At 41.5% G+C, this 144,179-nt stretch overlaps 3 protein-coding genes across 5 annotated transcripts in view; 1 reads left to right on the top strand and 2 right to left on the bottom strand.

Annotated features, from left to right (window-relative positions):
- The first annotated feature begins 48,639 nt into the window (after window positions 1–48,639).
- siae (sialic acid acetylesterase) lies at window positions 48,640–100,609 on the top strand. The gene is made up of 10 exons (XM_034167982.1): window positions 48,640–48,858; window positions 49,010–49,171; window positions 60,850–61,004; window positions 68,897–69,035; window positions 70,176–70,344; window positions 74,541–74,626; window positions 79,407–79,540; window positions 99,112–99,266; window positions 99,865–100,051; window positions 100,300–100,609. The coding sequence occupies exons 1-10, from the start codon at window positions 48,780–48,782 to the stop codon at window positions 100,567–100,569; spliced, it is 1,536 nt and encodes a 511-aa protein (XP_034023873.1). The 5' UTR covers window positions 48,640–48,779; the 3' UTR covers window positions 100,570–100,609.
- A 2,683-nt stretch (window positions 100,610–103,292) lies between these two features.
- Window positions 103,293–125,471, bottom strand: tbrg1 (transforming growth factor beta regulator 1). 3 transcript variants are annotated; one of them, XM_034167980.1, is made up of 15 exons: window positions 125,278–125,471; window positions 125,059–125,194; window positions 120,779–120,836; window positions 120,586–120,668; window positions 118,818–118,854; window positions 118,443–118,505; window positions 116,566–116,802; window positions 115,293–115,363; window positions 112,154–112,395; window positions 111,862–111,998; window positions 111,306–111,452; window positions 109,901–109,998; window positions 109,048–109,158; window positions 104,060–104,205; window positions 103,293–103,466 (listed from the first exon to the last, which is right to left on the bottom strand). In XM_034167980.1, the coding sequence occupies exons 2-15, from the start codon at window positions 125,175–125,177 to the stop codon at window positions 103,378–103,380; spliced, it is 1,638 nt and encodes a 545-aa protein (XP_034023871.1). In that variant the 5' UTR covers window positions 125,178–125,194; window positions 125,278–125,471; the 3' UTR covers window positions 103,293–103,377. The 3 variants fall into 3 exon arrangements, with proteins under 3 accessions (XP_034023871.1, XP_034023872.1, XP_034023870.1); XM_034167981.1 differs by having other exon boundaries at window positions 125,301–125,471; XM_034167979.1 differs by lacking the exon at window positions 125,278–125,471 and having other exon boundaries at window positions 125,059–125,256.
- Window positions 125,472–141,394: 15,923 nt separating this feature from the next.
- The window catches only part of LOC117508934 (matrix metalloproteinase-20-like), a 10,518-nt gene continuing 7,733 nt past the window's right edge, over window positions 141,395–144,179 (bottom strand). The window contains exons 8-10 of the mRNA XM_034168771.1: window positions 144,114–144,179; window positions 141,760–141,863; window positions 141,395–141,605 (exon numbers count right to left, since the gene is read on the bottom strand). The exon at window positions 144,114–144,179 is cut by the window's right edge and continues 91 nt beyond it. Coding sequence (XP_034024662.1) covers window positions 141,505–141,605; window positions 141,760–141,863; window positions 144,114–144,179 — 271 coding nt within the window. The 3' untranslated portion in view covers window positions 141,395–141,504. The remainder of the gene's footprint in view (window positions 141,606–141,759; window positions 141,864–144,113) is intronic.

Below are 144,179 nucleotides of genomic sequence, written 5' to 3'. Positions count from 1 at the left end.
TAAAGGGACTGGATTAATTAACTGAATTAGTAATGTCCATGTTCTGGCCTTAATGTAATACTGTCCAATCATAGTGGCATGTGCCATTGCTCTTAAGCCAGACAAAGTTCTAGTATGTTGCTACATGTAATGTGAGTTTTATGACAAGGGAACTCTTTTACATTCACAAAGCAGGTATACATGCAGCAGGCAAAAGACCCACTAAATACTTGTAGAATCAGGACTGTTATAACTATTGGATGAACACCTGTTTTCTCCACTGCTCTGTGGGATGATTGTTGCTGGCTCTAGTGCATTTCTGGAATTAAAGGGGAAATTTGGTATTTTTCAACTTGTACTTGAAATGTGTGACTAGTGCTTCTGTTTTTGTGTCTGACCTAGGCTGTCACACATCTTAATGATGTGTTATCAGCAGTCTACATTTTCATTCTAAACATGTTTAAGGGCCCCTTCACACATAGTACAAATGTGGTCAAATTGCGCATGAATTGCACATGAAGCAGGAATCGTATGCAATACGTGTAAAATCGTACCTGCCTCCAACGCCTCATACACCTGTTGCTACAACTACAAGTACTTGCACACACCAGTGGCTGAAAGACAGAGTGTGCACTGTGAGAGCTCACTGAACCCTCTTGCGCTGGTGTGGGCCAAATTCCAGTTGACACGCACAAAAAGCTAACACAGAAAATGTATGGCCATTTGCGCTATTAGCATGACAACAGTCAGCAGATGCTCATTTTGCAGCTGGATGTGAAATTTGTCCCCACGACTGTGGCTTTGCAAACAGACACAGTGACACATTGGTGTGTGCGCTGAACTGACAGGGGGTGTGTCCGCCGACAGGAGTAGCTGTGGAGATCCCTGGTTCTGGACGTCCCAGCTGTAGAACACGTACAATGTTTGGATGGACATGAACTAACAACTGCCACTGTGATGTGTGTGTGTCTGCTTGCTGTCCTCACGTGGACATACATAAAACATATATTGCTGTTGCAATGGGCTGCAGCAAATGCATGCACGCCGCGCACATTGACAGGCTACCCCAGGTGAAATGGACCGTCAGATCATAACATGCAGCAGGTGATCTGAATGTCACGCCACCCACATAAGCTCTGTTCCACATGAAGGACTGTCTTACGGCGCATGGTCAACAAGACTCGCATGTTAGCCCGGACATGCGCGAGACCTGTTGGACATACCACAAGTAGATGTGGACATGATAAAAGCACCCTGCTTCTCATTCATGTCATTTCATGACTGTACATCTGTGACCATGGGTCATCTACAGAGGAACAGACAGATCATACTTGTATTGCCCGCTTGATAAGAGGGATTCAATAAAATGTCGTGTTTTTATATGGTGTGTGGTTGCATTTCTTTTTAAATATGTCCATATCCTTCTTGATATCAGGCATTTTCCTCCTGCACCTTTTACAGGACAGTGATGGTAGCTCAGTGGTAAAGTTTCTGACTGGCAATCAGCGCATTTGGAAATTGCAGGTTCGAATTCCGTGGGTGGCATGTATTTTTTTTTCACAGCAGCTGTGCAATGTGTAACCACATGCTGCAGCTGCTCGCACTGTGTATTCCCAAGTGCACAAAACCGTTGCAGCGGCATCATTCACGCCTGCCAGTCGACTCGATTTTTTTGTGGTTTGCTCATACGAGGTGTTCCGCCGTGATTCACCCTGATTTGTACTTATTCGTAATATGTGTGAAGGGGCCCCTAAAGTTCATCCCTCTGTGAAAACAAAATCAGGAGTCCAATGGGACTGTGGCACTGGAATGTATGACAGTAATGTATTTGCAAATAATAATTTATACTTTGGTGACTTCAATTGACAAATGACATCTTGTGTTATTTACTTCACAGAAAAACTCACACTCGCTGATGAACCAAATATTCCCATTTATCCATTTGTTATATTGACCAGGATTGCTCCTTGAGGCTGGTGTCAATGTGGGCTTTGATATATGATATAATGGCATGCCATTGAAAGAGAAAAGGACATTAATAATATCAGAACATTTGCATTTTGCTTTGCTGTCATATCTATCCTGTCCCTCTGGCTATTTTCTCTGCTTAATGAATTTGTAGACTACTTCTAAATATTTGTGTTCCAGCATACAGTAGAAGAAATGAAAAAAAACTGAAGAACATACAGAAACAAAATCACCATTAAAGATAGGGACAACACGTGTGTGTGTGTGTGTGTGTGTGTGTGTGTGTGTGTGTGTGTGTGTGTGTGTGTGTGTGTGTGTGTGTGTGTGTGTGTGTGTGTGTGTGTGTGTGTGTGTGTGTGTGTGTGTGTGTGCTACTAGCCTATAAAATTGTTCATGCACTAGCACCTCCCTACCTAGCTGATCTAATTAAACCCTACGTACCGGCCTGGGCTTTGCGTTTGCAGGATGCAGGGCTACTTTGTGTCCCTAGGGTGAATAAAAAGTCTGCGGGTTATAGAGCTTTCTCTGCTCCTGTTCTGCGGAATGATCTCCCTGTGTCAATAAAGCAGTCAGATTCTGTGGAGACTTTCAATTCCGCTGATGGTTTTTGAAGTTAGCTGAAAAGCTAATCCGCAAACCAAAAAGTTAGCTTCGCTAATTAGTGGTTAGCAGATTAGCTGAACTGTGCTCACCACTGAATGCAGCTTACTATACCTTAACTAAAGTGACATGAAATATACAATGACATGGCTAAAATTCTTCTCTATTACGTGTGCGTAAAATAGGTAACTAACTCAGTGAGTATTTATTATAAGTACAACAGGAAATGACATAATTACTGCAGTCTGTCTGTTAAAGACAGGGGCAAGGGGAGCTGATTTTTTAGGGGGGACTGTTCGGACGGCGACACCAGATCTGGATTCTGGATTGAGATTTCACTTTATATAGGCTTTGAAGGATTAGGTCAAAACTGCTTCACGGATTCTTACCAAATTTGCACCACAGATAGATATTCGAGCTGTCAGAAGTCTTTGATTGCTCTTATGGATTTCTGCATTTCAATCAAGAAAAAAGCCACCGTAAATAAATATAAACATTTATAAGAAACACAACAAGAGATAATGTAAGAATGACTGCAGTGTGTCTGTTAAAGATTATTGTATGTTTTCTGAAGTCACATTTCATTTACTCTTGATGGTTATTTGTCAGCACACGTAGTCATGTGACATAAGCCTCATGATGAAGTCATTTTTTTAATTGACTCATTTCAATATTTAATTATGTCCTCACTGACTATATGATTGCTTTTAATGTTGTAATCATAACAGAGTAATTACTAAAATATGAATTTGACTATTCTAGTGATTATGAATGCTTTGAAATTATGCACAATAGGGCGGGGCTTCTTCTGCCTGTACAAGTGTCTTATTGGCTGAACTTTGACTTCATGGACATGTTTTATGATTCATTAATCTCTATGGGTTCCGGGTGTGCTCAGTACGTTACGTGTTTACATCATATGCAGCTGAGAAACTGCAGGCTGTGTCCATCAATACTGTGTGAAAAACTCCTGAGAAGCTCGAACTCCGAGCTTAATAAGTAGATTGACCGACGAGACAGGCAGGTTTTTTTTACACTCTGCTGGATGTTTCTGCTGGTGAGTGCATTACCACCATGTAAACCATTTATTATGATCATTTATTTTATTTTATTATTTTACTAAGGCTGACAATATAACATGTTAATTTACATTAATTATTTACAACACCTATGACACGTGCCTTTTTTTAAATTGCAATTGATTGTACTTTGCTCCGTTTTGGTCTGTAGATAGTGTTTTTGAGAGCAGTTACTGGGTTCGATGTCTATGCCTTTGGACACTTTTTGCATGGTTTAAACAACAACACCAGAACAGAAGTATTGCATTTTTTTTAAATAGCGGCAAGAAAATCACGTGATCACCGCAGTCACAGCGCACGGTTTAGTTTATGTCATTTAAACAACAGCATTAATGTTTCCTGCTGCTTAGCAAGACACAGAGGTAAATTACACGTTAAATACTTTTCAGACCTAAGTTAACTTGCTTTAATAACTCACTGGTTTTTCTTAAATGTGGGAGTTTGCTCATTTGTGGTTGACTCTACCATTCATCGATTAACAGCTTCAGAGAGCTCTGACAAGCTTAAAACAGTGTTTGATTCATGATGCTTTTCAATCAGATTTTAATGTCCAATGGATAGACTTAAAAATGAAATGGTCTTGGAGCCAATAAGATAATTATTAAAAGAAAATTATTATTGAGCAAAAATCACCTTTTACATAACATCTCTGAAGTCCCCCAATTCTATGAGATGTTCTCCTGATTTAAGATTTATTCATGTCACGGCTTGTTTAACACCTCTGTAACATATGTAACAGAAATAACCCAGATTATCTCATTTTACCTGAGAACATTAGACACACTCACACACACACAAATCTAAATAGCACTTTTCAATCTGAAAATCACTAAGGGCCCTTGGGCAAGGTCCTTAATCCCCAGTTGCTCAGAGTGTGAAAAAGTGGGTTAATTTATTGTGGGGGCCACTTCATTTTGAATAATATCTTGCATGTGAATGTTCCTGGATGTAACTTTCTTCCATAGCTTTCCACCTGTAATTTATGTAGCAAGAATAGAAATCTTTCTGTTGTATGCTGCCATATAGTGGAGTTATTGTTGTGAAAGTGATGACACGGACCCACAACAGGGGGCGGTAATGAACGGACAATGGATAAGCCAAAAGTAACAATTTAATGTTGTGAATCGCACAACAACGTACAGACAATAACAATATGGTGGACTGTCAATCATACACCAGGTGACGTGTGGGCAGGCTCGACGATAGAAGACGCCTGGCGAGAGAAGAGCTGGATCCCCACACAGCTTCCACCACCAACGGAGCTGAAGAACATCGGAGCCGCCAAGCCCTGCGCCCCAGGTGGCCGCTGTCTTCAGCAGTCAGACCCGGTACTGCTGGCAGAGAACAGAGACAGTCCTGATGAGTGTGAGTTCGCACACTCAGTAATCCCACAGTCAGTGTTTAGTAAAGGAGGGAGAACCTCCACCTCCAATCACACACTCATGCAGCTCCTGTTTAACCACTTATCTTGGTTTGGGGTGTGAGGCGAAGCCGTCGCTGATCACACCAAACGCCAATCCCACAGATAAGGCAGAACACCACAGGATAACGGCTGCAAAAGAAGTTCAGGTTATCACTCAATGATTTGAGTCAGCAGAGAAAGTTACCTGAATGGTAGCTGATTTCTCGGCGGGGAGGTGGAGTTGCAGTCCGGCCTTTATGGTGGTGGTGATGAGTAGTGGATGAGTGACAGCTGGTACGGATGATGAGTGACAGCTGTCACTCCTGGTTGCTCCGACGCCCTCTCGTGCTTGAAGCCCGCACTTCAAGCAGGGCGCCATCTTGTGGTGGAGGGCCAGCAGTACCTCCTCTTCAGCGGCCCACACAACAGTTATTGCTGTATGAGTTAATCAGCTACCAGCAAATTGATACGATTGTCTTGCTTAATGTATTTACTGATTGAGTCGCTCTAATCATTATCAGAAAAACTGCCCCTCCCGAGAAATTTTTTCAGGAGCCGCCACTGAGTAATACATCAGGTTTTGCATTATCCATCTGACACCAACCCCCCAAAAGTCATGGTTAATCAGGGACAAACAGGTCAACGTATCTATTAAATAAAAGTACAATCTATTGCAGAGCTCTGTAATTTCAAGTTGTTTAAGAAAATAAATAAATAAATCCATGGCAGCTTGTTGCAGCTAGCTTAGCAAATCACTTTCCATGATGAAATGAATGAGATAATAAAAACTTCCTCTCAACAAGTTTAGCTTAGGTTCTGTACCAAAAGACAGTTGTTCAGTTTGAAAAGTAAAAAAAAAAAATAAAAAAAAGGGGGGGGGGCATTTCAACTCACCAAATCCTCCGTCAGCATGAAAAATAAAACCAAACTTCCTCCAAAATGATGTTCATCTAGAGCACCGTGCTCATGGAGCACAAACCTCCTCCAACAGGAATGCCCAATTCCACAAAATTTTACCTTGAAAAAAAGTTCAAGATCAAAGTGCTGTTAGAAGTCTTTTCCTAAACTAAATTAGATGCTATGAAATGTCAGTCCATGCACTTGAATTTAAGTTACTTTGTCAGTTTTCCTCTTTGTTTTTTTCTTTTCAAATAATTTTCATACAACATTGGTTATCTTTGCAATGTACACTTTGGCATTGCTTTTTGGCACTTTGTTTCTGACTGATAACTGGAAGATAAATGGGCATAAAATTGGGACCTCTATCCAGTTTTGGTGGTTTAGGTAAATCCATAACAGAAAAATGAAAGTGACTGAGGCACTTTTGATTGAGATATGTACACCAAATGGGCTTTTCAATACTAAATTCAAATGTCCACAGAATCCACAATCTGGATCAGACTTTTGTCAGGTGATTGTGAGTGTCAGTCTGCACCTTACTTACAAATATGAGAGTGACTGAGGCATGATTGTTTAAGATATAATGTAAAATATATGTTAGATGTTGTTTTCAATGTTAAATTAACTGTAATCTGGATCAGATCCAGTGTAACATGTTCAAACTTTTGATTTGTTTTTATGAATATTACCAAAGATTGCCTTGGTTGACATATAGACTGGGTTTTAAACTTCAGTCCGACCTGATTGTGATGGAGTTAGATACGTTATATTTATCTTTCCAAAAAAATGTTTTGCCAGATATGTTAGTTAGTGAGGGGGGAGAGTTGTAACATTGCATTTTTCACCTTTAACTCGCTGTGCAGCACGCAGTTTACATCGCAGACTCTTGCAACTTCACATATAACAGCCCTAGCAAGGCACGTTTCAGCACACAACAGGATCAAGCGCAAGGTCAAAAACTTTCTGCTTTTTTTTTGCCTCCAAATCTGGCATGAATATAGTATGTTCCCTTGTCCGTCACTTGCTCTTCATGGTGGTTGTTCCTCGTGGTAGTCTCTTTTGTTCACATTTTGGCAAGACACTGGTCACTGTCAGGGTGCCAGTTTTCATTTTTGTTGTGTTGATCTCTGCCTCACTGCTCTTCTCATCCCTCCACAGATGATTTTCCCATCAAGGAGGGTGATGTCCTCCAGTCCTTTTATATGGTGCAGAAGCTCATTGGTGAGGGTATTGAATTGAATTGAATTTATTAGGCACCAATACTTACAAAAAAAAAAAAAAAAAAAAAAACTCATGTACAGACCACAAGATCGATACAAAGAAAAAACAAAACAAAAAAAACAAACAAAAAAAGGTGTAGGCAGAAGCAACGCTTATCAATGCCTACACCCACTCATACACTCAAATCAACCCAAGCTAAGTGCCAGTTCATACACGATCATTTCCAACAAAGTCTGACCAGTAGTAGCTCATAACTGCAGCTGAGGGAAGTGAGTATTTCACAACCGCTCCTATTTCGTTCTAGTTATCCCGGTACATATTCAGTAGTAAGAATTCAAATGAAGCAAATTCATCATACAACACAAATCAACGTTTTCCATCAGATACATATCCGGCAAACACCATTTCTTGGTATAAATATTTAAAGTGGTTGATATTTAGACATTGTTTGAGTTTCTCAGGTAGCTTATTCCATTTTTTGGGCCACAAATAGAGACACAGAAGCATTTCCTGGTCGTCTGTGTACCAGCAATTTTAAAATGATAAAAACCCCTTAAATTATATATTCCTTCTCTTTGCATAAAATATCCTTGAATTCTAAATGGTGCTTTCTTATTTTTCAGTTTGTACATCAATTGAACAGTCTTAAACGAAATCATGTCATAGAGTTTTAAAATCTTTGATTTGATGAACAATGGATTGGTATGATCCCAATAGCCTGCATTATGAATTATTCTTAATGCTCTTTTTTGAAGGATGAATAATGGTTGCACTGTAGTTTTATAGTTATTGCCCCATACGTCAGCACAGTAAGTCAAATAAGGTGCAATCAATGTGCAATACAGAGTATGTAGTGATTTACCATCAAGGATATGTTTTGCCCCATTTAATATTGCAATACTTTTTGATACTTTCTTATGTTGAATATGAGCTTTCCAGTTGATTCTGTCATTGATGACCACACCTAACAACTTGTTCTCTTTGACAGGTTCTGTATTTACCCCCTGTATGTTTAACTGCATTTGTTCATCTTTTTTATGGTTTCCAAATAACATTATTTTAGTTTTAGACCAATTTAATGACAATTTGTTCATATCAAACCATCTCTTCAGCTTCATCATTTCAGATCCCAAATCAACTATAATACACTCAACAAAAATATAAACACAACACTTTTGGTTTTGCTCCCATTTTGTATGAGATGAACTCAAAGATCTAAAACTTTTTCCACATACACAATATCACCATTTCCATCAAATATTGTTCACAAACCAGTCTAAATCTGTGATAGTGAGCACTTCTCCTTTGCTGAGATAATCCATCCCACCTCACAGGTGTGCCATATCAAGATGCTGATTAGACACCATGATTAGTGCACAGGTGTGCCTTAGACTGCCCACAATAAAAGGCCACTCTGAAAGGTGCAGTTTTATCACACAACACAATGCCACAGATGTCGCAAGATTTGAGGGAGCGTGCAATTGGCATGCTGACAGCAGGAATGTCAACCAGAGCTGTTGCTCGTGTATTGAATGTTCATTTCTCTACCATAAGCCATCTCCAAAGGCGTTTCAGAGAATTTGGCAGTACATCCAACCAGCCTCACAACCGCAGACCATATGTAACCACACCAGCCCAGGACCTCCACATCCAGCATGTTCACCACTCGGACAGCTGCTGAAACAATCGGTTTTCATAACCAAAGAATTTCTGCACAAACTGTCAGAAACCGTCTCAGGGAAGCTCATCTGCATGCTCGTCGTCCTCATCTGGGTCGCGACCTGACTCCATTTCGTCGTCGTAACCGACTTGAGTGGGCAAATGCTCACATTCGCTGGCGTTTGGCACGTTGGAGAGGTGTTCTCTTCACGGATGAATCCCGGTTCACACTGTTCAGGGCAGATGGCAGACAGCGTGTGCGGCGTCGTGTGGGTGAGCGGTTTTCTGATGTCAATGTTGTGGATCGAGTGGCCCATGGTGGCGGTGGGGTTATGGTATGGGCAGGCGTCTGTTATGGACGAAGAACACAGGTGCATTTTATTGATGGCATTTTGAATGCACAGATACCGTGACGAGATCCTGAGGCCCATTGTTGTGCCATACATCCAAGAACATCACCTCATGTTGCAGCAGGATAATGCACGGCCCCATGTTGCAAGGATCTGTACACAATTCTTGGAAGCTGAAAATGTCCCAGTTCTTGCATGGCCGGCATACTCACCGGACATGTCACCAATTGAGCATGTTTGGGATGCTCTGGACCGGCGTATACGACAGCGTGTACCAGTTCCTGCCAATATCCAACAACTTCGCACAGCCATTGAAGAGGTGTGGACCAACATTCCACAGGCCACAATTGACAACCTGATCAACTCTATGCGAAGGAGATGTGTTGCACTGCATGAGGCAGATGGTGGTCACACCAGATACTGACTGGTATCCCCCCCAATAAAACAAAACTGCACCTTTCAGAGTGGCCTTTTATTGTGGACAGTCTAAGGCACACCTGTGCACTAATCATGGTGTCTAATCAGCATCTTGGTATGGCACACCTGTGAGGTGGGATGGATTATCTCATCAAAGGAGAAGTGCCCACTATCACAGATTTAGACTGGTTTGTGAACAATATTTGAGGGAAATTGTGATATTGTGTATGTGGAAAAAGTTTTAGATCTTTGAGTTCATCTCATACAAAATGGGAGCAAAACCAAAAGTGTTGCGTTTATATTTTTGTTGAGTGTAATTGTTGCAAATTATCTCCTGAACAAAAGTTTCTGTCATCTGCAAAGAGAACTGCTTTAAACACATCTGAGACTTTACATAAATCGTTGATATACAATATAATTTTGGTGCCAACACAGAACCCTGAGGAACCCCACAAATGATGTCCAGATACGAAGAACAGCAGTCCCCAAGTTTAAAAGCACTCTATCCCCAAAGCCACTCCATCTTTTGAAATAATATGTTGTGATTGTGTCAAAAGCCTTTTTTAAGTCAACAATCTTATCACTATTTTCCTTTGGTCCACGTATTTATTAATCTCTTCTATTGCATTGAGCAGAGCCGGTGCTGTGGACCTTTTTGCTCTGAACCTATATTTACTATCATTAAGCAAATTGTGTCGTTCAATAAATTTATCCAATCTGTTATTGTAAAGTTTTTCCAATAGCTTTGAAAATTGTGACAATAAAGACACAGGCCTATACTTAGTAAAAAGATGCTTGTCACCAGATTTGAATAAAAGGTATCACTTTTGCTACTTTCATATCATTTGGGACAATTCCAGTTTGAAATTATTTATTAAATATATATGTTAATGGTTTAGCAATTTTGTGTAATTATTTGCTTTACTAAGGACATATGTACATCATTATGATCAGTTGACTTTTTGCTTTTACATGTACTGACTACCTTAATAATTTCCCTCTCATCAACTGGGCCATGAAACATTGTATATGGATTTCTGTCAATTAATTTATGATTTTCCCACAACTCTATGAGTCAGGAACAATCAGGAGGGTAGCTTTGGAAAGGTGGCCAAGTGTCATCACAAAGTGACCTATGAAGATGTGGCCATCAAGTTCATCAAGGTCAAACTCCATATCAAGTGACAAAGAAAGAGGCAGAAATTGTAACTAATTACAGTTACAATCTTTGATTGCAAAAATTGTTTTTATTTGAACCACATATTGTAAACCTTTATAAATGATTAACACACATCTTCCACAGATTGCTATTCTTAAGCACCTGCATTCCCTGAATCCAGAGATGGCAAATATTGTGAGGTGGTACAGTGGCTTCATGCACGGAGACCTCCTGTGTCTCAAATTTGAACTCCTGCAACAAAGTCTTCTGGTCTATTCAGAGGAGATGGATTTCCAGCCTCTTCCAGTCAGTGAGCTTCGTGCCGTTGTGGAGCAAGCTAGTTGGATTTTGTTTTTTGGTTAAAAACCTACATTATATATGGAAATAAATTTAAGCAGATGGTTTATTGCCTCTCTCCTAACAACAATAAATATTTGTGTGACTGCAGAAGGCCAACTCGTTGCTCCACCTGGAGACCCTGGGTGTGATTCACTGTGACATTAAGCCCCAGAACATCATAGTGGTCGACCACAACCAGCAACCACTGAAAGTCAAATTGATCAACTTTGGTTTAGCTCAGCACATTTCTGAGCCTCCATCATTTGCAGGAACCTTATGGTACCAGTAAGTCCAAGTACTTGCAAAGAACATTTGACAGATCTCACTATTTGTATATCACCTGAAAACTGATGAAAAAAAAAAACGAAACCTTTGTCACATGATGTGTAACTTTGTTCTGTTCCTCTTTGCTCAGAGCTCCAGAGGTCCTCTTAGGTCTGGCCTACAGCGAGGAGGTCAATATGTGGTCTCTGGGTGTATCCATGGTCGAGCTGGCTCTGGGAGTCCCTCATATGGTCATATGGTCCCACTCTGACCAGAGTGGGACCATATGTACACTGGCAGTGTTAGTTTTGTTCCATCCATCCACTTTTTTCTGAGAGTTAACTCAAACACTGTCTTTTTGCAGACTCCTTTAGCCGTTCAAATGCAGACGGGGCACAAGTTCTGCGACACCAGAGTTGTGATTTTAAACTCTCTGGGGGACATCATGCAGGTAAGCGCTCACGTTTCGGTTCTTCTTTCAACCACATTCAACAAATTCAAGCCTCCAGTGTCTAATTCACTGACTGTATAACCACCAAGCCCCAGCCTCTGGTCTAGTAAAATGAAGCATAATCAAAAATGGTAAATTGTGCAATTCCTTGCATTGGTCACTTGAGGCTGGCTCCAATAGTGAGTCACTCTCCATTCACCTCCATGTTAAAATGTTCAAATTGGAAGCAAAAAGAAGCATGTTTTCAGCCTGGTCCAAAAAAAAAAAAAGTTTTGACCTCTATAGCTTGTTACTCTTTCATCAATTTATGATATTTTAAGCAATGAATCTGTGACTAATTAGCACAGTGGTCACTTTGACTGACAGCTGTGTGTTCTGCTGGGCCCGAGCGTTTTATTCCAAATATCTGAGATAATATGGATTGTTGTGTGGTGAACTGCACTAACAGACCATGAAAAAGTCTGTGTGTTAGCTTTTCCATCAAGTGAAATTTTCATGTTACTTAATTTGTACAATAGCACCATTACCACTGTTAGCAGGTATTGGTAGCTTGGTGACGTTAGCAACACTGATATTCCAGGGTTACTGAGACAATAAGGTTGTCATATGTTTTAATACCAAAGTCACCCATCATGAAAGCCACCACGCCGCCCACAAAAACATGCATTAATAAAAGACCTGAACCAAGGTTAGCCTGTTAGCTTGGTCTTGGTCTTGAACATGAAGATGGGGGGAAGGGGGGGTGTTTTCTTCAGATTTTATTCATGCCAGCCTGGTACTGCACAGTTTCACCTACACTCCACTTCTTCACCCATTTATGGACTTGTTAGGTGCAGTAAGTGCTACCAACATTGTGACATCAAGAACTCCGTTATTTCAGCTTCAAAATTGCTCTTCAGAAAACCTATTGGTGATGTCATAGAGGCTTTGTTTCTTTGTGGACTATGATTACCACCAGCCATTTGGGTCATGTGACATCATTTGTGGCTTTTTGCTTCATCAGATGATGGACGCAAACACATCCAAGATGGAGGGTCATTTGTTTGTGGACCTTCTAAATTGCATGATGTGTGTCAACAAAGACCAGCGCATCAGACCTGCTGGCGTTCTGAAACACCTGTTCCTGGAAGAGAACAATGTGGACAGTGTGGCAAATGAACCACTTGTGTTTGCAGAGGAACATTTTACTCTGACAGAGAACCACAACTCTATGAGGCAGGAGGAATCAAAACCAGCAGTAATCTAGCCGGGCGAGTCAGAAGTTCCACTGTGCTGACAGTCTTTAGTTCTTTAACGTTTGATTCAAACTAACAAAATACGAGGTCTGTTAGAAAAGTAGAGACCTCCAGGGACGATTTTATTGGGATTACACAGATTAAGGAGTGCTCCAGCCGGTTTAAAGACCGCCCACAGCTGCTGAGAGAGCGACGCGCTCCAAGCGCCAATCGACAGGCTGAAACCCCGCTGAAACAACCAGATAATTTCCAACGTGAAAGCTTTGTTGATCCGGGACGTCGTCTGACTTTCTCAAAAATGGCAGGAGACGTGGACATCAGTACTTTTTCGGCACATTCCACTGTTACAGGAGTTTTTTCATGGAAAGAAAAGCGGACGGATGCGCCACCGTGCCGTTCATGGCGCGGCACAAAACCACCTCCGTGTTGGTCTCACAGGACGGCTTTGAGATGGCTTTCAGACGGCTGTCGGTGGGTTTTACTCTGACAGAGAACCACAACTCTATGAGGCAGGAGGAATCAAAACCAGCAGTAATCTAGCCGGGCGAGTCAGAAGTTCCACTGTGCTGACAGTCTTTAGTTCTTTAACGTTTGATTCAAACTAACAAAATACGAGGTCTGTTAGAAAAGACGGCTGTCGGTGGGTTTTCAGTTGTGTGACTAACCGAGAAATTGTGGATGAGCTGGACATGCCAGAACATGTCCTGTGAGGCTTCATCACGGCGTTGCTTTGCGCCATACGGCACCGCCGTGACGCGCATAATTCCTCCGCTCCTCTTTCCATGACAAAAACTCCTGTAACAGTGGAATGTGCTGTTCATTTCCAAACTGGATTGTTGTGTGGGCCGCCAGAAGAGGAGGTACTGCTGGCCCACCACCAGAGGGCGCCCTGCCTGAAGTGCGGGCTTCAGGCACGAGAGGGCGCTGCCGCCACGGACACAGCCGGGAGTGACAGCTGTTACTCATTACTTCCTGACAGCTGTCACTCATTCTTCATCACCTCACTCCATAAAACCCAGACGTCATCGCCACCTCATCGCCGAGATATCGTACTTCATTGAAGGTAATATCCTCAGCCGTTTTGTGTTACAATATATCTGTATATTGTGAGTGTTTGCAGGAGTACCGGTTCCTCTATCTGTGGAAGCTGAGTGAGTGCAGGACGGCACTCTTTTCCCCTGAGGAATCACTGCGGTACTCATCACATATTGAGTGAGAGGTGGAGGTGGCATTCCCACCGTTGTTGTTACTGGGTGTACACACACCCACACTTGACTGTCTTTGTTCTCGCCAGCAGTACCAGATCCGACAGTCAGAGACGGTGATCACCTGGGAATTCGGGACTTGGCGGCTCCAGTATTCACCAGGTTCGGTGGTGGCAGAAATCGTGTGGTTCCGGCCCTTCTCAGGACAGACGTCTTCTATCCTCGAGCCTGCCCACACGTCACCTTTGTAATTTGACTGTAATCATATTCTGAGATTGTCTGTATATTCGTTGTGCACATTTCACAACATTAAATTGTTACTTTTTGGCTCATCTATTGACCGTTCATTTGCGCCCCCTGTTGTGGGTCCATGTCACTCCACTTTCACAACACTGGATGCTGTGTTTTATCCAGGACGTCCTCTGACTAGCACAGGAATTGCGGAAGACGTGGACATCAGCACTTTTTCGGCACATTGAGACAGACGTGCAGAGGAATTCCGCGCGTCGCAGTGGAGGCGCATGGCGCAAAGCAATGCCGTGATGAAGCCTCACAGGACATGTTCTGGCATGTCCAGCTCATCCACAATTTCTCGGTTAGTCACACGACTGAAAACCCACTGACAGCCGTCTGAAAGCCATCTCAAAGCCATCCTGTGAGACCACCACAGAGGTGGTTTTGTTCCGCGCCATGAGCGGCACGGTGGCGCATCCGTCCGCTTTTCTTTCCATGAAAAAAACTGCAGATAAAGTACTGATGTCCATGTCTCCTGCCATTTTTGTGTAAGTCAGATGACGTCCCGGATCAACAAAGCCTTCATGTTGGAAATGATCTGGTTGTTTCAGCCTGTCAATCGGCGCTTGGAGCGTGGCACGCTCTCAGCAGCTGTGGGCAGTCTTTAAACCGGCTGGAGCACTTCTTAATCTGTGTAATCCCCATAAAATTGTCCCTCAAAGCTATTTGAATTTTCCGAATGGTTACCACCTGGAGGTCTCTCACAGTTTCTGGAAAAAATTGATGCAGCAAAGCTCCAAATCGTTCAGACATTTATTCGCAATAAAAATCCGACGAGAGGGGTGGACCACTGCTCACCCAAAGCCTGCTCACAGGCGAATGACACAACCGACAGGCGTGAAAAAACTCACGCATGCGCACGAAGGTTCAAGCTTGGCTGATGCAATCACACGTGATTCAAATCCATATGGTTTTTGAAAAAAATTAAAAGGTTGGATACTTTTCTAACAGACCTCGTATTTCTGTGTGATTCTTAGAGTTGCCAACAGAGACCAGGAAAACCTGGAGGACATGTCTGACATGGGTTTTCAGGAGGATGTTCTGCCTCTGTTGACATGACAGTCTGGTGACTGCCAGTGCCTGTGTGTCCCGTGTTTTTTTTTTTTTGTTTGTTTTGTTTTGTTTTGTTCTTTGTGTAAATATGTACAGTGTATTAAGATTTGATATTCATCATTAATAAGTTTCTAATTCAAAATCTTTGATGTGTGAAGGATCTATGTCTGTAGATTTCATCCTCATTGACTTCATGTTGTCTCATATAAGAGCCAGAATCATTTCCCATTTTACCTTCGGCATGTTAAAATGATTTCTGGGGAGGTGGTGGTCTAGAAGTTAAACGTAGGGCTTCAGACCAGAGGATCCTCGGTTCAAACCCCAGCCTGACCAGAAAATCACTAAGGGCCCTTGGGCAAGTGTTGTGGTTAGAGGTCCGGATAGGACCGAACCAATACAGGCGATGGACTCAAATGCTGGGAGCAAAGAATAAACAAAAGGAGATTTATTTACAATAAATAAATAACTGAAAGTGCTGCACTGGGGATACCTGCAGAGCAGAGACAGGGCCCACTTGTGGCGGTGGAACTTAGGGAGCTGCATGTCACACTGAGTCAGGCTTGAGAGTTTGAGAATGAGCTGGAATCCTGGATGTGTGGAACTGGAACCGGAGCCAGGTGGAATGCACAGAGCCGAGGACGAGGAACATTCCAGGAGGATGAGGGGAACAGAAGGTGAGTGAATGCACTCGTAACACTGGAAGCCTTTAACAACAGACAGTTCACACTAGGCGTAAGGCAGGAATGTTCACGGTTCAGGAAATAAAGTTCACTGTTTAAGAAATAAGGTTCACTGTTCAGGAATTGTTCACAGTTCATGAATTGTCATATAATGTAGTTTCAATTAACAACATGTAATAAATGTGAAGGTGTAAAAGCTCTGTGAAGATACGTTTTGCTCTCTTCTCATGCACTTAATAGCTGCTAACTGACCAAAAGGCAGGCACTAAATCCAAGCCTTTATCACATGATGGATGGGACAGTGTTAAAAACCTATGGGCAGAGGGACGTGATAGGAGCACAGAGAGCAGCAATACATCATGTTTTACGCATGAAACTACAAACATTTGGTGATTGTTGCTTTCAGCACATGAAATTAGCGGAAAAACGTGATGTAACAGACCAGAGCCTGTTCCAAAAATAACTAGAAGTCACATTTCCAGCCCAGATTCTGCAATTTTACATGCTGTTTTGGAAGGGGAAATGTAATGTTGAACCATTAGCAGTGGATAAATATGTGATTGAAATCATCTGCACATACAAAAACATGATAAGTAAATTATACATCTGAAGATGAAAAAAATTATTGCACACTAGTGTGTTGCCTGTGGGGATCCACGGGCTCTAGGTTGGGTAGTGTTTATAAAATAGGTAGCTGACATTTTTCAAGGGTGGTAATAAATTAAGCAAAGCTTGTATAATGAATTGGAATGTTGTGTGAGTCCATAATGTTTTTAGAACCTTAGACCCCAACAATTTTTAGAAGAGGAACTCAACCCTTTTATTTCTTATTAATGATGTAATTTTTTATGTTAACTTACTGTCTTAATGTATTTATAAATCATTTAGGTTGTCGTTATCATATACACAGTGTTGTTATTATTATCAGTATTATTACTGTTATTATTATTATTATTATTATTTCTATTTTATCTGCAATCTGTCACAGGCAGGTGCTTCTAATTTCAGACATGAAGAAACTGTTGTGAAAGTGTAGTGACACGGACCCACAACAGGGGGCGTAAATGAACGGACAATAGAAGGAGTTAAATTTGAACACTTTACTGTTGTGAATACCACAACCACACACAGCAGATTATAGAATAAATACAAAGTCAATGGATAAAGGTGTCGTGTGGGCAGGCTCGACGATAGGAGACGTCAGTCTAGAGAAAAACCGGAACCACACGATTTCCTCCGCCACCGAACCCGAAGGATACTGGAGCCGCCAGGTCCCGAGTCCCCCAGGTGGCCACCGTCTCCGCGTGTTGGATCTGGTACTGCTGGCGAAGAGCAAAGACAGTCAAGTGTGGGTGTGTGTACACCCAGTAACAACAACGGTGGGAATTCCACCTCCACCTCTAACACACACTCGTGCAGCGTCTGTCTATTCACTTATCTGGCGGAAAGCAGAGCGAAGCAGTCGCGGCCCACGCCGGTCCTCCGGGGAGACAGCTGCAACAATGTATCCACTGGAATCAATATTGGAATATTCAGGCTGAGAGTATTACCTCCGTAGAAGAACGATATCTCAGCGACGTGGTGGAGGTGTCATTCTGCTTTTATCCGGGGTGAAGTGCAGATGATGGGTGACAGCTGTCATAGTTGATGAGTGACAGCTGTCACCTCGGCTGTTCCTGAAGCCCGCACTTCAGGCAGGGCGCCCTCTGGTGGTGGGCTAGCAGTACCTCCTCTTCTGGCAGCCCACACAACAGAAACAGAGATGTGGCGGAAGCCACCAAATGCAGTACACATTTCACTCATGATACCGGCAACATGGAAATTAACTCACTCATGGTAACAGCAACATGACACTTAACTACACTGAGTAAACTAATTGAACTACAAAAACACAATCAACTCAAATCAACTTTTTTCTTATATAGCGCCAAATCACAACAAACAGTTGCCCCAAGGCGCTCCACATTGTAAGGCAAGGCCATACAATAATTATGAAAAACCCCAACGGTCAAATCGACCCCCTATGAGCAAGCACTTGGCCACAGTGGGAAGGAAAAACTCCCTTTTAACAGGAAGAAACCTCCAGCAGAACCAGGCTCAGGGAGGGGCAGTCTTCTGCTGAGACTGGTTGGGGCTGAGGGAAAGAACCAGGAAAAAGACATGCCGAGAAGGGGGGCAGAGATCGATCACTAATGATTAAATGCAGAGTGATGCATACGGAGCAAAAAGAGAAAGAAACAGTGCATCATGGGAACCCCCCACAGTCTACATCTAAAGCAACATAACCAAGGGATGGTCCAGGGTCACCCGATCCAGCCCTAACTATAAGCCTTAGCGAAAAGGAAAGTTTTAAGCCTAATCTTAAAAGTAGAGAGGGTATCTGTCTCCCTGATCTGAATTGGGAGCTGGTTCCACAGGAGAGGAGCCTGAAAGCTGAAGGCTCTGCCTCCCATTCTACTCTTACAAACCCTAGGAACCACAAGTAAGCCCGCAGTCTGAGAGCGAAGCGCTCTAATGGGGTAATATGGTACTACGAGGTCCCTAAGATAAGATGGGACCTGATTATTCAAAACCTTATAAGTAAGAAGAAGAATTTTAAATTCTATTCTAGAATTAACAGGAAGCCAATGAAGAGAGGCCAATATGGGTGAGATATGCTCTCTCCTTCTAGTCCCCGTCAGTACTCTAGCTGCAGCATTCTGAACCAACTGAAGGCTTTAAAGGGAACTTTTAGGACAACCTGATAATAATGAATTACAATAGTCCAGCCTAGAGGAAATAAATGCATGAATTAGTTTTTCAGCATCACTCTGAGACAAGACCTTTCTGATTTTAGAGATATTGCGTAAATGCAAAAAGGCAGTCCTACATATTTGTTTAATATGCGCTTTGAATGACATATCCTGATCAAAAATGACTCCAAGATTTCTCACAGTATTACTAGAGATCAGGGAAATGCCATCCAGAGTAACGATCTGGTTAGACACCATGCTTCTAAGATTTGTGGGGCCAAGTACAATAACTTCAGTTTTATCTGAGTTTAAAAGCAGGAAATTAGAGGTCATCCATGTCTTTATGTCTGTAAGACAATCCTGCAGTTTAGCTAATTGGTGTGTATCCTCTGGCTTCATGGATAGATAAAGCTGGGTATCATCTGCGTAACAATGAAAATTTAAGCAATACCGTCTAATAATACTGCCTAAGGGAAGCATGTACAAAGTGAACAAAATTGGTCCTAGCACAGAACCTTGTGGAACTCCATAATTAACTTCAGTCTGTGAAGAAGATTCCCCATTTACATGAACAAACTGTAATCTATTAGACAAATATGATTCAAACCACCGCAGCGCAGTGCCCTTAATACCTATGACATGCTCTAATCTCTGTAATAAAATTTTATGGTCAACAGTATCAAAAGCAGCACTGAGGTCCAACAGAACAAGCACAGAGATAAGTCCACTGTCCGAAGCCATAAGAAGATCATTTGTAACCTTCACTAATGCTGTTTCTGTACTATGATGAATTCTAAAACCTGACTGAAACTCTTCAAATAGACCATTCCTCTGCAGGTGATCAGTTAGCTGTTTTACAACTACCCTCTCAAGAATCTTTGAGAGAAAAGGAAGGTTGGAGATTGGCCTATAATTAGCTAAGATAGCTGGGTCAAGTGATGGCTTTTTAAGTAATGGTTTAATTACTGCCACCTTAAAGGCCTGTGGTACATAACCAACTAACAAAGATAGATTGATCATATTTAAGATTGAAGCATTAAATAATGGTAGGACTTCCTTGAGCAGCCTGGCAGGAATGGGGTCTAATAAACATGTTGATGGTTTGGATGAAGTAACTAATGAAAATAACTCAGACAGAACAATCGGAGAGAAAGAGTCTAACCAAATACCGGCATCACTGAAAGCAGCCAAAGATAACGATATATCTTTGGGATGGTTATGAGTAATTTTTTCTCTAATAGTCAAAATTTTGTTAGCAAAGAAAGTCATGAAGTCATTACTAGTTAAAGTTAATGGAATACTCAGCTCAATAGAGCTCTGACTCTTTGTCAGCCTGGCTACAGTGCTGAAAAGAAACCTGGGGTTGTTCTTATTTTCTTCAATTAGTGATGAGTAGAAAGATGTCCTAGCTTTACGGAGGGCTTTTTTATAGAGCAACAAACTCTTTTTCCAGGCTAAGTGAAGATCTTCTAAATTAGTGAGATGCCATTTCCTCTCCAACTTACGGGTTATCTGCTTTAAGCTACGAGTTTGTGAGTTATACCACGGAGTCAGACACTTCTGATTTAAAGCTCTCTTTTTCAGAGGAGCTACAGCATCCAAAGTTGTCTTCAATGAGGATGTAAAACTATTGACGAGATACTCTAACTCCCTTACAGAGTTTAGGTAGCTACTCTGCTCTGTGTTGGTATATGACATTAGAGAACATAAAGAAGGAATCATATCCTTAAACCTAGTTACAGCGCTTTCTGAAAGACTTCTAGTGTAATGAAACTTATTCCCCACTGCAGGGTAGTCCAACAGGGTAAATGTAAATGTTATTAAAAAATGATCAGACAGAAGGGAGTTTTCAGGGAATACTGTTAAGTCTTCTATTTCCATACCATAAGTCAGAACAAGATCTAAAATATGATTAAAGTGGTGGGTGGACTCATTTACTTTTTGAGCAAAGCCGATAGAGTCTAATAATAGATTAAATGCAGTGTTGAGGCTGTCATTCTCAGCATCTGTGTGGATGTTAAAATCGCCCACTATAATTATCTTATCTGAGCTAAGCACTAAGTCAGACAAAAGGTCTGAAAATTCACAGAGAAACTCACAGTAACAACCAGGTGGACGATAGATAATAACAAATAAAACTGGTTTTTGGGACTTCCAATTTGGATGGACAAGACTAAGAGACAAGCTTTCAAATGAATTAAAGCTCTGTCTAGGTTTTTGATTAATTAATAGGCTGGAATGGAAGATTGCTGCTAATCCTCCGCCCCGGCCCGTGCTACGAGCATTCTGACAGTTAGTGTGACTCGGGGGTGTTGACTCATTTAAACTAACATATTCATCCTGCTGTAACCAGGTTTCTGTTAGGCAGAATAAATCAATACGTTGATCAATTATTATATCATTTACCAACATGGACTTAGAAGAGAGAGACCTAATGTTTAATAAACCACATTTAACTGTCTGTGGTGCAATTGAAGGTGCTATATTATTTTTTCTTTTTGAATTTTTATGCTTAAATAGATTTTTGCTGGTTATTGGTGGTCTGGGAGCAGGCACCGTCTCTACGGGGATGGGGTAATGAGGGGATGGCAGGGGGAGAAAAGCTGCAGAGAGGTGTATAAGACCACAGCTTTGCCTCCTGGTCCCAACGCTAGACAGTCACAGTTTGGAGGATCCAAAAAAATTGGCCAGATTTCTAGAAATGAGAGCTGCTCCCTCTAAAGTGGGATGGATGCCGTCTCTCCTAACAAGACCAGGTTTTCCCCAGAAGCTTTGCCAATTATCAATGAAGCCCACCTCATTTTTTGGACACCACTCAGACAGCCAGCAATTCAAGGAGAACATGCGGCTAAACATGTCACTCCCGGTCTGATTGGGGAGGGGCCCAGATAAAACAACAGAGTCCGACATTGTTTTTGCAAAGTTACACACCGATTCAATGTTAATTTTAGTGACCTCCGATTGGCGTAACCGAGTGTCATTACTGCCGACGTGAATTACAATCTTACCAAATTTACGCTTAGCCTTAGCCAGCAATTTCAAATGTCCTTCGATGTCGCCTGCTCTGGCCCCCGGAAGACAATTGACTAATGGTTGCTGGTGTCGCTAACTTCACATTTCTCAAAACAGAGTCGCCAATAACCAGAGTTTGATCCTCGGCGAGTGTATCGTCGAGTGGGGAAAAACGGTTAGAGATGTGAACGGGTTGACGGTGTACACGGGGCTTCTGTTTAGGGCTACGCTTCCTCCTCACAGTCACCCAGTCAGCCTGCTTTCCCGACTGCACGGGATCTGCCAGGGGGGAACTAACGGCGGCTAAGCTACCTTGGTCCGCACCGACTACAGGGGCCTGGCTAGCTGTAGAATTTTCCACGGTGCGGAGCCGAGCCTCCAATTCGCCCAGCCTGGCCTCCAAAGCTACGAATAAGCTGCACTTATTACAAGTACCGTTACTGCTAAAGGAGGCCGAGGAATAACTAAACATTTCACACCCAGAGCAAAAAAGTACGGGAGAGACAGGAGAAGCCGCCATGCTAAACCGGCTAAGAGCTAGTAGCTGCACTAAGCTAGCGGATTCCCAAAAACACACAAAGTGAATAATGTGTAAATAATCCAGAGGTGATTCAGCAGAAGGAGTGCCCCAATCAAGGCACCAAACAGGCCATGAAGCAGCACAGGGAACGCACAACAACGGTGCTAAAATAAAATAAAAAAAATAAAAAAATAAAAACGAAAGCGTTAGCAAGCTAGTTAGCTTGCCAACGCTAATGAAAGTTAGCTGATAAAAGTGCTCCGTCGCGATGTTTCGACCGTTAGAGGTCTTCCTTAGGCGTTGGAGCACAGTAAAAAAGTTAAAAAAATAAATAAATAAATAAAATAAAAAGGTAAAAAAGTAAAAAAGTCTTGAAAAAGACTGTTAGTTCAAGTCCAAAGCAGCAGGTAGCAGTCTCTGTGTAAACAGTCCCAACCAAAAAAAATTTGTCAAAGTTTTCGTCAGTGCTTCAGACAGAGAGAAAAACAGCAGGATCAGCTGGTCGGAATGAATCAATAACACAAACAACACTGTTAAGCTAACATGAACCACAATAGCAACATTTAAAATCCCAAAGCCCGAACTCCCATGATGCATTGCAGCACAACATCCATTGTTTACTGGTTTAGCTAAATTGTTAATTTCTCCAAAAATATTATTCCGATCAACTTTCCATTTTTGCAGCATTCATCTTTGACCCAAAATAAGTATACCAAATGGCAAATGCCAGCTGTCCCTGGTTTCAGTGTGATCGAAGCCATACACACGCACATACGCACGCACCCACTCATACAGAGGCCACTTGGCTATTTTAATATAGATAATAATCATTTTTAAACGTTCTTTTCAGTTTGCAAGAGAAATTCAGAGAGGCATGTATCTCTATTGATCTGTGTTGTGTGTGCGTGCACTTCATGTCCGAGAGTCTGTGCCAAATGTGGAGGCTGTTGGTGGGCAGCATTTAATTATCAATACGGTACATTGCTCTCTCCTGCTCAGTTAATAAAGGAAGCAGCCAAATGTGGCAGAAACACTGAAAATGGTCAATGCCATAATAACGTATGAGGCAATACTCAGAAAACAATCCCTATACCTTAGCATAGTCGCTGTTATTGTTATTATTCACTCATTTTCTATACCTGCTTACTCCAATTAAGGGTACGATTATTATAGGATATCTCAAAAATGTATTCACTTTCTATACCCACTTACTCAAATCAAGGGTGTGGAATACACCCTGCACAGGATTCCAGTATTCCAGGATTCCAGATTCCGTGTATACTGTACATATCAAATGCAGCACTAAGACCTAACAGCAACAGAACCGTAGTGGTGTCTGAATTCATTGCAAGCAGAAGAAAGGGTGGCAAAGAGGTGGCAAGATGGCGCCTGTGTGTTTGGCATGCCCTGTCTCTGCCGCTCGTCGAGTTTTTTGTTATTTGTTGCTGTGTTTTTGCTCTGTGTGTTCTGCCGGGACACCTCTGCCTTGCTTGTGTATAATCGGCAGTCTCTCTTGTACATTAATGCTCTTTATGAGCCGCTGCTGTCGTCTGGGTCCGGGCTGGGAGGGCCCCGCCCTGCTTTGCCACCTGTGCTCGTGGACGTCCCGCTCCACCTGCTCTGTTTTCCTTACGCTCCTCTCCGGAGGAGGCGCTTTAGAAGGCGCGGAAAGCGGAGCGGTGCATCAGTGAAATTTAAGTTTTACCTGGAAGCCTTCACTAGAGGGTCTGATCCTCGCCTCCTGTGGGATGGATGATATTTTTGGGCGTGGGTGCGCGTGCTGCGCACGAGAGGCTGCTGGATTCGTCCTGTTGTTCCTGGACTGTCCTCTCCAATGACCGGACCGGCTCCACTAAAGCTGTGCCCATTTGTGCCGCAGCTTCCTGCTGCTGCCTCTTGCCGGGCTGCGGAGTTTTTATGCCGGTACTGTCGTCTGCGGGCTCTCAGACGCGGCGTTTCACCTGAGCTCCTCCGGCTGCTGAAACATGCTGCGTCACTGGCTGCTGAGGAGCAGAACTTCCGCATGACTTCGTTAAAATCTGCTGATCCCACCGAGATCCTTAGTTTGGGTCTCATTAACATGAGATCATTGTCTCCGAAGTCATTTCTGGTGAATGACTTAATTGTGGATCATCGCCTGGATATGCTTGGATTATGTGAAACCTGGCTTAAATCCACAGCTGTCCTTCCTCTGAATGAGGCCTGCCCACCGGCGTACACTTTTAGTCATGTTTCACATGATGTGAGGAAAGGCGGGGGTGTTGCTTTTATTTATAAATCCAGGTTTACTTTATTAACTGTGGGGGGTCAGAAATATAATTCATTTGAGCATCTGATTCTCCGATATGCCCACGATGCTAAGTACTGTCAAGGTCATAAAATTGGAAATCAGTTATGTTATATTGTCACTGTCTATAGGCCTCCTGGCCTATATTCTGATTTTTTAGATGAATTTGGCACGTTCATCTCTAGTCTTTCAACTAGTGTAGACAACATTTTGATTATTGGTAACTTTAACATTCATATAAATAAGCCCTCTGATCCCCTCGGTAAATCATTTATGGAAATCATGGATGCACTAGGATTTTGGCAGTTCATTCATGGTTCAACGCATATCAGTGGTAATACTCTGGATTTGGTTCTTGCACGTGACCTTGCTGTCACAAATATCCACATCCTGCCTCTTGCATCAGCGGTCTCTGACCACTCGCTTATTAGGTTTATAATTACGCTGCCGTGTTTAGTGGAGCAACAACCTTGCCTATCATTGCGGCGACGAATTAAACCTTCAACTTTGAACTCGAAGCGAGACTACCTGAAATCCTAACTTCAAGCTTGATGAAATTTCAGTCGGTAGACAGTCTTGCAGATAGCCTGAATTTAGTGATAAAAACCACACTTGATAAGACTGCGCCTCCTCTTTAAAGCCACGCCTTCCCAAAGCACAGACACCTTGGTTCAACAGTTATTTGCGTGACCTTAGGCAGAAGGCTAGAGGGTTGGAACGGAAATTGCGTAGTTCCAAACTAGAGGTGTTTCACCTTGCGTGGCGTGAAGCTATTTTAGATTATAGGCATACTTTATTGGCTACGAAGCAGGTGTATTATTCTGAATTGATCAATCAATCAATCAATCAATCAATCAATCAATCAATCAATCAATTTTTTTATATAGCGCCAAATCACAACAAACAGTTGCCCCAAGGTGCTTTATATTGTAAGGCAAGGCCATACAATAATTATGTAAAACCCCAACGGTCAAAATGACCCCCTGTGAGCAAGCACTTGGCTACAGTGGGAAGGAAAAACTCCCTTTTAACAGGAAGAAACCTCCAGCAGAACCAGGCCCAGGGAGGGGCAGTCCTCTGCTGGGACTGGTTGGGGCTGAGGGAGAGAACCAGGAAAAAGACATGCTGTGGAGGGGAGCAGAGATCGATCACTAATGATTAAATGCAGAGTGGAGCATACAGAGCAAAAAGAGAAAGAAACAGTGCATCATGGGAACCCCCCAGCAGTCTACGTCTATAGCAGCATAACTAAGGGATGGTTCAGGGTCACCTGATCCAGCCCTAACTATAAGCTTTAGCAAAAAGGAAAGTTTTAAGCCTAATCTTAAAAGTAGAGAGGGTGTCTGTCTCCCTGATCTGAATTGGGAGCTGGTTCCACAGGAGAGGAGCCTGAAAGCTGAAGGCTCTGCCTCCCATTCTACTCTTACAAACCCTAGGAACTACAAGTAAGCCTGCAGTCTGAGAGCGAAGCGCTCTATTGGGGTGATATGGTACTACGAGGTCCCTAAGATAAGATGGGACCTGATTATTCAAAACCTTATAAGTAAGAAGAAGAATTTTAAATTCTATTCTAGAATTAACAGGAAGCCAATGAAGAGAGGCCAATATGGGTGAGATATGCTCTCTCCTTCTAGTCCCCGTCAGTACTCTAGCTGCAGCATTTTGAATTAACTGAAGGCTTTTTAGGGAACTTTTAGGACAACCTGATAATAATGAATTACAATAGTCCAGCCTAGAGGAAATAAATGCATGAATTAGTTTTTCAGCATCACTCTGAGACAAGACCTTTCTGATTTTAGAGATATTGCGGAAATGCAAAAAAGCAGTCCTACATATTTGTTTAATATGCGCTTTGAATGACATATCCTGATCAAAAATGACTCCAAGATTTCTCACAGTATTACTAGAGGTCAGGGTAATGCCATCCAGAGTAAGGATCTGGTTAGACACCATGTTTCTAAGATTTGTGGGGCCAAGTACAATAACTTCAGTTTTATCTGAGTTTAAAAGCAGGAAATTAGAGGTCATCCATGTCTTTATGTCTGTAAGACAATCCTGCAGTTTAGCTAATTGGTGTGTGTCCTCTGGCTTCATGGATAGATAAAGCTGGGTATCATCTGCGTAACAATGAAAATTTAAGCAATACCGTCTAATAATACTACCTAAGGGAAGCATGTATAAAGTGAATAAAATTGGTCCTAGCACAGAACCTTGTGGAACTCCATAATTAACTTTAGTCTGTGAAGAAGATTCCCCATTTACATGAACAAATTGTAATCTATTAGACAAATATGATTCAAACCACCACAGCGCAGTGCCTTTAATACCTATGGCATGCTCTAATCTCTGTAATAAAATTTTATGGTCAGCAGTATCAAAAGCAGCACTGAGGTCTAACAGAACAAGCACAGAGATGAGTCCACTGTCCGAGGCCATAAGAAGATCATTTGTAACCTTCACTAATGCTGTTTCTGTACTATGATGAATTCTAAAACCTGACTGAAACTCTTCAAATAGACCATTCCTCTGCAGATGATCAGTTAGCTGTATTACAACTACCCTTTCAAGAATTTTTGAGAGAAAAGGAAGGTTGGAGATTGGCCTATAATTAGCTAAGATAGCTGGGTCAAGTGATGGCTTTTTAAGTAATGGTTTAATTACTGCCACCTTAAAAGCCTGTGGTACATAGCCAACTAACAAAGATAGATTGATCATATTTAAGATCGAAGCATTAAATAATGGTAGGGCTTCCTTGAGCAGCCTGGTAGGAATGGGGTCTAATAAACATGTTGATGGTTTGGATGAAGTAACTAATGAAAATAACTCAGACAGAACAATCGGAGAGAAAGAGTCTAACCAAATACCGGCATCACTGAAAGCAGCCAAAGATAACGATACGTCTTTGGGATGGTTATGAGTAATTTTTTCTCTAATAGTTAAAATTTTGTTAGCAAAGAAAGTCATGAAGTCATTACTAGTTAAAGTTAAAGGAATACTCAGCTCAGTAGAGCTCTGACTCTTTGTCAGCCTGGCTACAGTGCTGAAAAGAAACCTGGGGTTGTTCTTATTTTCTTCAATTAGTGATGAGTAGAAAGATGTCCTACTTTTACGGAGGGCTTTTTTATAGAGCAACAGACTCTTTTTCCAGGCTAAGTGAAGATCTTCTAAATTAGTGAGACGCCATTTCCTCTCCAACGTACGGGTTATCTGCTTTAAGCTACGAGTTTGTGAGTTATACCACGGAGTCAGGCACTTCTGATTTAAAGCTCTCTTTTTCAGAGGAGCTACAGCATCCAAAGTTGTCTTCAATGAGGATGTAAAACTACTGACGAGATACTCTATCTCACTTACAGAGTTTAGGTAGCTACTCTGCACTGTGTTGGTATATGGCATTAGAGAACATAAAGAAGGAATCATATCCTTAAACCTAGTTACAGCGCTTTCTGAAAGACTTCTAGTGTAATAAAACTTATTCCCCACTGCTGGGTAGTCCATCAGAGTAAATGTAAATGTTATTAAGAAATGATCAGACAGAAGGGAGTTTTCAGGGAATACTGTTAAGTCTTCTATTTCCATACCATAAGTCAGAACAAGATCTAAGATATGATTAAAGTGGTGGGTGGACTCATTTACTTTTTGAGCAAAGCCAATAGAGTCTAATAATAGATTAAATGCAGTGTTGAGGCTGTCATTCTCAGCATCTGTGTGGATGTTAAAATCGCCCACTATAATTATCTTATCTGAGCTAAGCACTAAGTCAGACAAAAGGTCTGAAAATTCACAGAGAAACTCACAGTAACGACCAGGTGGACGATAGATAATAACAAATAAAACTGGTTTTTGGGACTTCCAATTTGGATGGACAAGACTAAGAGTCAAGCTTTCAAATGAATTAAAGTTGAAAATGAAAATTTGCCAATTATCTATGAAGCCCACCTCATTTTTTGGACACCACTCAGACAGCCAGCAATTCAAGGAGAACATGCGGCTAAACATGTCACTCCTGGTCCGATTGGGGAGGGGCCCAGAGAAAACTACAGAGTACGACATTGTTTTTGCAAAGTTACACACCGATTCAATGTTAATTTTAGTGACCTCCAATTGGCGTAACCGGGTGTCATTACTGCCGACGTGAATTACAATCTTACCAAATTTACGCTTAGCCTTAGCCAGCAGTTTCAAATTTCCTTCAATGTCGCCTGCTCTGGCCCCCGGAAGACAATTGACTATGGTTGCTGGTGTCGCTAACTTCACATTTCTCAAAACAGAGTCGCCAATAACCAGAGTTTGATCCTCGGCGGGTGTGTCGTCGAGTGGGGAAAAACGGTTAGAAATGTGAACGGGTTGGCGGTGTACACGGGGCTTCTGTTTAGGGCTACGCTTCCTCCTCACAGTCACCCAGTCGGCCTGCTTTCCCGGCTGCTCGGGATCTGCCAGGGGGTAACTAACGGCGGCTAAGCTACCTTGGTCCGCACCGACTACAAGGGCCTGGCTAGCTGAAGAATTTTCCACAGTGCGGAGCCGAGTCTCCAATTCGCCCAGCCTGGCCTCCAAAGCTACGAATAAGCTACACTTATTACAAGTACCATTACTGCTAAAGGAGGCCGAGGAATAACTAAACATTTCACACCCAGAGCAGAAAAGTGCGGGAGAGACAGGAGAAGCCGCCATGCTAAATCGGCTAAGAGCTAGTAGCTACGCTAAGCTAGCGGATTCCTAAAAACACGCAAAGTGAATAATGTGTAAATAATTTAGAGGTGATTCAGCAGAGGGAGTGCTTTAGTTAAGGCACGTAAAGATTACACTGGGAAACAAATCGTAATCTAGATAACTAGATCAATCTAACTGCGCAGATTAAACAGCTAACAGATACAGAAAAACACCGCTGTGCTCCGGAACAGGAAGTGATACAATACCGCAGTGAGAGCCAACCACCATCAACAAAAACAAGCATAACTCAAAGTTCTTGTTTGATACGGTGGCATTTCTTATTCATGGACAGCCACCTGTTGGTCGTTCTCCTTTTTCAGCACAGGACTTTCTGGACTATTTCGAAAAGAAAATAGAAGATATTAGGTTGAGCACATCTCAGCATACTTTGGTCCAGTCATTGTGTTCAGCTACTGAGCTGGGGACTATGCTACCTAGATTCACGGAATTTAACAGTATCTCACAAGATGTGCTGACAAAACTCGTGATGTCTACTAGAAGCACAACTTGTTTATTTGATCCTATACTAACAAAATTGTTTAAGGATCTTTGGCCCATTCTTGGGCCGACTGTGCTCGAAATTGTTAACCTTTCTTTAAACTCTGGATCTGTTCCAAATTGTTTTAAATCTGCCGTGGTTAAACCACTACTCAAGAAATCTAATCTTGATCCTGGTGTATTGAAAAATTATAGGCCGATATCAAATCTATCATTCTGCTCTAAAATTCTGGAAAAGGTGGTTTCACGGCAGCTTGTAGACTATCTTACTGAGAATGACCTTTTTGAGCCACTGCAGTCTGCTTTTAGAAGACATCACTCCACAGAAGCAAATCAAATCAAATCAACAGCACTTATTAAAGTAGTTAATGATCTTCTGCGAGCAATGGACTCGGATACTACTACAGTATTGGTGTTGTTGGATCTCAGTGCTGCGTTTGACACCATTGATCATCATATTCTACTTGATAGGCTAGAAAACTCTTTCGGGATTACTGGAACTGCTCTTGCGTGGCTGACGTGTTATCTGTCTGGCCGTTCCCACTGTGTTTTGTGCAATGACACTACCTCTGACTTTAAGGGCATGAAGTTCGGGGTTGCGCAGGGATCCGTTCTGGGTCCCCTGCTTTTTTCCCTGTATATGGCACCCCTTGGGAACATTTTGCGGCGTTTCGGGGTTGCTTTTCATTGTTATGCTGATGATACTCAGTTGTATATGCCGATAGCTGCTGGAAATCCTGTCCACATAAAATCTTTACAGGACTGTGTCGCAGCAGTGAGAAGTTGGATGTCTAGCAACTTTCTACTTTTGAACTCTGATAAAACTGAAATGATGGTTCTTGGTCCAGCAAGACATCGGCATCAATTTGCTCAGCTGGCGCTTAGCCTAGGTTCATGTGTTATACATCATACTGACAAAGTGAGGAACCTTGGGGTAATTTTTGATCCTATGCTGTCCTTTGACCTCCACATTAGGGAAATTACGAGGACTGCTTTCTTTCATCTGAGAAATATAGCGAAGATTCGCCCCATCCTGTCCATGGCTGATGCTGAGACTCTGATTCATGCATTTGTCTCTTCTAGATTGGATTATTGTAATGCTTTATTTTCTGGCCTGCCGCAGTCTAGCATTCGAGGACTTCAGTTGGTACAGAATGCTGCTGCCAGACTTTTGACACAAAGTAGAAGGTTTGACCACATTACTCCCATTCTGGCATTCCTTCATTGGCTACCGGTTTCTGCCAGATCGGATATTAAAGTTTTATTGTTGGTTTATAAAATTGTTCATGGACTGGCACCTTCGTACCTGGCAGACTTGGTTAAGCCCTACGTACCTGCGAAGCCCTTGCGTTCGCAGGGCACGGGGCTTCTGTGTGTTCCGAGGTTGAACAAAAAGTCTGTGGGGTATAGAGCCTTCTCCTACCGTGGTCCAGCTCTTTGGAACGATCTACCTGCTGTTATTCGGCAGTCTGACACGGTGGAGATTTTTAAATCAAGACTGAAGACCCACTTTTTTAGACTGTCTTATCATTAATTTTTTAATCTGTTTGTGTTTGCTTTGTAATTTCTTTTTATTCTACTGTGTTTTATCTTTTTACTGTGCTTTTCTTGCTTTTAATTTTGATTTTAGATTAATTTGTGTTGTTGTGAATTATGTGAAGCGCCTTGGGGCGACTTTGTCGTGAGTTGGCGCTATATAAATTAATAAATTGAAACTGAAATTGAGAAGATCATTTACCATTTTAGTTAGAGGTGTCTCTGTGGAATGGTGCGTTCTAAATGCAGACTGCAGTGGCTCAAAGAGATTATTCTCAGTAAGGTGATCCACAAGCTGCTGTGACACCACTTCTTCCAGCATTTTAGGACAAAATGATCGATTTGATATCAGCCTATAATTTTTCAGTAGACAAGGGTCAAGGTTATGTTTCTTAAGAAATGGTTTAATCACTACATTTTTTAGACTTTTAGGAACAGATCCCAAGGTTAGTGACAGATTAATAATATCCAGCACAGTTGGCCCAAGAGGAGGCCACAGGCCCTTAAACAGTTGGTATCAAGTCGAATAAGCAGGTTGTGCATTTAGCAGAAGTTACAAGTTTCATCAGCATACCCAGTGAAATAATATCAAATTCGGTAAATCTAGGTGATGTGTTATTGATAGCACTCACATCAATAACAGGGTGTAGTGGCCAGACAAAGGCATGTTGGGAAATGTTTAACCTAATGTCATCTGTTTTCTTCTCTAAGTAATCTAAGAAACCTTGGACTGTAAATGGAGAGCGACTTACAGGTGGTTGTCTGTGAAGTGAAGTTTTGCCACTGTGTCCAACAGGAAATTTGAATTATGTTTGTTTTTGTTAATCAAATCAGAGTAATAGGCCCATTTTGTACCCAATAGTGCATGCTTATAGTCTAAGATAGCATTGCATCTTGCGAGGTGGAATACTTCTAATTTTGATCTATGCCATTTTCACTCTAGACTTCTAGATTTATGTTTGAGACCACGTAAGTGATCATTGAACCAGGGTGACTGTGACAGAAACAGGGTGACAGAAACAGGGTGACTGTGTTGGGGGTTTAATGTAGTTGGAGCAGTTGTGTCCAAGGTGGTGAGAGCTGCGTTTAAGATGTCCACAAGCCTATCTACTGAATGGTCATTTTCCGAAAGTGACGCTAAGATATCAGACAGTCTGGCTCCAAGTTCAATTGTAGTTGAGGAGTTGATGTGTCACTGTGATGATAAATGTCTTGTTCCAGTGGACAAGGCAATGAGACTGTAAACTTAATAAGTGAGTGATCTAAAACCACTGATGCAAGAGATACAATGTCAATATTTGTGACAGTGATACAGTGAACGAGGACCAAATCCAAGGTATTTCCACTAATATGAGTCAAACCCTGAATGCATTGCTGGAATCCTAATACATCTATAATGTCCATGAATGATTTGCAGAGGGGGTCAGAAAGCTTATTTATATGAATGCTGAAGTCACCAACAATAAGAATGTTATTGGCATGGGTTGCCTAATTTGAGATAAACTGAAGAATCTACAAATATGGGCCCGGGGTCTGACATACAAAATAACATGGTTGATTTTTATTCTTCTAAACTTGGGTATACATAGTATCCTGGGCAGAGCAGAGAGTCAAACGTTCAAGCAAATTACAACCCCAGTTCCATTGAAGTTGGGACGTTGTGTAAAATGTAAATAAAAACAGAAGACAATGATTTGCAAATCCTCTTCAACCTATATTCAGTTGAATACACCACAAAGACAAGATATTCAATGTTCAAACTGATAAACTTTATTGTTTTTGTGCAAATACTTGCTCATTTTGAAATGGTTGCCTGCAACACATTTCAAAAAAGCTGCGACAGTGGTATGTTTACCACTGTGTTACATCACCTCTCCTTCTAACAACACTCAATAAGCATTTGGAAACTGAGGACACTAATTGTTGAAGCTTTTTAGGTGGAATTCTTTCCCATTCTTGCTTGATGTACGACTTTAGTTGTCCGGGGTCTCCATTGTCGTATTTTGTGCTTCATAATGCGCCACACATTTTCAATGGTTGACAGGTCTGGACTGCAGGCAGGCCAGTCTAGTACCCACACTCTTTTACTATGAAGCCATGCTGTTGTAACACGTGCAGAATGTGGCTTGGAATTGTCTTGCTGAAATAAGCAGGGATGTCCCTGAAAAAAATGTTGCTTGGATGGCAGCATATGTTGCTCCAAAACCTGGATGTACCTTTCAGAATTGTTGGTGCCATCACAGATGTGTAAGTTGCCCATGCCATTGGCACTAACACACCCCCATACCATCACAGATGCTGGCTTTTGAACTTTGCGCTGGTAACAATCTGGATGGTCATTTTCCCCTTTTGTCCAGAGGACACAACGTCCATGATTTTCAAAAACAATTTAAAATGTGGACTCATCAGACCACAGCACACTTTTCCACTTTGCATCTGTCCATTTCAAATGAGCTCAGGCCCAGCGAAGGCAGCGGTGTTTCTGGATGTTGTTGATGTATGGCTTTCACTTTGCATGGTAGAGTTTTAACTTGCACTTGTAAGATGTAGCGACGAACTGTGTTAACTGACAATGATTTTCTGAAGTGTTCCTGAGCCCACAACGTAAGATCCTTTACACAATGTTGATTTCGGCCTTGTCGCTTACGTGTAGAAAGTTCTCCAGATTCTGTGAATCTTCTGATTATATTATGGACTGTAGATGATGGAATCCCTAAATTCCTTGCAATTGAATGTTGAGAAACATTGTTCTTAAACTGTTGGACTAGTTTTTTCACACAGTTGTTCACAAAGTGCTGATCCTCACACCATCTCTGCTTGTGAATGGCTGAGCCTTTTGGGGATACTCCTTTTATACCCAATCATGACACTCACCTGTTTCCAATTCGGTGTTATTTGAACATTCATCAACTTTGCCAGTCTTTTGTTGCCCCGTCCCAACTTTTTTGAAACGTGTTGCAGGCATCCATTTCAATATGAGCAAATATTTGCACAAAAACAACAAAGTTTATCAGTTTGAAAATTAAATATATTGCCTTTGTGGTGTATTCAATTAAATGTAGGTTGAAGAGGATTTGCAAATCATTGTATTCCGTTTTTATTAACATTTTACACAATATCCCTGCTTCATTGGAATTGGGGTTGTATAATTTAGATCCCCAAGTGCCAGTAAACTAAACCCAGATTTATGAATTAGAGCAACACCTCCACCTTGCTTTGTATCACGAGGGACCAGTCCCAGCACCACGCACAGATTTACGGAAGAGCCATGCATTGCTCTGAGGGCAACACTTTTTTTTTCTTTTTTTAGAGCTGAAGTGTAAAGTAGAGTCCTGCGCAGGACTATTTTTTTCATCCTGCAGCCACTCCAGCCTGCCCCACTCACACTGAAATTTGGAGCATTGGAGCACAACCACAACATGTGTGTTACGGTCAGGTGTCTCTGCTTTATTTGTCAATGTCATTAGGAATCATCTATATTGAAAATTTATACAAATTGCACTCATGGTAACCTCAGATTGATTTATTTTTTGTGGTTGGCGGGTGACTGACAGGCTTGTCCATCCAGGATGAGCCCAGCTGACTATGAGGGCAACCAAGGCACCCTAAGGCCTGCCCATAACACTGGGTCTGCAAAGGTCATGACTAAATATGTACGCCGGTGGACAGGCTTCATTTAAGAGCAGGACAGCGGTAGGTTTCAGCCAGGTTTCACATAAACCAATCATATCTAAGTGATGACTGTGTTCCATAATCAGATCATTTATCAAGAGTGATTTTGCATACAGTCACCTTATGATAATGAGACCCAAACTCAGGACCTCACTGGATTTGACATTTTGACTATTGGGATTTGATGGTGGTTCCAGAGTAATATATATAAGATGCCTACAATTAGGTTTGGGTTTGTGAAGTTCCACATGGGTTGAAAGTAACACACATAGAATATCTGACCTTGCAAAACCCTCCACTGGGGCACCCTCAATTTTACTGTTATTCAGTGTAGTAATGGGAACTAAATTTGCAAACATGTCACCCTTGGCTCTATATGGGTACATCTGTGGAAACAGGCCACAGTCTCAACTTGGAAAAATTTTTCTTCCTGGCACATCGACTACAGGGATATCCTGCTACATTGTAGACTACATAGTGAATATCCTGCACTAATTTCCCCACTAGGCTAATGGTTATTCAAAGTAGGAGGAAGCCAGAGCACGCATACAAATCCCACGCAAACATGGAGAGAACATGCAAACATCACACAGAAAGATCATAGAGGGAAGCGATCCCAGGACTGTCTTGCTGTGAGGCACTTGTGCTAAGCAGTAAGTTACCGTGCCGCACTATCTTAAAAATAATCAGCAAATTTTTATTATCATTTTATCATTACCACCATCAAGAATGGAACTATTTTCTTGTCCATTTGGTTTTTTGCTTTATAACTACACAAAAATAAATTTAAAAAATGTAAAAACCTGAGTTGTACCCTGCCAAATAGAAGTCTGACAATCATGCAGAACTCAGTTAAATCTGAGCATGGCTTACAGGGAAATCAATCAAAGAGGACACTTTCATCATGGGGGATTATTATTATTATAATTATTATTATTATTAAAATGCATATGTCGCGGACATGATGTTGTGTGGGCCGCTAGAAGAGGAGGTACTGCTGGCCCACCACCAGAGGGCGCCCTGCCTGAAGTGCGGGCTTCAGGCACGAGAGGGCGCTGCCACCACGGACACAGCCAGGGGTGACAGCTGTCACTCATTATCTCTCGACAGCTGTCACCCATCTACACTACATCATCTCACTCCATAAAGACCAGACGTCATCTCCACCTCGTTGCCGAGATATCATCTACCTGTGAAGGTAATATTCTCTGTTGTATCTAAAACTGTCATAGTCTGAACTCTTTTTGCAGCCGTTTTCCTGTGGTGTGCCTTATCTGCTGGATTGGCGTTTGGTGTGAACAGCGACGGCTTCGCTTCACACCCAAACCAGATAAGTGGTGTAACAGGAGCTGCACGAGTGTGTGATTAGAGGTGGAGGTGACTTTCCACCTTCTGACTGTTTTTGTTACTGGGTGTGCACACACCCACATCTCACTGTTTGTGCTCCTCGCCAGCAGTACCAGATCCGACAGTCGGGGACGGTGATCACCTGGGAATTTGGGACTTGGCAGCTCCAGTATTCACCAGGTTCTGTGGCGGTGGAAATCGTGTGGTCCCGGCTCTTCTCAGGACAAACGTCTTCTATCCTCGAGCCTGCCCACACGTCACCTTGGTGTATTGACTGCTATCAGATTCTGTGATTGTCTGTATCATCGTTGTGCACGTTCACAACATTAAATTGTTACCTTTTGGCTCATCTATTGACCGTTCATTTGCACCCCCTGTTGTGGGTCCGTGTCACTACACTTTCTCCAACACATGAATGAGTGAAGCTCGTCATCATCTCACCATGTTATTTAGGTCCTTCAGACTTTATTTTGAGTAAATGCTTCAGGGGAGAATTAGCATGCCAAAAACCTTTCGACGCCGCCCCCCAGACTCCCCGCCTTTTTAAGAATTTTTCTTTATTTGACTCTCACATGCCTGGAAAAGCTCCTTGCATCTAACCATGTCCTTTAGGTCCTTCAGACTTTATTCAGTAAAATGGTTCTTGGGAGCATGAGCATAACTGAAACCATTCAGCTTATAGCGGAGCCTCCCCACCTTTTTAAGTATTTTCCTTATTTTGCCTTTCATCTTCTGGAGGGGCTCTCCCCCCATACCCCCCACCTTTTTAAGCATTTTTCTTTTTTTGCTTTTCAACTGACCCCCCAATTACAGCCCTCTTAACCCCCTGCCACTTAAAGCATTTTTTTAATGTACATGTAAATTAATATTCAAAGTTTTCAGCTAGTTGACAGTAGGGCTGTACAATATGGCCAAATTATTGTATCTCAATATTATCATATAAATTGTCATGTAAATATCACTTATATACATGCCAGTCCATATTCTTGAGCCACTTAGGTGGGTAGGGAGAGTTCCCATGGGATAAAAAAACAAGTCAGGGGATGGAAACATGGGCATTTCCAAGTCACTGAATATGTCTTGGACTTTATTTACATCAGTTATGTTGTGTGGGCTGCCAGAAGAGGAGGTACTGCTGGCCCACCACCAGAGGGCGCCCTGCCTGAAGTGCGGGCTTCAGGCACGAGAGGGCGCTGCCGCCACGGACACAGCCGGGAGTGACAGCTGTCACTCATTAATTCCTGACAGCTGTCACTCATTCTTCATCATCTCACTCCATAAAACCCAGACGTCCTCTCCACCTCATCGCCGAGATATCGTACTTCTTTGGAGGTAACTTTCTCTGCCTATATTAATTGATTCTAAGAGCTATTGTTTTGCAGCTGTCAACCAGAGGACCGGCGTGGGTCGCGACTGTTTCGTCCTACGTCCGTCAGATAAGTGGTTAAACAGACGCTGCACGAGTGTGTGTTAGAGGTGGAGGTGGCATTCCCACCGTTGTTGTTACGGGGTGTACACACACCCACACTTGACTGTCTTTGTTCTTCGCCAGCAGTACCAGATCCGACAGTCGGGGACGGTGATCACCTGGGAATTCGGGACTTGGCGGCTCCAGTATTCACCAGGTTCAGTGGCGGCGGAAATCATGTGGTTCCGGCTCTTCTCAGGACAGACGTCTTCTATCCTCGAGCCTGCCCACACGTCACCTTTGTGGATTGACTGTAATCATATTCTGAGATTGTCTGTGTATTCGTTGTGCACCTTCACAACATTAAATTGTTACTTTTTGGCTCATCTATTGACCGTTCATTTGCGCCCCCTGTTGTGGGTCCGTGTCACTACACTTTCACAACAAGTTATGAAGAAATATAAAAGTTTCTTTCACCAAAACATCAAATCTAGGCTTTCATCTCAAATGTACTTTCTGTCAAATTGTAGCTGAACTTTCAGGTCTTCTGTTGAAGAAAATCCTCCTCTACACCACTTCATCAGGAAGCTGGATTTTATATTTTAATTAATTTATCTCAAGTTGTAGAGATTTGCATTCAGTTTGAGTTAAAGAAGATAAATTTAGAAAAAAAAATGTATTTGAAATGGAATAAACAAATTAAAATGTGTGAAATATCAAGTGTTCCAGCACTTTTGAGGGCAATTGAGAAACACTGAGGAGCAGCATCTTAGGGCCCGGTCCCACTGGGGAGAGGATTAATTGCGCATGAATTGAGTATACAAAGTACGGGCGTTCGTTGTCGTCTGCAACAAAAATGTCCAAAAATGACAAATGTCCCATTATGAATTACGGATATATTAATAATATATAGCGAATATATGATGAACAATCACGGTTGTATAATGCATGTAGTGAGGAAACGGATCTGACGCATTGCGATTATCACGGCAGTATTACGGGTGTATTATGATGCATCGCGCACGTGTTGCGCGTGCACGGCATCTGCATTGTGGTCATAAAAGAAGCGCCCTGGGGCCGTCGGCATCACTATTCACACCAACAATACAGCCTCTGGAGCATTTGCTGGACTTAGACAAGATGATTGGAGTAAACAAGCAGTGAACAGGGCGAGTGGTGACGTCAGCGGATCACATCAGAGCGCAGCTCGTCTGAACGATTATGACAAGAAGTTAAATCTGTTATAAACAGGAATAAATACTGTAACAGCTGCAGACAAGAAGGAAAAAACACACAACTGTTTTATCAAGCTTTGACAATGTAAACAAGTCAAATAATTACCTTTTTAGACAGCTCAAAATGCTTTCTGCAGCTGGAGCCGTTCACACTCACGTGCACACGAATGCGAATGGCCCAGCTGCAGCTTCCTCTGTGATTCAGGAGGTGATTACAGCCGTTTTCAACAGGCAATTTGAAATAAATGAAATAATTATTTTGAAATGAAATAATGAAACAATTATTTTATATAGGCAGCATCCAGCGCAGAGCGTGTGGCAGCCGGTAGAACAAAGAATGGCATCCAGCTCTGAATACAGTGCATCTGATTTGCATCCACCGCAAATCAGATGCAAAGCAGACGTAATAAAAACGCTTTATTCGTGGCCAGTCTGTATGCAGTCGCTACAACTTATTTTAGTTCGTGATGTGGACATGATTGGCACACAAAATATCCATTTTACACACCGTCCCAGTCCGCTGCCAAGCCGCAAATCCCTGTCAGTTGCGGATAACAGCAGATGACGGCAAATATACAGAGCATAGATTGAGTATGTATTGTGTATGTATTGAGTATGTATGGAGTATGTAAGGCGGATGTCATCCGCCGCCACATTTTTTGTGCAGCTCAAAAATCCTGGAAACATGCTTATATTTCACGCATGTTGCGAATGTTAAGTGAATATGAGCCAATTTTGTGCGCAATCCATATGAAAATCCTCCTAAACGCCAGTGGAACAGGACCCTTACATCTCATATATAGTGCAGCAGATGAGAGAATATTTAGAGTGGAATCCTGCAAATGGTGATACAAACATCAAATTTGGCACAAATAATCCATAGAATTAACTCTTTTGAAAAAACTGATTGGCCACTTGAATTTTCAATAGGCAGCCAGATCAGGGTCAGTTGAAGAATTACACAGGGGTCAAAATTAAAAGATGCTCCAATCATATAGAAAACTACACCACATTATTTGCCTGATCATAAAGATTCCAAAAAGGTGTAGTTTGGACAATCTGTGACTGAATGTTATGAAGTTATGAGGTAAAAGCAGCAAGAATGGTGACAAAGGTCAGTTTCAGTTTGAACAGGGGTCAAAGGTTAAAGTTGCTCCATTAATTTAGCTCCAGCTGTATTTGTGCTGAATTTGATGCTTGTATCACCATTCGAAGGATTGTTTCAGTTGTCTGCTGCACTAATAAGCCAACAGAGCATGAACCAGCTGCTGTCTGTTAGCTTAAACATGTGTATATAAGGCAACCCGAATTAAAGGAGAAATGCTGCTTTTAACAACCCGGACCTCATTTCTGGCATAAAATACAGTCGTTTACTCACCAATATAAGTTTGGTGTGATTAGAAGTCCATAGTTCAAACGATGTGTTCAGTTCAAACCAGAAGCAAACATTTTTCTTCTTCTACTAAGGTGGATTAGAACTTTTTGTGGTACACAGCACCAACTACTGGACTGGAGGAACCTAGCAGTCAATATGACTCTGATTTCAAAATGCAGCTCTTTCAACCAGACATGTGGTGCCGTGAAATGTCAATCATCTGTGTCCAATCAGATTTCAGGGGAGGGGAGATTTCATGACCCACTGCACCATCAGGGTCTGACAGTGGGTTAAGGACCTTCTACAGCCCTGTTCAGCTCACCTCGAGTAACTGCCTGTCTCCTGGAATCTCCTCCATGCTCTTGAGACTGTATTGGGAGACACAGCATACCTTCTGGCAATGGTGCATTTTGATGTTGTTGTGAGAGAACCAGGAACTGAAACGGACTCAAATTTAATGAGGCAGGAAATGAAAAATAACAGTTTATTGTCAGGGTGCTTAGGATATACGAGGTCTGTCAATAAAGTATAGGTCCTTTTTATTTTTTTCAAAAACTATATGGATTTCATTCATATGTTTTTACGTCAGACATGCTTGAACCCTCGTGCACATGCGTGAGCTTTTCCACGCCTGTCGGTGACGTCATTCGCCTGTGAGCACTCCTTGTGGGAGGAGTCATCCAGCCCCTCGTCGGAATTCCTTTGTCTGAGAAGTTGCTGAGAGACTGGCGCTTTGTTTGATCAAAATTTTTTCTAAACCTGTGAGACACATCGAAGTGGACACGGTTCGAAAAATTAAGCTGGTTTTCAGTGAAAATTTTAACGGCTGATGAGAGATTTTGAGGTGATACTGTCGCTTTAAGGACTTCCCACGGTGCGAGACGTCGTGCAGCGCTCTCAGGCCCCGTTGTCGGCCTGTTTCAAGCTGAAAACCTCCACATTTCAGGCTCTATTGATCCAGGACGTCGTGAGAGAACAGAGAAGTTTCAGAAGAAGTCGGTTTCAGCATTTTATCCGGATATTCCACTGTTAAAGGAGATTTTTTTAATGAAAGACGTGCGGACGGATTGCAGCGTCGGCTCGCAGCCGCCGCGACGCTCCACCACAGGAAAAACACCTCCATTGGAAGCCTTAAGGACAAGTTGGAACATGTCCAGCTGTTAAACAATTTCTCATATACTCACTCCACTGAAAGCCATCAAAAGCCGCCTGGATTTTACAAATGGTTATCAACACGGAGGTGTTTTTCCTGTGCCGCCGCACCGTGTCGGCTGCGTCCCGATGCGCGGACCCGTCCACACGTCTTTCATTAAAAAAATCTCCTTTAACAGTGGAATATCCGGATAAAATGCTGAAATCGACTTCTTCTGAAACTTCTCTGTTCTCTCACGACGTCCTGGATCAATAGAGCCTGAAATGTGGAGGTTTTCAGCTTGAAACAGGCTGACGACGGCGCCTGGGAGCGCTGTGCAACGCCTCGCACCGTGGGAAGTCCTTAAAGCGACAGTATCACCTCAAAATCTCTCATCAGCCGTTAAAATTTTCACTGAAAACCAGCTTAATTTTTCAAACCGTGTCCACTTCGATGTGTCTCACAGGTTTAGAAAAAATTTTAATCAAACAAAGCGCCAGTCTCTCAGCAACTTCTCAGACAAAGGAATTCCGACGAGGGGCTGGACGACTCCTCCCACAAGGAGTGCTCACAGGCGAATGACGTCACCGACAGGCGTGGAAAAACTCACGCATGCGCACGAGGGTTCAAGCATGTCTGACGTAAAAACATATGAATGAAATCCATATAGTTTTTGAAAAAAATAAAAAGGACCTATACTTTATTGACAGCCCTCGTAGTTGGTGTGGTGGAGACCAAGAGGTAAAGACACTGGAGGACAGGTTGCAGGTGCAGGAAGCTAGGTGGACCAGTGGAGCTGGTGGTGGCTGCAGACTGCACAAAAAAACAACCACAATATGATAATAACCCAGGAAAGATAAATACGGTGAAAAACACAGACAAGAATTAATAAAGTGAAAACAATTCAACAGGAGGCCATTTCTACCACTCCAGAGACGGAAAGATCTGGCGGCATCCTCCTGTTCAGCTGAGGCATAAGTAGGATGCCACTGATTGATGCAGGTGTGCCACAACCACAGGTGTAGATGATGATCACCTCCACTGGCAGAGAAAGAATGGGAGAAAAACAAAAAGGAACAAGACCAATTCTCCAAATTTGGACATTTTATCATGGGCTTCTCTGGGAACATGCTGCTTTCTGGAGCCAGCCTGAATCAGCCAGTCGAGGTGATGCAACTTTTTCTTGTTCCAGGTGTGTCATTTTGGAACATTGAAGCGTATACATCTTGACTAACATATTAGCTTTCTAATCAATGCTTAGAGGATTAACAGGAGCTGTCTTTAATATCTTACATACAATACACAAAATCTTCTGTAATATTGGACTTTTAATGTGAATGTCAACATTTGTTCACTATAAATTTTCTACACTAAACAAAAAATACAATAAAAATGCATCTATACAGAAACATTAGGCTCTGAAGACTTTTGCATAGTACTCTACATATATTCTAATAATTTCCACTTCAATTTTTGCATACTCGTGCCTACATCATTACTGACCTCTGCGTATGTGCAGAGGGTTTTTTTTTATGTTAAATAGCATGCCAACAGAGTACGGCGCATTCATCGATCTCAACTCCAGGAGAACACATGAAATGCTCCGATAAATAAACACCTGGCTGGAAAACACATGGATAATTAATGCAACACCTGCTTTCATTTGTCATGTTGTTGCTTTTGTCTATTGATGTTAATTACTTTGGCCCTCATACAGATTCATAGCACACTGATGGTCTTTTTCAGGCATCCAAGTTTAAAACCATGCAGGTATGTTATCAACAATGTCTCAAAGTCATCACGTACTTGTTGTGGTTGTTTATTTGTTCATTTCTTTTTTAATTGTTCCTCTGCACCAAGTTTGAGTCATAATTTAACTGTTGTCACAGTGTAGGGTTGTGAGGGATTGTGGTTCCTATGTTTGCGTAGTTTGGCCAGTGTAGGTGTAATTACAAGGGGGGAAGAATAGTTTGGGAAAAGTGCAAAAACACTGATGATTCACTCCAAAGTATCAAAAAAAAGTTACAAAAGAATTGGAAGGGGAGTGTGTGTGTGTGTGTGGGGGGGGGGGGGGGTCATTGCCTATAATCTTGCAGTGCAGTATCACCACTGCTACTGTGACTATGGAGCCTGACTGCCCTGAAACCCCAGGGGCCCTATCTTGACCATCTATAGCATACAGTCTAAAACATGTAGCACACATGCATTTGGAGTGCGTCCAACTCCATTTAGCTGTTTGCATGGTGTGTAATCTGAGCGCAAATAAAGCATAAGTTGAAAAGGGGTTCATCAAGGGTGTGTTTTGGGTGCAACATGAGTTACAATTCCAACGAGACAGATGTTACATTTGTAAGGCGTCTGAGCCATTCCAACCAGTGTCACAGTAAAAGTTGAAGCCATAAGTCCCTAATCTTGTGTGTGGGCATAGTTCAGGTCTTAGACCAGCCTCATTTTGGTTCGATTTGGCTGTAAGCCGCTCAGCTCATCTTTAGACCAGACAGTGCATGTGTTCTTGTGTTTTGGAGGCACTGCTTTGAAAGAAGGCCTGAATGGGGTGTGGGGCAGTTTTATTTATTTAAATTCCAGCTTACTTGTATTTATATTTTTACTGCTTTAATTTGTTTTTCATTTCAGTGATATTAAAAACTGAAGTTACATGTAATAAAAGCCGAATGTTAATGTGGAAGTAAATAAATATATAAAAAAATAATGCTGCATTCACATGTTGGTGGTAGGAGGGCCGGCAGTGAGTTTTTACAACAGTTTTGTGACATATATACTTGCAAGCTGTAGGGGGTGCTTTGTAGAGAAGAATGTGACCAAAAAACTGAAGAAGTAGCCAATAACTGACTAAAGTGGTAAAGTTCTGCTTTAAGCATCACAGGGGCTGAAGCCTATCCCAGCAGTCATAGAGCATGAGGCGGGGTACACCCTGGACAGGATGCCAGTCTATCACAGGGCTTTAACAATATGTTTTTAAAATTAATTATTATTATTGTTGTTGCTGTCATGATACTGAGAAATTGCATTGTGCACTATTGTTTGTTCTGTTGTGTTGAGAAATTTTAGTTCACTGATTAATCTAGACTGTCTGTGCTTGTTTTTTTTTTTTTTTCTTTTTTGGTATTTGTTGTTATGAGTGTGTATATATATATATATATATATATATATATATATATATATACAATGGAGAAAATAAGTATTTGACCCCTTGTCAGTTTTGCAGGTTTTCCCACTTACAAAGAATGGAGCGGTCTGTAATTTTTATTGTAGGTACACTTCAACTGAGAGACAGAATCTAAAAACAAAATCCAGAAAATCACATTGTATGATTTTTAAGTAATTAATTTGCATTTTATTGCATAAAATAAGTATTTGATCCCCTACCAACCAGCAAGAATTCTATCTCACACAGACCTGTTAATTTTTCTTTAAGAAGCTCTCTTATTCTGCACTGTTTACCTGTATTAATCGCACCTGTTTGAACTTGTTACCTGTATAAAAGACACCTGTTCACACACTCAGTCAATCGCACTCCAATCTGTCCACTATAGCCAAGACCAAAGAGCTGTCTAAGGACACCAGGGACAAAATTGTGGACCTGCACAAGGCTGAGATGGACTACAGGACAACAGGCAAGCAGCTTGGTAGAAGACAACAACTGTTATGATTATTTATTAGAAAGTGGAAGAAACACAAGATGACTGTCAATCTCCCTCGGTCTGAGAATCCATGCAAGATCTCACTTTGTGGGGTAAGGATGATTCTGAGAAAGCTCAGAACTACACAGGAGGACCTGGTCAATGACCTGAAGAGAGCTGGGGCCACAGTCACAAAGATTACATTAGTAACACATGATGCTGTCATGGTTTAAAATTGTGCAGGGCAGCAAGGTCCCCCTGCTCAAGCCAGCACATGTCCAGGCCTGTTTGAAGTTCACCAGTGCCCATCTGGATGATCCAGAGGAGGCATGGGAGAAGGTCATGTGGTCAGATGAGACCAAAATAGAGCTTTTTGGAATCAACTCCACTTACCATGTTTAGAGGATGAGAACAACCCCAAGAAAACCATCCCAACTGTGAAGCATGGGGGTTGAAACATCATACTCTGGGGGTGCTCTTCTGCAAAGGGAACAGGACGACTGCACCGTATTGAAGGGAGGATGGATGGGGTCATGTATTGCGAGATTTTGGCAAACAACCTCCTTCCCTCAGTAAGAGCATTGAAGATGGGTCATGGCTGGGTCTTCCAGCATGACAATGACCCCAAACACACAGCCAGGGCAACTAAGGAGGGGCTCCATAAGAAGCATTTCAAGGTCCTGGAGTGGCCTGGCCAGTCTCCAGACATGAACTCAATAGAAAATCTTTGGAGAGAGCTGAAACTCCAAACCTGAAAGATTTGGAGAAGATCTGTATGGAGGAGTGGACCAAAATCCCTGTTGCAGTGTGTGAAAACTTGGTCAAGAACTACAGGAAACATCTGACCTCTGTAATGGCAGACAAATGTTTCTGTACCAATTGTTAAGATCTCTTTTTTTTTAGTGGGTCAAATACTTATTTTATGCAATAAAATGCAAATTAATTATTTAAAAATCATACAATGTGATTTACTGGATTTTTTTTTTTTTTAGATTCTGTCTCTCACAGTTGAAGTGTACCTATGATAAAAATTACAGACCTCTCCATTAGGGTTATGACAAATCTCAAATTTATTAGCCTGGGGTTATAAATGATGTACTTTTACCTAAAACTCACAAAAATGACTTTGGTTTTGCCAGACCTTGAAAAAACCTCCCGCACCTAAGACAGTTTCATATTTCACATTAAAACACCTCGCGGCTCAAACACTCTTTATTATAACATGTCAGTTTTACATACAATACACATGAGGAATACATGAAAATGAGTACATATAGAATTTGTCATGTTTTTAATAGTGTTTCAGATTTGTGTATTAGTGTTAATAAATTTGCTGCTAAGATATTTGTCTGTTTTGCAAGTAGAACAAACCTCCTCCATCAACCTTACAGCTCTCTCAGCTACTATGAGTAGAGAAGCATTTCACAGCTTTGGGACACTTAAGTTTGGATATTGCTGACAGCAGGTCTTCATAATCTGTCTCTGAATAGTGTTGGTTAGAAAACCAGGCCCATGACCATGTAGTTGCAATGAAATCGCAAGTTACCCTCAACTGTTCTTGCCACTTTGCAAGAAGGAAAAATGCAATAAGTACTAAAATTCCTTGTGAGTTCCACCATGGCACTGTGAAGTGATGGCAGCTTGTGCCATTTGATGTGAGGCCATTTTTGCTCCATTTTGTAAAACTTGTATGCTTCACAAAGCTCAAAAAGGAATTTAAAATCATCTCTCAAGCCAAGGTTCTCATACTCTGGTGTCACTTCTGTGCCCATGTATGCATTTTGCAAATCATCATACTGTTCCAAAATCTCATCAATAAACTCGTAGTTAATGTTAGGTGACCGTGACCGTATAGGAAAAAAGAAGTTCAACACGTCGCAGAACAAGATCAAGAATGTGGTGCTGGCAGCCGATGTATTGAGGTTCATCAAATCCCTTGTCTTGAAATGTTCTCTGAAGCCTGGCTACAACACCATTTTTGCGACCACTATTGACTGCTGTTGTGTCAGAGATGATCATCTGAATACTGTTCCACACATTGTACTCATCAAGCAGGTCCTATAGTGGTATATAGATGTCTGCAGCGGTTCCACTGTCACAAGCCAAAATGCCAAGTTGTAATGTTCTTCTGTCATTTTTCAAGTACACAACTTGGTACTCCTTATTGTCAATTTTCTTACCATCAAAATGCAAACAAAATTTCTCTTCAGAGATCAGTTCCATGAGGCGGTTTTTAACTTGTTCTGCATCTCTGATTGTTCGACACCAGACAACAGACTGTGATGGTGTTGGGACACTAACTCCATCTTCAGCCAGACTTTGAAGCACCTGTGACGCTTTTCTGGTTGACAAAGAGTGTTTAGACACCAGTTTGGCAGCAGACTTTGCTGAGTGGCATGTTCATGTTTATCTATAAATGGACTGTATTTACATAAATGGTAAATGGACTGCATTTATATAGCGCTTTTCCATCTGCATCAGACACTCAAAGCACTTTACAATTATGCCTCACATTCACCCCAGTGTCAGGGTGCTGCCACACAAGGCGCTCACTACACACCGGGAGCAATGGGGGATTAAAGGCCTTGCCCAAGGGCCCTTAGTGATTTTCCAGTCAGGTGGGGATTTGAAACCATGATCTTCTGGACTCAAGCCCAACACCTTAACCACTAGACCATCACCTCCCCCATCATCTATTTTACCTTTATTTTTTTATTTCTTTTAATTATTGTTTAATAATATATTTTAGCAATATTTATTTGTATATATTTTCTTGTTATTTCTTGATACTTGTTAATTCTTTTCTTGTTATGTTATTTTTAAATAGTATTGTGTAAACTCGTGTATTTTTAAAAGTGATGTGGTGCTAGGTGCGGGAGGTTTTTTCATGATCCAATGAAATAAACTTCAAAAAAGTGATCTATGGGTAAACGTTCATCAAATGCAATATCAGGAAAATGAAAGTTTTGAAAAAAGTTTTGTAGTCATAACCCTACTCTCCATTCTTTGTAGGTGGGATATATATATATATATATATATATATATATATATATATATATATATATATATATATATATATATATATAAATGGTAAATGGAGTGGGTGTTTCACAAAACTGTGAAATTGTTTATGAGTTTTTTGTTTGTTTTTTAAGTATGTGTGTTTGCCAAATAAACTCATTCATTCATTCATTCAAACAGTGACATTCAAGTAAGCCTTCAGTGAGCATTATTACCTGCTGGGTGAAATGATTAAATTAAATGATTTCCTGCTTTTATTTTGAAACATAAATGGCAAACTGTCAGGTGATCAGATCCTGGACGACGTCTGACAGAAAGGACAGTCCCCGTGCACACACTCTGTGCAGCAGTTTGCTGTCTGTGGAGGAGCTTGTCAGTTACAGACCGTGTTAGGTTGAATGTTTGAACTGGTTATCATGGCAGTCAGAATATGTGGCTACATTGTTCTTGCACTCTTTGCTTCTATTCAGTGCTTAGGTGAGTACAGTCTGCCAGAGTCAAACACCTTCTTATGCATCTGGTGACACACTAATACCATCCAAAAATGTTGAGATTTTCAATTTTCATTTTAATTCTGATCATTTTGTGTAATGCATCTAAAGTTGTTCTGTTTTTTAATGGTTTGAAGATGAAAACCTGCGCTTTGCTTCCTACTATGGTGATCACATGGTGCTGCAGAGGTCTCCAGAGCGTGCAGTGTTGTGGGGCTATGGACCTGAGAGTGCACAGGTCACAGTATCCTTGTCAGGTCCTGTAAATCAGAAAAACTCCATGGCTAATGTGACAAATGGTGAGGACAACTTCGGAATGTGGTTCCAAACTATGTTTTTGCAAATGCATTTTAGTCTCACTGCTCAGATCTGATACAGCGTGTACTTTGTAGTTTCTGTTGTCATTATGATTTAAAAAGAGTAAACACAGTTTGACAATAAATTACTTCACACAACCACTAACCATGAGTGAAAAAAAAGTTTTTGTGTTATCATCCATATTCTCTGAAAAATAATAATAATAATAATACATTTTATTTGTATAGCGCTTTTCTGGACACTCAAAGACGCTTTACAAACCACAAGAAAAAGATAAAAACGCTAAGAAAAAAACACATTAAAAATCAGGGCTGTACATTAAAAGCTAACTTAAACAGGTGGGTTTTGAGTTCTTTCTTGAAGGAGGGGAGGTCGGGGCAAGCACGGAGTGGTTGGGGCAGAGAGTTCCAGAGGGTAGGGGCAGCGATGGAGAAGGCTCTGTCTTCCCAGGTTCGGAGCCTGGTCCTACAGGGAAAGGACAAAAGGTTTGTGTCGGAGGAGCGGAGAGAGCGTGATGGAGTGTGGCGGTGGAGGAGGTCAGTGAGATATGTGGGGGCCAGGTTATGGAGGGCTTTGAAAGTGATCAGGAAGATTTTGAAGTGAATGCGTTGAGTGATGGGGAGCCAGTGGAGGTTTTGTAGGACGGGGTTGATGTGTTCTCGAGTGCGGGTGTGGGTGAGGAGACGGGCAGCAGAGTTTTGTATATACTGTAGTTTTTGAGTATTTTGGAAGGTAAACCATAGAGGATGCTATTGCAATAGTCGATTCTGGATGTGATAAAAGCATGTATAAGGGTTTCAGCAGCGGAGAAAGTGAGGGATGAACGGAGACGTGCGATATTTTTCAAGTGGAAGAATGCAGTCCGGGTTATTTGTTTAATGTGTGGGTCAAATGAGAGGGTGGGGTCGAGAAGGATTCCAAGATTGCGGACAAGGGGGGATGGAGTGAGTGTAGTGTTGTCAAAACAGAGTGAAAAATGGGTTGATTTTGTGATGTTTTTAGGGCCGATGATGATGATGTCTGTTTTGTCAGTGTTTAATTTCAAGAAATTGTGTTGCATCCAAGTTTTTAACTCAGACAGGCAGTGGGTGAGGGTGGAGTGAATGTTAGGGTTTATGGATGTGGTGGAAATGTAAAGCTGTATGTCATCAGCATAACAGTGGAAGTGGAGACCATGATGACGGATGATACTTCCGAGAGGGAGGATGTAGAGAATGAAGAGGAGAGGACCAAGTACCGAACCCTGGGGAACACCTTGAGATAGGGGGGCTATGGAGGAAGAGCAGCGGTTAACGTGGATGAACTGTTGCCGGTTTGTGAGGTATGATTGAAGCCAGGAGAGGGCGGAGCCGGTGATGTTGAGGGAGGTCTTGAGGCGAGACAGGAGGATGGAGTGGCTGATGGTGTCAAAGGCAGTGGTGAGGTCCAGGAGAATGAGAATATTGAGATGGCCGGAGTCAGAGGAGAGGAGGAGATCATTGGTGACTTTGAGAAGAGCTGTTTCAGTACTGTGTTTTGGACGGAAGCCGGATTGGAAAGGTTCAAATAGACTAACGGAACTGAGGTAGGTTTGGAGCTGATCAGCAATGAACCGTTCTAGGATTTTAGACAGAAAGAGAAGGTTGGATATGGGCCGAAAATTGATTAAGTTGTCGGGGTCAAAAATGGCCAATAAAAAATGCCCAATAAATCAAAAACTGTGCCAGCGTATGTAAAAGTATGAGCACAACTCATTACCCCATCCCCGTAGAGACGGTGCCTGCTCCCAGACCACCAATAACCAGCAAAAATCTATTTAAGCATAAAAATTCAAAAAGAAAAAATAATATAGCACCTTCAACTGCACCACAGACTAAAACAGTTAAATGTGGTCTATTAAACATTAGGTCTCTCTCTTCCCTGTTAGTAAATGATATAATAATTGATCAACATATTGATTTATTCTGCCTTACAGAAACCTGGTTACAGCAGGATGAATATGTTAGTTTAAATGAGTCAACACCCCCGAGTCACACTAACTGCCAGAATGCTCGTAGCACGGGCCGAGGCAGAGGATTAGCAGCAATCTTCCATTCCAGCTTATTAATTAATCAAAAACCCAGACAGAGCTTTAACTCATTTGAAAACTTGACTCTTAGTCTTGTCCATCCAAATTGGAAGTCCCAAAAACCAGTTTTATTTGTTATTATCTATCGTCCACCTGGTCGTTACTGTGAGTTTCTCTGTGAATTTTCAGACCTTTTGTCTGACTTAGTGCTTAGCTCAGATAAGATAATTATAGTGGGCGATTTTAACATCCACACAGATGCTGAGAATGACAGCCTCAACACTGCATTTAATCTATTATTAGACTCAGTTGGCTTTGCTCAAAATGTAAATGAGTCCACCCACCACTTTAATCATATCTTAGATCTTGTTCTGACTTATGGTATGGAAATTGAAGACTTAACAGTATTCCCTGAAAACTCCCTTCTGTCTGATCATTTCTTAATAACATTTACATTTACTCTGATGGACTACCCAGCAGTGGGGAATAAGTTTCATTACACTAGAAGTCTTTCAGAAAGAACTGTAACTAGGTTTAAGGATATGATTCCTTCTCTAGTGCCATATACCAACACAGTGCAGAGTAGCTACCTAAACTCTGTAAGTGAGATAGAGTATCTCATCAATAGTTTTACATCCTCATTGAGCACAACTTTGGATGCTGTAGCTCCTCTGAAAAAGAGAGCTTTAAATCAGAAGTGCCTGACTCTGTGGTATAACTCACAAACTCGCAGCTTAAAGCAGATAACCCGTAAGTTGGAGAGGAAATGGCGTCTCACTAATTTAGAAGATCTTCACTTAGCCTGGAAAAAGAGTCTGTTGCTCTATAAAAAAGCCCTCCGTAAAGCTAGGACATCTTACTACTCATCACTAATTGAAGAAAATAAGAACAACCCCAGGTTTCTTTTCAGCACTGTAGCCAGGCTGACAAAGAGTCAGAGCTCTATTGAGCCGAGTATTCCTTTAACTTTAACTAGTAATGACTTCATGACTTTCTTTGCTAATAAAATTTTAACTATTAGAGGAAAATATTACTCATAACCATCCCAAAGATGTATCGTTATCTTTGGCTGCTTTCAGTGATGCCGGTATTTGGTTAGACTCTTTCTCTCCGATTGTTCTGTCTGAGTTATTTTCATTAGTTACTTCATCCAAACCATCAACATGTCTATTAGACCCCATTCCTACCAGGCTGCTCAAGGAAGCCCTACCATTATTTAATGCTTCGATCTTAAATATGATCAATCTATCTTTATTAGTTGGCTATGTACCACAGGCTTTTAAGGTGGCAGTAATTAAACCATTACTTAAAAAGCCATCACTTGACCCAGCTATCTTAGCTAATTATAGGCCAATCTCCAACCTTCCTTTTCTCTCAAAAATTCTTGAAAGGGTAGTTGTAAAACAGCTAACTGATCATCTGCAGATCAGGTCTATTTGAAGAGTTTCAGTCAGGTTTTAGAATTCATCATAGTACAGAAACAGCATTAGTGAAGGTTACAAATGATCTTCTTATGGCCTCAGACAGTGGACTCATCTCTATGCTTGTTCTGTTAGACCTCAGTGCTGCTTTTGATACTGTTGACCATAAAATTTTATTACAGAGATTAGAGCATGCCATAGGTATTAAAGGCACTGCGCTGCGGTGGTTTGATTCATATTTATCTAATAGATTACAATTTGTTCATGTAAATGGGGAATCTTCTTCACAGACTAAGGTTAATTATGGAGTTCCACAAGGTTCTGTGCTAGGACCAATTTTATTCACTTTATACATGCTTCCCTTAGGCAGTATTATTAGACAGCATTGCTTAAATTTTCATTGTTACGCAGATGATACCCAGGTTTATCTATCCATGAAGCCAGAGGACACACACCAATTAGCTAAACTGCAGGATTGTCTTACAGACATAAAGACATGGATGACCTCTAATTTCCTGCTTTTAAACTCAGATAAAACTGAAGTTATTGTACTTGGCCCCACAAATCTTAGAAACATGGTGTCTAACCAGATCCCTACTCTGGATGACATTACCCTGACCTCTAGTAATACTGTGAGAAATCTTGGAGTCATTTTTGATCAGGATATGTCATTCAATGTGCATATTAAACAAATATGTAGGACTGCTTTTTTTGCATTTACGCAATATCTCTAAAATTAGAATGGTCTTGTCTCAGAGTGATGCTGAAAAACTAATTCATGCATTTATTTCCTCTATTATCAGGTTGTCCTAAAAGTTCCCTGAAAAGCCTTCAGTTAATTCAAAATGCTGCAGCTAGAGTACTAACGGGGACTAGAAGGAGAGAGCATATCTCACCCATATTGGCTTCTCTTCATTGGCTTCCTGTTAATTCTAGAATAGAATTTAAAATTCTTCTTCTTACTTATAAGGTTTTGAATAATCAGGTCCCATCTTATCTTAGGGACCTCATAGTACCATACCACCCCAATAGAGCGCTTCGCTCTCAGACTGCAGGCTTACTTGTAGTTCCTAGGGTTTGTAAGAGTAGAATGGGAGGCAGAGCCTTCAGCTTTCAGGCTCCTCTCCTGTGGAACCAGCTCCCAATTCAGATCAGGGAGACAGACACCCTCTCTACTTTTAAGATTAGGCTTAAAACTTTCCTTTTTGCTAAAGCTTATAGTTAGGGCTGGATCAGGTGACCCTGAACCATCCCTTAGTTATGCTGCTATAGACTTAGACTGCTGGGGGGTTCCCATGATGCACTGAGTGTTTCTTTCTCCTTTTGCTCTGTATGCACCACTCTGCATTTAATCATTAGTGATTGATCTCTGCTCCCCTCCACAGCATGTCTTTTTCCTGGTTCTCTCCCTCAGCCCCAACCAGTCCCAGTAGAAGACTGCCCCTCCCTGAGCCTGGTTCTGCTGGAGGTTTCTTCCTGTTAAAAGGGAGTTTTTCCTTCCCACTGTCGCCAAGTGCTTGCTCACAGGGGGTCGTTTTGACCGTTGGGGTTTTTACGTAATTATTGTATGGCCTTGCCTTACAATATAAAGCGCCTTGGGGCAACTGTTTGTTGTGATTTGGCGCTATATAAATAAAATTGATTGATTGATTGACAACTGTATATGTATTATTATATATGTGCACTTTCAGCCTTCAACAATAAACAGAAGTCGTTCAGGATAGTAGAGGCTCTAAGCCACAAAATATGGCCGAATCGTTCACTTTGTGATAGAAGCACCAAATTTGGCTTAAATGTAGTTTATTATATGCCCTTTCAAAATAGTAACAGTTCCATGAAATATCTGAAGGAGAACTGGGGGAAATCTAACCCTCAACTGATATACCCAAAGATATAAAAAGTGACAGATTTTTCCTTAATTTGGTGGAATGCATCCAACTAAACTTAATTTTAGGAATCCTTACAAATAGATTTGGACATTTTTTGTGATATGTGTATGGAAATCATAAGTAATTGCATCTCACCAACAAAAAAGGAGAACTGGGGTCAAATATAATGAAGGTAATATGCTTATTTTCACACACATATGCCAAAACAGATTATTCACTAGCATCAAGTAAGTTCAGACATAATTTTATAATAGTTGTTTTAAAATAGATATTTGATCAAAAAGCATTTATTTTTTAATCCCCCAATGTTATATCATTATTAGTTACAGAACCACAGAAAAGTAATGACAAACTAATAGGTAATAACATTGTTTTATTCATAAAAAGACACCCTTGTATGTTTTTACAGAATGTATGACTTGTGTTTTACTTATAGTATTATCATTCTTTTTAACTAATGGTTTATGGTGCAAATTTTGACTTTAAAGTAACATTTATATAACTGTTACAGTATAACATAAAATAGACATACTTTATTTCTGAAATATTAGATTTTTTTTTTTGTTTGCAATAGTCATCAATAGTTTTTCTGTCTAAATAAGTAAATGCTAGAAACATAAAGACGTTTTTATCAGTTTTACTCTTGGTGTACAGAAGTTTCAAGTCACTTTGAAATTACTTACTGGGCATATGAGTTTATGTGATGTTTCTACTTTTTGGCAAATAAAACACAGTGTCCAATCTGTTACATCTGCAGTTGCTTCTGATTCGCTCACTTGAGATGCCATATTGATAAGTACACAAATATAAGCACAGGTTTGACAATGTCATATAAAAGCAACCTAATGACTATATACACAAGCAATGTATGCAAGCTATATTCAATTATGTGCCCCTACCCATTTTTTTCAAATTATACAAAGGCTATATATGCAAGCTATGTACAACAAAATGCCACTACTGTTATATGGCTGGGGGGGCCTGGCTGCCGGTTTGTTTGTCTTTTGGTTTCCTCCCAGGTGGCGTGCATTTGGGACTGAGTGGCTGTGTTGCTGAGGCTGTCAGGACCTCACCCTGATCACCTGCGACTCGTCAGGACTCACAGCTGTGGTGCATCTGGATGGATTGGAACATGTTGGCATTTAAGACTGGAGTGCACAGTGTGTATTTGCCAGAGACTCGACCTTGTGACCAGACGGGTGAGATCGTCGTCTCGGGAGCCATCTCATCAGCAGCGGATGCTGAGAACGTCCAGGTTTGATGCACAGTCTGTGAAAGAGGAGGGGGTGAGGTCTCACGCTCGTCAGCACACTTCCTGAGGTACGTTAGATTTTGTGACTAACAGTTATACAGTCAGTAAATGTGGTGTCCCTCACACCTTATTGTATTGAGCTGTTTGTTAGTCATGTATCAGCTTCCACTGCAGTGGAGTTTTGTGAACTGGATGTTCCATGCCTGCAGGTTAGGAAGCTGATCAGTAATCAAGCCAGGAAGTGTTTGCTGTTTGTACACCTTTAAGTGTTCTGTGTGTAGAGTGTGGACTCACATAATGGTTCCTTCTTTCACAGACTCGGTTGTTGCGGCCACCTGGGGGGTGTCGGCGGGGTCCTTGGGTCCGAAACAGCTTCTGGCTCTGGACCGTTAGCGCTGCTGGGAGCGCACCACGCCAGGCCGCGCCTTTTTGTTATTATATTTTCACTGTTATGTATTAAATTCAGTTAGCCTTTGTACCGTGCTCTGCTTATTTCATACTGGGTCCTTCAAACGCTGGTCGGTTCTCCGAGCTGCGTCCGACACATAACAGTAGTCTCTGGCCAAACATCACGGACCCAGCAGTAGCAGAGACGGTGACGCGCCGGGAAGGCGGCAGCAGACGTTCAGTGGTTATCCGGATCAGTTGCGGGGCTCTCCGCCCGGAAGGTGCGTGTTTGAGAACCCATTACTGGATACTGATTTGTGCTCTCTTGCAGCCGTGTTCCTGTGTTGTGCCTTATCCGTGGGTCGTGGTGGAGTGTGACTGGCGACGGCTTCGCGTCACACTCCGACCGGATAAGAGGTTTAAACGGGAGCTGCAAGAGTGCGTTTGTAATGGGTTCACGCGCACGGCGGAGCTCTGTTAGCACGGGTCGCTGGGCTTCCTGTGTTACAGTCGTAGCCCCGTTTCCCCGGACAAAGGTGACTACTGCGTCTGTTGTATCAGCTCCGGCGTTATTTAGTTGAGCACATTTTGGTTGTGTGTTGCACACAGCTGCGCACATAAGAGCAGCTCGTTTGTTTTTTCTGTCGCCAAAGGGGTTTTTTCATTTTTTGCACTCTGGCTCCCCCTTGTGGTGACTGAATCACATTACCGTCAAGCTCTTGAGTAGGAACAGGTGTGTTCCATTTGGTTGAGCTTGACGGTATAACTCACTGATTTGTTTTGTGTTAGTTCATTTTGTGTGGGTGTTGTTTGAGTTGGTTTTTGTGTGGGATTTTATTTTTTTGTTGTCCACTATTTGTCTGGGGGTGTGACCCTGTAGCCTTTGCAAAAAAAAAAAAAAAAACACAAACAGGGACCCAAACAACTGTGTGTTGGTCTGTTTGTTTTTTCTTTTGTTTCTTTTTGTTTCACATCCCCAGGGTTGGATGGAACGGTCCCCTGGGGGGGTGATGGGGTTGGTACTTGGGTTGTTTTTTCTTTTTGTTATGCCCTCTCTTCTCCTCTGACTCCAGCCGGGTGTGCCGTAGTGTCGGCATTGCTGGAGGGGTGCAGTTAGGTTGTGCTGGGCGTTTCCCAGGTGGCCTCTGCACCCGGGAGGGGAGGGGGGGGGGGTTTGGGGTATTTTTTTTTTTTTTTCCCCCTCCCAGTTTCCGCCCTCAGGGTTTGACTGTGGTGTCCTCTGGGGGGGAAAGGGCGTTGGGTCCATCTAGCCGTGGACGGCCGGGGCTGGGTCCATTAGTCATGCGGGGAGGCGTCTCCTGGGGTTGACGAGTGGTCCTCTGGGAGGCGCTGGTAGTCCCCGTGGGTGATGTTGGATCCCAGAGGGACCTCGGCCGTGGTTATTCCTCCTGGAGCTGGCGGGTGGCCCTCTGGGGGGTGTTGGTCCCTACGTGTCGTTTGGGGGGGAGGAGGGGGGGTATTTTGGCATTTTTGTTTGTGGGCTCAAATTTGGGTTGTTTTTCTTTTCTCCCCTTCCCTAGGGTTTGATGGAACGGTCCTCTGGGGGGGGGGGGGGGGTGTTTTAGTATTTTTGTTTGTAGGCTTGGGTTGGGTTGTTTTTCCTTTCTCCCCTTCCCTGGGGTTTGATGGGACAGTCCCCTGGGGAGGGGGGGGGGTGTTTTGGTTGTTTTGTTTTATGACTAATCACACATGTTTGGTTAAAGGCTGACCGCACAGGTGTAGGAACTCCTGGCCACACCTGTGCTAAGACTGTCAGAAACAAGGGCAAAGATGCAGCCAGTTCAACCAGTCTGTTGGAGGATGAACGCAGACGTGGTTTCCAGCCATGGTCCCTGGAGGGGGGTGTTTCTCCTGGGCCAGGTGTGTGTGGTCGCCAGGAGGCTTCCCGTGAGGGTGGGGTACTGTTATATGGCTGGGGGGGCCTGGCTGCCGGTTTGTTTGTCTTTTGGTTTCCTCCCAGGTGGCGTGCATTTGGGACTGAGTGGCTGTGTTGCTGAGGCTGTCAGGACCTCACCCTGATCACCTGCGACTCGTCAGGACTCACAGCTGTGGTGCATCTGGATGGATTGGAACATGTTGGCATTTAAGACTGGAGTGCACAGTGTGTATTTGCCAGAGACTCGACCTTGTGACCAGACGGGTGAGATCGTCGTCTCGGGAGCCATCTCATCAGCAGCGGATGCTGAGAACGTCCAGGTTTGATGCACAGTCTGTGAAAGAGGAGGGGGTGAGGTCTCACGCTCGTCAGCACACTTCCTGAGGTACGTTAGATTTTGTGACTAACAGTTATACAGTCAGTAAATGTGGTGTCCCTCACACCTTATTGTATTGAGCTGTTTGTTAGTCATGTATCAGCTTCCACTGCAGTGGAGTTTTGTGAACTGGATGTTCCATGCCTGCAGGTTAGGAAGCTGATCAGTAATCAAGCCAGGAAGTGTTTGCTGTTTGTACACCTTTAAGTGTTCTGTGTGTAGAGTGTGGACTCACATAATGGTTCCTTCTTTCACAGACTCGGTTGTTGCGGCCACCTGGGGGGTGTCGGCGGGGTCCTTGGGTCCGAAACAGCTTCTGGCTCTGGACCGTTAGCGCTGCTGGGAGCGCACCACGCCAGGCCGCGCCTTTTTGTTATTATATTTTCACTGTTATGTATTAAATTCAGTTAGCCTTTGTACCGTGCTCTGCTTATTTCATACTGGGTCCTTCAAACGCTGGTCGGTTCTCCGAGCTGCGTCCGACACATAACAACTACACTACACTACAAAATGTCAATTGTTATAATATTATAACGTAAAGGAATCTTCCTTGTCCCTCTTCTTGTGTAACACCTGCAAATATCAAAATCAACCATGACTATTTAATATTTTTCCATGCCAATGAAAGACAAATATATTTCCAGGAAGTAATCAGATGAAGGAACTATGTACCATTCATGTACTTACCATCAGGTCAGCAGTATCAAGAAGCAAAGCAAGCAGAATGTGCACAGCTTGAAGTTTTTCCTAGAAATCAAAGAGTTAATAAGTGCCCAACACCATAGCTACAACATATGAATATGACTGTGCATTCTTCTAGTCTACAGTTTTGTTAGCTGGATGCATAGAGATTAAGCAGTGAGCACTTCTGTTGCTGTTCTGATCCTCCTAAGGGTTGCATTTCTGGTCAAGACTGCTTCAGTTGAAGCTGCAATGAAGCATACAAATTAACATTTAGAATACATTAATGACGTTCACAATGCATTTACTTTTGATATAAAATTAGATAGATAAACACTCTGATGGTAAAACCCTTGTTGCAATAAAAATTTTAATAAATTAAATTTTCCACAGTGCCGTCTAGTTAGTATTGAGTTAATGGATGCATAAAAAGAAATAGAATTTTATTTACTTGTCAAGTGTTTTTGATACATGTTTATGTTTGATACATGTTTATTTTGAAGGCATTATGGTCTTTTTTCTGTTGTTTTACAGCCATCTTAAATTTCAGGATTGAAGCCACATGTAGACACCTTTTGAGCTTACCATAATGATCGGCATTCTTGAAAACATGGGCAACGATACCAATGTCATTTCCCCTATAATGACCAGAACTCTTGAAATTAGCTTTCAAGGTTCATTGGCGGCCATATTGAATATGGCTGCTATTTCTTACAATACATTTGATGTACCTTTAATTGTCATCAGTTAGTGTAAGGATACATTACTGTGCTAAACATCAAAAGTGTCAGTAGTAATTGTGTTTGTATTACTTACAAAGTAACACTCATTTTGATTCTGCAATTGTTTTGGCAGCCATATTTGATTTTCAAGATGGCATTGATCACTAATTCTTGCTTATTTTAGGTCATTATATATTATATTGACCAACCTACTAAGCTTGGACACCAAGATTGTCATTACATTTATTATTGAAGCAAAAGTGTTGTAATTTTTTTGCCTGATGGCAGCCATCTTGGATTTTCAAGATGGCCGTCATATGTAGACCATTTTTGATTGCACAAATATGACCACAGAGCCAAAAACCTAGAAAAAGACACCAAGATCATCTTCCTAGCTCCTCTATAACTCCTAAAATGAGCTATTATAACTTTATAGGTGGCCATTTTGAAAAATGGCTGAAATATACTGTTCCAGTCATACGTGACAATGGAACTGTTCCTAAATCTGTTTCTTATATCAAAACAGATCTGTGTGCAAAATTTGGCGCTTGTATCACAAAGTGAACGATTTTGAGGCTTAGAGCCCCTACTAGGAGAAATCTTTGAGAAACAGCCCTTGTATTTGTAGAAAACTTGCTCCATGGCTCCACATGGTCAAATGATAAATAAGCAAGGCCATTTTTACTACCTTCCTTTTTGATTTGTTCATATCAGTATCAGATCCATTCAGATCGCAGATCCATTCTATGAATACACATACAATGTCAACTACTTTTATGTCCGGGGGTTATGTCATTACTATAGCAACCGATGTGGATAAGACTGAAAATAAAGACTGCCACAGGCACACAGATCAGATCACTTGCTATATATAATGGGGAGAGTCAGTCGGCCAGTGAGATCTTATTTCAATCAGATATGCAAAAAATCTGAGTTGTACTGGAAATCTGAACAAAGCCTCAAATTTATTCACTTCCCATAACACAGGTGTCTGGCTAGTCACCCTTGACCCTGTTGAAGCAGGTGGTCCCTACAATGTGACAGCAGCTTTCCCCGGTGGCACAGCCACCCTGATGGATGTGCTGTTTGGAGATGTTTGGCTGTGTGGAGGGCAGAGCAACATGTGCTTTGAAACATCTAAGGTAAAAATGCAAAAAACACTTGCAGGCAAACATGACAGAATGCTCAGTGCAAAGGAGAATCTTCAGAGAAAACAATGCAGCCTTCCACACACTACAACACAAGGGGCAATTGATACGTTTTGAGCCTGACCCAGAAAAAAGTAGGGAGTGGTTCTCCAGCTTTTGCATTCTGGGAAACCAATATCTCTTGACATTGCACCCAGTGAGTCAAAACGTCATACATTCTGGAGAAATGTATTTTTCTCAGAATGCAAAAGCTGGAGAACCACACCCTACTTTTTTCTGGGTCAGGCTCAAAACGTATCAATCGCCCATTGTATATAGATGATAAAGTTGTGTGGTTGTGCAGTTGTCTTCAGCTACATGTGGCACAGAGCAACAGTGCTTCCAAATATGTTTTGGAATTTTAAATATAGGAAGATTCCAGCCCTATGCTTTTTTCTGCTTCCATAATGCAAAAATACCTGTTCCAATGCACTTGAAATTTTTACATACAGCATCACTGATTCTGGATTGTTATTAGACCCAGATCTGACTCTTTATTTATTTTATTTGCCATTTAATGGGTCATTTAACTTGAGGAAAGCATTAATAATCATTTCTCAGTCATAAATTCAAAAACATTGGTACATGTATCCACCTTGGGATGCTAATTCATGAAATAATGTCTGTTGCCTGAAAATTGAAAATGCCTGCCATTGTTCAAGATGGCAGGCATAAAAAAGTTAAAATGACCTGGTTTTCTTGGCTTTGACAGGAAACTGAAAGTATGTTGATATGAATAATGGAAAAACACTACCATACCCTGACAACATGTTTTGCACATTTTAATTCATTTAATACTATCTATCTACATGGTATGCAAGAGGTCTAGAGGTTTAGACTTATCTGGAACAATTTTGTTCCAGCAGTTAGCCACATCCACTTGGTTGTGTTTTGACACCAGACCTCACTATATATATTACCGATGGCTCCATGAAGTTGATTGTACGCTGAACTAAGTAAGAATGGCATATGTGCTATCTGTGCATAAAATCAACTAGAGCTTGATATGTAGCACTACTGTTTTTAGCCAACCTGGACTGGGTTCTGGTATATTAAGAAGGTATATGAAAAGACGAAAATTGTACTTCCAGTCAATAGATACAACAAAATCCCCCAAGATAATGATGTTGATTACCACCTCTTAAATGGTAAATGGACTGCATTTATATAGTGCTTTTCCATCTGCATCAGACGCTCAAAGCGTTTTACAAATATTGCCTCACATTCATCCCATGTGAGGCAATACGAGTATTTGACAATTGTCTGCCATTTTGAAGTGTTCTTTTATACCCTTTGCTTGGAAGTGACAGAGTGGCCAGAGTGGGACCATATGTTCACTGTCAGTGTTAATTTAACACTGGTGATTTTACTGTGACTGTGCTACAGCTGATGTGCTATAATGTGAAAGATTTGTGTAGTTATCTGTGACACTAATTGAAAGACTGGGCCAGTTTTAACATTGTGGCTGATTTCCAATGACATACAACATATTTAAAATGAAGGTATCACCATTGCTGTGTTCTCAGTTCTTTCTAGTGAGACTGTCTGTGTTAATGCCAATTTAACTGTTGCAAATGTTGCAAGTCTTTTTGTACCAACAGTGAGGAAAACAAGTACAGTTGTATGCAAAGTCTGGGCACCCCTGATAATCTTCATGATTTTCCTTTATAAATCATTGGTTGTCTGGATCAGAAATTTCAGTTAAATATATCATATAGCAGAGGAACACACTGATATTTGAGAACTGAAATGAAGTTTCTAGTATTTACAGAAAGTGTGTAATAATTATTTAAACAAAGTTAGGCAGGTACATAAATTTGGGCATCCTTGTCATTTAATTAATTTGCATACAATTAGCACTAATTATTGGAACACAAAACTGGTTTGCTAAGCTCATTGACCCTTGACCTCCTTACACAGGTGAATCCAATCATAAGAAAGGGTATTTAAGGTGGCCATTTGCAAATGTTTCCCCTCTTTGCATCTCTTCTAATGAGTGGCAACATGGGAGCCTCTAAACAACTCTCAAATGACCTGAAAACAAAGATTGTTCAACATAATGGTTTAGGGGAAGCATACAAATACAAAGAGATTTCAGCTGTCAGTTTCCACTGTGAGGAACATAGTGAGGAAATAGAAGACCACAGGCACATTACTAGTTAAGGCCCAAAGTGGCAGGCCAAGACAAATCTCAGATAAGCTGAAGCGAAGGATAGTGAGAACAGACATAGTCAACCCACAGACCTGCTCCAAAGACCTACCACATGAGCTTGCTGCAGATAGTGTCTCTGTGCATCATTCAACTATACAGCGCACCCTGCACAAGGAGATGCTGGATGAGAGAGTAATGCAGAGGAAGCCTTTTCCGCATACATGCCACAAACAGAGTCGCTTGAGGTATATTAAAGCACATTAGGACAAGCCAGCTTCATTTTGGAATAAGGTGCTGTGGACTGATGAAACTAAAATTGAGTTATTTGGACATAACAAGGGGTAGTATGCATGGCTGAAAAAGAGCACAGCATTCCATGAAAAACACTTGCTACCTACAGTAAAATTTAGAGGTGGTTCCATCATGCTGTGTGGCTGTGTGGCCAGTGCAGGTACTGGGAATCTTGTTAAAGTTGAGGGTCACGGATTCCAGTCAATAACAGCAGATTTTTGAGAACAACGTTCATGAATCAGTGACAAAGTTGAAGTTGCGCCGGGGCTGGATCTTTCAACAAGACAGCAACCCGAAAGACTGCTCAAAATCTACTAAGGCATTCATGCAGAGGAACAAGCACATCATTCTGGAATGGCCATCTCAGTCCCCAGACCTGACTATTATTGAAAATCTGTGGTGTGATTTTAAGCGGGCTGCCGTGTGCACCAACAGCATTTCCTCTATATTTGTTTTGCAAATTGTTCTGTAATTTGTGTCTGTAGCATGGCCCAAGTGGAGGGTCACCCCTTTGAGTGTGGTCTGCTTGAGGTTTCTTCCTCAGAGGGAGTTTTTCCTTACCACTGCTGCTCTGGGGGTTAGTAAGGTTAGACCTTACTTGTGTGAAGTGCCTTGAGGCAACTCTGTTGTGATTTGGTGCTATATAAATGAAAATAAATTGAAAAATTGAATTGTCCATGCCGGAAACCAACAAACCTGAGATGCTTTGTAAAGAAGAATGGTCCAAAATACCTTCAACCAGAATCCAGACTCTCATTGGAAGCTATCGGAAGTGTTTAGAGGCTGTTGTTTCTGCAAAAGAAGGATCTACTAAATACTGATGTATTTTTTCTGTAGGGGTTCCCAAATTTATGCACCTGTCTAATTTTGTTTAAAGAATTATTGCACACTTTCTGTAAATGCTATAAACTTAATTTCACTTCTCAAATATCACTGTATTTGCCTGCTATACGATATATTTAACTGAAATTGCTGATCCAAACAACCAATGATTTATAAAAGAAAATCATGGAAATCATCAAGGGCGCCCAAACTTTTACATCCAACTGCATTTGACACACTATCAATTTACCAGGTTTTCCCACCTACAAAGAATGGAGAGGTCTGCAATTTGTATTGTAGGTACACGTCAACTGTGAGAGACAGAAACTAAAAAAAATAAAAAAATAAAAAATCAGAAAATCACATTGTATGATTTTTAAATAATTAATTTGCATTTTATTGCATAAAATAAGTATTTGATCACCTACCAACCAGCAAGACTTCTGGCTCTCATAGACCTTTTAGTTTTTCTTTAAGAAATCTTCCTATTCTGCACTCTTTACCTGTATTAATTGCACCTGTTTGAACTTGTTACCTGTATAAAAGACACCTGTTCACACACTCATTCAATCACACTCCAACCTGTCCACCATAGCCAAGACCAAAGAGCTGTCTAAGGATACCAGGCACAAATCTGTAGACCTGCACAAGGCTGGGATGGGCTACAGGACAACAGGCAAGCAACTTGGAGAGAAGGCCACAACTGTTGGCGCAATTATTAGAAAATGGAAGAAACACAAGCTGACTGTTAATCTTCCTCAGTCTGGGGCTCCATGCACGATCTCGTCTCATGGGGTAAAGATGATTCTAAGAAACTCCAGAACTACACAAGATGACCTGGTCAATGACCTGAAGAGAGCTGGGACCACAGTCACAAAGATTACATTAGTAACACATGATGCTGTCATGGTTTAAAATCCTGCAGAGCAGCAAGGTCCACCTGCTCAAGCCAGCACATGTCCAGGCCTGTTTGAAGTTCACCAGTGACCATCTGGATGATCCAGAGGAGGCATGGGAGAAGGTCATGTGGTCAGATGAGACCAGAATAGATCTTTTTGGAATCAACTCCATTTACCATGTTTAGAGGATGAGAACAACCCCAAGAAAACCATCCCAACCGTGAAGCATCGGGGTGGAAACATCATACTCTGGGGGTGCTCTTCTGCAAAGGGGACAGGACGACTGCACCGTATTGATGGGAGGATGGATGGGGTCACGTATCACAAGATTTTGGCAAAAAACGTCCTTCCCTCAGTAAGAGCATTGAAGATGGGTCATGGCTGGGTCTTCCAGCATGACAATGACCCCAAACACACAGCCAGGGCAACTAAGGAGGGGCTCCATAAGAAGCATTTCAAGGTCCTGGAGTGGCTTGGCCAGTCTCCAGACCTGAACTCAATAGAAAATCTTTGGAGGGAGCTGAAACTCCAAACCTGAAAGATCTGGAGAAGATCTCTATGGAAGAGTGGACCAAAATCCATGCGGCAGTGTGTGAAAACTTGGTCAAGAACTACAGGAAACATCTGACCTCTGTAACTGCAAAGAAACATTTCTGTACCAGATAGGTCTGTTATTCTTTTGTATCAAATAATTTCATGCAATAAAATGCAAATTAATTATTTGAGCTTGAACTTATTTATTTGGCATACAACTCGTCAATAACAAAAACTGATATACAAGACAACCACAGTGACATGTGTGACCAAAAAGGGGGTGAGCAGAAGCAAACCTTATAAACACCTACCCCATATATACATACACACATATATACACATTACCTACCCCCAGAGCAAGCACAGAGGCAAAAGTGGTAAGGAAAAACTCCCTCTGATGTATTGAGGAAGAAACCTCAAGCAGACCAGACTCTAAGGGGTGACCCTCTGCTTGGGCCATGCTACAAACACATTTAACAACACAAACTCAAATCCCATTATCATAAACATAAGTGAACACCGTGTCTTCGTCTACATACATATTTACATACATATACAGTATACACACACCAACATACACCTACACATACACTCATAATTACACACACACACACACACACACACACACACACACACACACACACACACACACACACACACACACACACACATACATACATACATACATATACATAGATATACATACACATATACAACCCCTGGCAAAAATTATGGAATCACCGGCCTCAGAGGATGTTCATTCAGTTGTTTAATTTTGTAGAAAAAAAGCAGATCACAGACATGACACAAAACTAAAGTCATTTCAAATGGCAACTTTCTGGCTTTAAGAAACACTATAAGAAATCAAGAAAAAAAGATTGTGGCAGTCAGTAACGGTTACTTTTTTAGACCAAGCAGAGGAAAAAAATATGGAATCACTCAATTCTGAGGAAAAAATTATGGAATCACCCTGTAAATTTTCATCCCCCAAATTAACACCTGCATCAAATCAGATCTGCTCATTGACATTGACCCTATGTGTCTTTTTGCAAGGAATGTTTTTGCAGTTTTTGCTCTATGGCAAGATGCATTATCATCTTGAAAAATGATTTCATCATCCCCAAACATCCTTTCAATTGTCCAAAATATCAACATAAACTTGTGCATTTATTGATGATGTAATGACAGCCATCTCCCCAGTGCCTTTACCTGACATGCAGCCCCATATCATCAATGACTGTGGAAATTTACATGTTCTCTTCAGGCAGTCATCTTTATAAATCTCATTGGAAAGGCACCAAACAAAGGGTTCCAGCATCATCACCTTGCCCAATGCAGATTCGAGATTCATCACTGAATATGACTTTCATCCAGTCATCCACAGTCCACAATTGCTTTTCCTTAGCCCATTCTAACCTTGTTTTTTTCTGTTTAGGTGTTAATGATGCCTTTCGTTTAGCTTTTCTGTATGTAAATCCCATTTCCTTTAGGCGGTTTCTTACGGTTCGGTCACAGACGTTGACTCCAGTTTCCTCCCATTCGTTCCTCATTTGTTTTGTTGTACATTTTTCAATTTTTGAGACATATTGCTTTAAGTTTTCTGTCTTGATGCTTTGATGTCTTCCTTGGTCTACCAGTATGTTTGCCTTTAACAACCTTCCCATGTTGTTTGTATTTGGTCCAGAGTTTAGACACAGCTGACTGTGAACAACCAACATCTTTTGCAACATTGCGTGATGATTTACTCTCTTTTAAGAGTTTGATCATCCTCTCCTTTGTTTCAATTGACATCTCTCGTGTTGGAGCCATGATTCATGTCAGTCCACTTGGTGCAACAGCTCTCCAAGGTGTGTTCACTCCTTTTTAGATGCAGACTAACGAGCAGATCTGATATGATGCAGGTGTTAGTTTTGGGGATGAAAATTTACAAGCTGATTCCATAATTTTTTCCTCAGAATTGAGTGATTCCATATTTTTTTCCTCTGCTTGGTCTAAAAAAGTAACCGTTACTGACTGCCACAATCTTTTTTCTTGATTTCTTATAGTGTTTCTTAAAGCCAGAAAGTTGCCATTTGAAATGACTTTAGTTTTGTGTCATGTCTGTGATCTGCTTTTTTTCTACAAAATTAAACAACTGAATGAACATCCTCTGAGGCCGGTGATTCCATACTTTTTGCCAGGGGTTGTACATACATGCACATACACAAATGAATGTTACTGAACAAGTTCACAATTACAAGTGACAACACAAAACTCATCGTACTTCATTAGATACATATCTTGAAAACATCATTTTTTATATTGATTTTTAAACTGATTGATATTTGGACATCGTTTGAGTTCATACGTCAGGTTATTCCATAATCTAGGGCCACACATGGAGACACAGAAACCTTTCCTGGTCGTCCGAGCGCCAGCAATTTTAAAATGATACAAGTCCCGTAAATTATATTTTCCTTCTCTCTCAGTAAAATATTCTTGAATTCTAAATGGCACTTCTTTATTTTTCACTTTGTGCATTAATTGAACAGTCTTGAACGAAATCATATCATTAAGTTTTAATATTTGAGATTTAATGAACAGTGGATTGGTGTGGTCTCGATAACCTGCATTATGAATTGTTCTTAATGCTCTTTTTTGAAGAATGAATAATGGTTGCAATGTAGTTTTGTAATTGTTGCCCCAAACTTCAGTGCAATAAGTCAAGTAGGGTGCAACCAATGAACAATAGAGAGTATGTCTGCAATCAAGAACATGCTTTACATTATTTAATACTGCAATACTCTTTGATATACTTCAATACTTCATTTGAATATGCTGAATATGAGCTTTCCAATTAATTTTTTCATCAATAATGACACCTAAAAACTTATTCTCTTTGACACGTTCTATGTATATTTAACTGAAATTGTATCTTTTTTATAATTTCCAAATAACAAACATTTAAAAATCATACAAAGTGATTTTATGATTTATTTTTTTTTTTTTAGATTCAGTCTCTCACAGCTGAAGTGTACCTACTATAAAAATTACAGACCTTGTAGGTGGGCAAACTTGCAAAATGGACAACGGATCAGATACTTCTTTGAATCACTGTATGTTTTTGAATGAACTGCCTGACATTTATTTCTTTACTCATTGTTTGTTAGATTTTCAATGCGTCGGAGGAGCTGGCCCTTGCAGCTAAATATCCTCAAGTGAGGTTTTTTAAGGTAGCCTTAAAAAGAAGCAAAACTGAGCTGACAGATTTGATTCAAGTGGGCCTACCCTGGTCTGTGCCAACTGCAAGTAGGAGAATTATTTGCTTATTTATTGGTTTACGCATGGAAACATTTTAAGACTTGACTGCATTTTATTTTTATTATTTGTGCGTGTGTGTGTGTGTGTGTGTGTGGTGCAGTAATTGCAGTGTAAATTTAAAGAAAAATTACACTTATTGCATGCTGTCATTGCACAATAGGGATCTGCCCGAGAGCTAGTTTCAGCACTTTCACATTCTGCACTTGGACAGGAAAGTACAACCCAGAGTCAAGCAAAGTGTCTGGAAACAACAACAACAAAAAAGTGGGATTCTTCATATCTGAACTTAAAAGCTTATTTTCGCAATTTAACAGTGACTCGCAGTCAGGGCCATATGTATTTGAACAATGGGAGGTTTTGTAGTTTTTGCCACTGTAGACTATCATAGTAAAGTAAAAAAATAAAACAATCATTACTCAATAAAATAATCAATATTTAATTAACCATTTAGGAATTATGTCTGTTATTAGAATATACAGTCCTTCCATTTTCAGACAAGGATGGTTTTTAATAAAAATCAACACTTTTAAAGACTTGTCTAAAGTTTTCTTTAGACAAGTCTGTCACTATGAAACACAAAGAGTACGGCCCTCAATGGTAAACCTGTTTGAAGTCGGCATTTCTCAAATAGTGAGCAACCGTACAAGAAGGAAACAAGTGAGATAAGCCACCAAAACACTCATGACAGCTCTAAGAAATTACAGGCTTTTGTGGCTGGGATTAAAGAAACATAATGGTGCAACTTTTGTCTGTTGCACCAGTAGTCACAGCTTCTTGGTAGAGTCGAACAGAAGAAAACTGTCATAAAAGAAACAGGTGAAATCTTGGGCTTAACACTCGCATGTACTTTCTGGTAAGTTGTAGCTGAAATTTCACATCTTTAAAAAAAATTCCATCTCTGCTCCTCTCCAGAGCAAAGCTGTATTATTGATTTCCTGTCATGTGTTTCACACAAGCACAATAGTGAGTTGCATGACATCACGCTGGCAGATCCCCATTGCGTAGTGATTTCAATATGTGTTTTATTATTATAAGCATAATGTACATCTGTCACTTTTTTCCTTATATTTATATGTTCTGTGTTATGACCACATCCACTGAATATTAAACAGTCAGAGGTATTTCCAGGTGGTTTGGCTCCAGTCTCTGCAGTGTGCTGGCTCTTTGGTCGTTACATGTATGAGGTGCTGAAGTACCCCATAGGACTGGTACAATCCTGTTGGGGTGGTACTGTGGTGGAAGCCTGGTCGTCTTCAAGAGCGCTAGAGCAATGTGGACTGGAGTTGCCCAATGACACGTAAGCAGACAAAAGCAGCACAATTCAGTTCGCATTTGGCTGATTCTTAGACTACGAGCACTTATGTCCTTTGATCATATTGTATGAAAAACAGAAAAAGGGGAATTTCACACTTTTATAGTTATCTTTACAATGAAAGTGTGTTAAGAAATTTGTTCTAGTAGTCTATGATGACTTTTTCACCTTTTTTCAGCATCATTATATGCAAATTGTTATGTGTCGGACGCAGCTCGGAGAACCGACCAGCGTTTGAAGGACCCAGTATGAAATAAGCAGAGTACGGTACAAAGGCTAACTGAATTTAATACATAACAGTGATACAAAAAATAACAAAAGAAAGTGCGGTCTGGCGTGGTGCGCTCCCAGCAGCGCTAACGGTCCGGAGCCAGAAGCTGTTCGGATCCAAGGACCCCGCCGACACCCCCCAGGTGGCCGCAACAAACCGAGTCTGTGAAAGAAGGAACCATTATGTGAGTCCACACTCTACACACAGAGAGACCACTCAAAGGTGTACATAAACAGCAAACACTTCCTGGCTTAATTACTAATCAGCTTCCCAACCTGCAGGCATGGAACATCCAGTTCACAAAACTCCACTGCAGTGGAAGCCGATACATGACTAACAAACAGCTCAATATAAAAAGGTGTGAGGGACACCACATTTACTGACTGTATAAATGTTAGTCACAAAATCTAACGTACCTCAGGAAGTGTGCTGACGAGCGTGAGACCTCACCCCCTCCTCTTTCACAGACCGTGCATCAAACCCTGGACGTTCTCTGCATCCACTGATGATGAGATGGCTCCCGAGACGACGATCTCACCCGTCTGGTCACAAGGTCGAGTCTCTGGCAAATACACACTGTATACTCCAGTCTTAAATGCCACCATGTTCCAATCCATATAGATGCACCTCAGCTGTGAGTCCTGACGAGCCGCAGGTGATCAGGGTGAGGTCCTGATAACCTCAGCAACACAGCCACTCAGTCCCAAATGCAAGCCACCTGGAAGGAAAAACAAAAGACAGAAACAAAAAGGCAGCCAGGCCCCCCAGCCATACAACAGTACCCCACCCTCACGGGAAGCCTCCCGGCGACCACACAAACCTGGCCCAGGAGAAACACCCCCCTCCAGGGACCATGGCTGGAAACTGCATCTGCATTCGTCTTCCAACAGAATGGTTGATGTCCTCTCCTCTGGCTGCATCCTTGCCTTTGTTTCAGTCAGTCACTTAGCACAGGTGTGGCCAGGAGTTCTTAAACCTGTGCGGTCAGCCTTTATCCAACCATGTGCGGTCATTAGTCATAAAACAAAAAAGACAAACACAAACAACCAAACCACCCCCCCCCCCCCTCCCCAGGGGACCGTCCTATCAAACCCCGGGATGAGGAGAAAAGAAAAACCCCAAACTTAAGCTTACAAATAAAAGCGCTAAAACACCCCCCCCCCCCCCCCCAAACGACATGTAGGGACCAACACCCCCCAGAGGACTTCCCGCCAGCTCCAGGAGTAATAACCACAGCCGAGGGCCCTCTGGGATCCAACGTCACCCACGGGGACTCCCAGCGCCTCCCAGAGGACCACTCGTCAACCCCAGGAGATGCCTCCCCTCACAACCAACGGACCCAGCCCCGGCCGTCTATGGCTAGATGGACCCACAGCCCTTTCCCCCCCAGAGGACACCACAGTCAAACCCTGAGGGCGGAAACTGGGGGGAAAACACCCCCCCCCCCCCAGGTGCAGAGGTTACCTGGGAAATGCCCAGCATAACCACACTGCACCACTCCAGCAACGCAGACACTACGGCTCACACGGCTGGAGCCAGAGGAGAAGAGAGGGAACAAAAAGAAAATACCCCAAACCCCCCCCTCCCCTCCCGGGTGCAGAGGTTACCTGGGAAACGCCCAGCACAACCTAACTGCACCACTCCAGCAACGCCGACACTACGGCTCACACGGCTGGAGCCAGAGGAGAAGAGAGGGCATAACAAAAAACAAAACAAAAAAAAAGAAAGAAAAAACAACAACCCAAATACCCCCCCCATGACCCCCCAGGGGACCGTCCCATCAAACCCTGGGAGGTGAAACTGAAAAAAAAAAAAAGAAAGACTAACAGACTGACATAAGGTTGCTCGGGTCCTTTTTTGTTTTTTGTTTTTTTTGGCAGAACTGCAAGGTCACGCCCCCAGACACTAAATAGTGTAAAACAAAAAATAAAATCCCACACAAAAACCAACTCAAAAAACACCCACACAAAATGAACTAACACAAAACAAATAAGTGACGTATACCGTTAAGCTCAAACAAATCGAACACACCTGTTCTAACTTAAGAGCTTAACGGTAATGTGACTAAGTCACCAAAAGAGGGAGCCAAAGTGCTAAAAATGAAAAAAAAACCCTTTGGTGACAGAAAACAAACGAGCTGCATCTCCGTGCGCAGCTGTGTGCAACACACAACCAAAACGTGCTCAACTAAATAACACCGGAGCTGACAACAGACGCAGTAGCTATCATTACCCGGGGAAACGGGGCTACGACTGTAACACAGGAAGCACCGCGACCCGTGCCACAGAGCTCCGCCGTGCGCGTTCACCCATTACAGACTCACTCCTGCAGCTCCCGTTCAAACCTCTTATCCGGTCGACGTGCGACGCGAAGCCGTCGCCAGTCACACTCCACCACGACCCACGGATAAGGCACAAACACAGGAACACGGTTGCAAGAGAGCACGAATCAGTATTCAGTAATGGGTTCTCAAACACGCACCATCCGGGCGGAGAGCACCCGCAACTGATCCGGATAACTTCTGAACGTCTGCTGCCGCCTTCCCGGCGCGTTACCGTCTCTGCTACCGCTGGGTCCGTGATGTTTGGCCAGAGACTACTGTTATGTGTCGGACGCAGCTCGGAGAACCGACCAGCGTTTGAAGGACCCAGTATGAAATAAGCAGAGCACGGTACAAAGGCTAACTGAATTGAATACATAACAGTGATACAAAGTGCGGTCTGGCGTGGTGCGCTCCCAGCAGCGCTAACGGTCCGGAGCCAGAAGCTGTTCGGACCCAAGGACCCCGCCGACACCCCCCAGGTGGCCGCAACAAACCGAGTCTGTGAAAGAAGGAACCATTATGTGAGTCCACACTCTACACACAGAGAGACCACTCAAAGGTGTACATAAACAGCAAACACTTCCTGGCTTAATTACTAATCAGCTTCCCAACCTGCAGGCATGGAACATCCAGTTCACAAAACTCCACTGCAGTGGAAGCCGATACATGACTAACATACAGCTCAATATAAAAAGGTGTGAGGGACACCACATTTACTGACTGTATAAATGTTAGTCACAAAATCTAACGTACCTCAGGAAGTGTGCTGACGAGCGTGAGACCTCACCCCCTCCTCTTTCACAGACCGTGCATCAAACCCTGGACGTTCTCTGCATCCACTGATGATGAGATGGCTCCCGAGACGACGATCTCACCCGTCTGGTCACAAGGTCGAGTCTCTGGCAAATACACACTGTATACTCCAGTCTTAAATGCCACCATGTTCCAATCCATATAGATGCACCTCAGCTGTGAGTCCTGACGAGCCGCAGGTGATCAGGGTGAGGTCCTGATAACCTCAGCAACACAGCCACTCAGTCCCAAATGCAAGCCACCTGGAAGGAAAAACAAAAGACAGAAACAAAAAGGCAGCCAGGCCCCCCAGCCATACAACACAAATATTGCCGTTTTGTGCTTGTCCCACACCCAGACTTTTGATCTTCAATGATAAAAATGAATGGTAATGTTTTTTCTAATGTTTTAAAATATCTCTGAATAAAATATCAGTAAAATAATCAAAACATAATTGGGGTATTCAATATAATACAACTGTTGTGATTTTTTTAAACAAAATGTAGTTGTCCCACACTATTGCCGTAATTTCCACCACAACACTGTAATGTCCCTTAACAGTTTGTATGAAAGATTGTTTGGGTAGTTTCTATGGAGATAAACAGTGACATCAGAGCACATGTATATAGCGCCAAATCACAACAAACAGTTGCCCCAAGGCGCTTTATATTGTAAGGCAGTGGTGTGGTGGAAATTACATTTACAAGGCCAATAGTGCCCGTAGTTAAAGAATCACCCATTTATTCTGAAATGTACGTACGCTGTTGCTCATTCTTTCACGTTATCATTTTTCAGTTCGAACGAGGTAAATTCTGTCTTGTGGAATTCAATGATACATCCACTGGTCAACATGACTCTTAAAGGTGCCATCTGGTACCAAGGTAAGACAAACTGCATACGTGTCAACTCAGCAACACATTAATAGGAGAGATGTCCAAGTTTTTTTTTTTTTTTTTGCTCTGTCGTAGTCTGAATCATTAATATTGAACATATGCTGATACCATGTTGTATTTTCGGCAGATAATAACCTTACAATTCAATGTATGTACATCCTCATTATTTTTAGTACCACAGGCTATATGGTAGATCAACAAGATTGGGCTCTTGAGATCATATAATGGACAGAGCAATTGAGATATCACAGTACACATAACAAGGAACACTTTGACCACAAAAGCAGCCATAAGCCTTCAATAGGTGAACAACTAATTCAATGTATTTATATATATCACCAAATCACAACAAAGTCATCCCAAGGCACTTCAACCTTACCAACACCTCTGAGCAAGCACATAGGTGACAGTGGTAAAGAAAAACTGTATCTTTTTTTTTTTTGATGAAGAAACCTCAAACCGACCAGACTCAGGCTGCTTAGGTCATTCTAAAAGTTACAGAGTGCAAAAAAATGAACAGAATGCAGACAACACAGTCAGTATGTTATGTTGATTTAGAGTCCATCTCAGATCCGAGCCCACAAAGTCGCAAGGTCTTGATTCCTGTTGGACATTGCAGTTCACCATAATTCCAGATGTAGATGTCATCCACGTAATACAGGTCAGTCCATGTCCAGTTGTTCAACATGCAGCACCAGACTCCCGTGTCCTTGGTCCCCGCATCTGGCAGTGTCACTCAGACTGAAAGACCAGAAACACGCCAGAAATAACAGCACCTAAGGTATTAGTTCACCAGCAGTAAATCAACAGAGCAGCAGAGATGTTACTAAAGCGCTTCCCATCAGCTAGCCCTATGCTTCACTAACACACTCAGAATTTAGATATAGTGAAGCTGAGACCTGTTCAGTTGTTAATAACACAATTTAAAAAGGAGAGGAAACATAGTTTGATACTGTGGTGTAGCAAATATAAGTTAAAACAATATTTAATGAAATCTGATATTTTCCGAAATACCTTGAAAGGGGCACCACCTACGTATGAGCATAGCCAAAATTGTTATGGTCGATATTAATCAGTCTTTGATCTGAAAGTCATAAGTTCTGGATACGATTAATTAAACATCTGTCTCCAACTGGACACAAGACAAACAACTGGCATAATATTTACAGATTTATTTACATATGTAAAGGTACAAACAAATGTGACTGAGATTTTGACAAAATGGGTATATTCATAGTTTTATTACTGAGACAATATGTTGATGATAAGACATGAAAAACAAGGAAAAAGAAAAGAGCAAGGCACTAAATATAGAAATAAGAATAAACCTGGTTAGAATTTTGTGGTGAATTTTGGGTTCATGGATTATTGTTATTATTATTATTACTACTACTACTATTAAGAAAATTAAACAAAGAAAGCCACTTTGCATCACTGACAGCAAAGACCATCAGAACAGTTGAAGGTTCACTTATCTGGGTCCTAGGGATCGGGTGGAGTGCACAGATTCGGCCTGGTTCCTGGTCGAGCCTTTTTCTGACCTTCTTTAATTGACCTGTGTCACGGTTGGGTCTCCCAGATGAGTACAGGCGTCGATCTGGCTCACTTTTCCAGCAGGAACAAACGTGATAGTTTGGTGGTATCGTAGAAGTTGGTTCATCATAAGACCCAAGATGAACGTTTCCAAAACTTGTGGAAAATCAATTTAAAGTCTTTGTAAAAATTTAGAGAAAGTTCAAAGCTTGGCAAAGAAGTTGTGGAGAAAAATTAAAGTTCACAAAAATACTTTTGGCATTTAAGCAGAAAATGAATAATTTGGAGGCTTGCAAATTCGCTCTTAATTTGAAATAACTCAGCTAGGACTTGACTCAGGCCTTAAAGGTTATTAAAAAACTGGTTCCTCACACAACAGAACTTATGCAACAGAAATAAACAATGACATTAAAGAAACAATTAAACAAAAGCCATGAGCTAAGACTAAGGAGTGTTTAAGAGAGGTAGAAGTTCAGAGAAGAGCATGGAAGCATTGAAGGAGAATGAAAGAGTGGTAGAGCATGGAAGAGAAAAGTGCATGTTCCTTTTCCTTTGAATGACATTCAACAGTAATGACATCTCATCAGAACACCGGTCAGGGCGCGGAGTAATACATCTTTGGCCACTGTTCCACAGATATTATACGCCTGATATGTCACATGATTAACCAATCAGATTCGCAGAAAAAATGTAATTGGATTAGAATAAAGAACATTTTCCTCCTTAAGGAGCAATCATTTAAAATTATGCAAATCCGAAAGCCCTCGTATCATTATGACTTTCGCTTCCTCCGGAGTTCCATTTAATTTGATCCACATTTTACAGTTCCTAGACCATGTCGCTTGTATTTTTTCTGTTTACGAAGTACTCTGGCTTGTCCTGCAATCTCCGTATTTTTCTTTTGTCAAATGTTCATTCACATACACACACCTCGGTTCCTTTCAGGTTTTTTGTTTGCCTTAACAATTCATTCTTAAACTTTCTGTTTACAAACCGGATGATGATAACCGGTTTAGACTTTTTGTCTTTTCTTGAAACTGAATGGCAATCAGCAATATCAGTACTATTAATGTGGATGTCCTTGGAGGAAAAAACAGTTACTTCCTCCATCTTCATTTGTTGCTCAAGGTCATCGACATGATTTTCCAGTGTTCTAATTTTATTGTCTTTCTCCTGTAAGATTTTTTTGAGATCACGAACCTCCTTCAATAAACCAAGCAAGTTTGATCTCATCCAAATCTTCACTGCTTATGGCTTTTTTGGCATTCTGAACAGTTGGGAAGAAAAAGGTTTTACCTTACGGGCAGTAACTACACCGACTGCAAGGGGCTCGTCCCCAATGTTACGTCGCCATTGGATAGTGGCTGAACAGACCGAGCCAGAGCCCAGGCCTTCCGGTAGATGACTGCAGCCAAAACCAGGCCTGATGGTGATGGCCGCCGCCACCACCTTCACTCTCCAGTGCCTGCTGTTGAGGCCCGTCCGCGCCACAGCAGCTGCTAGAAACTCCGCGCTTCCTACTCGTCAGCCCGTCCACTCCATGAAATTAAGCCAGAAAATGTTTGGAAGACTGGTCACTTTACGAAAAGGGAGGATTTTGATGCAGGATGATAAAGAGTCAGTCCAGCGTCACATATTCCAACCTTAATATTGTCTGGTACAAAACGTATGGAACCAAAATTGCACAGTAAATGGAACACGATGACAAATTGGACAAATGATCAATATTCATGCAAGCCACCATTCAAATGACAAGGATCTACAACAAAAATATAAACGCAACACTTTTGGTTTTGCTCCCATTTTGTATGAGATGAACTCAAAGATCTAAAACTTTTTCCACATACACAATATCACCATTTCCCTCAAATATTGTTCACAAACCAGTCTAAATCTGTGATAGTTAGCACTTCTCCTTTGCTGAGATAATCCATCCCACCTCACAGGTGTGCCATATCAAGATGCTGATTAGACACCATGATTAGTGCACAGGTGTGCCTTAGACTGCCCACAATAAAAGGCCACTCTGAAAGGTGCAGTTTTATCACACAGCACAATGCCACAGATGTCGCAAGATTTGAGGGAGCGTGCAATTGGCATGCTGACAGCAGGAATGTCAACCAGAACTGTTGCTCGTGTATTGAATGTTCATTTCTCTACCATAAGCCATCTCCAAAGGCGTTTCAGAGAATTTGACAGTACATCCAACCAGCCTCACAACCGCAGACCACGTGTAACCACACCAGCCCAGGACCTCCACATCCAGCATGTTCACCTCCAAGATCGTCTGAGACCAGCCACTCGGACAGCTGCTGGAACAATCGGTTTGCATAACCAAAGAATTTCTGCACAAACTGTCAGAAACCGTCTCAGGGAAGCTCATCTGCATGCTCGTCGTCCTCATCAGGGTCTCGACCTGACTCCAGTTCATCGTCGTAACCAACTTGAGTGGGCAAATGCTCACATTCGCTGGCGTTTGGCACGTTGGAGAGGTGTTCTCTTCACGGATGATGCGAAGGAGATGTGTTGCACTGCATGAGGAAAATGGTGGTCCCACCAGATACTGACTGGTATCCCCCCCAGTAAAACAAAACTGCACCTTTCAGAGTGGCCTTTTATTGTGGACAGTCTAAGGCACACCTGTGCACTAATCATGGTGTCTAATCAGCATCTTGGTATGGCACACCTTTGAGGTGGGATGGATTATCACAGCAAAGGAGAAGTGCTCACTATCACAGATTTCGACTGGTTTGTGAACAATATTTGAGGGAAATGGTGATATTGTGTATGTGGAAAAAGTTTTAGATCTTTGAGTTCATCTCATACAAAATGGGAGCAAAACCAAAAGTGTTGCGTTTATATTTTTGTTGAGTATATTTAGGCATAATAAAATATACAATGATTCATCATGTCAAATGTACTGTAGTGGCATCTGAGTCCATTTCAAGCAGACCAATAAATTATGGTCTCCCAAAAATATTAAAATATATTTTAAAAATAGCAATAAAATGTTGCATTATTTTACAATATAGCACATGAGACTATTTTGTCTAATTAGCAACACAAGATTTTTAAAACAAGATTAAAAATGGATATAAAACATGTCAATAACACACTGTCCACAAAAGCTGAACACCACAAGCTTTACGTGTGCGGAAGGGTGCTTTGCATTCAAGTGATTTAAAATGTAGGTGTTCATGATATCGGGTTAATTTCAAGTGTTGTTTTTCCTAAGGTGAGTCCAATGCTATCTACAATCGGGACAACTACAGTTGTTCATTCCCAGCTATGATTGATGATTGGAGAATGACCTTCCACCAGGGTTCAGGAGAGCAGACTGCCAAAGAATTCCCCTTTGGATTTGTCCAGGTATTGACAAGCTCAGTGTATAAGGAGCTGGCGTGCCAATATGTACTGTACACCTAGATTTTCATTCAACCATTCATTTTCTGATGCTTATCCGGGTGCAGGTCAAGGTGGCAGCACACTTAGCAGCCCATCCTATGCTTCCCATTCTTCAGATGAGTCGTGTAACTCATCTTGGGGTATCCCCCCGCGTGATGTCCTGGGTCTTTCCCAGGGTCTCCTCCCAGTTTGACATGCTTGGATGACCTATGTAGTAAGACGACCAGGGGCATCCTCACCAGATGCCCAGCCACCTCAACTGGCTCCTTTTGTTGTAGCGGTTCTACTCTCTCAGACAGGCAAGCTTCTCACCCTGTCCAGGAGTGTACAACCCCTGGCAAAAATTATGGAATCACCGGCCTCGGAGGATGTTCATTCAGTTGTTTAATTTTGTAGAAAAAAAGCAGATCACAGACATGACACAAAACTAAAGTCATTTCAAATGGCAACTTTCTGGCTTTAAGAAACACTATAAGAAATCAAGAAAATAAGATTGTGGCAGTCAGTAACAGTTACTTTTTTAGACCAAGCAGAGGAAAAAAAATATGGAATCACTCAATTCTGAGGAAAAAATTATGGAATCACCCTGTAAATTTTCATCCCCAAAACTAACACCTGCATCATACCAGATCTGCTTGTTAGTCTGCATCTAAAAAGGAGTGAACACACCTTGGAGAGCTGTTGCACCAAGTGGACTGACGTGAACCATGGCTCCAACATGAGAGATGTCAATTGAAACAAAAGAGAGGATTATCAAACTCTTAAAAGAGAGTAAATCATCACAAAATGTTGCAAAAGATGTTGGTTGTTCACAGTCAGCTGTGTCTAAACTCTGGACCAAATACAAACAACATGGGAAGGTTGTTAAAGGCAAACATACTGGTAGACCAAGGAAGACAAAGCGTCAAGACAGAAAACTTAAAGCAATATGTCTCAAAAATCGAAAAATGTACAACAAAACAAATGAGGAATGAATGGGAGGAAACTGGAGTCAACGTCTGTGACCGAACTGTAAGAAACCGCCTAAAGGAAATGGGATTTACATACAGAAAAGCTAAACGAAAGGCGTCATTAACACCTAAACAGAAAAAAACAAGGTTACAATGGGCTAAGGAAAAGCAATTGTGGACTGTGGATGACTGGATGAAAGTCATATTCAGTGATGAATCTCGAATCTGCATTGGGCAGGGTGATGATGCTGGAACTTTTGTTTGGTGCCTTTCCAATGAGATTTATAAAGATGACTGCCTGAAGAGAACATGTAAATTTCCACAGTCATTGATGATATGGGGCTGCATGTCAGGTAAAGGCACTGGGGAGATGGCTGTCATTACATCATCAATAAATGCACAAGTTTATGTTGATATTTTGGACAATTGAAAGGATGTTTGGGGATGATGAAATCATTTTTCAAGATGATAATGCATCTTGCCATAGAGCAAAAACTGCAAAAACATTCCTTGCAAAAAGACACATAGGGTCAATGCCATGGCATAGGGTCAATGTCAATGAGCAGATCTGATTTGATGCAGGTGTTAATTTGGTTACTGACTGCCACAATCTTTTTTTCTTGATTTCTTATAGTGTTTCTTAAAGCCAGAAAGTTGCCATTTGAAATGACTTTAGTTTTGTGTCATGTCTGTGATCTGCTTTTTTTCTACAAAATTAAACAACTGAATGATCATCCTCTGAGGCCGGTGATTCCATAATTTTTGCCAGGGGTTGTAAGCCCAGATACCCAATGTTATTTCTGCCACTTGTATCACCAAACCATATTTTTTCAGTCATTACCCAAAGTTCTTGCAGGGGTGGCGGCCAAGTGGTTAATGTGCTTGGTTTCAGTGCAGAAGGTTCTGGGTTCAAATCCCACCCCTGCCACATTTCTCCATGTAATGTGGAGTTGCGTCAGGAAGGGCATCCAGTGTAAAACCTTTGCCAGTTCAATGGACAATACATACTACTAGTGCATTGCCCGTGGGGATCCATGGGCTCTAGATTGGGTAGTATTTATAAAATAGGTAGCTGGCATTTTTCAAGGGTGGCAATAAATTATGCCAAGTTTCTACAATGAGTTGGAATGGTGTGTGACCCAGAATATTTTTCGAACCTTAGACCTCAACAGTTTTTAGAAGAACTCAACCCTTTTATTTCCTGTTAATGACATAATTTTTAATGTTAATTTACTGTCTTAATGTATTTTTAAATTGTTTAAGTTCTTGTTGTTATATACACATTAGTAGTATTATTACTATTATTTTTATCATCATCATCATTATTATCATTATTATTTTATTATTACTTCTATTTTGTCATTTGATTTTTAAGTGGACCACAATGGAAATAAGTGTTTTCACTTTCTTGTGTCATCCATTTATTTTTAATGTATTTACCATTATATTATGTGCTTACATTCAACTAAATAAAATAATGCACACACACTTTTAAAATGTACATGATTTACCGCCCCCTGCTGGAACAGCGTGTGCATCCAGAATGTAATTATCAAAGTTCATTGTTCAGAGTTGTTAGCTAATATCTGTAGTTTCTCCAAAAATATTAGTCCTATCAACGGTCTGTTTTGGCAGCATTCATAGTTATACACAAGCACACACACACACACACACACACAGAGCTTTTGTCTTTTCTGCACTCAAACAGGTGCTTTTATTTTTACACACCCGCAAACAGACAGTGGTAGAAAACATCAAACACAGTATACAGTTCTCACAAATGGTAATGACAATATGGCACTTAACTAAATTCACTAAACCAACTGAACTACAAAAACACAACAAATCAGTAACACTAACAACACTGTTAAACTAACATGAACCACAATAACAACATTTAAAACCCAAAAACCTTAAACTCCCATGGTGCATTGCAGCACAATGTCCATTGTTCACTGTTGTTATATATATAATGTTGTTATATAATATCTCGCCAATTCCTCCAAAATATTAGTCATATCAACTTTCTGTGTTTGCAGCATTCATCCTTGACCCAAAATACACAAGCATACCAAATGGCAAATGTCAGCTCTCTCCAGTTTCTCCGTGATCAAAGCCACACGCATGCACACACACACACACACACACACACACACAGAGGCCACTTGGCTATTATAATAGAGATTTTGTGCAATTGAAAGACATAATCATTAGTGTTGACTGTTAGTAAATGAGCATGCACATTTTTTTTTTCATTTTCCAGTGCTATAGTGATTGCACACATATTAACACATACAAACAGAGGTGAGAGACCGTATTTCTCTGCTGGAAAAGGGTGGATTATCCCCTCAGGGTCAGGGGAGAGTTATTGCTCCAGGTGGAGTTGTCTAAGTATTTCAGGGTCTTGTTCAGGAGTGGCGGTAAGTTGGAGGACTAGTGTTTAAGAGAGGTAGAATACAGGTGGATACAGTATATTATTAAACAAAATGACATTCAAGACAAGAACAGCTGAAAAACATTTAATTTATTCCCCTTCCGTACTTCCAAATGTTTCTGATGTTTCATGATGACATTACTGTTGTTTATAGTTATAGTTGTGATATACTGTTGGAAAAATTACTGTTTATGGGTAGTGAGGATCCCTCTATAATACTGGTGGGCCGTTAAGATTATGACTATTGAGACTGAATTTTAAGAATCACGAGCTATAACACTGTTAGAGAATGTACAGTAAAATAAAGAAACAGCCAAGCAGGCCTTGACTGCATGGCGATGAATACTGACATCTAGTGATTCGCTAAAAGTGCTGAATCCACTTAAACTGCATTTTTCAGTTTTCAAATTTTTCAGTTTTCAAATTTTTTTTTTTTTTACAAATAGATTTATTTGTAAAACCCACCACACGTTTCAGTCATTTGTGTGTTACCGACCAACCAACCACTCATGTCAAGAAACTAATTTACCCATAATGTTTTGCGGCATGTGTGTCTAAATGCTAAAACCTTCAAAATTAGTAGATTACTTTAATACTAAAAGATATAGCTGATCTGATGATGTAGCAATCTCGTTCTTTTGGTCATGAGCCAAATCTCATGACCATAGGTGAGGATCGGAACGTAGATCGATCAGTAAATCGAGAGCTTTGCCCCCCTACTCAGCTCTCTCTTCACCACGACGGTCTGATACAGCGACCACATCACTGCAGATGCTGCACCAATCCGTCTGTCAACCCTCACTCGTGAACAAGACCCCGAGATACTTAAACTCCTCCACTTGAGGCAAGGACACTCCACTGACCTGAAGATTGCAAAGCACCTTTTTCCAGTTGAGAACCATGGCCTTGGATTTGGAGGTGCTGATTTTCATCCCGGATGCTTCACACTCAGCTGCAAACCACCCCAGTGCACGCTGAAGGTCCGCAAACAGCAGAGACGAGATTCTGTGGTTCCCAAACCAGACCCCTCTACACCCTGGCTGCGCCTAGAAATTCTGTCCATAAAGATAATGAACAGAACCGGTGACAATGGGCAGCCGTGGCGGAGGCCAACGTGCACTGAAAACAGGTTTGACTTACTACCGGCAATGCGAACCAAGCTCCTGCTGCAGTCGTACAGGGACCGGATAGCCCTTAGCAAAGGCCCCCGGACCCCGGATCCCATACTCCCGGAGCACCCCCCACAGGGTGTCCCGAGGGACACGGTCAAACGCCTTCTCCAGATCCACAAAGCACATGTGGACTGGTTGGGCGAACTCCCATGAACCCTCGAGCACCCGATGGAGTGTGTAGAGCTGGTCCAGTGTGCCGTGACCAGGACGAAAACCACACTGCTCCTCCTGAATCTGAGGTTCGACCATCAGTCGAATTCTCCTCTCCAGTACTCTGGAATAGACCTTACTGTGGAGGCTGAGGAGTGTGATCCCCCTGTAGTTGGAACACACCCTCCGGTCCCCCTTCTTAAACAGAGGGACCACCACCCCGGTCTGCCAATCCAGAGGCACTGTCCCCGACTGCCAAGCGATGTTGCAGAGGTGTGTCAGCCAAGACAGTCCCACAACATCCAGAGACTTAAGGTACTCAGGACGGATTTCATCCACCCCAGGAGCCTTGCCACTGATAACTAATTTCAATAACTTGTCCGGAATTAGTTTGTTTAAAATTTTAACCAGAACTCAAAACTTTCTGCCTTTGCATGACTTGTGTGATATGCCGGCGAGTCTGTATGGTGTGAAGAGAAATTGTCTTTTTTTTCCCCCTCCCTCTTTTTTCTGTCTGGTAGTCAGCTCTTCTCTGCCTGCAGAGGATAGAGCTCTACCATTCATGGCTGGCTGTCTGCTTCAAAACATGCAACAGGCAGGTATTATAATCTTTGATTTCAGACTTCACAAATGTTTTTAACTGTTAAGCTTTATTCACTATGCCTGCAAAAACATGTTAGCAGCCTATAAATTATCAGAAGCTAATTGGCAGGGACGGATTAAGGGTAGTCTGGGCCCCTGGGCAAAGAGTTCGAGGAGCCCCCCCACTCCCCAAAAAATCGTTCAAAATAAAAATCATCAAAAACACCTACATGCTATTGTCGCGGTACTAAATCCTTTCCAGACGAGTTAGCAACAATGCATACCATATACATTAAAACAAACCACGTGTGCTAGTTTGAACGTGAAGAAATTGAAGCTGTATGTTGCTTTATGTCTTTCCAAAAGGCAACTACTGCCTGACAGTGGCACATAAAGCCATAACGTCTCAACGGAGTAGCCAGAGTTAAATGCAATCTTTGAAAATGCAACTTTTAAAAGTGCAGCTTTATGCACACGACCAAAAACGAAGTAAATTCAAAGATGCATACAGAAATTGTAAAGTAAGCGCAATCATCCGGACAGTGTATAACATCCCGGCAGTGCAGCATTGAACTGAACAATGGTAGCCTTAGCTTTACCTGGCACTCAGTGCTTTTTTAGTTCTTGTTTTTTAAGGGATACGTGTTTGTTTTATTGCATGCCCTTCTGTCTATTCCTACTGCTCTATGCTGCGATGTGACACTGAAATTTCCCCATTGTGGGATGAATAAAGGCTTTTCTTATCTTATCAGAAAGACTAACCCCTGTTCAATAAAAAAAAAAAAACCAGCAGGTTTACACGTGGTTGTCTGGAGACGTGCATTGTGTCATGTAGGCTACTAGTTGAGAGATGGGAGTGCATCAGCTTGTCAGAGATAAGTGATGCTATCAATCTAACATTAGTTTAAGATACAACAACACACACACGACACATCCTACGTGAAATAAGACGCAGCCAAAATAATATTTCTTGTGACTATCTTGGTAACTAGTGCCGCAGCGGGCATATGATGAAGGAAACTCTATTGCCCTCCCTTAAATCGTTGTGGCTGCATTAAATCTTGCTATTAGCTGTATGATCCATTTGTCTTCTTGCCGCCCAAACTACTAATTACTTTGTTTAAATCTGCAATTGTAATGGTACTTTAATTATATTAACTTACGTTCTTTTATTTTCTGCCATTTAAACTTATCAAGGCAAGAAAGCATGCTGTAACAAACTAAAACAAAAAACTAACACCATGTTGGGCTTTTACACTGGCAGCCTGTATGTCACGTTCTAAAGGAGGGGAGAGTTTTTGATACATTTGGAAAATTATAATTTTCCATGAACCTATGAATGGAGTTCCAGTTAGAGGGAGAAATACAATTTAATTTCACTGTTTCCACTCCAAGTCAAATGCATTATTGTTATATTATAATAATATGTATAACATTTAAGCGTAAATGTAGGTCTAATTACAGATATTTTGTCATGACATTTAAAATGGAAAATGATAAACAACCTGTCAATAACTAACCCTAACACAAGAATCTATTTTATATAAGTTTCTTTCTACTCTTCTTTCTTACAAAGTCATCCACTAATTCATCAAAATTAAGCTGTCTGACCAGATCTGATTCAATGGCCAGAAGTGACAGTGAGTTCAGGCGGTTTTGGCACATCCTAATCCTGAGTTCATTCTTAATACGAGTCAGTTTGGAGAATGATCACTCCCCTTCACAATCTGTGATAGGCACGGTCAAAACAAGTCTAAGTGCTATGTAGACATTTGGAAAGGTTGACTGTAAATCCAAATCTATCATGGTTTTGAGCATTTTACTTGGAGATTTTTATTTTTCTGTTATGAATTATTTGTATTGTATCAGTTCATCTGCCAGGCTCATGTTCAAATCTGAAGGATATGCTGCAGCGAGTGAGTTAGCCTTTAAAGTGAGCTCACTGTTGGACATACTGTCAGGCATGAAAACATCAAATAGCTCGGTTAAGTGTGTGTATGCGTTCAAACGGTGGTCGAGACAGGACACGAGTTTGTTAATGACAACATTGAAAGTTTCAATCCTTTCTGTTAAATGCTACACCTGGCTCTGCACTATCATCAGACATAATTTTGCGCTTCTTTGTGCACTGGAGGTCATGCCTGAACTCTTGGGAGACATTTAAAGCTGCCCCTTCAAACACCTCAAAGTTATCTCTCTGTGCTGCCACAAGTCTCGTAAAGACAAGAGAAGTTGTGTAGCTGTACATATGTCAATATCATGCTTCTGCAACTGCAGGCTTGTGGCTTGTAGTATTGTGTCCCAGAAGTGTGCCATGAAGGCCATCTCCAGCGTGTCCAATTTGTCACAGAGTGCAGAGACTTCACTTCGAGTTGCACATTTCTCCTCCATATCTTTAGACATATCATTCAATGCTTCTCTCAGTTGTGCATAATATTTCCAAAGAGCCTTAGTCGACTCAGCCTGTGCACTCCACCGAGTACCTGACAGTGATTTCAGTGTGAGACTGACATCAGTATCATGGAAAACCTTTCCCCACCTGTGTGTAGATGATGCACAAAATGTGTACATTGGCTGTACAAAGTCAAAAAACGTCCAGCGTCTGGGCTACTGTCAACAGCATTGACACCAACTAAATTCAGTGAATGTGCTGCACAGGGGACATAACAAGTCAAAGGGTTTCTTCATTTAAGATGTGCTTGGACTCCATTGTACTCTCCCGACATGTCACTTGCATTATCATATGACTGGCCCCTACAGTTAGACAAGTCTAGGCCCAGATTTTCCACCATAGCTGTTATGTGCAGACGCAGGTTGAGGAGCGGACCAACGTCTGACCGAACACAGCGCTAAATAACCAGAAAGCGGTTCCACAAACAAAACAATTTTATTTCCCCCTCTAGTGCAATAATTAGTGTACAACATAAATATTTAGTTTGTCTGGTGGAGTGAAGGACGGCGCTCTCTCCAGCGCCCAAAAGGATCGAAGCCTCGGCGCTTCTGGACTCAGATTCACCGCCAAACACCCCCCAGGTGGACACGACAAACTGACTCTTTGATGTGTGCTGACAGCATGTGTCCCTCACCCATCCTCCTTCACAGGCACGATGTGTCAAACCCTGGCGCGGTCCTCAGCGTCTCACAAACGAACGTCAAGGTTGAGTTCCTGGCAATTCTGCTTGAACCACTCATGGCTTAAATGCAGAACGCCATCTCATTATCTGTTTCAGCTGAAAGTCTTTAAGTTTACACGTGAGCATCATCCACAGGTGCTGCGAGTCAGTAGGCCTGCACGTGAACATCCTCCACAGGTGCAGCTAATAATGCTGATGAGGGTGAAGGACTCTTCTGCCAGCACCGTCTCCACAGACAAAAACCAGTTTGCATACCACCTGGAGAGCAAAGAAAAGAAAACAACACAAAAACATCCAGCCAAACCCCCCAACACACAACAATAGCAATGACACACTCAGTCAAACTGTCCCCACTGTGGTTTTCAATAGGCTCAAAAGCCAGAAAACCCTCAACTGCATGTCCATCATTATTAACAGTAAGTAGTAAGTCCCTTCGGCTGCTCCCTTGTTTGCACTCGGGGTCGCCACAGCAAATCCAAGGTGGATCTGCATGTTGAATTGGCGCAGGTTTTTATGCCGGATGCCCTTCCTGACGCAACTCCACATTACATGGAGAAATGTGGCAGGGGTGGGATTTGAACCTGGAACCTTCTTAACAGTGAGTTGGTTCACATGAGCAAGGTCTGGAGTGGAGTCAACTATAACAGAGAAGTATTTTGATTCTTTGATCTCATTAACAGTTGCCTGCTTTGTTCTCTCTCCCATCAAATGGATAAATTCTTGCCTCCAAACCTTTGGAGGTACTCAGCTAGGAATGGGTTAAATTTGGCTAAGACTTCTATGATGCCCAAAAAATTACCATTGTGGGCTGATCGTAATAGCTCATCATCTCCCTGAAAGCGTGTCCCCTCTCCCCCAAAAACTGGATGACTGCAACAACTCTTTTCAAAACTTCCCACCAGTATTGTCTCTCTGCATCAATTTGTTTGACAGTATCAGACTCAATTGTTGCTGTGCCTCTGCAGCGATTATGTAATGCTTGCATGCAAGCCCTATGCTCCACACTCCTCTCATGCCCACCAATCTGCTATGAATGTTTCCAGTCAGAAAATCCATGAACAAAAGTATTGTGCTTACACACAGCCAGTTTAAGGAGAGTAAAGTTGCCACTGCCTAGTCACAGTTTGCCCACTGGGTAGAGAGCAACTGAGTAAACCATTTGTAAAGCTCCTACTGGTACACCCAATGCCTCTATCCCTGACTGAGGCTGGGTACTTAGTACTTCTGTTTTGAAATTCATCTATTCCTCTACTAACAAGAATCGACTTGGCTTGGTCAGTAATGGTACTGGACCATAAAGCCTTCGGCCTCAGGGTGTATGGTTTTCTTCAGGGTGTATAAAGCTATATTCATTGGTGAACAACTTGATAACTGATAATATGCAAAGAACAATAAGCTTTTAAGAAGGCTGTGAGTTGCTAGTTAGCAACTTTACTCTAGCCTTTAAAAAGGCTGTGAACCTTTCAAAGTTTAACTATAATATATAATGTAATATAATATAATATAATAATATCATATAATATATAATACAATCAGCCTTTGACAAGACAATAAAAAGAACTATGAAAATAATATAACAGAATATATGCAATATAGTATAGTAGTTAATAGAAACACCTATAAAGGTGCAGCTTGGACACATCCTCAGTGATGAACTCAGGGTCACAGGGTGTTTCGGGTCTTAGATCATCAGACACCCTCGCCTGGGCGACCCAGCTGGGGTTGATCAGACCCTGACTTGTGTCCACGCAGCACACTACCCCATGTGTCGTCCCTCTTAATCCACAGCCACCTTGAGGCTCTCTCCACTGCCTCGCTGATGTTCTTGATGGCTTTCCTCTCCTGTAACCCTCTAATCCCAAGAAGCCTGAGTATCCGGTGCAGGCTCTGTCCTGGAAATCCCCTGCAGCCGACCTCGATTGGCTCACATTGGGCCCTCCACCCATTCTGCCTGCAGGCCTCCACCAGTTCCAAGTACTTTGCCTTCTTCCTCTTGTGTGCATCCTCAATGCGGTCTTCCCAAGGGACAGTTAGTTCCACCAGCACCACCTGCCTTGAGCTCTCAGATGTTAAGACCATGTCTGGCCTGAGTGTTGTGCTGGTGATGTGCTCTGGGATTGTCAACTGCCTCCCCAGGTCCACCTTCAGCTGCCAGTCACGCGTTGAAGACAGCAGCCCAGTTGGGACTTTTCGCTGTGACTGGGACTTCTGTCCAGCCCTGACAAATGTGATGTTTAGCCTTGCTGGAGGCTGGTGTCTGCTCTGCTGGATTCCAGTGCAGATGGGGTCAGCAACTGCCTTCAGCACCTGGTCATGGCAACATCTGTACCTCCCCTCTCCCAGGGCCTCTGGACAGCAGCTTAAAATGTGCTCCAGAGAACCTCTAGCAGGGCACTGCGGACATGCTGGGGTTTCTGCCAGACCCCAGCAGTGCAGGTTTGAAGGACTTGGGAGGACATCATAGACTGAGTCAAAAACTTGAGTCTTGCTGGTTCTGACTTCCAAAGTTCTGACCAGGTGATCTTCCTAGCCGATGCGTGATCCCAGTTAGTCCAAGCTCCTTGTTGGCGCATGGTCACGGTCCTGCTACGGTGTTCATCCTCCACCTCTGCCCGAATCTCATTCTGGATGAGCTGACGTCTCTCTCTCCCCTGGGCTCTGTCGTAGCGTGGTGTTGAATGTCTTCCAAGCCCCGCTCGCCCAGCTGCCACCAACCCCACCAAGATGCCATAACGCAGCCTTGCTTCTGCCCGCTGGATTGCGTCCTGTGCCCGCAACTTCCTTCCGGTTCTGACCTCTATGCCTGCAGAGGACACTCTGGTGTCAGCTGAGTCTCTGTACAGTAACACCTCCCTGGCTCTTGTTACTTTGAATTCCTCTGTCAGGCCAGAGAAAGGAAGCTGCAGCTTGTTGGAGTGTCCATACAGGGCAATGCAGCTCAGACTCTTCGGCAGACCCAGCCACTAGCACAGGAACTGGCTGATGTTCCACTCCAAACCCTCCACTGCTGTTACTGGGACTTGATACATCAACAATGGCCATAGGAGTCTTGGCAGGATGCCATGTTGGTATATTCATGCCTTGAACTTCCAAGGGAGGCCTGACCTGTCCACTGATGATAGCCAGGTTTTGAGCTCTTCCTGCATGGACTCAATTGCTGCTGTGTCTCTCAGGGTGGCATTGAAGATCTTCCCCAAGCTCTTCACAGGCTTTTCAGACACCATTGGAATTGGGAGTCCATCCAAGTGGAAGCGGTGCTTGTCCTCCACTCTACCCTTCCTCAGGACCAGTGACCTGCATTTGGCTGGCTTGAACGCCATTCTTGCCCATGCGATCAGCCTTTCCAGGCCCCTGAGGAGCCAGCGACATCCCGGCACTGATGTTGATGTGACAGTCAGATCGTCCATAAAAGCTCGAATTGGCGGTTGCCAAAAGCTAGATCTGGAGAGAGGACCTCTGCACTCCACTTCCGCTGCCTTGACAAGCATGGTCATCGCCAGAGCAAACAATGTCACTGATATGGTACAACCCGTGATGATGCCTTTTTCTAGTCGATGCCACGCAGATGTTATTGCCCCAGAGGTGAATCTCATGCAGAAACTGCTGTAATAGTCCTGTATGAGTTCTGTGACCTTCTGTGGAATGTGGTGGGTTGTCAAGGCTCTTGTCACCAATTTGTGAGGGATGGATCCGTAGGCATTTGCCAAGTCAAGTTAAATGACTGACACATCTCCCCAGCTCTCTATTGCCTCTCGGATTAGCTGGGTGACCACTCCCGTGTGTTGTATGCAGCCTGGGATGCCTGGAACTCCACCCTTCTGCACACTGGTGTCTATATAGGAATTCCTCAGGAGAAACTCAGTCATCCGGTTGACCCTATGCTTGTCGCTGTATGTGTCACTGAGGTGTTGGTTAATGACCTCTTCTGGGCATATTAGGGTTCTGTGCCACTTCTGCCCAAGCAGTTTTCTGGTAAATCCGAATGGATTTTGCTATGAAAGCAGTGCAAGCAGGTTAATATAATATCAATAAATAACATATTATAAAATAATATAATGCAATATAAAGGGCAATGAGCCTTTAAAAAGGCTGTTGGTTGCTGATCTGGTAATAGCAAAGTAAAGGCTGTAGTAAAAGCACAGAGCAAGTTCTCAAGCTGAACTGTCTGAATTAGAGGTGGGAGGATCGATCCTAATATCGATAATATCGATACCAACGCTGGTATTGATATTGAACGATTCTTGTGTAAAAAGATCGATACTCAAGCTTTTTTTTCTCTCTTGCACGCACTGACTGCTGTGCACGCAGATTCATCAAAGTCTACTCTCTGTAAGAGCAGCATTGCACTGTGTCACACAACACGGAGCAGCGCACCTTCCCCCCTCTGGTCTTTTGTTGTTGCACCATCACGTGGCTCAGTGGCACCAGCCAACAGCCATGCAGGTAGGATCAGCCTGGCATGCCCACTCAGCGCTCTCCTCGAGTCAGCCCTCTACCTCAGGAGATTTTGTTTTAAGTTGTCTTAAGTGATATTTTTTAAACAAAAATGTTGATTGTGATAATAAAGTATTTTGTTGTCACGTACAATGTTTTGCGAAATTCTATCCTAGGTCTTTTGGATCCTTTGGATCTATGAACCTTAAATATGAAAAAGTATCGTTATCGATATCGGCGATACTGGGCCTGTATTTACTTGGTATCGGATCAATACCAAAATTCTCGGTATCGCCCACCTCATCTGAATGTGAGGAGTTTTGATACTGGCAGGGGGTTTTATATCAATATTGCATTTTCACTTGGATTTTCAAACGTTCTTGCAACACCTGATTGGTATGGTATGATTTTATTTCTCAGGGACAGTGCACAATAATACATTGACCTAAAAAACAGGAAAGATGCATTGTGCCAGGTTATAGCAAAAATACTAATTTCCACCTGTAGTCCCTGGACAGGTTGATGTCTAACTATAAGTGACAGAGTTTGTAAGTGAAAAGAAAGTCCATTTAGCACAAAGACTATTCATACTGTAAACATATCATACCTCGCCCCCCAAATATACTATTTATAAAAACTTTCAACATTTTATCAATTCAAAGACATATACAAAAGATACCACTTTGTTCACACTCATCATATATATATATATATATATATATAGTCACACTTTTCAAACATCTCCACGCTATACTCTCACACTCTGTGCTCTCACGTGCACACACTCTCATACACATACATTCATCAGTGGTGGGTGCAAACTTGCTTTGATAAAAGCCATTTCTTTGTCAGCTGTGCAAATGTTGGAAAAGTTGTACATTTCATTATGTCGTTTGGTAACATATTCCACTGACTAGAGGCAACAACAGAAAAGACAGATTTGGCAAAAGAGGTCCTACATTTAGCAATGCTGCACTCTCCTCTAGAGGTTGCCCTTGTAGCTCGAGTTGTTCTTTCTGAGCACGTGACAAACCTTCTTAGGGGAGGAGCAGCCATATCATAGATGATTTTAAAGAGTAGACAGATATTTGCATGTATTATTAGATTGTCAAAATTTAGAAAATCATACTTAGAAAGAATAAGATAATGATGATATTGTCTGGATTTCCTATCGTGAATTTTTATTGCCCTTTTGAACATTGATTCAAGTGGCTTTAGGACTGATTTACTGGCCTGCGACCAACTAGTCACGCAATACAGAAGGCGTGAGAGAATCATAGAATTTAAATACATATGAGATGCCTCAATAGTAAAAGATCCTCGAATGTACCTAAAATTTGCCAGATTAAATTTTAAAGAATTACACAATTTCTTGACATGATTTTTAAAAGTCAAGGTTGGGTCAAGGGTAACGCCCAAGTAGGTGAAGTTGTTTACATTTTTAATTTTTTTTTTCCCATTTATATGGATGTCTGGTTGATTTAAAGGTTTTTGTCTGTTTGTAAAGTACATTGCAACCGTTTTGTCAACATTTAGTGTGAGACAGCAATTTTGTAGCCAAGCAGCAACTTTTTCAATTCTCCTGTTAATTTTGTGGCCACTTCTGTCATGTTCTTTCCGTGACTAAACAGGACAGTATCGTCCGCATACATAATGATGTTAATGTCACACACCGATGGAAGATCATTAATGTACAAACTAAAAAGCAGCGGAACTCCCATAGTGCAGTCTTTTAAAGGGGACAATGTGTGATTTACTCGAACACATTGTTTCTTGCCACTTAGGTATGATGCAGTCCAATTTATTGTCTGATTAGACAGTTCAAAATTTGATAATTTCCTTATTAAGACACTGTGAGAAACAGTATCGAAAGCCTTTCGCAGGTCCAGAAACACAGCTCCCACTACACCTCCATGATCTAAATTTGTTTTAATTTCTTCAAGGAAGTAGGAGCAAGCTGTCTCTGTTGAATATTTTTTCTGAAACCAAATTGAAAATGAAAAGAGATTTGGTTTCAATGTGTGTAATTAATTGCTCTGCTACTTACCTTTTCATACACTTTGGAGATGGCAGGGAGGATGGTGATAGGCCGGTAATTACTGACCTCTAGTTTGTCTCCAGACTTATGTATTGGTGTGACGATACCAGTTTTTAGTACAACAGGAAAGATAGCGTCTCTAATAGACTGATTAATTAATTTAGTCAACACTGGTGTTAGACCTTCCTTGTTTGTTTTAGAAAGGCATTATCTAAGCCATACAGATCTTTTGCTTTGCTATTATTGAGTTGCCCAATAAGCCTTTCCACCTTTGCATCATTAACAGGTGTCAAATTAAAGGCAGATACATCACAGACTGAAGTTGGAAAGAGCAAGGTGCTGGAAACAACTGAGCCAGTCTCTGAACAGAGTTAATAAAATATTCATTGAAAAACATTGCTAGTGTTGCATAATCATTTTTGGTGCTATCATCTATTTTTAGCTGTAGGTCATGTTGAGTGTTTTTTTCATTTCCAAGAAATTTATCAATACTTCTCCACAAAAATGTACATTCCCTTTTGCATCATTAATTAGATTAAGGAAGAAATTTGCCTTTGCTTTTCTAAGTAATGTTGTGACCTTGTTTCTCAGACTTCGATATATTAATTGACTGGAGGTTAATCTAGTTTTGATAAACTTTTTAAGTGAGGCATCTCTTTTCTTCATAAATTCCCAGAGGTCACCATTGAACCACAGCAAACCTTGTTTTTTTTTTGTTTTTTTTGTCTTTATGTATTTTAAGAAAATATTTTTTTAAATTAATATTAAATCATTACACGCTTTCTCACATGATTTATTTTCTGTTATATCATACCAGTTTGTTTGCTTTAGATCATTTTCCAATAGAGACAGATCCTTCTTTGAAATGAAAGATATACTTTGGTTGGTTTTTAGTTGAATTTGGTCCCTAAATCTGGTTTTAATTAATTTTCTGGCAACCAATGTGAGATTATGATCAGATAATCCAGTTAATAAATTATGTGTTTTCACTATCCTTTCAGGTTTGTTTGTAAAAATTAAATCTATGAGTGTTTGAGAAGTTTTTGTTATCCTTGTGGGTTTATTAATTATTTGTCTCATCTGGAATGATTTCATGATTTCTTTAAGGTTCTTTTTACGTTTTATCTGCCCAGTTTATATCCATATCCCCCATTAATAGGACCTCTTTCCCTTCAAACATTTTAAGCATTTTAAATAACTCTGTATAAAATATGTTTTTGGCATTTGGGGGGCGATAAATGACAATCACAACAAAAGACATTTCAGAAGAAAGTGTAATTGAAACTCCTACACATTCTGTTGTATTAGTTTTTATATTAATTTCATTGCTTTGAATACCATCCTTAACATATATCAAAACCCCTTCCCCCCCGTCACGTCTATATGTTTTATATCCAGGAACAGTGAAAGCAGAAACCGGGGTTGTAGGACATAACCATGTCTCTGTGAGGCAGAGGTAGTCCAAGTTTGAGTCCGTTAGTAAATGTTCAGTCTGTTCAGTCTTGGATATAACGCTCCGTATGTTAATATGTCCCCCGAAAATGTCTTTTGGTTTATTGTGAGGATTTCACAGCACGCGGGCATGATTGACTGTTTGGAAAAGTTTAGTCTCCTTTTGTCTGCGAATCACGATCGCCTGTAACGCGTTTGTAGGTCGCAGAGCAGTAATGTTCGCCTGCGTTTTTGTCAAACTGTTAGTGTTACCTCGTAATCCTGAGGGCAGAGGGAGCATAGCGTCAGGAATAGGCGGATGCAGAGCGGTGTCTACCTGGTGCTGTTTCACTGGAGCCAGAAGTGGATCCACGGGGCCAGGATTTAGGTGCACATATCCACAGAGTAAAAGAACGATGCAGAAAAGAGTAGCACTAACCCGGTTAGATGTGAAACGCATCAGCGATGTCTTTGGACCTCGCTGATGATGTGTACACGGGACAAGCGCTTTTCCTTGATCCACGACATGATTAAACAGAACATACTGGCTCCACGTATCCAGCGGCACAGCGTGTGCCACCGGTGTAGCATATTCCTCCAGTGAGAGCGCAGTTGAGCGTTGCCACGCAGTTAGCCAGCCAGCAAACAATTGTGTGGCGATGATAGCCACCATGTACAAAGCCACGTTTAGAGCACTAAGTAGATGTTTAATTTTGATGTTACTTGGAGAGAAAGGCTTTATGTTCCCATTCCCGGATAAAGCAGAGCAATCAGGCGGCTTCCTAGGCCTTTTTTGGAAAGAAGTGGCAGCAGCACCTGCCGAGCTGCTGCACCTTACTGCCCATGGGGGTTGGCTCATTCATGTCCAACCCCCATGGGAATTCAAGGCAATGTAACAATTTTTCAACACTGAGTGAGAGAGTGGGGGAGGGCAGCCACCATCTACTACAAAAAATGCATGCTGTTTTTTTGTGTGTGTGCAAGAGAGAGAGGCATGCAGAGGGATACAGAGACGGGGGAAGGTTTTGGGTATATTAAAAATGCTGTATTAATGATAGTATTAAATCAAGTTTTATTATTGTCAAGACCCCTTTACACTTCCTTTACAGCAGAAACATGTCAAGTCCAAACTGTCATTGAATAGTCATTGAATAACAAGCTGAATAAAATATGTTTTCCAATAAATAATCCTCAAACAAAATATCAGGGTTACACACACACAAATACGCAGCCACAGCTACTACAACAAAACCACTTGCTGTTTCATCATCTGTCACCAAACCAGATTTGTGCTACTGGGTAAAATTTGCTTGCAGTTCTGTTGCAGGAAAAAGCACAAAGTCTCTTTACTACGGTTTATTAAAGGGGAAACGTGAAACTAGTCAAATGGCTTGTTGTTTTCACAAAAGTGAAATCACACCCTTGGCCAAATTCACTCAATTTAATCAGTGTCTAAGATAGCAGCCATCAGACAAATTGCTTGTTTTAAATAATTGCAAAATTGCTAAATTAATTTGTGTCTCTTTGCTTAAGAGAAATTGAACATAATTTCGAAACAATACAAATTCAGAAACATTAAGTAAGGGCAAGAATTGCATATTTGCAACAAAACATGTTATGAAATATGGTAGCTCACCTGGCAATTTCTAGGTCCCTAGAAAGTCAAGGAGCCATGGTAAACGAAGAAACCAAGACTCTGGTAGTGAGAGGGCTTCACGAGAGAACATAGAGCTTGCCTTTTTGGACATACTCATACTTGATAAAGCACTTTTGTTCTCCCATTTTTGTTTTTTTTTTAGCCCCGGTTGTTACTATAGGAAAACATAGGTCTCATTCTACGATTAACACATTGCACGCACTCCAATGTGTTAAAAAACCACAAGTTATTAACAACTATCTCAAATGAATTTACTTATTTGTTATTTGGAGTCTTGTCACTGAAGTCATGTTTGAGATCCATGCTGAGAGCCACGCTGTTACAGTTAGTGATGACACAACATGTGTATCGAGCTAGAGTCCACCACTTTTAAGCATACTAGTGTACCATAACCCGGTACTAAAGAACGATCAAATGAACTGGACTTTGGAAATCAAGTGTACTTGGGTCCAGTATGGAGTGCCTTGTGTGAGTAGGCCCTTAGCAAGGTCAGCAGCCCTTGTAGTCAAAGGACTAGAGGCCACTCATAGTCTATGAGGCCCTCCCACAACCACACCCGCTCTTACCAAGTTCCCAGGGTGGGGGTACTTTCAGTGGGCCCCATGGCTGACTAGCAGGGCCAGCTGTGGGGCCCACTGAAAGCACCCCCACCCAGCCCAGGGCCCTTGGTAAGTCAGAGGCCCTTGGTAGGGGCCCTCGTAATCAGAGGGCCTTCTAAAAGAATGCCCCCCTCCTCCCTAGGACCCCTGGTAGCCAGAATTCAGAGTCCCCATAGTATGTGCCCTTGTAATCAAAGGGTCCTCTGAAAGTATGCCCCCTTCCTCTCTAGGGCCCCCTGGTAGCCAGAAGTCAGGGGCCACATAGCAGGAACCCTTGTAATCAGAGGGCCCTCTAATGGTATGTCCTGCTCCTCCCTAGGGCCCCCTGGTAGGGGCTCTCATAACCAGGGCCCTCTAAAAATATGCCCCCTTCCTTCCTAGGACCTCTGGTAGCCAGAAGTCGAAGTCAGAGGAGCGCCACGCCTCATCCATTTTCATAAGGGGCCCAAAAGCATGGCTAGGGGCCCTGGTAGTCAGAAGGCCCACTGAAGGTACCCCCCAGAGGCCCTGGGGTCAAAGACCCTAATAGTCAGAGGATCCTTGAAAATTGGAGGGCCCTCTGAAGTAAAAACATATTGTATATGTTGATAGGCATCGCAAACTGTTTTGGGATAGGGCCCATGGGGCCCTGGACCTCAAGGGCCCCTGGGCGCTGGTCACGCTGGCCCGGTCTGTAATCCATCCATGCTAATTGGTTCACTGATGGTTTTCAAAGTTATCTGAAAAGTTAATCCGCTAATGAAAACTTTAGCTTCCATAAATAGCGATTAGCGGAACTGTGCCCACCACTGTGGTTAACAACATCAAAGATGATCTTCAAGCTTCAGTTGCCTCCTATAATTGTTTAAGCTTGCAGGTGTCACCTTTGGCCAACAATTCTCAACAGGAATGAGGGTAATGGAATTGCTTTTTTGAATGCTGTTGTTCTGATCACTTTGTACCTTGTACTTTCAGTTGTCGACCTACAAGAAAGCTTCTATAGATGACAGCTTTCCAAGAATTCGATGGCACCAGACTGCAGATATTGGTTTTGTCCCAAACCCTAAAATGCAGAGAACCTTCATGGCTGTGGCTATGGACCTGCCCGATGAAACATCACCCTATGACCCGTAAGTATGGTGCATGTAATTACAGGTTAAAATAGTAACAAACACTGACCTTAGGAAAATTATAGTTAATCCATCTTCATATGTTGAAGTCGACCTCACTCAGCCAATTACCCCAATCTGCATAAATTGACCATTAGGAAAAAAAAAACAAACCAAACAAAGCATATTTTTCATGGGAAACACTTTCAACTAAATATACCACATAGAGTCCTTCTCACTTTATAACCCTGGCTCCAATCAGCTTGTTGCAGTACCTTGGATACAGTTAACAACTTTAGCTGAACAACGTAGTGCAAATTAGTCGTATTTTCATATAATTTGATTGGAGAAATTGTTAGGATTTATTTTAATTGTACATTTCTATTTTGTTGTGCATGTATCCATAGAGCCACTCACTACAAAATATTCAGTAATGTTCAGTGAAAGTATGCATTAACTGATTACATTTACAGTGTTTGCCCTTGATATCTGTCACATAAAAAAAGCCCATAAAATAATTCTAAACAATTACTCAAATGTTCCATTTTCCCACCTATTCTGACTACCACAATAAATGATGGTGTTTATTTGTTACATGATGTGACTTTCTGTTTAAAAGAATCCATCCCAGAGACAAGCAGGATGTAGCCTACAGACTGACACTTGGGGCAAGAGCAGTTGCTTATAATGAGAAGAACGTAACTTTCCTTGGACCTTTTCCTCATCAAATGCTGTTGACTCAGACATATATCAACATTACCTACGACCAAACAATCTCTGTAACACAATCTCAGGACATTTTCCAGGTAAGACTGACTGTTGGATTTATGACATGGCAGATATTACATTTTCTCACCAATGTTGAGCAAAACAATTATGTTATCTATGTTATATGAGGTCAGGAAGTGTTTTTATTGCACTTTATGTTGACACTCTATCTGCACATTAAAGTTACTAATAAATGACCACTAAGTACAGTTTATGTTCATTGTAGAATTTTAAAATAATTTAATATCTTACACAAATCAATTTTTCCCCCACTTTTACTATCAAGATCTGCTGCTCGGTGAGTCAAGCTGCATGTGAACAACAGTCCTCCTGGGTTCCAGCTCCCATCATGCACTGGGGTCCCATCACTGTCCAAGTATCTGTCAGTTTATGTCCACATACTGACAATGTCTCCGGTCTTCGATATGCATGGAAAGACTGGCCCTGTGACTTTAAAGCCTGTCCAATTTACAGCCGCAACGGGGCTTTACCTGCACCTCCTTTCCTTATCAGTCGTTACTCTGGCAACGACAGGTATTGGAAATTAAGCCAATAACAGGAAAGTTTTCAAACGTAAACTTATACTGTGGCATAGAAGGATTAAGGTCCTCAGCCAGCTTCTAGGTATTTTAATCAGCCATAAAATACAGTGTTTTGTAATGCAAATATGATATCTGCTACATTTCCTTTTATAGCTACTTCTTTTGTCCTGCAGACTACAACCCCTGGCAAAAATTATGGAATCACCGGCCTCAGAGGATGTTCATTCAGTTGTTTAATTTTGTAGAAAAAAAGCAGATCACAGACATGACACAAAACTAAAGTAATTTCAAATGGCAACTTTCTGGCTTTAAGAAACACTGTAAGAAATCAGGAAAAAAAATTGTGGCAGTCAGTAACGCTTACTTTTTTAGATCAAGCAGAGGGAAAACATATGGAATCACTCAATTCTGAGGAAAAAATCATGTAATCATGAAAAACAAAATAACGCTCCAACACATCACTAGTATTTTGTTGCACCACCTCTGGCTTTTATAACAGCTTGCAGTCTCTGAGGCATGGACTTAATGAGTGACAAACAGTACTCTTCATCAATCTGGCTCCAACTTTCTCTGATTGCTGTTGCCAGATCAGCTTTGCAGGTTGGAGCCTTGTCATGGACCATTTTCTTCAACTTCCACCAAAGATTTTCAATTGGATTAAGATCCGGACTATTTGCAGGCCATGACATTGACCCTGTGTCTTTTTGCAAGGAATGTTTTCACAGTTTTTGCTCTATGGCAAGATGCATTATCATCTTGAAAAATGATTTCATCATCCCCAAACATCCTTTCAATTGATGGGATAAGTGTCCAAAATATCAATGTAAACTTGTGCATTTATTGATGATGTAATGACAGCCATCTCCCCAGTGCCTTTACCTGACATGCAGCCCCATACCATCAATGACTGTGGAAATTTACATGTTCTCTTCAGGCAAGTCATCTTTATAAATCTCATTGGAACGGCACCAAACAAAAGTTCCAGCATCATCACCTTGCCCAATGCAGATTCGAGATTCATCACTGGATATGACTTTCATCCAGTCATCCACAGTCCACGATTGCTTTTCCTTAGCCCATTGTAACCTTGTTTTTTTCTGTTTAGGTGTTAATGATGGCTTTCGTTTATCTTTTCTGTATGTAAATCCCATTTCCTTTAGGCGGTTTCTTACAGTTCGGTCACAGACATTGACTCCAGTTTCCTCCCATTCGTTCCTCATTTGTTTTGTTGTGCATTTTCGATTTTTGAGACATATTGCTTTAGGTTTTCTGTCTTGACGCTTTGATGTCTTCCTTGGTCTACCAGTATGTTTGCCTTTAACAACCTTCCCATGTTGTTTATATTTGGTCCAGAGTTTAGACACAGCTGACTGTGAACAACCAACATCTTTTGCAACATTGCGTGATGATTTACCCTCTTTTAAGAGTTTGATAATCCTCTCCTTTGTTTCAATTGACATCTCTCGTGTTGGAGCCATGATTCATGTCAGTCCACTTGGTGCAACAGCTCTCCAAGGTGTGATCACTCCTTTTTAGATGCAGACTAACAAGCAGATCTGATTTGATGGAGGTGTTAGTTTGGGGATGACAATTTACAGGGTGATTTCATAATTTATTCCTCAGAATTGAGTGAGTCCATATTTTTTCCCTCTGCTTGGTCTAAAAAGTAACCATTACTGACTGCCACAATTTTTTTTCTTGATTTCTTATAGTGTTTTTTAAAGCCAGGAAGTTGCCATTTGAAATGATTTTAGTTTTGTGTCATGTCTGTGATCTGCTTTTTTCTACAAAATTAAACAACTGAATTAACATCCTCCGAGGCCGGTGATTCCATAATTTTTGCCAGGGGTTGTATAAGCTGGGTCTGTACCAACCAATTGGAAACCAAACAATATAAACAAACTCCACCAGTTCTGCAAAGAAACATGGTCAAATGTCCATTCAGAATTATGCCACAAGCTTGTTGATGGCTGCCAGGAAGTGTCTGGTTGAGGTGCAGCTTGCTAAAGGACATTTCACCAAATATCTGTGTTGATGTATGTCTATATTTGAGCTTGTATGGTATAGTTTTGACCCTGCATGAATTAGATGAGACACAAAATAAATTCAAACTTGTGCACCCAATTTTTGTTTTTTAAAGTAATTTATGATGTACCCTGTAACAACTTATCCTATCAACATTTCAAAGACATAATTGAAAGCCCAAAATAACCACAGAGATTCATGCACATGATGAGTGTATGTAAACGTCCAACCACAAATGTACTTCACTAATGTTAAAATCACAATTCATTACAGAATATGCCAGTTCTTCCATCTCACCGCACACCTTCATACTCCCGAGGGAAAAAAAAAAAGTGAAGTGATGCCAGTGACTTGCACACAACTCATCGACACCACACATCACATCTCTGTATTATTCATTTAATTCTACACTGTTTGCAGTCAAATGTCACATGTACAATGGAGCCATCAAATGCTGTAAAGGTGCAGCGTTGAAGGAATTTCTGAAGAAGTTGACTGTGTAGGAAAGTGTATTGCATTCACTGGATAAAAAAAAAATTAAACTGATCTCGTAATTACGAGAAAAGATCTCATAATTACGAGATCAAGGTGCTGGTAATTCTGAGCTCCCAGTAAATGATTTTGTGCCATTTGCAGCTACTTCATGGCAAAAATATAATAAAAAATGCACAGAGAAATGATGAAACAAATGTCAAAAACCTTTGCAGCAGCTCAGGACTGGATGCATTGAATACTTGTTAATAAGGGAGGTTTGTAAAGATTACACATGGTGTTGACTTGAGAAGCAGTTTAGAAACTCAGGAGCTGTAGTACATTGTAGAGGGTTTGATGGTGGGAGAAGTTAGGTGGTGCTGATGGGTAGAACCAGGAGATTGTGGCGTCTGTCCTGTGGAATTATAGATGATACATGCTTAAAACAGTTACTGTTGATTTCACGAGTCACCATCCTGTGAACACGGGAAAATACAACTTTGCTAGAAGACACAAAAGCAAATGCAACAAAATATTTGGCTGTCATGCCTTGAAAAATTATAATTTCCAGGAAACCTAGCTATTTTTACATTTATCATTTATGATTTATAGTAGGGGCTTGGAGGAGCTGTCAGTGGTGCAGGGGAGGTTGTTTTATGCAATGCAGCAGAGCAAAATAAAATCAAGTGTTTCTACTCAAGGAGATTTACTGTTTTCCTGACATTTGTACAATAGCAGATATGGAACGAGACATCATTGGTACTTATTTGACTTCCCCACCTTGTGTTTTAACAGCATCACCCAGGAATTCTAAATTATGACAATAAACTGCAGCCACGTGCTCAGCTGCTAAACCAAGAACCTACCACTATCACCAAATATTTAGTATTTTTTTGAAAATCAGATTAGTTTTGACATTTTCTTCAGCCCCAGAAAATGGAAAAGTCAAAGGTAAACCCAAGGAAGAAGTACTAAGTAATACAGAAGACAAAAACATATCCAAGTTACCTGTGATGTGCTCCATCTTTGTGCTCTCCTCAAAGCCCTGGTGTCTCTGGTAGGCTTCGAAATTGACTGAGGCATCATCCTCCGATAAGCTGTGAGGGATATGTCCATCACCAGGGCGGCATACCTCAAAACGTATCCAACGGTAGCTAAGTGGACAAAGCAAAAAAGTAATAAACACTTTCAAACTGTCACCATTAATGTGTGTATAAAGAGGTTTAATCTCTCATTGATTACAGTGTGGACTGAACTGATACAGCTCAGGCCAAGAAGCATGCTCTGGTAAATGTGGGCATCCCCTTGGCATTCTGCACCTCTGGGGTCCTCAACACTGAAGCACCTGCATGCAAGATCATGCCAAGAAAAATGCATCACATGGCCAAGATGTCATAGCTGGTGCTCCCTCACCATGTAAGTGACACTCCTCATTAGGGATGGGTATCGAGAACCGGTTCCTTTCGGGTATCGTTAAGAAATGATTCGATCCATCGACATGAATAAGCTTTGTGCTTAACGATTCTGTTATCGATCCTTCAGAGTGGCCGTTGTTTTGGGGGGTGTTTGTCAGGAAAATGATCATTTCTCTACATTGATTACGGACCCTGCAGCGGGTCCGTAATCAACTTTTCTGCAGCGCGGCTTTGCTTTGAACCTTGAACCAATCAAAGCAGTGGTTCGCAGATTGAAGCAATGCTTCGATCTATTGCTTTGTTTATTCTTTCTTTCTTTCGCTTAATTTTCACCCGCTAAAACCCTAAAGAGCATACGTCTGTGAGTATTAGTTACCTTTTCTATGTTAAACCGACCTGTTATGGTCTTCTGAAACAGTTGATAGATGTATTTTATAACTTAAAAACGGGAGCGATGCTAACGCGTTAGCATGTCTATGGCATTTTCAATGTTAAAAGTTAGCATTAAGCAGTTACAGCTGTCATCACATTCGGGTGCATTTGTTTTCAAATTGTAATATTTCTTAAATTTATTTTTGTATATATATTAATAATCTAATGATTATTATATACAATTTTAGAGAAAGAGACAAAAAGAACCTGAATAGAAACACAACAGAAAATATAAAAGCAACTAACAATGAACATACATAAATACATACATACAGAAATAAATAAGTGTTTCCTGTGACTCTTACACCTCCACTTCATCCCTGTCTTATTTAACTTTAATGACTTTGTTTCGGTCAAACCATATTTTCAATATGTTAATTTCTTCAGTGATTTCCTCCAGAACTATTTTCAAGCTAGAAAACTGCTGCATCCTAGTAAGAGCAGAATACTACTGGAATGAATTTGAATAAGGAAAGTTGTTTTTTTTTTTTTTCCTCACCTAAATGGATGCTGCACTCACTCCAGTTTATCGTCTGGAATAGTCCCAGATTGCATTTCAGAGCTTCTAGAATTGAAAAATTTTCGTGCATGTGGTGTTGGGGGGTAATTTTGGGTTTCAGCTTTTTTTGTTTTTCACCACTTTCATCCCTGAATATGTCAATCGTGAGTCACGTTTGTGCAGATTAAAGTTACTAACTGGGACTCCTGTCTTGTTGCAAGAAAAAAACGAGAATCGTCCTCCTTTCTGTTCACACAGCTCCAAACGCTGTGCGGCTCTCTGCCGAGTCAAGTTAGAAGGATAGAGTCCAGTCTGAATTAATAACTTCAAAGTGAAACACCGTTTTGTTTATTTTTATTTATGTCCAGAGTTCAAGGATACAGTGACAAATTTCATATTTATTTACTTTAAGACTCTATGAAATACATAGAAAACCTGTAAAGCCTACTTTTAGTACAAAATTCATGAGGTATTGATAAGGGAATCGATAAGGAATCGGATCGATAAGCAGAATCGATAATGGCATCGATATCGATAAAATCTTATTAATACCCATCCCTACTCCTCATGCAAGTCTCCCTAAGTAGACCATTGTTTGACACAGGATTTTCCAAACGAGAAAATCTAGTCATTGCCTGAGGTTTTTGGTTAGCATCTCAGGGCAGCTTCCCACTGCTGAGGAAAACAGGTGTGACTGTCCAGAACAGCAGTCTAAAGTTGTGTGTTACAGTATTATACATGACTATACACTAGGTTAGTGCTGATGACAGCTGATACTGAACACAGCCCCACAATACGGGAGCTACTGGGCATGCTCATAACAGTACAGTGTGCAGTGTAAAAGCTAATGTTTGCGGTTACAGTAACATGTTACTACAAAGCTAAAATGTTTCTATTAACATCTGAAAACTGTGTTCTGCTGAAGTGTGCAGAATGCAGAATGGGTGAATATTATATTTTCAGCGGAGATTTTCAAAGGTCAGTAAAACACAAATCTGTGAATACAGTTTGTGTGAACACACACAGGCTGACCACTGCATCATGCTGCCTGCTGCAAAACAGACAACAATCTGCATTGCATTTTAATTTTAGCCTTTAAATGTTTAAAGGCTAAAACTTTAACTTGTAAATCTCCCTGTTGTGAGAATTTAAAGGATTATCTTAACTATAAAATGGCATCAAAGTGACTGCACACCCAAGTCTAGAATTCAAGCAGAAACAATTTACTTCAAGATGAAGAACTGAAATAAACACCAAAATCAAATGTAAAATGAAAAATAATGTTATAATAATAATAAAAATAATGATGTGTCACAATGTCAAAACACTTTTTTTTTTTACATGTTAAATTTTCCAGATTGATCACTGTGTTCTGCAATGGTAGTATTACCACAGACTGCACACTAAAGCATGCCCCAACTGGAGTTCCATTTGTTTTTTAAGCCCAAGAAGTCTACAATCAGGTGCCAGAAATCATCAATGAGATACTGGTTTAAGTCTTAACAACCATATGACAGAAAGCACCAGAACCCTAAAGACTTGAATTCTTCTAAGTCTGTAAAGATCATTTTCCCTTCTTCAACTGCTGCACAACACTTGATATGTGCACGGTATGCATGAGATGAATTTCTTCGAACAAACAGCAGCTCTACTGTCCACTTTAGAGAACATAACTAAGACCAAAAAATGGAGTGTGCATTAGGCTGCCTTGCATTCCATACCTGAGTCAGCATGTTTCCACAACCTAAAAATGTTTTCCCCCATCCCAGCTCGCTAATGTTCTTCTACTCAGAGACATTCTAAATGATTAAGTAGATGTGTTTCTACAACAACTGAGCTTGACTGCATTAGAAAATATCTGTTAAAAAAGAAAAATTGGGATGCTTGGACTGTAAGACAAGTGCATTAAATATATTAAATATATTTCATTCTGAGAAAAATGCTACAGTAGAATCGTTCCTTTGTAGAATTTTCAAATGTAGCAACATGCATATTTACAAATGCTCAAGGGGTAGGGGTAGGCAATACTGTAGATTGGAGAAAACAGAAAATGCTACCTTCATACTGGAATTGGTTAAGACGTGACAATTAAAGTCAAAAGAGTGCACTGAATCCATTGTGCCCATACTTTGTGCAGTATTTTCATCTATAGACGTCCCTTATACTCCCCACCTGGGAAACATTCCAATACGTTGAATTACCGGAGATCTATAACTATGGGCTGTCCTAGAAATGTTGAGATTTGTCATTATTAAGCAAGAAATGTAGTGATGAAAAACAATCTGCAAACACGTGGCATACTTCTGTGTCCTCTGTCTAAAGCCCCTTTCACACCGGGGGTGCTCCCAGTTGCTCCCAGCTGCGCCGTGCGTCATTATGACGATGCTGCGTGGAAGCAACTCAGTGCCGAGACAATGCAGCTCGGCGCCACAACAGCACGAGGGGCACAAAGGAGGAAGCAAGTCGGGTGCCGAAAAATCAAACCTGTTTAATTTTTTTGGCGTCCTGTGCTCGACACAGAAAGGAAGTGGTTCCAGCGCAAGTCGGGGCAAAGAGGCGTAACTCGGGGCAAAGAGGCGTAACTTGGAAGCCACACCCTCGAAAGACCATGCTACCCGATGCCAATTTATGATTTCTGCTCTGTTCCGTTGTTCCCAAAGTATGTATAAATCACGCAGGATTGTTTTTATACCATGTACTCAATGCAGCTGCTGCTCCTCTCTGTGTGGAGCTGTCTGGTGAAGAGAGGCACTGTGAAGCAGCTTCTTCTCTCATGCGCGCACATAAGAACAATTAAAAGAAAAAAATTGTCTGCAGGCAGTTAGTTCCTTTCTCTCTTCAAACTCTCTCAACACAGTTAAAAAAGGACATAAGTCCAGGACATAAGTCCAGGACATGTCAACATCAAGTAGAACTCCAGACATCACATTTGCTCAAGGACGGTTTGATGCGTTTGCCCGCATCCCGCGGTCAAAGGAGGAAAGATAAACTATAAGAGAACTCACAGCGCAGCCCTGCAGCTCAGCACAACAAGTAGATGAGAAGTCAGAGTGCACAGTCTGTCTGCAGCCAAACTGTGCACTCTAACTTCTCTTCGCAAAGATCCTGCAGGCTGCATTCTCACCTCCTCTCTGCCCCCTGCTGTGCGCACCTGACGCAGATATTCCTGCGTCGTCATGACACCACAGGAAGCAACTGGGAGCAGCCCCGGTGTGAAAGGGGCTAGTGTTATTAACACACAAAAATATGAAAGCATGTACATGTAATTAAAGTATCACAATTTAATTTACTTATTGTTCATTTCAGGGTGGTATACACAAGCACCTTGGCTACCCCATTAGCAATCACATTGGTGAGTCAATTTAGTGCATGTATATGAGTGACAGAGTGCTCACATGCAAATGTGCTAAAGATTTTTGATGCAGAGCACATATATAGCCGATATAGATGTATATCGGCTATATATGTCAGCGCATGTTGAGTAGGTCACAATGTTCAACATGTATTACAGTGTTTTCTACACAGTGTAAATCTTCAATGTTGCGAAAAATCAACATTATCACATGCTGAAATGATTATATAATAATAAGAGATGTCAAGCACTGTAAATGTGTTGTGAATAATTCATGCAGCATGCACGATGAATTTACTTGCTACATTTACGTGCTCCAGGACAACTCTGGATCAGATTCTGGATAGTTGGGTGAGAGAAGCCAAAGAAGTCTGCTCCCGATGGCATGATGGGCACCACAGGCTTGGAACTAGGAGGGAAGGCAGGTTGAATGAGTAAATAATGTCATATTATATCTGAGAAAAAAATACGAAGGGCCTGAAAATATTTGTTTTAGACATATAATAAATAAAGAGTCACTGTGCAAGATCAAACCACTCAGGACAAAACATTAATCAGAACCAGAGCACCACACTCTGAGAGCGCAAACATCCACCACTAGTTTGCAATTCCACAAATTTTACCTTGGAAAAAATTTTCAAGGTCAAAGTCCTGTTAGAAATGGCTTTTCATAAGATGAATTAGATGTGACCAAATGTCAGGAATATGTATTTAGTTCAACCCTTTGAATCAAAGGGTTTTTTTGTGGTGGTGTCAGGGTTTTTTGGGTTTTTTTTACACTTTTTCAGTTTCTGAATTCTTTTCACATCATTTTCACAGAACATTGGTTATCTCTGCTATGCACAATTTATCATCGCTTTTTGGCACTTGGTTTCCGACTGATAACTGGTAGACAGACGAACAGGCATAAAAACTGGAACTTCCTTCCAATGTTGGTGGTGTAGGTAAATCCATAACAGAAAATAAGAGTGACTGAATTGAAAAATTTTGTTCTACAGGCTGTTCACAAACAAACAAACAAACAAACAAACAAACAAACAAACAAACAAACAAACAAACAAACAAACAGGTGAAAACATAACCTCCGCACAACTTCGTTGGTGGAGGAAATAACAAAAACCAAACCAAATCATTGTGGTAAGTGTTAGTACCTGACAGAAGCGACAGCCTTTAGTAAATTTGAGTGACATGTCAGAGCAGAGGAGGCCACGATGGCATTCTGAGGATCTTCTTCAGGCACAATTTCAAACTGGGAAGAACAATGTTTAAAAAAATCATTTAAACACATTTAAAAACATTTTATGTAATAATGTTGGATTTGTATTCAAATAATGACTGATGTACAAACTTGTACACAAACAGTGTAGAGAGCACAAGTGACTTAAAGGAGACCTAATCGACTATTAATGCCCCAGTCGACAGCAGTGCCGCTGGATGATGGCAAGGCTAAGGTAACTGGATAACTGTACAACTGTTCATTTCATAAGATGTAGTTACACTGAGTGAGGTAAACATTAGGGGTGGAAATCTCTGGTACCTCCCAAATCAGAGGGCTGCAATTTGATTATAAAGTGACCCCCCCCCCCCCCCCAACACACACACACACACCCCTGCTTCCATCACCTGTGTAAGTGTGGGCTCATAAGTGTGACTGACTCAGGTGTTAGGATTATTACAACTCCAAAAAAGTAAAAGGTAAAACATTTATGTGCACCTCATTGTGATGAATGTGACACTGGCTGTGCTGCACTAATACACTTTATACTTGTGTCAGAATAATTAAAGCAGGAACATGTGCATTTTATTTTAACTGCACTTCAGCAGGATGAATTGGGTGCACAGTGCACTCCAACATGATGCGCCACAAAGCATATTAAAATGGAAATAGTGGTACAGGCAATTTTAGATGATCAGCCATAATAAGTTTTCTTAAAGCACTTGGTGATACAGAACATCAGTCTGCTTTCACTGGAGCCTTCGGTTTGCTTCTGACAGGTGGAATTTTCTTTCGAGGTTCAACAAGTGCTCAGTCAACATGAAAGAACACAAGCACTTTTGCACAACTGTGTGGAAATCTGTGGCTTAGAGGTGAAAGAAGCATCACAGATGACAGAGTAAGTTTTCCCTTTTACTCAAGAGTGAATGTGTATGGGTGCGCTGTATTTATCATTTCGGCCAGAAGGAGAGCATTTAGCAAAATGGAATGCAACACCACAAAATAAATGGTGCATAATATGAAACGATAACTTTTGATGTTGTCATATGATATAAACCATTATATCATAGAGCCCTTAGTCAGGTCTGGGCGCATGCACAAATGTTGCACTTACTGCACCATGGAACCGTGTTGGTTCCTGGATGGTAAGCACACAGGCAGACAGCCTGTATATCTCCACCTCTCAACAGTAGTAGCAGCCATCTATCTCTCACAACCAGGTGTGCCCTTGGCCTTCTGCAGCCGTTGGGGATGTCACAGCTGATGGTCACTCACTCATAATGCACGTGATACTCCTCACCACTAAACCCAGTACAAAAAGGTGCTGTACGTATACGTACTTGTGGACCGCCACCCCCGTCCTTGATCTGACAGGTGTACAAGCACTGCTGATCTGGGTTTTTCATGCTGGCAAAAACACGTGTGCTGCAGAAGCCCACCGGATAGATGGCACACTCATCGTGGAACAGCATTCTGTCTGTGATGATCTGCAGAGGCAGAAAAAGCTGACGCTCAGTGTACTGTAGCTTTACTTTGCTCATATTTATTTTGACATCTTAGGCAACTATTTATTTACACATATCAGATACTTTATCTTATACCTGCCTGCTGATACCAACAACTAAAGTGCCAATCGTGGCAGGAACTCAATGTATAAAAGCACACACAGAATGGAGAACACCACTTGACTTCAGCAACTGTGGGGTGACTACTTGTGGTCCAAAAGCTAATGAAAATATTAACAATATTAACAAAAACATTAAAAGAACAGACACAAAGGCACTTGTTTGCCACAGCTGACTAAACTATAGCTGGAAAGAAATAGGTGGGACTTCAGAAACAAATGATTTCATCACCACAGCGATAAGAATAAACCTGTAATGTTGTCTCACTGACCTCTCCAAGACTGTATACTGTCAATCCTCCCAACACAATGGGAAAGACTGGACGTCCCGAGGAGTCCAGAGGGATGGGCTGCACTGATTTGCGAGATCCATCTGGCAACTTTCTTTTCTTAGACATCTTCTTTGGCACTAAAACGTTTTAAGGAACAAAATAAGATTTGAATTTTCTTCCTGATGTCCTCTCCAGGGCCATTTATCTTTCTTTTTTTTTACTTGCCTACCTGGGAAGGTAAATTGTAAACTATTTAAATTATTTCCATTAACTACATGACCACATGACTCACATTCCTCTTTTCCATTCTCCTTCATTCGCTCTTTCCTTTCCTTCTTGGGCTTTTTCAAAATACCCTCTTCAACAGTTGATACGGCTGAAGCCAGGTTATGTCCCGCAGACAGACCAGAAGCCCCTGCAGAGCCTGAGGCTAATGGCACAGCTGGAACAGATGGATGAGAACTGCAGCTGGGGGTGGGCAACAGCTCCCCCTCTGACAGTGACTGGTACTGCAACAGTGACTTTAGTAAAAACCTGAAACATGAATATTAAAAAATGATTCATTGGATTGAAGGTGACCTTAAGTACAAAATAGCATTTCTGCATTAGTATCTCATTTCTATGACTGCATGGTTCTTTTAACTACTGCTGCATAATCTGCAATATCAAAAAAAAAACAAAAAAAAAACTGCTCTTTTACTGTCAGAAACCTGAGTAATGACAAAAATTCCAAAATCATTATTTCAGTACAACAAGTTGTCACAATAACTATTTTTGTGAGATTAAATGCTGTCCTAGAAATAATTCTTTTAAAAAGGTACTGTGCCTCATGCCCTATGACTGTTGGGATAGGCTCCAGCCCCCCCACAACCATTAATTGGAGTAAGCGGATGAACGTAAGTGAGTGAGTAGGGATATTACTGTCATTTTAAAACAATTGTGTGTCACCGAAAGTGCAATTAAGTGTTAAAGCTTAATATTCAGACACTGGAATTTGAAGGCTAAAAACAACAACAAAAAAAAACAACCCTGAAGTCCCAGCCCTTGTTCTCTCAGTTATTAACCAAAGCTCATGATCAACGATGAGGATACACAGACTGATAAGTCAACAGTTTCGCCTACTGGCTCAAGTCTTTCTTCAATAGTACATCCAGCTCAGGGTCTGCAGGACCTCAACCCACTCCCTGCGCAGCATACGGTTCTCCATATCCTCCAATAGAGCGGGATAAGCCATGGTAGTTGTATTTCAGATTTTCTTTTCAGGTTGTCCTATCACACCTGTCTTTTATAGCTTGTCACGTCAATCATTCAAAAGGTCTGCTAAATGACTGAGAATTTTTATTAATTAGACAAAACAGGGAACATGTGTGAAGTTTGAGACTGCTGAACACCGTGACTCCTTTAATGGGTTCTATTTGCAGTTTCACTGTTCTACCACTAGCTTTTGTGTGTATGCATGGTCAGAGCTGTGCTTAAATTTACATACGTTCCTAAGCATAGGTACTTTGTATGGGAATGTTATTACTCACTCATTACGCACACATCTGTGCATACGCATAGTTGATAAATGAGGCTCCAGGACTCTTGCTAGAGCTGACCGCCCGTCTAAACTGAGTGATCGGGGGAGAAAGAACCTTAGTCATGGAGGTGACCAAGAACCCAATGGTCATCCTGTCAGAGCTCCAGCATTCCTCTGTGGAGAGAGGAGAACCTTCCAGAAGACAACAACCTCTGCAGCAATCCACCAATCAGGCCTGTATGGTAGAGTGGCCAGACAGAAACCACTCCATAGTAAAAGGCACAAGGCAGCCCACGTGGAGTTTGTCAAAAGGCACCTGAAGGACTCTTAGACTATAAGAAAAAAAATTCTCTGGTCTGATGAGACAAAGATTGAACTCTTTGGTGTGCATGCTAGATGTCATGTTTGGAGTAAACCAGTCACAACCCCTACAGTGAAGCATGGTGGTGGTAACATCATGCTGTGGGGATGTTTTTCAGCGGCAGGAACTGGGAGACTAGTCAGGATTGAAGGAAAGATTAATGCAGCAACATACACAGACATCCTGGATGAAAACCTGCTCCAGAGCACTCTAGACGTCAGACTGGGGCAACAGTTCTTCTTTCAGCAGGACAATAACCCTAAGCACACAGCCAAGATATTAAAGGAGTGGCTTCAGGACAACTCTGTGAATGTTCTTGAGTGACCCAGCCAGAGCCCAGCCCTGAATCAGATTTAACATCTCTGTAGAGATCTGAAAATGTCTGTGCACTGACACTCTCCATCCAACCTGATGGAGTTTGAGAGGTGCTGCAAAGAGGAATGGACAAAAATGCCCAAAGATAGGTTCACCATTCACATCATATTCAAGAAGACTTGAGGCTGTAATTGCTGCCAAAGGTACATCAACAAAGAATTGAGCAAAAGGTGTGAATACTTACGTACGTGATTTCTTATTTATTTTTAATAAATTTGCAAAAAAAAAAAAAAAAACTTTTTCATGTCATAATGGGCTGTTGTGAGTAGAATTTTGAGTGAAAAAAATAATTATTAAACATTAAAAAATTAAACATTTTGGAATAAGGCTGTAACATAAATTGTGGAAAAATTGAAGCGCTGTGAATAATTTCGGGATGCAAGGTACTTGAACTCCTGCACTTGGGACAATAACTCTCCCCTGACCCAGAGAGGGCAATCCACCCTTTTCCGATATACGACCATTATTCTCAGATTGAGAATACAAGGCTCTTCAGTCGGGTATTTGGTGTTTGCACATGCACAGTGCGAGAGGTAATCAGCGCGTAGACACTTGTAGCGCTGCTTCAGCAGTGCAATACCCTCACGATCGCCGACCAGAATATCAAACAGGTTTGATTTTTATCCGACCATACGAATGCCGATTGGGAGGTAGTCGTGAGATGTTAAACACAGCTTGTTACTCCATGGATACTGCACGATGCAGGACGCACGATTAAACTGAAACTCGGCGTGATCCAAAAAATTCTCACACGAGTGAAAAATCAGCTGAAAAAGAGCCAAAACTCACACAGTGTAAGCCCACTGCTGAAAACTGGCACAGAAAAGACTGCAACCAGACATGGGGGTGAAACGTGTTTTCGCATATTTTTTCTGTTCATTCAGGTTAGACGTTGCACCCACTTGGCTGCTACTTATTATAGCCCCATATACGTAGCTACAACATTGGTGAAATTCTTTTGTAAACAAATGCACATGTAAATACAGTGGGCAACAACGAGCTCAGTAACAATTACTGATGACATAACGATATACTGCTCATTTAGGACCGGCAGTGAATTAAATTAAATCAAAGTATCCAAAAGGCAAAAATGAAGTGAAATGAAGTTAAACAAAAGCTTGATTATCATATCAGGAAACACACAGAGAGAGACAGAGAGAGAGAAAAACAGGATACCGTCGCTCCTCTTTTGCTCTCAGAAACTTCTCTTCTAAATGGGCAACTTCATCGCAGAGGGCTGCATTCTCCTGTGGATAAATAATTACATGACATCAATCATTAGAGCTGGATGTCTGAAAATGTATTGGGACTGACAATGAGACTGAACTTTATTGTATAATGTCTGGTGGTGGGCACAGTTCCGCTAATCCGCTAACTGCTAATTAGCAAAGCTAACTTTTTTGTTGGCGGATTAGCTTTTTTCCCTCCCGCGTTGAAACCGGAAGTGAGCTTACAAGCGCGCTCATTGGTCGGTTGTGGTTGGGTGTATATGCTCGCGAATTTACTTTATTGACCCAACGGTTGGGCGTATAGCCACTCCGTTACATAAAATGACACCTCATACAAACGTTGTATCACACAGGTGTTTCTGAATCACAACTTAAACAGAATTTTCAGTTTTGCAAATGCCTTTTTAACAAATGAAAAAAATTACATATGTTATTATTATTATTATTATATGTTTTTACATATAATGAATCAACCAATCAGTGATTGGAGGCTCAGTTGACCCATAATGCATTTTGGCATCTGTGTGTGTGTTAATGTTCAGAACTTCAGAATTAGTGCATTATTTTAAAATTAAAAGATATGTGTTGCATTTTCACTTTGTACAAATGACAGACTTGGCATTAATGTAGTTAAACTATCTGGATTGATTTGGCTTATAAATCAAAACCATAAGTCAAACCTGCTTTCCTTTTGAGGACTTCGGCCTCATGGCTGCACCACTGTATGCTGTGTGGGGAAATGAGTCTTTTTTTACAGCAGTGGCAGAGTGCACAAAGACTGAAGCGCTGGCTCATTGGTTGTGAACGTCTTTGATTCTAATCAGAAGCATTAGCAGTGCTTAAATTCAAAACCGGCTTGTCAGTAGCTGAGAGTGTACTGGAGACAATACTGAAAGTTAGCGGTTAGTTGTAGCTTCCGCTGAATTATTTTGTGGTTTATCGGATTAGCGTTATAAAATCCTGTAATCAAAAAAATGCAGAGGGATGTTTTTCCTGACGATTGTCCCCAGCTTGCTTGCTCATGGGGTGGTTAAATCTCTAGACCATGCTTGTGTGTTGTGGTTGGACATGACGCAGTGTGATCTGGCGATGTATAAATAAGTTGAATTCTGCCTGCTTCTAGTCTCTGGAGGAAGAATATTCAAACACAAAGAACCACTCTCTGCATTATTGCTCCAAATAACATGCAATGAATTTGTGCTAAGAAATGGTTTACTCACAAATATCATGGCACGAGCCGCTTTGCGCAGCCTGATATACTTGAGCCGGTACTTTTCATTCTGTTTCTTTCGTGGAGCCCTTTTCATCTTGGGCTTATGATCTGAAGAACCGGTAGGGGATGGAAAGGCAGGCGCCGAGGTACCCGAGCATGAATTAGAAATGGTATTCTGTGGGGAGGAGGCCAGGAGAGACTGAGCGTTGAAAGCCTGCAGGGCCTGGTGACGCTCCTCATCTGTCTGTGAACAAACAGAAAGAAGGATCTGGTTGTCAAAGAATGTCAGTTTTGTGCTGCTGTTGCCTTCAGTGTGACAGATGAAAATACATATCAAAATCATTTCACATTTAATTCATGTCAAAACTAGTGTGAATTAAAACTAGCATGGCTCTAGTAACTGTGCTCCTTGTTGAAATTCACTACACATTTGATACTTCTTGGGTTTACTATGAAGGGACAAACAAGTTTAACACTCACTCTAGAATAATAATCTTTATAATAATCTTTATAAGCCTTATAATAATCTTGAAGATTATTATAAAGAGGCTACTGCTGCCTAATTACAGTAACTATGAAGGAGAAATAGCCAGAGACTTCCTGCTAAAAATTAGCTCCTGTGACTCAAACATATCCATGTACATTACTGTATATGGTTGGAAAAGGGTGGCTTGTCCCCTCTACATCAGGAGAGACTTACTGCCCCAAGCTGAGGAATGTACAGTATCCCTGAAGGGACCGAGTGGGGTCAAATATTTGTATGTACCAGTGTGATATTTTTACTCAGAAAAATATGTCCCACCATGAAACTGTCATTAGACTTGTCTTAAAGCTTTTCATGGTTTGTTTGGTTTTTTTATTACAACAATTGTCCCATTGGTGTGGCAAGGATAATGGGGAGTTATATGGGGTCATTCATGACCCCAGCCAACTATATATATGTGTGCTGTTATATTTTTAATCAGAAAAATGTTACCTCACAGCAAGAAGGCTGTTGGATTGCTTCTCACCTGCATGTTTTCCCCCATGTTTGTGAGGGTTTCTTCCTGGTGCTCTGGCTCCCTCCACATCCAAAGACATGCAGGTTAGGTTAGGTGAACTGGAAACTTTAAACTGACCGTAGGTCTGCGTGTGGGTTCGACTATGTTTGTCTGTCTATATGTGATCCTGGTATAGACTGGTGTCCTGTCCAGGGTGTACCCCGCCTCACACCGTATGGCTGCTGGGATATACTCTAGTGATCTGCCCCCCCGTGACACTTGATTGGAGTAAGTGGTAATCGAAAATGGATGGACATATAAATCAGGAATTGTCCCATTGGTGCAGCAATGATAATGGGAAGTTATGTAGGGTCATTTATGACCCCTGAAAGATATGTTGTTCTTTTTTATGTTACAGGCTTTGATTTTATCATATAATAAAATAAGTAATTAATTCCAACTTTTTAGAATGTTTTCCATACCCAAAAGGAAGCATTATAGGTATGATGAACACAGTCATTGAAAAAGTACAATATATCACAGGAGTCATAAATGTCTGTCATTTTAGGTGCTAAAATAGTTTAACTGCTTGAGAGTTAAGTGGCTCTGGGTAGAGAGATAGTTTTGATTGGGGTTTTTGAAGGCCAAGGAATATGTTTCAGTGATGTCTACCCTCAATCTTCTCTCTTGTACTACCATCATAGCTGGTAGCTCTTCCTCTTCCAAATCAAAGTTATATGCACAATAGGGAATGACATTTACGCACCACTTTCAAGAAATAGTAACAGACAATTTTTTTTTTTTTATCCCCGAACAGTGTTCTGGAAATTCAAATACATTTTTAATATCCAACACCATGTTCAAAATTGGTGTGAAAGCTGCATTAGTACCCCGTGTCACTCACCAGCAGTGCAAAGACTCCATTTCTGTTCTCAATCCTCTTGAATCTCCTGCTCCCTTTTTGAGTCTGAAATATAAAGTAAATCTTAGGCCAACACCAACTTTGATTTCCAAATGCTGGGAGCAAAATAGCACATTAAATGTTAATTGCTACTAATTGGTTCAGAAGTACCCTTTACTGTAATTATAGTGCAGTAATGTGTGCCCTTCTTTAAAAATCACAATGAGGTGGACACATGGAGAAAGAAGACATACTAAGATGAATACAGATAAAGCATGTACTGTGTTAACAACATTAACACGAAAGCCAAGTGGAAGTTAAAGTCATTATAACTGGCTGCAGAGGCTGTCATCAGGCCCCATGTGAAATCCTCCTTACCTCTCGGTACATGACAGCCTCCAGGCTCGACTTGGCACTGAAGAGGGGAGAACAAGACAGGAAGAGGTTGAGGACACAGAGTTTGAATAACTGCAGCTTTTAAATAAATTCATTAAAAAAAACCCTCACCAGACAGAAAAACACCTAAATAGCCTCAAAGTTATTTGTATCCAACAGTTCATTGTCCTCCTCTCATAATAACTAGTCTTTAGCTGTTTTTGTCCAAATGTCCTTCCTGAATTTTAATGGGTTCACCAAGCTCACATCCACAGGAAATAAAATGTGGTTTAAAATCACCCTGATGAACCCTCTGCCTAATAAAATGGGTTTTTTTTTGGTAGATTTTTTTTCTGTTTGTTTGTGATGTGGACAGTACATAATACAGTGACAGTGAACAATATTTCTCAAAGTGTGGAATTACTGAAACAATCCAGATGATTTTGATCAGTCCCCTCTGCCCCCTTTTACTTGCAGTGGAGCACATAAATTTGCATAAACCTTAGCTATAAATGTTTCTTAGCTATAAACTTTCCCACCCACTTTTCTTCTACTGCATACGTATATTATTTTATCAAACAATGTGTCACAGATGAGTTGAAATGACTTTACCACGAACAACTGTACACTCTTATGTATAAAAAAAAAGTAAGAAGCTTTGGACCAGACGAACTTCACCTCATTGAAGAAGGAGGCATAAATTAACACCCTGGACTTAATGAACCTTTGTTATAAATGTCCACTGGAGCCCGACTCATAACTCAGGACTGATGGAACTGGGTCCATCAGACAGAAATGTGATGACATCCACCTTTAAGAAAGCACTGCAGCACCATCACATGAAAGGTGGTCAACCACAGAGGAAGGCATTAATCAAAAATTTATATTAAACAAAAGGCTCAGACTTTGTCCTGGTGATAAACTGTAAATTTTAGTGTAGGTTTTTATGTCACTTTTTGAGTAACGACTTCCTTCTTGGTTGACAGCCTTTCAGGTCATGGTGATGGAGGTGGGTGATGTCATGTTTCTATCTAATGACTCCAACTCCATCATCAATTTTTTAGGTATAGTTATGAGGTTCTGGTGGACCTCTAGAACACATTTTTGGGTGTTAATTTTTGCTTATTTCCTCTGTGATGTCGTGTGTGTAGTCAAGATGGCTCCTAGGTAAGAACTTGCCTTGTGAAGATCAAACATTGTGCTCTGTAAATCTTAGCTTAATTCTTAAAACTTGTTTCCTGTTCCTAAACACAAGAAGGCAATGGTTCTACAGCTAGGCCCTTAAAAACAAAAACAGGATTCAAAAACAAAAACAAAAGCCAGAATTATGCCAGTTATTCATTTAAGAAGCTTTCAAAAGTAATTCCATCAATTTCTGAATGCATCTACGCTGGTTAAACAAGTATTTATTTGGTGTACTTGAACTGGGGACCTACAGAAAATCTGACAATGAAGAAAAACTGAAATATTGAAAATAACGTAGACATTCTAATTGACTTAAAGATATTGTTTGATAAAATGGAACATGTGCAACAGGAGAAAACTGATTCTGAAAAGTTTTTAGCCCAGGTGTATGTAAACGCATGTCTGCAAATGTATGTAGAATGTTGTCACCACTGTTTCCAGGGTTTTCCAGAAAACTAAAGTGTTGCTACAGTATACTGTTGAATCAATATTCAAAATAGCCAGATCCAGTCCTGTGCTTCACCATTTGCTTTCAAAATTAAGCACATGAAAGATTAACTTGAACAAACTAGGAAGACTGTTTTACTTGGACTGAACAAGACCCCTGTCAATGATTCTCTGTTTAATCTCTTTTATGTGCATAGGGCGTCCAGCTTCTTCCAGCACAATCTACATGTGGAAAGAGAAAAAACAATAACTATCAAACATCACAGATGTGATTTCATTAAAAAGTTTAGTCATGGAACCACAAAGAAATGTTACTAATAAATGTCAGATACCTGTGCAGCATCGAGCCATGTGAGGTTTGGCTTCTCTGCAATTTCACTGGATGGTTCACTGCATACAGACAATATAAAACATAACATTAATACCAGCTAGTGTAATAACATTATTTGATGATGAAACATGAAAATGTTTTCTTAGATCACTTATGTATCAATATTTATTTATTTATTTATTTTTTTTTAAAGGTACACAAATCAGTATTTACGGGTAGTTGTGGCCTAAAGGTTTGAGAAGTTGGGTCATTACCAAATCTAATTGACACTCATATTAGCTGGATTGGTTTCAGTGCAGAATGTGTAAAAGCTGTGGTCACACCATCCTTGTAGTGCAGTGGATAACTGAAACCGTCAATCAAATGGTGATGCAAGCACCAAAATCTGCAGAAATACTCCATAAACATTACTCTTTTGAAAAAAACGACTGGCCACTTCAATTTTCAATAGGCGGCAATTGAAGAATTACACAGGGGTCAAAATTTTAAAATGTTCCAATCAAATTGAAAACTATCCCACATTATTTGTCTGATCATAAAGATTCCAAAAAGGCATTGCTTAGCCTATCTATGACTGAATGTTATGGAGTTATGGGGTAAAAACAGCAAAAAATGGTGACAAAAGGATAAATTTCAGTTTGTACAGGGGTCAAAAGTTAAAGTTACTCCAGTTTTGGTAAAAAGGGGTGAAAATTATTGGTTGAGCTAATAGGGTTAATAAATTGAATTGTTTTGACTGTGCTGAATGCTTGGTCTTCAAAGTAAAGGTCAAACAATGCCAACATCCATTGGATTCTATGACATGGCATATGTTACCCCATAACATGAAAACTAAGCATGACACATCCAAGCATTGGTCCGAGCTATTTCTATTGAAAATTTTGTCAGACAAAAGTAATTTTCCCATCTGCAAAATGCGCACCTTGTCAACTGATGTCCGCCAAGTCTGTCGAAAGTAATGTTGTAATGTTCAAAACTGTAAGCGGATATCAGGCGGAGAGCTTTGCTGCTGCTTGCATTTGTTTTTTTTTTTGTGGGTTTGTCCTCTGCTGTAATTTATTTTTCCTGCTGTTGTCTTAGTGTTCATTCTGGTGTTGTGACTGGTCAAACGCCCAGCAAATGGAGAAATGGCTCTCTCTCTCTCTCTGTCTGTCTCTCTCTCTCTCTCTAATGCGATGTTATCTGTCCATAAGCACCCCACATGACCTGATTACTTTTGCAGATAAATTATACCCACTGAAGGATGAAAATGTGTTCATCAATTTAATTCCCCATTAAGTGGGGATTTTGCGTGGTGTCATGCTGAACCTGATACATGAGTTAAATGTTAAAAGTATAATTTAACAGAAAATAATTTGTTGTCCCCTGCTGGTCTTTAAGGCCTAGAAGAGATACGGTATTGCACACCCTCTGTTCATCTGTCCATCCATGCATATGTCGATGACACTTTCTTGTACACATATTAACTTGAACAAAATTCATCTGAGTTTCACCAAATTTGAACTGAACATCTTAAATGGGGGTATCTTGGACAAGTTTGAAGAGTCTCTAAATCAGCCCATTTTATGAAAGAGTATTGAAAATTTAAATTTGTGCTCCCTAGCAGTCATATCAATGCCATTATCTCGGCAGGAGAATGAAGGGCCAAATCTTTAGGTTCCTGTCACTGTATGGTTGTGAAAATTGGATGGTAACCGCCAACCTAATGTGAGAAAAGGTTGACTTTGGTGCTGGATCTCTTCAGGAGATCCTTGGGTACCAGGAGAATGACTTTGTACCAAACAAAGTTACTTCAGGAGACTCAGATGAGGAGCATCACTAACATTGTGAGGAAACATCAACTGTGAGATTTTTGCCAAATGGCATGTTTCTCTGGCCACGATCCTGCATGCAGGTGCCTCAGAATTGAGGACTCCAGCAGCTGGAGAATACTAAGGAGACAGCTATGTCTCACCTGGATGAGATTAACAGATGGTTTACTTTTGAGAGATACGAATGGTCCATTTATCTGCCTAGCGGGTTGGTATACAGGAACAAAGGCAGTTCCATGGTGTGATGGATGCGGCAACAGCGCATACTCCCAGACCTGACCTGACCTTTTTATTTCTTTTCTCAGTATGAGATAATGCTACTAACAATCAGTCACAAAAAATAACATTTCATTGGCATGAATTAAAGACCTTCCAGCTTTCAATTTTGAAAGCAGAATTGCAAAAACTCTTTACCCAATCCCAGTGTGTTAACACAGTTTGATCAGCAACACAGCTGCTAGTTTTTGTTTCCAAATACACTCTCAGAACATAAAAGTAAAAGACACGCTTCAGTGAACATTATAATTACAGTTTATCTACCAAAGTAATCAAGCCAATGCTAAACCAACTGAATTTCATGATACAAATAACCGGCCAGGGATTTTCGGCACAAGAGTGTGCCTTCTTGTTGTTTTAATATTTGCATCCTATGTTACTTCATTGAATTACCCAGACCAGCCATTTAATGAGCCAACACAGGGTGCAGATTATTTTCATAATCAATGAATCGATCTATTATTTTCTCAATTAGCTGTTAGGCCCATAAAATGTTTTTAAAAAATAAAAAATTTGGATCAGTGTTATTCAGAGCCCAAGACTATGCCTTCAAATGTCTTGTTTTGTCAACAGCCCAGAGGTATTCAGTTTACTATCAGATAGGAGAAAAGCAGCCAGAAAAAAGTAAACTAGAAAATATTCCCATTTATGAAGATGAAAACAAATAATTTTTCTCAACATTGCACCCTGTGAGTCAAAACTTAACAGATTCTCAATAAATGTTGGTTTCTCAGAATACAAAAGATGGAGAATCACACCCTATTTTATCTGGGTCAGGATCAAAACTTCTCAATTGCACCTCGCATATCGGCACCAGATGAGACACACAGGTAAGCAGCTACTTGTGCATTGGCTGTTATGTCATGTACCTCCTACAAAGTCCTCCTCCTCACCTCCAACCCCCACCAGTACCTTTTGGACCTTTTATTCCCCTACAGCCCATCACGGACTCTGTGGACTACTGACACGGGAGTCCTCTCCACCCCTGACACAAGACTGCGGTCCCTTGGGGACAGAGCCTTTGGTAATGTTGCCCCCCGACATTCGCAATGCCTGTCTCTGGACATCTTTACATTAATGCACTGTTGAATTTCCACCTCTTTACTTCTGGCCACTAACTTTATAGTATGTAAAGCAACCTTGAGTTTCTTGAAAGACAAGTTCATGCTCCAGAGCTATTGACACCTTCTTCAAAATAATAATAACATTAGAACGCCGCACTCAGAGCACAAACCTCAGCCAACACTAGTTTCCAATTCCACAAAATTTTTACCTTGGAAAAAAATTTCAAGGTCAAAGTCCTGTGAGATGCAGCTTTTCATAAGTCAAATTAGATGTGATCAAAAGTCAGGCATATTTATTTAGTTTGTGAACTCGAACCAAAGTTTTTTTGTGATGTCAGGTTTTTTTTAATTTCATCTTTTTCAGTTTGTGAATTCTTTTTCACATAATTTTCACAGAACATTGGCTATCTCTGCTATGCACAATTTGTCATTGCTTTTTGGCACTTGATTTCTGACTGATAACTGGAAGATAGACAAACAGGCATAAAATTGGATCCTCCATCCAATAGGTAAATCCATAACAGAACATGAGTGATTGAGGCACGTTTTACTGAGATATAATACAAAATGTACACCAAATGGGCTTTTCAATATTAAAACCAAATGTCCACAGAATCCAAAATCCGGATCAATCGTTGTCAGGCAATGGTGAGTGCCAGTCTGCACCTCACTTTCAAATATGAGAGTGATTAGGGCACATTTGTTTAAGATAATGTAAAATATACATTAAATGCGATTTTCAATGTTAAATTTAAATAGCGACAAAATCTATAATCCAGATCAGATCTGGATCAAACTTTGTCAGTTGATAAAGGATGCCATCCTGCATAACACTGTCAAATATGAAAGAAATTTGATCTTTTTTGACAGTTGTGATTTTTTTAAATTTGTTCAATGTTAAAGATAAGGATTTTTTTCAATTTTCCAAGATTTTTCCTGACTTTGACCTTGACCTTGAATCAGTTCTTGCCTATCAGGATATAAAGTTTCAGTTTAAAAAAAAAATCATACTGATGTATGAAAAATTGTGGGCTCCAGGCTGTTCACAAACAGACAAACAAACAAACAGGGGTGAAAACATCACCTCCTCCCACTTCGTTGGCGGAGGTAATAATTATTTGTTAAACAACCTGTCAAGAGCTTCAGTGGTCCTGGAGAGACTGGCGATGCTGTCCAGAGCAGGAAAGAGGGAGTAGCTGCCCTGACCGTCAGCCTCCATCTCTGACTCAAAAGAGTTGAGTGACTCCATAAGATACAGAAAGCGCTCTGAAAACAGGCAAACGACGTTCATTAACTAACTTAAAGTAGACATATATTAATGCTATAACAGGCAAAAACGTCGCTCTTACTGTGATACGGAGACAAAACAAACCTCTACGGTCAACGTGCAGCAGCAAACGTCGACCCGGAACCTTCTGTCGCAGGCTGGACTCAACCGTAAAGTTTAGCAGCTGCTATACTCACGACATGAGCACAGAAAATAATAATTACACATATATGTTTTGAAAAATGTAAGGGGTAGCAAGAAGATATTCAAGCGAGGAAGAGCACCGAGAGAGGAACAAAAGTGAGACGCATCGTGTTTCAGCGGGCTACATTACGGAGAGCACCAATGCGTCAGACGCAAGTGTTTAAAAAATATAACCGCTTGCATTGCTCCCCAGAATCGGGATGTTTTTGTTATTTTCATATATATATGTATATATATATGTATATATATATATACATATATATATATGTATATATATATACATATATATATATGTATATATATATACATATATATATATATGTATATATATATACATATATATACATATATGTATATATATATACATATATATATATATATGTATATATATATACATATATATACATATATGTATATATATGTATATGTATATATATATGTATATGTATATATATATATATATGTATATATATATATATAGCTCAAATAAATACATACAAAAAGCTCATACGTAGCTGTCATATTACACACTCTTTATTAATTTAGTTTGTCCAAAAAAGTGAAATTTATGCGTTACGAGGCTTTTTGAAACTTTGCACGAAATTAAACTTTGTTTTTGGTTTATTTTTCAGTTTGAGTCGAAACGATTATGATACGACGGCGCCATCTGGTGGTCAACCTTTGATTACTGCAACAAGGAAAACGATCCAAAGCTGAGGAAGATTTTACAATATTTTGAAAACATTTGCTTTAAAATCTACATCTTACACCGCTAAGCATTTTTGAATCAATGTTGTAATATTGAATAAAAATTGAGCAGATTTCTTTGCTAGTGGGCCTTTATTTACAGATTGATTTTAAACTGAATGCAACAACTTGTTTGGAATTTAAAGCTTGATGATTCAAAGTTTATTGCCGTTAGAAATGAGGTAAAAAATAACCGACCCTCCTTATCTGTAAGCTTTCTATATGTAGTACAAATTGTCAGGATTGGAAAACAGGTTTTGAAATCATATGAATCACTATTTTTTAATTACATTAATTTGTAGAATAAAATAAAATCTCTGCATTCTATCTTCTGCTGTGGACAAAAGTGAAGCCATGCTGTCATAAGTCCAATATGTAGTAGCAACTAGTGCATGGTGTCCAACTGGTTAGTGCACTTGTTTCAAGAACAGAAGGTTGAAGATCACCCCTGCCCACTGTCCATGTAATGTGGAGCTGCATCAGGAAAGGCATCCGGTGTAATCCTTGTACCAAATCAGCATACAGATCCATCTAGGCTCTGCTATGATGAACCCGAGTGGGTCTAAAAAAACAAAAAGCCAAAGGAACTTTCTATTTCAATAACGTCACTAGCCAGGGCTAATGATGGTGTTGGAATATAGACATCCTCACACTGTCAGCATTGCTGTACCACATTATATATCAAATTACTGGAAAAACATAGATGTTATTTAATATATTATGCATTCAAATTTGTAAAATATTCACAAATTAACTTTTTCCCTTGGACATGGATTCAGAGTGACTATCTTTTAGTGACATGAAACATAGAGAATTTCCTGTTTTGCACATTATCAACAGGTCAGGTCCAGTCTGGGAGCACGTGCTGGTGATGTACACTGCCAAATCCACCACACTACAGAAGTTTCTTTTGTCCCGAATGGCACCCATGATGCAGGTAGACATTCAGTCCATCTCCACGACTTGAAAGTAACCATATATCTGCAGTCAGATGAAATGGGGCTGTCTCGTCGTCCTTCTTCGGTTGGTGTGGTCCTCAGCACAGAGGCACCTGGGTGCTGGACCATGCCCAGGGAAACATGCCACATGGTCATATTGTCATACTTAAAATAAAAATATTTATTACAAGAGCAATCAGAGATTTCTGATGTCCTCCAAGGGTTGACGAGGACTTAGAATAAAAGATAGGTGATTCACATCGTGACCCGGACTTTACCTGGATCCGGGTTCCACAACACAATGCAATATTTGCATACTGATCCAGAATGGTCCAACTGATCACGATGTTGCAATTTGATATTTAATTCACAAGCTGAAGCAAAATACTTGGTTACATCCTTGGCGGATGTAATTACTGCATGTTCATTCCTACCATTACATCTGCCCTCTGAATGCAGAGGGACTGTGTCTACAATTGTCTGTAATTGCTCTGTGGTTAATGCAAGATGTTTATTAAACCCTGTTCGGTTTATGACTACACTTCAGTGTACTTTTGACTGCCTCATTTCAGCTCCACTGTGGCAGCATACAGCTTGAAAGTTACAAAAAAAAGTTAGTGTCCAAATACTTATGCACCCTACTGTAGAAACCAAATGGCATCAATAAATGTGATATGTCAGCTCTAGAGCTGCCCAATCCAACATACAGAGATCAGTGGTTATTTTAGTCAGGAGACTTCAGATGTACGGAAGATGGGGAGGCTTCAGGCGTATGGAACCCTTTCAGTCTCTTATAAAATTGAGCTTTATAAGTTTTGGGCATGTCCAAAATGCAAAATAAATGGAGAACACAATAGATTTCTTTGGGCAACAACTTTATTTAAAAATAGAGGTCAACTGACAGAGATATAGTGCTAATACACTGCAAACAGCTGAAACAGAAAGTAGTGAACATCGAACATTTCTTTAGAAGAAGGCATTGCATTAGTTTATGCAAGTTTGGAATTTAAATAATCTCACAATATTTCTGAAGGAGCTGCTGTGTCCGTATGATGATATACAGTGGCGTCAGCAGTTTGTTCACTTGTGCCTGCCCTCCATCACATCCTGGCCTTCTGCTGCATGCACACATGCCCTGCTGAAAACCCAGAATATATGCACATGCATCAAAACAGGAGTGACTCAACTCTCCTTCTTTGCCTGGACCTTGTTTTATGTGGCTTAGGTTGAGCCAAACAAAATGTAAAACTGCAGCATTGATGGAAAATGATATGTAAGACAAGAGCATTTCACAGCACAGCAGATCAGAAGATCAAAGAGGATGGCTCAGGGTGTTTAACATTTGTTCTCTGCCCAGCGGAAGGAAGGAAGGAAGGGAAGTGCAAATAATACTCATCATCTCTAATCTGGGTGCTGTTGCTGGCAGACAGCATGCTGGAAATGCGCAGGAGTGCTGCTGCTTGATTGTTCAGACAAAATCACCGTTAGTTTCAGCGCAGTATTTGATGGAATTGGTTCTTCCTTCGTGTCTAGATGTGTATGAGTAGATCAGCCAGTCCCAAACTGAAGATCATTTGGCTACACCCCGTTTACACCGGGTACACGGCCGATGAACGATCAAAAAGTGGCCTCTGCTCGGCGTCATTCTCACTGACTCTCACCAGGGTTGCAGGCTGGTTACAATGGGGTCTCCATGGTTGGAAAAGAGATCCCTCTTGGTCTCCATCACTCTCCATTGGTCTCCAACAGGTGTGCAAGTGTACTGAACTGTTTAAAACACTTGCAGAAGTTGTGCGACCAGTTAACAGATACATGGGTGTCATAATCAGGTCTTGATAAACTCTCACATATCTCAACACATTCTCATCTTGATCCTATGGGACGGAATAGACTCTCAATTGATTCTGCATGGGGTTGCATCAATGATCGTGGATATTAACATATTTTTCAATCACACAATTCAGTTGCAAAGCAGGCTTGGTGTAAAGGCAAATAACAAATCACAACGTAGATCAGCCAAGACCTGTGAGAGTTGATAAAATTCCATGATCTTGTAGGCCTTATATAGGTCTCAGTCTGGTGTAAATGGGGCATTACAGAGGCAAGGGTTATTGGTTGAAAAAAAAAAAACTCTTGATTTTGAATGTTACCACAGCAACACTTCAGTTTCTGACATGGTCTGTTTGAGCCTCTGGACTCCTGCAAATAACTGAGACCAAAATTTAAAAACCATACATGGCTACAGGTACGAGACATTTCACAGACATTTCAGAGCAGTGATGTTCTCACACTCTGGCTATGGCAGAAGCCAGTAGAATGAACAGTGTATTGTACCGCTGGTCCAGCACTATGCAGTAATTATCTGTATCATATCTGTTTTTCCTTTCTGTGTTCATAACTAGTGATGGCTAAAATGCTGCATCTGAGAGACTAAATCAAATAACTATTATTCAGAAAAACATTTAATATCATGGAGCATGCAGAACACCTCTCCATAGTGACATCTAGTGATCACCAGTCTTGTATAAAGTACCTCAAAGTGATACTTGAACAAAAGTACAAGTATCTTACCATAAAATTACTTTGGTAAAAGTTAGTCTCCTTTAAAAATATTACTTGAGTAAAAGTCTTAAAGTATCTGACATTTACTGTACTTAACCCCTTAACGCCCATTGTCGCATATATGCTACAATCTCTGACTCAAATATGCAACTTACCAAATTGACCTGTATGCCCGTTGTCGCAAATTTGCAACATACCATCATTATTATTATAACATTATAACATAAGGTCATTACCAGAATACCCAATATTACTATCTAGTTTTTGTGCAAAAGTGAAATTAATAATCTCAACATTATTTACCATCTACTTAAAGGCAAAAACACACACAAAACATTTTTTTAAATACAGCTATATAAATTCAGGCATTAAGGGGTTAAGTATCAAAAGTAAATTTCTCATATAAAATGCACTTTAAGTAAAAGTATTGAGTAAAAGTAAAATCCAAAACAAATGGCAGAGTAGTTGGTGTTGGTGACGGGATGAGTGAGCAACAGGTGGATGGAAATAGCTGTAAATAAAGCTGCCATTCTTTTTCTGAAGACTCAAACACACATTTCTGTTGTGTGGGCCGCTGAAGAGGAGGTACTGCTGGCCCACCACCACCAGAGGGCGCCCTGCCTGGAGTGCGTGCTCCAGGCACCAGAGGGCGCTGCCGCCTAATGGGAGTAGCCTGGGTGACAGCTGTCACCCATCACCAGACTCAGCTGTTCCACTCAGCACAGAGGTATATCAGGAGGACGGCGTCTCCACCTCAGTGCCGAGATATCGCCTTACGTTAAAGGTAACGTTCTCTGCATTAATATTCTGATTAACTGGCTAAAAGATTTGTTAAACCTTTGCAGGACAGCTGATTATTGTGAGCTAAATTGCTTGGAGAAGTACTCACCTTTCTGCAGTATTGACGTGAGGTGGAGTCAGCTTCTTCCCTCTCTGTGTACTGGGTGCAGCCGCATCCACACCTGTGTGTTTGTTCTCTTGCCAGCAGTACCGGATCCGACGAGCGGAGGCAGTGGCCACCTGGGAATTCGGGACTTGGCGGTTCCAGTATTTCCAGGGTTCGGTGGCAGGGGAAATCTGGGTGGTTCCGGCTCGACTTGGACGGACGTCTCCTACCTTCGAGCCTGCCCACACGACACCAGTGGAATTCGGTGTAAACCCAAATTGTCAATTGTTGTATTGGTTGTGCATTTTCACAACAGTAAAACTTGTTATTTACTTTCTCCATTGTCCGTTCATTGCGCCCCCTGTTGTGGGTCCGTGTTCCAACACTTTCACAACAGGATATCTCGGCCAGCGTCATGGACCCCGAGGGGCGTCAACCGGCTGTTGAACGGCCAATGGAAGACCAAGGCGCGGCGGAGGCTTCGGGAGGGGTAATCGGTGAGTTGCAGCGGATTCTCACCGCTTTCACCTCTCGGATCGACTTAATGACCGAGCAGCACGTTCTCCTGAACCGCAGGGTGGAGGCTCTCGCCGCACAAGTGGAGGCGCGCCCTTCGGGCGCCGCTGCGGCTCTCCCTCCCGAGGACCCTGCGCGCGAAAGTGACGTTCCACTGGTCGTTCAACGGTCCCTTCCTCCGTCCCCAGAAGCATACATAAGCCCTCCAGAGCCGTACGGAGGCTGTGTGGAGACGTGCGCGGACTTTCTGATGCAGTGTTCGCTCGTCTTCGCACAGCGTCCCGTGATGTACGCGACTGATGCTAGCAAAGTAGCTTATGTGATAAATCTGCTTCGTGGGGAGGCACGCGCTTGGGCTACAGCGCTCTGGGAGCAGAACTCACGGCTCCTTCACACATACGATGGGTTTGTACGGGAGCTCAGAACGGTGTTCGATCATCCCAATAGAGGAGAGTCCGCTTCAACCGCACTACTGTCAATAAGACAGGGGCGTCGGAGCGCAGCTGCCTATGCAGTCGCCTTCCGCATCGCGGCGGCGAGATCCGGCTGGAATAGCACTGCCCTCCGCGCTGCCTTTGTAAACGGACTGTCACTGGTCCTAAAAGAGCACCTGGTGGCTAAGGACGAACCGCGGGATTTAGATGAGCTCATCGATCTAGTTATACGACTCGACAACCGGTTAGAAGAACGCCGTCGGGAACGAGGCGAAGGGCGTGGCCAGGCACGCGTCGTCCCTCTCCCTTCCGGGTCCGATCGAGCTCCGCCCTCCCCACGCTCCTCTGTTCCTGCGCTCCGTGCGCCTATGGCTCCCCCTGCTGACGAAGCTATGGACACAAGCAGGGCAACATTTAGGGCACCTGGAGCACAAAGGAGGCGGGCCCACGGAGCCTGTTATGTTTGTGGCTCGAGTGAGCATCTCGCAAACGACTGCCCCGAGCTGTTAAACTCCAACGCTTTTCCCTAGAGACTGGGCCAGGGGTGGGCCAAAATATTCACGTGGGACACACCCACATTGCTACACGACTCCCAGTCACGATCCTGTTTGAGGATTCGACCCTGAAGGCCCCAGCACTGGTGGACACGGGCTCTGAGGGGAATCTGCTTGACAGTAGATGGGCCAGGGAGATAGGGCTCCCTCTGGTGGCTCTTACCTCGCCTGTGCAGGTTCGGGCGCTAGATGGCTCCCTACTCCCACCAATCACACATAAGACACCTCCAGTAACTCTGGTGGTGTCAGGTAACCACCGGGAGGTGATCGAGTTCTTTGTGACTCAGGCCACCTCCCGTGTGGTTTTGGGGTTTCCATGGATGCTAAAGCACAATCCCCGGATCGATTGGCCGTCCGGGGTAGTGGTTCAGTGGAGCGAAACCTGCCATCGGGAGTGTCTAGGTTCCTCGGTTCCTCCCGGCTCCCACGCTAAGGAGGAGGTCCGAGTCCCGCCCAATCTGAAGGCGGTGCCGGCGGAGTACCATGACCTCGCTGACGTGTTCAGCAAGGATCTGGCTCTCACGCTTCCTCCCCACCGCCCGTATGATTGTGCCATTGATTTGGTTCCAGGCAGTGAGTTTCCGTCCAGTAGGCTGTACAACCTCTCACGGCCGGAGCGTGAATCAATGGAGACCTACATCCGGGACTCATTAGCTGCCGGGTTGATCCGGAATTCCACCTCTCCGATGGGTGCTGGTTTCTTTTTTGTGGGTAAAAAGGATGGCGGGCTTCGTCCATGCATTGATTATAGGGGGTTGAACGAAATCACGGTTCGCAATCGATACCCGTTGCCCCTGTTGGATTCGGTGTTCACCCCCTTGCATGGAGCCAATATCTTCACCAAACTTGATCTTAGGAATGCGTATCATTTGGTTCGGATCCGGAAGGGAGACGAATGGAAGACGGCATTTAACACCCCGTTGGGCCATTTTGAGTACCTGGTCATGCCGTTCGGTCTCACTAATGCTCCCGCGACCTTCCAAGCGTTGGTAAATGATGTCCTGCGGGACTTCCTGCACCGGTTCGTCTTTGTGTATCTGGATGATATACTCATCTTTTCCCCGGATCCTGAGACTCATGTCCGGCATGTCCGTCAGGTTCTGCAGCGGTTGTTGGAGAACCGTCTGTTTGTGAAGGGCGAGAAGTGTGAATTCCACCGCACTTCTTTGTCCTTCTTGGGGTTTATCATCTCCTCTAACTCCGTCGCCCCTGATCCGGCCAAGGTTGCGGCGGTGCGAGATTGGCCCCAACCCACAAGCCGTAGGAAGCTGCAACAGTTCCTCGGTTTTGCTAATTTCTATAGGAGGTTCATTAAGGGCTATAGTCAGGTAGTTAGCCCCCTGACAGCCCTGACCTCACCAAAAGTTCCCTTCACCTGGTCGGATCGGTGCGAAGCCGCGTTCAAGGAGTTGAAACGGCGCTTCTCGTCTGCACCAGTTCTGGTGCAGCCCGATCCTAGCCGCCAGTTAGTGGTTGAAGTGGATGCCTCGGACTCAGGGATAGGAGCGGTGCTCTCCCAGAGTGGGAAGACCGATAAGGTCCTTCACCCGTGTGCCTATTTTTCTCGCAGGTTGACCCCCGCTGAACGGAACTATGACGTCGGCAATCGGGAACTCCTTGCTGTGAAAGAGGCCCTCGAAGAGTGGAGACATCTGTTGGAGGGAACAGCCGTGCCATTCACGGTTTTCACTGACCATCGGAACCTGGAGTACATCAGGACCGCCAAGCGGCTGAACCCCAGGCAAGCCCGCTGGTCACTGTTCTTTGGCCGTTTTGACTTCCGGATTGCCTACCGTCCCGGGACCAAGAATCAGAGGTCGGATGCATTGTCCCGGGTGCACGAAGACGAAGTCAAAACGGAACCGTCGGATCCCCCGGATCCCATCATCCCGGAGTCCGCTATCGTGGCCGCCCTCACCTGGGACGTGGAGAAGACCGTCCGGGAGGCCCTGACCCGTGTCCCGGACCCCGGAAACGGACCAAAGGACAAACTATACGTCCCACCAGAGGCTAGGGCTGCAGTCCTGGACTTCTGTCACGGTTCTAAGCTCTCCTGTCACCCAGGGGTGCGAAGGACCGTGACAGTCGTCCGGCAACGCTTCTGGTGGGCATCCCTGGAGGCCGACGTCCGGGACTACGTCCAGGCCTGTACCACCTGCGCCAGGGGCAAGGCCGATCACAGAAAGACCTCAGGGCAGCTACAGCCACTGCCCGTGCCTCATCGCCCCTGGTCCCACATCGGTCTGGACTTCGTCACGGGTCTCCCGCCGTCCCAGGGAAACACCGTCGTCTTCACGATAGTGGACCGTTTCTCCAAGGCGGCCCACTTCGTGGCCCTCCCGAAGCTCCCAACGGCCCAGGAGACAGCGGACCTCCTGGTCCACCACGTCGTCCGTCTGCATGGCATACCATCAGACATCGTCTCCGATCGCGGTCCCCAGTTCACCTCACATGTCTGGAGGAGCTTCTGCCGGGAACTGGGGGCCACGGTCAGCCTCTCGTCTGGGTACCACCCCCAGACCAACGGGCAGGCAGAGCGGGCGAATCAGGAGCTGGAGCAGACACTTCGCTGTGTGACAGCCGCGCACCCGACGGCCTGGAGTACCCACCTGGCCTGGATCGAGTACGCCCACAACAGCCAAGTGTCATCAGCCACCGGCCTCTCCCCGTTTGAGGTGTGCTTGGGGTATCAGCCCCCCTTGTTTCCGGTGGTTGAGGGAGAGGTCGGTGTGCCCTCGGTCCAGGCCCACCTACGGAAGTGCCGTCGGGTGTGGCGGGCCGCCTGCTCTGCCTTGTTGCAGGCCCGGACGAGGGCGAAGAAACATGCAGACCGGCGGCGAGCCCCGGCCCCCAAGTATCGTCCTGGGCAGGAGGTCTGGTTGTCCACCAAGGACATTCCTCTACAGGTTGACTCACCAAAACTACAAGAACGGTACATCGGACCTTATAAGATCCTCAAGGTCATCAACCCCGCCGCAGTGAGGCTCCAGCTTCCGGCCTCACTGCGGATCCATCCAGTTTTTCATGTTTCCCGGATCAAGCCTCTTCACACCTCACCCCTCTGCACCCCGGGTCCGGCGCCGCCTCCTGCCCGGATCATCGACGGAGCACCGGCTTGGACAGTCCGCCAGCTCCTTGATGTCCGTCGGATGGGCCGGGGTTTTCAGTATCTGGTGGACTGGGAGGGGTACGGACCCGAGGAGCGCTCCTGGGTGAAGAAGGGCTTCATCCTGGACCCGGCCCTCCTGGCCGACTTCTACCGTCGCCATCCGGACAAGCCCGGTCGTGCGCCAGGAGGCGCCCGTTGAGGGGGGGGTCCTGTTGTGTGGGCCGCTGAAGAGGAGGTACTGCTGGCCCACCACCACCAGAGGGCGCCCTGCCTGGAGTGCGGGCTCCAGGCACCAGAGGGCGCTGCCGCCTAATGGGAGTAGCCTGGGTGACAGCTGTCACCCATCACCAGACTCAGCTGTTCCACTCAGCACAGAGGTATATCAGGAGGACGGCGTCTCCACCTCAGTGCCGAGATATCGCCTTACGTTAAAGGTAACGTTCTCTGCATTAATATTCTGATTAACTGGCTAAAAGATTTGTTAAACCTTTGCAGGACAGCTGATTATTGTGAGCTAAATTGCTTGGAGAAGTACTCACCTTTCTGCAGTATTGACGTGAGGTGGAGTCAGCTTCTTCCCTCTCTGTGTACTGGGTGCAGCCGCATCCACACCTGTGTGTTTGTTCTCTTGCCAGCAGTACCGGATCCGACGAGCGGAGGCAGTGGCCACCTGGGAATTCGGGACTTGGCGGTTCCAGTATTTCCAGGGTTCGGTGGCAGGGGAAATCTGGGTGGTTCCGGCTCGACTTGGACGGACGTCTCCTACCTTCGAGCCTGCCCACACGACACCAGTGGAATTCGGTGTAAACCCAAATTGTCAATTGTTGTATTGGTTGTGCATTTTCACAACAGTAAAACTTGTTATTTACTTTCTCCATTGTCCGTTCATTGCGCCCCCTGTTGTGGGTCCGTGTTCCAACACTTTCACAACAATTTCTGTTAAACACAACAGCCAGGCTCTTGTGAAACAGCACAATCATTTATAGCTACACTGTTGTGCCAAATTAAAAAAAAAAACTTTCCAAGCATCACCACCACCAACCACTTCAAAGCAACCAAATGCAGCGTTCTTTGCTCTCTCAAATCCAAAATGCGGTGCCACTTTTATGCAGCGCTTCTCTGCAAAAAAATTCAAATAACATAAATAAAACGAAAGTTTTGTCAGTACTGAAGTCTTCCCCTTAAGTGTGCATTAACTCAGATCGTGTGCTCCACTCCAGTGGGAGCCAGTGTGTGTGTGTGTGTGCGTCAGCGTGTGCACGCTTGGAGAAAAGAGCGCAGATAGTTTTCATCCTCCACAGTCTCCTCTTCCTCAGCAGGGGTGCAGATTCAGCCTGTCACCTTTTTTTGTGTGTGTGTCTTTTAAACTTGTTTTATGTCAAACACGGCACTTGATGCTGCAGGGGTGAAAGACGCTGTGCTCCAGCTGTAGAGGACTGTATCTCTTCCCGGAGTACAGCTGCACCCAGGCAAACAGGCATTGCCCAATCAAATTTCTTCTACTTTTATACTGTAGTAACGAGTAACGAAGATGGTAAAGGGAAATGTAATATACATTTTAATGAGGAAATGTAGTGGGTAAAAGTAAAAGTCGCCATAAATGTAAATAAAGTAAAGTGCAGATACAGGAACAAATTATTTCTACTTTGTTACATTATATTGTGTTCAATTTTCTAAAATTATTATTATTTATTTTTTTTGTCATCAATAAGCTTTTCTGAAGCTGCTTAACCAGTACAATATTCCATGTAAAGAAATTTTGAATAACTGAAGTTTTATATTTGCACTGTGACAGTGTTTACATTATATCATACTGTATATTTCTTTTAATTTTTCTTTCCTTTTTTGGCCTGTGTGAGACACTGTTGAGACAGGGAAGTATGCCAAAGGACAAAAGTAAGCTGTTTCTGGAAATACTCAAAGACACAGAGACACACTTGCCTTTTATTATATGGATGTTACGTATGTACAGTGGTGTCAAAAGTACACACATTTGTTACTTAAGTAGAAGTATAGATACTGCAGTTTAAAAACACTCTGGTAAAAGTTGAAGTATCAACTTGACCTCTTTACTCAAGTAAAAGTGAAAAAGTATGTGCTCCAAAACCTACTTAAAGTATAAAAGTATAAAGTAACCTTTAAAAAAAAAAAAAAAAAAAAAGGTAGATGCCACTATATGAATTGAAAGCTTAATTTAAAAACTGATTCGTTCTACATGTGGCCCAAGACCCAAAACCCAAAATTACCCCCCAACACCACCTGCACAAAAATGTTTCAATTCTAGAAGCTCTGAAATGCAATCTGGGACTATTCCAGACAATAAACTGCAGCGAGAGCAGCATCCATTTAGTGAAGGAAAAAAAACAAAAAAACACAACTTTCCTTATTCAAATTCATTCCAGTAGTATTCTGCTCTTACTAGGATGCAGCAGTTTTCTAGTTTGGCAGATAGTTCTGGAGAAAATCACTGAAGAAATTAACACAATGAAAATATGGTTTGACCGAAACAAACTCATTAAATAAGACAGGGATGAAGTGGAGGTGTAAGAATCACTAGGTGTTCACAGGAAACATTTATTTATTTATGTATGTATTTATTTATGTATGTTCTTTGTTAGTTGCTTTTATATTTTCTGTTGTGTTTCTATTCAGGTTCTTTTTGCCTCTTTCTCTAGAATTGTATATAATAATCATTAGATTATTAATATATAAACAAAAATAAATTTAAGAAATATTACAATTTGAAAACAAATACACCCGAACGTGATGAGAGCTGCAATTGCTTAATGCTAAGTTTTAACATTGAAAATGCCATAGACATGCTAACGCATTAGCGTCGCTCCCGTTTTTAAGTTATAAAATACATCCATCAACTGTTTCAGAAGACCATAACAGGTCGGTTTAACATAGAAAAGGTAAATAATACTCACAGAAGTATGCTCTTTAGGGTTTTAGCGGGGGAAAATTAAGCGAAAGAAAGAAAGAATAAACGAAGCAATGGTCGAAGCATTGCTTCAATCTGCGAACCACTGCTTCAATTGGTTCACGGTTCAAAGCAAAGCCGCGCTGCAGAAAAGTTGATTACAGGCGCACATGACGTGAAATATATATATAAACATTAAACTGAAGCCAAAAGTAACGAGGCTCTTTGTTTTAAAAATGTAAGGAATAGAAAGTACAGATACTTGTGTGAAAATGTAATGAGTAGAAGTAAGAAGTAGGCAGAAAAATAAGTAATGGAGTAAAGTATAGATACCCAAAAAGTGTACTTAAGTACAGTAACGAAGTATTTGTACTTCGTTACTTGACACCTCTGCGTATGTACAACATACATGATGTCAATACAGATTTGAACATTTTTGGAAAATGTACAGGCAGAAAAAGAGGATAACAAGCAGCAGATGTCGCAGTCAGGACAATCCAAGGGTTTAACAAAACTATCACCTTAACAATTTAGGAATTAGAGCAATTTGTATATGTAGTGCCTCCAATTTCAGAGCCCATAAGTAACTGGACAAATGAAACAATTGGACAAGCGAAATATCAGGATTTTTTTTTTTTTTTTTTTTTTACGAGTATACAAATCGGGCAGCACGGTGGCTTAGTGGTTAGCACTGTTGCCTCACAGCGAGAAGGTCGTGGGTTCAATTCCCGTGGCCTTTCTGTGTGGAGTTTGCATGTTCTTCCCGTGTTTGTGTGGGTTTTCTCCGGGTGCTCCGGTTTCCTCCCACATCCAAAGACATGCGGGTTAGGTGGATTGCAATCTTTAAAATTGTCCGTAGGTGTGTGTGTGGGTGTGTCTGTGTTTGTTTGTCTATTTGTGGCCCTGCGACAGACTGGCGTCCTGTCCTGGGTGTACCCCGCCTCACGCTCTATGACTGCTGGGATAGGCTCCAGCCCCCCGCGACCCTTAATTGGACTAAGTGGTAGAAGAAGATGAGTATACAAATCCTCACTTTTCTGGCCAGTTTCTTTTGAACAAGTCATGGGATGGATAAATATGAACTTTTCCAAGTCAGTGAATATATCTCAGATTTTATTTACCTGTCATGAAGAAATACATACAGTATGGTGCTGCACAGTAAACCTGCTTGGAGTGGGCAGTTCTCAAAAAATTACATGACCATGAAGGAAGGAGGACGGTGACAGAAGACATCAAAAGACCTAGACAATGTGACTAATAAATGAAATATTTTGGGATGCAGTATGCATATTAGCCACATTTCTATTCTGGCACAACAGAAAAAAAAAGACTGAAAAATTTGGAGGAGGAGAAACAAAATAGGTAATCTGAATAATTACCTAACGAGGTCTCTTTGAAGAGGGCACAGAATGCCTCGAACCCCCGACACATCAGAAGAAAGTGAAAATTTATGACCTTCCATCTAAAAAGGCCTGGTTGTGTCCACACCACTGGAAGAATCATGTTGTATTAAATGTTTTGTTTTAAAACTAATCCTCATATTTATATTGTGCAATTACTCATGGGCTCTGGAGGGACTGTGTATTAAAAGGCTTGTAATTGCTAAATGGACTGCATTTATATAGCACTTTTCCATCTGAATCAGAAGCTCAAAGTGCTTTACAATGATGCCTCACATATTTTAATATCTGTTTTTAAAATAATGGTGACTAATATTACCGTGCAAAAAAACATGCACAAGATGACCCCCTTTGACCCCTGTCTAATTGTGGTTCTCATAACACACTAATCTGAAATATTCAATTAACCCTCTGGGGCTGACGCCGTCGTATAGGACGGCTAAGACCAAGCTTTACTAAATTCTAAATAACTTTTTAATGATATGAGATAGAGATGTACCTTTTTTTTTTTTGCTGAAAAGTTAACTCCGTGGACTTTCAAGCCAGCCATCGGCCATCTTTATACGAAGCTGTGTGATGACGTGCGCAATGTGAGTGTCCAATGGGAATTGGTTCACTGTCACGTTTTTCCAAAATCCAATCGTAGGGCAGATTTACCTCACGTGAAAAGCCAAAGATCATTTTCATGAATGATATGTTACTAGTTGGCCTGTTTGAATAGCCCCCTGGGTGTGCCAAGGAGTACATACTATTGGGCTCCAAATGCGCGCTGCGCCATTACGCACAGCGATCAGTGAAAGCAGACAGAGCAGAGGGAGAGCCTCTGATGACAATCTCACATGCTCAAACAAAGAGTGTGTAAGTATCAGGATTGCTCCACTTGTTTGCATGTGAATGTTACTGGATAACTCTGTAGCTTTCTAGGCATAAAGCACTGTTTACTATATCAATGGACAACAAAACGCATAGACCATTTTGTATATATTGTTCAAAATGTGCATTTGTGTTTATTGTTTGAACCTTTTTGTTGTACAGTCTTTCACACAAGACCTCAAATTACCTTTATAAAGTGTCAAAACAGTTGTTTATTATAGTTTGCTGTGTGTTTTGAATAAATGTGTGTGGAAAATTAATTTCCGCTTTACTTTTTTCTTTGTTATTTTTGATGGTAAAACTTTATTACACTTATAAAACACAACAAAAGCATATATATTCTGAAAGCACAGTTTGTCCTGAAAAAAGAGACATAAAACTTTATTGTGGGATGCAGGGAGAGCTGTTAACAGCAATAATAAAACATTTATGCCAGGCGAGTGAACTGTCCAAAAAATGCCCTCGGACCCCAGAGGGTTAAAACACCTCAGGCTGGCATGACAGACACACAGACTGTTTTGTATAATCCACATACTGAATTATTCATTTCATGCTAAAAAAAAACAAAAAAAACAAAACATTCTTTTTGTGCACAAAGATATTGCATTCAAATACGGTGCTTGTTTCACAAAATCCTTTCCAGTACTACTGCTCTAAAGTCAGTTTCTGCAGAGAGCTGCTGATCTTGAAGTAGTTAGTAGTGAACTTGCAGTGTGCTTCAAATCAGGCCAATTTAAGAAATTTTAGCCTTGTTAAGCTACAGCGGCTGAATGATGTACAAGAGCTGGTGCCAAACAAAATAAATAGAAACTAGTGTAAATTAAGATTGCTAAATTGTGAACATGAGTTTTTTTTTTTTTGTAAAACCTTTTGAATTAAAACTTAAAGTTTACATTACAAGCACATAATCATTGTTTCATTTAAACTCTATTGTGTCAGCGTCCAACTACTCATGGACGTGACAGTCGTTGCACCAGACTTCATGATTCTATTAAAGAGAGATTCATGCAGTTGAGTCAGCAATAATGACACCAATCCAATAAGATTTACTATATAGCATAAAACCATCCCAGCATAAGACATTCTGCTATTTGATAAAACTGCAGAACAACAACACATGACATGATACATCATTCATTCGTCCCACTGATGGATCTGCTGGATCAGCATCCCAGCCATGCATTCGCTGAAATTCTGTTCACCACTCGCTTTTGTCTGAAGTCATACTGGTAGGATTTTGTCCCACTGAAGAGATAGATGCTGTCTGTCAACAGAAAGTCATAATCATTTAGTCGTGAGATGATTTCACTTGTTATATTGTATTCGGCTTGAATCATGTTTTTAGTGGAAAAGAAATTATGTCCAGTGCAGTAAATCAGTTTCACATCTATTCTATTTGTTATCTTTTCTTTTCTTACCATGTAACTTAAATCCAGCTTCAACTGTTCTTGAGATGCCGTGCCAGTCTGAGCGTATGACTCTAGGAAAACCAGGGTCCATTCTTCTTCTGAGCTCGTCGTACCTGCGACCATTTCAGTACAAGCACACGTTCAACTTGTTTATTGTTTACTGGCCTTAGAAATGTCAGGACGTCTTGTATTGTACATGAAGTATGTAAATGTAAAAGCAACGTCATACATAACAGTTACAGTTAAATTATTATCTTGGGCGGCACATTGGGCAGTTATGATTTCATTATAAAAATAAAGCCAGCAACACTCAAGTGTCCCTCTTAAGTGTTGCTGGCTTTATTTTTATATTGACTTGGTTTTTGAGCCGTGAACCTCCACTCCTGGTCCCTGTGAGTGCTCATTTTTCCTCTGCTTCAGTTATGATTTCACCCATGTTTGTTTGTGAAAAGCCTGTAACCCACAACTTTTTCATATACTTTCATGAAATTTTTACAGAGGATTCATATCCTGATAGGCAAGAATTGATTCAATTTTTAAGGTCAAAGGTCAAAGTCAGGAAAACTATTTGAAAACTCTCTGACCTTTAACACTGAATGAATTGTGAAAAATTCGTAACTCTGTCAAAAAAGATCAAATTCCTTTATGTAGGATGGTATCCTTTATCGAATGACACTGTTTGATCTGGATCTGAACCCCATTTAATGTAAATATTACAATATATCTTAATCAAACATGCCTCAATCACTCTCATATTTGAAAGTGAGGTGTAAACTGGCACTCACTGTCACCTGACAAAGTTTGATCCAGATCTGACCCAGATTACGGATTTAGTGGACATTTGAAGTTAGTATTGAAAAGCCCATTTGGTGTGCATTTTGCATTATATCTCAGCCAAAAGTGCCTCAGAGACTTTCATTTTTCTGTTATGGATTTACCTACACCACCAAAATTGGATAGAGGATCCAATTTTATGCCTGCTTATCTTCCAGTTATCAGTCAGAAACCAAGTGCTAAAAAGCAATGACAAATTGTGGCGTTGTGAAAGATAACTAATGTTCTGTAAAAATAATCAGAAAAAGAATTCAAAAACTGAAAAAGTTGGGAAGAAAAAACTAACACCACCACAAAAAGTTTTGATTCAAGTGCATGAACTAAATACATACTCCTGACATTTGATCACATCTAATTTATGTCATGAAAAGTCACTTCTAACAGGACTTTGGCCCTAATTTTTTTTTCCAAGGTAAAAATTTTGTGGAATTGGAAACTAGTGTTGGCGGAGGTTTGCGCTCTGTGAGTGTGGTGCTCTAGTTAAAAGTTATTTTTACAGAATACATTCCACTTGCTGTTTGACTGTAATTTGTCTGTCTGTTTATTCCCACAAAATACTGTGCAAAAGTTTCAGGCACACTAGAATTTTAACAATATGGTGTTTTTATTATTATTATTATTATTATTATTATTATTATTATTATTCATGTGTTCATTTATTTATTTCATTTGTGGGTCAACAGAAAATCAAATTTAAAATGTCCAAACACTTGCATTCCCAAAAAATAAAACAACAGCAAAAACAAAGTCCCTTCAGCTGCTCCCTTGTTTTGTCACTCAGGGTCGCCACAGCAGATTCAAGGTGGATCTGCATGTAGACTGTGCACAAGTTTTACACTCTTCCACAGACAAACAAAAATCTGTATCTCCTATTTCACAATAAAAACTGTTCAATTATCAAAGATTTTTTTTTCAAAAATAAACAAATAAAAACTTGATTTCTTTATATTGCACGTGTACTCTTGTCTGACTCCACCAAAACAAATGAGCGATTTTTAATGATGTGGTGCGTTCACATATTTTGCATTCTTACATTCATTAGTAAACAATACATCAACAGCAGATTATCATTATCATGCAACTGTTTGAGACACAGTAATATGTATTTTCCAGAAGTGGGGTTCGAGTCCCTTTAGAGGGCGCCAAAACCCACAGGGAGTGTGGGAGGTATTTTCTGCTCTGATATTAAATAATGTCATAACACCTCACAGTCAAAATTAATTTAAAAAGGTCATTTTCTGACTTCAATGAACCAAAGAGAAAAGGGGAAGTGTTTTTTTTTTTATCTCCACCAAATTGGATTGGAATTTAATTCTTTTCTCTCAGTTTTACTCCATATATATATATATATATATATATATATATATATATATATATATATATATATATATATATATATATATATATATATATATATAGTAGCTTTGTATTGTCATAAGCTTTATGAACTGACTTGCTTATTTCTTACACATGTCCAGTGTTTAAGTGTGCTGATTTTTTGTTTGTTTGTTTGTTTTGTTAATGCCTACCTGTAATAAACCTCCCCTATGAAGAAGAATGTTTTCCCATATTCTCCGACGTGCACGGCAGCATCC

The sequence above is a fragment of the Thalassophryne amazonica genome, chromosome 4 (assembly GCF_902500255.1).
Source record: "Thalassophryne amazonica chromosome 4, fThaAma1.1, whole genome shotgun sequence".
Lineage (NCBI taxonomy): Eukaryota > Metazoa > Chordata > Actinopteri > Batrachoidiformes > Batrachoididae > Thalassophryne > Thalassophryne amazonica.
Note: the sequence above shows the minus strand (reverse complement) of the source record. Positions and strands in the feature narration are given on the sequence as shown.

Bases quoted from the DNA above. Each gene is read 5' to 3' on its own strand.
- siae (XM_034167982.1), top strand. From the start codon at position 48,780: ATGTTTGAACTGGTTATCATGGCAGTCAGAATATGTGGCTACATTGTT. The intron at 79,541-99,111 runs GTATTGACAAGC...TTGTACTTTCAG, and splicing joins TCCCCTTTGGATTTGTCCAG to TTGTCGACCTACAAGAAAGC. The intron at 99,267-99,864 runs GTAAGTATGGTG...TCTGTTTAAAAG, and splicing joins GAAACATCACCCTATGACCC to AATCCATCCCAGAGACAAGC.
- tbrg1 (XM_034167979.1), bottom strand. From the start codon at position 125,219: ATGAACGTCGTTTGCCTGTTTTCAGAGCGCTTTCTGTATCTTATGGAG. The intron at 120,669-120,778 runs GTATCTGACATT...TTCCACATGTAG, and splicing joins CATGGCTCGATGCTGCACAG to ATTGTGCTGGAAGAAGCTGG. The intron at 116,803-118,442 runs GTGAGTGACACG...GTTTGTTCACAG, and splicing joins ATGGAGTCTTTGCACTGCTG to ACAGATGAGGAGCGTCACCA.